General features: G+C 44.3%; 1 protein-coding gene across 2 annotated transcripts; it reads right to left on the reverse strand.

Moving 5' to 3' along the window:
- Positions 1-31,734: 31,734 nt before the first annotated feature.
- Positions 31,735-90,715, reverse strand: MUSK (muscle associated receptor tyrosine kinase). Of its 2 annotated transcripts, XM_065656030.1 has the most exons (16): positions 90,549-90,715; positions 86,150-86,276; positions 83,402-83,553; positions 81,563-81,690; positions 80,909-81,050; positions 63,685-63,809; positions 59,628-59,791; positions 54,342-54,608; positions 49,525-49,700; positions 49,092-49,115; positions 45,916-46,004; positions 45,438-45,597; positions 43,979-44,168; positions 43,446-43,637; positions 38,327-38,475; positions 31,735-36,273 (listed from the first exon to the last, which is right to left on the reverse strand). In XM_065656030.1, exons 1-16 carry the CDS (start codon positions 90,643-90,645, stop codon positions 35,597-35,599), a joined length of 2,859 nt encoding a protein of 952 aa, XP_065512102.1. In that variant the 5' UTR covers positions 90,646-90,715; the 3' UTR covers positions 31,735-35,596. The 2 variants fall into 2 exon arrangements, with proteins under 2 accessions (XP_065512102.1, XP_065512101.1); XM_065656029.1 differs by lacking the exons at positions 59,628-59,791; positions 63,685-63,809; positions 80,909-81,050; ... (2 more) ...; positions 86,150-86,276; positions 90,549-90,715 and having other exon boundaries at positions 45,904-46,004; positions 54,342-54,531.
- Positions 90,716-102,658: the final 11,943 nt, after the last annotated feature.

The raw sequence follows: 102,658 nt of genomic DNA on the forward strand, positions 1-102,658 counted from the left end.
TCTTCCACTTGAGTTTGCCCAGCAGTTCCCTGTTTAACCATGCAGGTCTCCTGGCTCCCTTCCTTGACTTCCTACATGTCAGGATGCTCTGATCTTGAGCTTGGAAGCAGCAGTCCCTGAATGCTAACCAACTATCTTGGGCCCCTTTACCTTCAAGTACCCTTTCCCATTGCATTTCCCCTAGCAATTGCTGAAAAGGCCAAAGTTGGCCCTATTGAAGTCCAGGGTTGCGATTCTGCTTGGTATTCTGTTCCTGCCACATGAGATGCTGAACTCCACCATCTCAGGATCGCTGCAGCCAAGGCAGCCCTCAACCTTTACTGCTTCAACCGGACCCTCCTTGTTAGTGAGGATGAGATCCAGCAGCGCACCTCTTCTAGTTGGCTCATCCACAGGGGCAGCTAGGAGATTTCATTCATAAATACCGAGATGAAATGTCTAATCCTGAGAGGAGAAGGGCTCTGGTGACCATGTGGAACTGACCTTCTGTGGGCCAGCTGACACCTTGCTGGGGCTAGTTTCCATTGCACTTTTTGCAGAATGGACTCCAAGCTGTCCAGCTGCCAGCCCCTATTTCCTGTTATGTTGAGTTTAGTTGGGCTTTTTTTTTTCCTTCCCTTTGTGATGGCTGGAAATGTGGTCCTGGCTTCCCTTACCAGAGCCAAGGCCATGGCCATAGCCATGTTTTGCTGAAACAGTCAGCCTGACATTCTGTTGCTGAATTTTTTGTAACAATTGATTTCAGACAAGCTGAAGGAAGGCAGTTCAGTGGCACAAAATCAGCTTCACAGCAGAGTGCTTATGTCTCTGCGCAGAAGCAGAAAGGAAGGCAGCATAGATTTTTCCCCTGCAAGTGCAAGCATAACTGAATGGGAAGATGGCATCTGAGCACGACAAGATTGGTGCCATTGGAACGGCTTGGTTTCCAGATTAAATGAAGTTACAAATGCACATGCAAGCCTTCTTATTTAAGCTGTTTGAAAAAACATTGACTTCAGGGGTCTACTGCCTTCTCCCAGATGATTAAAGGTGATGGAAAGGAAGTGCTGATGACTTCAGAGAGGTTTGGGTGGGAAGGTGCCTGCCATGGAGGGAAGCGTGAGTCTCAGCAGTGGTCCCAGGGACTGAAGCCAGCACCGAGCTTCCCACACTGCCCAGCCGCACGCCTCAGGGTGGAATGTTCAGGATGTTCAGGATGCTCAGGATGCCAATACCCACTCAGTCCTTGGACATCTCCTTGGAGGCAGAAAAGAAGGCTGAACCAGGTTGAGGGCTGCCTTGGCTGCAGCGATCCTGAGATGGTGGAGTTCAAGATCTCATGTGGCAGGAACAGAATACCAAGCAGAATCGCAACCTTGGACTTCAATAGGGCCAACTTTGGCCTTTTCAGCAGTGGTTTAACTGGAATGCACAATGCCAACCATTTGTGTCCATTTGATAAGAGCATTTGTCCATTAGAGCAAATGAATGCTCTTCAGACAGGCCTTTCTTTCCTTCTTAGAAAAGACAGCATTCCTCTTTCATGAAGTCTCCATCAGGTTTGCTGCAATGTTCAATACACTGGTGGGAACTACTTGTGCAATAAGATCATTAACTTATTTTCACAGATTTGCAGGTGCCATACCCTGGAAAAATCAGTTGTGGAAAGTAAACTGCTTTAAATTCTTACTAAAGCAGAACATTTAAGCTGTTTTTTGAACAACATGAGATGAAATACAGAAAGTGGTGTTACTGTCATCCATACAATCATAATCTTGTCTCATTTCTCTGTAGAAGCCAGATGATCCTATTGCAATCAGAAAAGGAATTCCAGGTGTATGTCTATAAAACCAGGATGAAAACCTGAGCACTGCTTCTATTCTTTTTCAACTGGGAGCTAAACTTGCCTTTGGCAATATGTAATCCTCCAAAACTTCTGAAAATAAAAACAAAGGCTAAAGTCCACATTAATATTCAGGTCAGAGGCAAAGTTTCCCTGTGATGAGGACCAGTATTAAGTCTCTGAGCTGTCTCCGTGACAGCAAGTGGAAGGGTACAAGTGTGACTGTGGGACTTTGATAATACTTGGGTGAGCATTGGCTTTGAACCTGGATTTCCTACTGTCCTTATTGTTATCCTCATAATACTTTTGGGTTTGATTTTTTTAAGGTAAAGATCAAGTTCTTATTTTGAAGTCATACTGATGCAATTGCTGAGATTTCCAAAGAAATGTTATTTTGAACATCTCAGACAGAATGAGTGCTAATTATGGGGAAAAATTAAATCTCGTTCACAAACAGTGAGAATCCTAAACTGACACTGCAAATGTGTTTCAGAGAACCATTCCTATCCAATTTCACCATCTCCTACAAACCTGCTTTAAAATTTGTGTGCCATTCCTGTCATATATGTATTTCTGAGAATTTTCAGAATGAGGAGTAAGAAATTTTTCTGGTTGCTGAAAAACTGGAGCTCTGAATTCAGCTAATGATCCACATCCAGTGAGGGAAATGCCTGTTCCCTGGCACATTATCCTCCCTGGAGAAGGAAATGGGAATGCTTGGAGAGACAGCAACATGATGGCAACCTTGGAAAGAGACAGGATGCGTGTTCATATTATCAAATGTATGTTTCAGAGTGAGCGGAGCAACCTCCTTTTCCTACAGCTCCTTAAATGTTGTGGACATTTAAGACCTCATGTTCCTGGAAGCTAACTACTGAAATGCATTTACCTTTCAGATTTTCAGTGGTGTCTCACTATCCATCGTTCTTCTCAGAACAAAAGAAGAGCTGAGGATAAAACTAATTACAGTTTAATTTGATATTGGCTGATTTCACCTGCTACTTAGCTGGATATCCAGCTACAATAAGTTTTACACTGGTAAACAAAGTGATTTGCTTTAGAATATTTCTTTTTCAGCAAGTAAGTTGACATACAAGAAGAAAAGTGAAAAAGAGGACAACCAGAAATATAAGTGCAGTGTTTGACCTGTAAGTGCCTTCTTCATCTGTTCAAAAAAACCCCTCCAGTTTGGCTCTGTGGTGGGTTGTTCTCAGGAGGTGTTAGCAAAGTTTGTACATCTGCTGAGGGGTAACTCACTCCCTCATGCAAAATTCCTCACTGTGCCGTGATGTTTGTCATAAACAGAGGTCATGAGATGGTGAGGAGAGTGGAAAGCTTAGGGAATGTATAGAAGACCAGCTGAGGGATGCTCTTGGCATATGCTTTATCGGCCAAAAGGGATGATCTTAAATAGCTAGGGAATGCTCACAGCTCCAGGCATGAAGACAGGGCTGCCCTTAGAAAATACCTAGCATTTTTGACCTCCAAGGATTATTTCTGGGAGTTGCAAGGCAGGGCCCAGTGTATCACCAGCCCTCACATATCCCAGAAGGTGCCTCTCCCATCTGCAGCTGCAGCAGGAGGGCTGAGGAGCCAGAGCCGCCCTGTGACCGCTCGCCCTTAGCAAACTCTGGAGCAACAAACAGCAAACTCTGACAGAGTGAACAGAAATAACGTAGTTAAATGAGAATGGGCTGCTGGAAGTCTTGCCAGAAACAATCCATCATACATTAGCACAGACATGGTAAAAGCGCTGACTGCATTTCCTATTATTTTGTGAATGAGGACTAGTACATGATGTGGGAAGACTAGAAATGAGCTGAGTGATGACTAGGAAAGGGATGGCATGATGACATTCACAGTATGGAGAGGTGTTAAGAGCAGGAAGGGAGAAATCGTTGGAAAAAGGAAGCGCAGGGGCTGCAAAGAGGAAATGGAAACTACAAGCAGAGCCCACACAGACAGACTGTTTTCAGTCTGTCTGATCCAGGGACTGGTGTCATCACAAAGTGGTTTGAGAACTATCACCTTGGGTATTCCAACCCAGTGCACACACTTTTGGACCCAGGTAGTTGTCTCTCTCATGTGGTCGTTTAAAACAACTTCCTCATGATTCCAGAGGTGTCTTTTTCCATAGCACTTGGCATTACCCTGTCTCTGAAACTGATGCTAAAATTCGCAGTGGCTTCAGAAAGAGTTAACCCAGGTCTGGACAGTTCTCAAACTCCCATTTTCCATGCTCTGACTAGCTATAGCCAGTGACTTGCTGTGACTCTGTAGGCTTCAGTGGTAGTCACAAGTGCCAGGATTTCACCAATGTAAACCCAAACAGCAGCTAAATTACCATTGCTATCCATTCCCTCTTGGTTTGGCGATGAGGAGCTGACATTCCCTCAAAATCCTGCTCACAGCTAGTATTCCATTGGAAAATGAGCAAACAGGCACAACCAGCTTCACGTATGAGGGGACCAATCAATGTCAAAAATTAATAGCTCCACAGTTTGCTGAAAACCATCATTCCTCTTCCTGCTTCTTGCACATCTCTCTTGTGCTACTCTATTTCGTATGTATCACTCCTAAATCTGGCTGATCTTTGAGCAAATCCTGTCCTGCTGGTCTGTCACTGCTGATTCTTTGGCGATGTACAAAGTTTTGACAGAACTCCTTGAGCTCAAACGATGTGTGGAGACAAACATCTTGTTGTTAGCATCAGCTGATATGATAACTCACTTTAAATCCATACACATAGCCAGTTTGAAAAATATTATGTGATCATTGCCTGTAGGAGATCATGTGAGGAGCACATTATTTCGCAAAGGCTAAAGAAAAGGAAAAAAAAAAAAGAAAAATGGAAGAAAAAAAGCAGCCAGTACTTATTGTGTGATCGATTTGACTTTTCATGAAGAATTGGATTGGGGTTTTGTGGTCTCATTCACTATATTTTCCAATGTTTTCTGACACAGCAATCCTTTTCAGAACGTCACTTCTCAAAGTTTGGCTGGAAAAAGAGCTTTTGCTGGCTAAAAGGCAGTTAAAACCAGTAGCCCTTGGAGAGCTGGGAGACTCATGCATCAGTGTGGATGACCCAGAGGCAGCATTTCTAGGAGCTGTGTCAGCCACTCTTCACAGGTGTACTGGTGGCCCTGTCAGGGGAAGCGCGGGAGATGTGTTACAGCTGGTTGGATGTTGTGTCCTGGGGGGCTGATCCCCCTGCTCAAGGAGGGGCCCCGGGAGGACACAGGCCGGACCCCCCTTGCTCCAGCTCTGCAGCAAGACTATGCCATGAGGCTGGGACAATATCAGTCTGTGCTGTGCAGGAGGAACAAGAGGGTCTAAGGGTACTAGGCCAAAGATCCAACCCTTTCTGCAAGCCATAAACACTAATACTGACATGCAAAAGCATGGAAACAGCATGTCAGCCGTGTTTCCCTAGGAGTAATGCCAGTTTCCACTACAGAAGAGGACAACACCAAAACCAGTACAAAGAGTTTCCTTTCCTTTCCTTTCCTTTCCTTTCCTTTCCTTTCCTTTCCTTTCCTTTCCTTTCCTTTCCTTTCCTTTTCTTTCCTTTCCTTTCCTTTCCTTTCCTTTCCTAAAAGGATCATTCACCAGTTACTATGAGATGGGAAAACCTTTTAACTCCTATGCTGACACAACCCAAACACCAGTGGTCAGGAAATGTTTGTAATTCCAGCTGAAACCTGAGCTACCAGCAGACCAAAGAGGAGGAAAGGCAGGCAGGCATCTGTCCTGAGCCACCTGAGAAGAAACAAGAAACATCAGTGCAGCAAGGAGAAAATGTCACTGTCTTCCACTGAGAAATCCTTGCACCCCAAAGGGGTCCAAAGCAATGTGCCTGAATGCCAGCCTCTGGGACTGCAGACCCTGGGAGGAACAGACCAAACCTTGTGTGTCAGTGCAGGAGGATGAATTCATCCACAGATGTCATCTCTCTGTGGTGAAATAGGAATCTGGAAATCCATTAACGTTGCATATCTTAGGTCTGTGTCCAGAACAAGCAGATTAATCAACTAGTCTATCTTCTAAATTATTTTAAAGGGAATCAAAACATGTGCTTCTGAGGAAACTGTGCAAAGCACCATAGGCACGTGAGCAGTGCTGTAAAAAGCTGTCCCGGGATTTGGGACTGTGCACATTAACAATTCTCCTCCTGCAGCTGGAAAATCCATATTTCAGCAATGCAATGGCCAAGGGGTTATTGGAAATTATTGTGGGATGGATTCTTGCAAGAAGGGGTGTTATTAAGTGACCTTTTCTCCCATAAAAGTCTAGAGGTGATCTGGAAAAATCTAACTGCCTGGAAAAAACTCAAGGCAGCTGAAAGGTAGCTTGACCTTTGCAGATTCCTCCTTAAAAACAGAGAATTCCTCATATTCCACCAGCTGCAGATGCTGATTGCTTCAGCTCTGTTGCCACATAACAGGGCCCTTCCCTTTCCACCTCACCTTCTCCTCATCATTCTTTGACTATGCTTCTCATCTCCCAAGCACTTCCTCACTCAGGGATGCTCTGCCAGTCAGTTCTGCTCCCTGTTGCATTACCCACTTTGACCAATGCTCCTCCAGGTTTCTTTCCGTCAGCAAATTTCTTCTGTTTCTGGATTCCACCATCTGCAAGAGCAGGATCTGAAGATGAAACAATACCCAATATTCATATCTCTCAGAACTTCTACTCAAGGTACGCTTCTCTCCAATTTGAACTCACGTCTCAGTCTTGTGAAAGAAGCTCTGAACTGTAGCTCTGGATGTCTGAAGCATAATTCCATAGGAACATCCACTCTCAGCATCTCTTTGCATCCAAGAGCCAGGAGAAGAGCAGAAGCAGTTTTCACAATCTAGGAAGAAAGCCATCTGCAGAAGATTGACATCTGATAGCAGCTCGCAACAAGTTAGCTGCACTTGTCTACATGAAAAAGTCCCTGTATTGCTGTCTTGCTCTTTCCTCTCTTCCCCTTCCCTCTTGTTTCCTCCGTTTGTTGCATGTCGTCATAGATGTGGGGCAAAAATATCCTCTTTCCTGCATGCTTCTGCAGCACCTAGCAGCATAAGGTCCTAACTTCACAGAGAGCCCCTGGGCACCACCAAGAATTTCACAGCAAATTTAGACCAGTTGAATTTGGGTCAAGGGATATGTTTTGAGGATTTTTTTTCCACCAGGAAGAAATGAATGTTTGGAGTTTTGCAAATGTGTAATAATCACAGCGATTTTTTTTTTTTTTTTTTTTTCCTAAATGAGCCCACCCTACAGAAAGAAATATCTCAGAGGCTCTAGTCTGCTTATCCTTGGATGTTAAATCAAGGGAAGAAGTCTGCTCTCAGAGAAATAGCATGCCAAACTCATGAACTGCATACTTGGTGGTGTGGAGTGTTGCGTGTGAAGTTCTGTCTCGATCTGTTGCTAAGCCCTTTAAAATGCTTTTGGACAAATATACAATCTCTCCTCCAAGGACACTGATTCAATTATGAAAATGTCTATTGGATCAGTGAATATATAAATCAGGCAAGATGTTTTCTGATGCTCTCTGAATTCCACAACTTGAAACAATCTTGCTGGAAAAAACAAAGTCTGGACTGTGGGGAGCAGTTAACATGAGTTTGAGAAGATACCTGGTAGATGTGTATTTACTGGCCACTTTTTTTCCCCTTTTTTCATATTGCCCTGTTCATTTTGTTTGTGCACATCAGAATTCTCCCTTTTCTGTTTCATACATTTTCCTCTTCTGTAGCTGCATGCCATTAACTGAGAAACAGGAGCACAAGAAGAAATAGCTGTGTAAATAGTAATATAAATATCTTCTTATTTATCAGACTCGTTTGACCTGGTTGTCAGTGGCAGCCAGTTGTACTGGTTTTAGTGGGAGTGAATGAGCAGGTAAGTGTCACCTGGGCTAGGTGTCCCGGCTCATCCTTTTTGCAGGTGTGGAGTCACTCCTGCCACTGCAAGCAGCAGAAGGTCACTGTGTGCACACAGGGACTGTTTAAATAATATGGAAGGTTTGGAGGTTACTTCATACAACTCATTCAAGTCTATTCCCAGCCCACTTCCTATCAGCAGTCTGGTTAATGAATCGAAATTCTTTGAGCTGGCAACTGTTTTCCATGAAACTATTCTAGGAGGAATTTTTGGCTAGTCGCAGGGGCACTTTATCTAGAAAAAAAAATTCTGAGAGAACAACTGGTATGGGAATTTTATCACGTTGCAGCAGTACAACCATATGCAAAGATGAAAAATTGTTCCCAAAGTGACTCTAAAGAAGAGAAAAAAATAGAATGACCCCATACCAAATCACTCCTTTCAGCCACATGCCTTGAAATCAAAACTTGAGGAAACCATTAGCAGATTTAGCAATAACCACCATTACTTTTAGTGGAAAACTGCTACAGGGCTACAACCCAAATTCCTACAAATTCCTGTAATTCATCACAGTCCCATCAAAGTCACTCTTCAGTTTTCCAAATCTAAGGTACTACCCTGGAGAAGATTACAGGAGAGGCCGGTCATCTTATCCTGTATCATCCTGGTGGCACAGGTCCATTTTGCAGGCCACTTTAAACATCTATCCAGACAGAAAGGGCACCATGCACTGCAGAACAGCTTCAGTCATAACTTGTATGAGAAGAGTGCTGGAAAAGGTTTATTATCGGTTAATGCAAGATTTTAAGTGTTTCATGCCTAGTGTGTGTCTTGGTGGATTTCTAGTAACTCGGAAATAATTGATGGCTAGAGGCAACTCATTGCCCTCTGGACTCCTTAAAAATTTATTGTCAGTCACTAAGGTGATCTATTAAGTACTCATTAATAACTTTTTGTAAGTTACTTGTATATAAGCCTCAGTGAAAACTATGACCTACATTTAATTTCTGAACCTTCTTCATCTGTAAACTCCCTGTTTTGTGGCAACAAATTGCTTACTTGGAGCTCATGGCATGATCCACTGATTTCAAAGGACCTGTTCTCCAAGGAAAGTACAACTTATACTGACCAAGGAAGGCAAAATCTATCCCACAGCCTGTGTTATTCTAAAAGAGGATTTTTTTTTTTCCGTGAATGAGAAAATTGGCCGCATACTCATGGAGAGATAGCAAGTAGGAGATGTTTTCAACCAGTTGCAATGCAGAATACAGAGCCAGGATGGGTGAGGCATTGTGCCTGCCAGGCACAGAGGCAGGAGCAGATACACACTCCTCCAGATGACAAAACCACCTGCCCTGCCCCTGGAAAATGCATCTGCACTCTAACTACCCTGCCATGCCATTACTCCTCTGCAGTAAAGTAAGAGCAGCCTGTCCATCTTTGCAGAAGGAAAAAGCATAAAAGAAGGCAATGAGGTAGTTTTAATACCTTGGCTCATAAAGCTAGGAAAAACCTCAGCACGTAATTAGGAAATCAGATTTTCTGCACATCAGTTCAGATTATTAGAAAACACTCTATGGAAAACTCATAAAGAGGTGTTTGGAGGTAAACTAGTTTCCATCTTTTTCTACACAAAACTGGGTGCACTACAAGTTTTTAAGGACTAACCATCCTGAATTATTGCGCCAGAGCAACAAGGATGCAGCTGGCCAGGGAGGACCTTCAGAGACCCACTGCAGCGAGGGAGGAGTTAATAGCAAAGGCTGGCACAGGGGCTGAGGTTTGGGACGAGAGGTGTGCTTGGGGCTCTTTGGAGAGCACAAAAGGGAAAGTTTATTTTTGTCCAACTTGTCTTCTGTTCAACTGTAGGCTGAAGTGGGGAGCTCCTATTTTGTTATGTTGCTTTTTCTCAGTTAAAACTTCCTCCTGACAAAAGTGTTGGGGTTTTTTTTCCTCTTCTATTTCCTCTTCTCTATTTGTTTACAGTCCCTCTCCTGGAAGCCTGGGAGCACTGGGTGGAGGCATTGCTGAGGAGCAGTCCCGCAGTTGCACAGTATGTTTTTTCTCAAGCTCAGCATGAGACAACATACATTCTTTTCTAGCTTCACCCTGCCTTTCATCCCCTGTCTGCTCAAAGACCCCTCCACTACGTGTCACTCGTGATCCACAGCTGGGCAGTCTGTGCTTCCCGACCTGGAAAAATGAGGCTCTGGCATGCTGGCTTTACACTGCCCCTGCCCACTCCCCCCAGCCCAAACTGGGCACGTCACCCTTCAGTCTTCACAGGTTTGTAATGTGCCAGCACCTGGAAACCATGGGGATATGTGAGACCTCTGACTTTAACATTGAGTTTTGATGGTCTTTTTTATTTCCAGTTGGATTTTTCTCAGTAAATCTTTTTGGGGCTTGGAGAACTTGGAAACAGTAGTGCCTTCTCTCCTCTCGCTTCCTTCCCCATATATGCTGCTCCATCCAAATGCATCCAAATCAGCAGGCAAACGATGCAGCCTGATGTGACTTATGTCTTGTGAAAGCTGGGATTTGGCCAACAAGCCACTTTCTCAATCTTTTGGGTGGAGATCTAGCTGGCACCATGGTTAAATGACATGTGCTAACATGCTTTCTGTTGCTGTCAGAAATTGAACTACACGGGCAAAAACAACAAGAGGAAACGTGAAGAGGAGAAAAAAAGCTCTTTTCCAGACAGGGCCAAGGAGTCAGAAGCACTGGGCTGCCCAGGATGGATGATCCAGCCATTGCATGTGATCTGCTTGTAATAAAACAACAGAGATCCTGAGCCATTTGCCATGTTACAGAACCCGGTGGAACACCACAACCCTGCCATTTGGCCTTTCAGCATCTTTCTGCTCCATTAATTTCACATATCTTGCCTCTTCTTGCTTTCATCTCTGGATTTCACTTCCCCTTTCTCATTTCATTTTCGCATTACACACAGAAAGTGCAGTGCAAAGTGATGCTGCAGAATGATGCCTGTGGCTCATTCCCATGCAGGCTTGGTGTAATGCAGCCAGGCAGCAACAAAGCTGCTGGCTTTTGTGGGGGAGATATGTGGGTTTTTTTTTTTTGTTTGGGGGTGGTTTTTTTTGCTTGGAAAACATGTGGTAAGTTCTTGTGTGGAGTTTGCCAATAGTGAAGTTTCCCAAGCTGCTTAATACATTCATCTTATTATTTTGTAACACAGTCTTCAAAAACAGTCCCTGGCTGGCTTTGCTGACTCCCTATCATTTAAGACAGACCTTCTGGATAATGGATATCTGTGTTTTTTGCCACTGAAAGACAGAGCAGGAGTCCATTTGTTAGTTGGATCATTGTGTTATGCTGGCCTTAGGCAAAAGATGGAGAAGGGGAAAAGGCAGATATTAGTTTGCACATGTGCACAGACTTTCAACCATTTTCCACTTTCACCAGGAACATATCCTGCTATTTTTGATCCATCTCAGTGATCCTGTCATGGATTTGCCTGTTCGCACTTGGCAAAGTTTAGACACTTTATTTATAAGAGGCTACAGGATTGGGCCCAGTGCCCGTAAAGTCAGGTCTGCACCAGTCCCTTTTGTTGAAATAAGGACTCTTCTTGTCCTGCACCAATATTTGCAGCTTCTCCAGATCTGCAATCTGTTCAAGATCAAAACCAGTCAGTTTCTTCTTTTTTTTTTCCTTAATTTTCTAGGCTTGCATATGGCTTAGACTAGAAACTGATGAAATGAACTGAAATATGAAATGAAATGAAATGATGAAATGAAATGAAACAATCAGAAAGAGTAGCTTTCTGTTGTATTCCTAGCTTGCATGAAGCTGGAAATCCCACATGCACATGGGATCAAGCACTGTCATTTCTGTACATTTCTGGAAAGATCAAAGTTTCAGCTCTTCAAGTTTTTCTGCAGTAGCCATAACAATTTCTTTCGTACCTGCTGCTTTTTATATTTTGTTTCATTTTAACACAATTGTTCAATATGAACCCAGAAATTTAAGTTGACTTTGATTCTTTTAAAATCATTTAGCATATTAAAGTTTGAAGTGAGCTTACTATTATTTCTGATTCACTTAATCCTCTTACAAGAAAATAAATGTACACTCCTGTACTTCTGTTGTTCTGTCCCAAAGTAGTTAAGTCAACTTGTTGGGGTTTTTTTGATCTTTGGCAACCTCGTTCTTCAGCATTTTGTGATTTCATATTGCTGGCTGCTCTGACATGACTCTGTGTGTGTAATGAATCATTTTGTAACAGTATAAACATACCATGAGATATTAAAGAACCAAGTGAGGGAATACACGGAGGCATTAAAAATCCATGGTGTGGAACTCAGCATTTAAACCCTGCAGTGTGCAACTGCATCTGTGGTTAAGTGTCAGAGGTTTGATGTGGGAACGCAGCCTCTGAGCAACAAAGACCATGCCTGTTACAATATTTTTGGAAGACGCAGGATTTAATGCGTTGCTGTGGTATCAAAGCTCAGCATTAGTTCTAGATTCAAATATCCACAAGCCATGACATTGCATTAAAAGCCATGAATAGTTAAAAATACTAGAGGGTACTTTTGCCTGCTGGAAGCTCCAGTTATTCTAGTATTTTTCCAACATCTTCCAATCAGCTGCAGGAAGTTGCAGAGGCCATGTATGGACTTGGACAAATGCTGGGATCTATTCCAGAGATATATGAGATGCCAACTCTAAGATTTTAAACACCAGAATCTGCTGAATTTGTAAGTTGAAATCAAATGAACTTGGAGATTTGTGTTTGAAACCAGATAGGGAGGTTACTCTGTGTTACCTTTTCACCTGCTCTGTGCTCTACCCCAAGTATTCCAGTCTTCAAAAAGGGCAAGAAGAAGGACCTGGGTAGATATAGACCAATCAGCCTCACCTGCATCCCTGGAAAGGTGATGGAACACCTTACCCTTGGTGCCGTCTCAAGGCATATCAAGGATAAGGGGGTCATTAGGGGCAGTCAACACAGCTTCACCAAGGGGAAGTCATGCTTAACCAAACTCCTAGCCTTTTATGAGGACATAACCAGGTGGATTGATGATGGCAGAGTGGTGGATGTGGTCTACCTTGATTTCCGTAAAGCATTTTACACAATCTCCCACAGCATCCTTCCTGCTAAACTGAGGAAGTGTGGACTGGATGATCGGGTGGTGAGGTGGACTGTGAACTGGCTGAAGGAAAGAAGCAAGAGAGTCGTGGTCAATGGGGCAGAGTCTGGTTGGAGGCCTGTATCTAGTGGAGTGCCTCAAGGGTCAGTACCGTGACCAGTATTATTCAATATATTCATCAACGACTTGGATGAGGGAATTGAGTGCACTGTCAGCAAGTTTGCTGATGACACCAAGCTGGGAGGAGTGGCTGACATGCCAGAAGGCTGTGCTGCCATCCAGCGAGATCTGGACAGGCTGGAGAGTTGAACAGGGAAAAATTTAATGAAATATAACAAGAGAAAGTGTAGAGTCTTGCATCTGGGCAGGAACAACCCCAGCTTCCAGTATAAGTTGGGGAATGACCTATTAGAGAGCAGTGTAGGGGAAAGGGACCTGGGGGTCCTGGTGGACAGCAGGATGACCATGAGCCAGCACTGGGCCCTTGTGGCCAAGAAGGCCAATGGCATCCTGGGATGTATTAGAAGGGGGGTGGTTAGTAGGTTGAGAGAGGTTCTCCTTCCCCTCTACTCTGCCCTGGTGAGACCTCATCTGGAATATTGTGTCCAGTTCTGGGCCCCTCAGTTCCAGAAGGATAGGGAACTGCTGGAGAGAGTCCAGTGCAGGGCCACAAAGATGATTAAGGAAGTGGAGCGTCTCCCGTATGAGGAAAGGCTGAGGGAGCTGGGGCTCTTTAGCTTGGAGAAGAGGAGACTGAGGGGTGACCTCATTAATGTTTATAAATATGTAAAGGGTGAGTGTCACAAGGATGGAGCCAGGCTCTTCTTGGTGACAACCAATGATAAGACAAGGGGCAATGGCTACAAACTGGAACACAGGAGGTTCCACTTAAATTTGAGAAGAAACTTCTTCTCAGTGAGGGTGACGGAACACTGGAACAGGCTGCCCAGGGAGGTTGTGGAGTCTCCTTCTCTGGAGACATTCAAAACCCGCCTGGACACCTTCCTGTGTAACCTCATCTGGGTGTTCCTGCTCTGGCAGAAGGATTGGACTAGATGATCTTTTGAGGTCCCTTCCGATCCCTAACATTCTGTGATTCTGTGATTTTGTAATCCTCGCTCACTCAGCTCACTCAGATCCCCTGTAGCCTTCACAGCACTAAGCAGTCAGGTTTTGCAACCCCAATCTGTTCTTTCAAACTGGGTTCATTGCACTATCCTGCGTCAGTGGCAACTCTGTGGTAGTCTTCAGTCAGACAGAAGAATCTCCCTGACCCAACTCATACCTTTGCAGACATGTTAATGGACAGACTGTCTTTGCTTTTGCATTGCTGGGGTTTGATATGGAGCAGCAAGAAGTGTCCTCCTAAAGGACTGGCTTGGGGCAACCTCACTCTGCACCTTGCAGATAGGGCAATTGTTAGTATTTTCTTAAGGTAACAGCAGCAAAGCTTTAAAATTTGCAGTTGACAGTATTGCCAAAACTTTCCTCTCCTCTCTTTGGAGGTGTGCCCACAGCTTGCAGTAGTGTGTGGTCCTAAGCACTGTGAGAGGTGAAGAGGTGTCTATTACTTTTGAAGAATCTTTCTTGAACTCTAGTCTGTGAGAAAACTTTTTTTCACAATCTGGATACCAAAGCAGTAACACTAGATAAGTGGATAAACTGAAGGAAATTCTTGTTTAGCATGGAGGTTGCTGACTTATTGTTGCTTCTTGGGATTTATTTTGGCTCAGCCCAGGCTCAATCCTCCAATGTCCTGAACATCTCTTGCCAGGGATCAGGCCTTGTTTTGTTTTCAGATGACCACAATGTTTTACATAACTCCTGGAAAAATTTCTCCCCGACAATATTGTTTAATTGTTTATTAGCAAGCCTCCCTTGGCTAGCTGCTATGGAGCTGAGGAACGGAGGATGTCCAGGGCTGCAAACATGAACAACTTTGCAGCCAAAGTTTTGTAACAGCTTCCATCTTCCATGGCATGAAACACAATACATGTTCCCCTCCGGGAAATGTACTTCCTCTGCACAAAAGACATTGTCCCCATTGTTTGAGTCATGCCATGTCTCAAAGGCTGTGACCCTCCTCTTACATCATGGCAAACACTTGTCCACATGTGGGACCTGCTGAGCAAGGATTACAAGGCCTTGTGCTTCTCAGGGTGGTGACTTCAGGAGCTCCAGGGCTTTATGCACTGGGCAGGGAGGGGCACTTCTTTTTTGCACTGAATAACACAGGAAGATCTTGTCTTTTCAGATGAGAGTTTCTTGCCCACCTGTAGCAGAAACTGAGCTGGAAATTTATATGGCATCTTCAATGAAAAAAAAGAATTAAAGAATTGGGAAGAATTTGACCTGGTACATGTGAATGAAAGGGTAGGCTCAGGTTATATCTCTTCGCAAGTTTTTGCCTGCTGATGAAGTGGGATGCTGTATAAGTTATATATACAGAGGTGATGGCCTGTAATGGAAACAAGTTTCAGAAACACATAACAGACATTAAGAGATCATATTTCTTAAACAAATCATATAGTGTCTCTATACTCTTTAGATATGATTTAATTAGGGGAAAAGCACTGGCTGAAGACTATACATTTTCTGGTCTTTATTCTCTTTTGGGAAGTCAGTGCAAGTTACTGATGCAGAAAGAAGGAGTGAGACTTGAGTGACACAAGGTTGTCCTCTAGGGATTCTTGCCTCTACCCTGACTTTCTGAAGTTCTTTAATAAAACTAACGTGGTACAAATACATCCTTAAACAGAGTATATATTGTAGTTCCTGACACTTTACTGTGTCCTGTGAAAGTTTTAAGTTCACTCTCTTTTATAAGTCCCTTTTCCCAAGTAGCAAGTGATAGGACAAGAGGAAATGGTCTCAAGTTGCACCAGGGGAGGTTTAGATTGGATATTAGGAAAAATTTCTTCACAGAAAGGGTTGTCAGACATTGGAACAGGCTGCCCAGGGCAGTGGTGGAGTCACCATCCTTGGTGGTGATTAGAAGACATGAAGATAAGGTTCTTAGGGACATGGTTTATTGCCAGCATTAGGTTAATGGTTAGACACAATGACCTTGGAGGTGTCTTCCAGCCAAGATGACTCTATGATTCTGTGATTCTGCAACAGGCATTCCTTCTCCAGAAAGCAGGCAGGAAACCATTTGCAAGGTCCAGCAACATAATATTGCCAACATGTTTACAGTTCTAATGCTTTGCTGCGGGGAAACCAGAGACGATACAGCTGAAGGCTGCACTTCTATGAGAGCTTGGGACCCAAATGGTCAGCCACATTTCAGCTCCTGTTTTCTATTAAAGAGATTAGTTCGATCCCTCACACACTGAGCAATTCCCATGGCCTGCTGGAGCAAATTCCTAGCTCTGCAAAAGCTGGCAGGGAAAGCCCTGGCAGCCTCGCCATGTTGGGGTGTCACAGTAGTCCCTGCAAAGGTCAGCTTCAGCTGGGGACTTCAGGTTCTGTAACATTCCAGCAAAGCATCTAAGCACATCACTGAAATTAAACATGCATTTCTGCATTTTCCTGACTAGGGAAGGGTAGTAGAATTGAGGCCAGTGATAAGGAAAAGGTGATATTTTTAAGTATAGCATAAAGGTCAGATTAAGTCATTGTGTTACACTTCTTTTTCCTTTTCTACATGTAATTGAGACCAACATGAGCATGCATTTCAAAAGCCTCTGATCTCAGAACCCTTTGAGTCCAGTTTTGCCCTGCTGATTTTGTTGTAGAGCCAGACACAGTAGTGAAATTAGGCTGCACCTCTTAAAAAAGTGTGTATCTTGCTTACAGATTTTTCTTATTTTTGCCTTCTGTTGCATTCGCCATGCCTCTTCAGAGCTTTTCTCAGACATCTAGTTTTATCCTTCATAGGTCTAATTTTATCTTTCTGTACCTCCACAAGAACACTGCAAATGCAGAAGACACTGGAAAGAGGCATGCTGTTCTACACTTCAAAAGACTGACTCCCCACCAAAAATGGTGGTATTTTTTTCTCTGTCCCTCTGCAAAGAAATAGTAACACTCTAGCGAGTCCTTGCATACTGTGGCATTGATTTTTGTAAAACATAGAATCATGGAATAGTTTGGGTTGGAAGTGACCTTCAAAGCTCATCTAATCCAACCTCCCAGCAATGAGCAGGGACATCTTCAACTAGATCAGGTTGCTCAGAGCCCCATCCAGCCTGGCCTGGGATGTCTCCAGGGATGGGGCATCCACCACCATTCTGGGCAACCTGGGCCAGTGGTTTACTGCTCTCATCGTGAAAAATTTTCTTCCTCATGTCTAGCCTTCATCTCCTCTCCTTTACTTTAAAACTGTTGCCTCTTGTCCTGTTGCAAAGGGCCCCACTAAAATATCTGTCCCCATCTTTCTTATAGGCCCCTTTTAAGTACTAAAAGGCCACAATAAGGTCTCCCCGGAGCCTTCTCTTCTCCAGGCTGAACAACCCCAACTCTCTCAGCCTGTCCTCACAGCAGAGCTGCTCCAGCCCTCTGATCATCTTGGTGGCTCCTCTGGCCCCTCTCCAACAGGTCCATGTCTGTCCTGTACCGAGGGCTCCAGAGCTGGACACAGGACTCCAGGTGGGGTCTCACCAGAGCGGAGCAGAGGGGCAGAATCACCTCCCTGCACCTGCTGGCCACGCTGCTTTTGATGCAGCCCAAGATATATCTGGCCTTCTGGGCTGCAAGCACACATCGCTGGCTCATGTGCAGTCTTCCATCCTCCAGTATCTCCAAGTCCTTCATCGCCCAGCCTGTATTGATATCAGGTGTTGCCCTGACTCAGGTGCAGGACCTTGCACTTGGCCTTGCTGAACCTCATGAGGTTTGCATGGGCCAACTTCTCCAGCTAGTCCAGGTCCCTCTGGATGGCATCCCATCTCTCAGCTTGGTGTCATCCATGAACTTGCTGAGGGTGCACAGATCCCATTGTTTATGCTATTGATGAAGATGCTAAACAGTACTGGTCCAAGTACGGACCCCCGAGGACACCGCTTGCCACTGGTGTGCAAACAGACATTGTGCCATTGACCACTACTCTCTAGGTGTGACCATGCAGACAGTTCCCCAGCCACCGAACAATCCACCCATCCAATTTAGAGAGAAGGATGTGTGGCAGATGCACTTGACAGGCCTCCCCCACACCTTCACAGCCAAACCAGCAGCATTTTGGTCCAGGCTCCAGAGGAGGTGAAGGCCTGAGCTGCAGCCAGGCCAAGAACTCCTTTTAAGAAATGCACAAGGAAGCAGAACAGCAACTGAAAACTGATAAGTTGTGCACATAAGGAGTCTCGTGCAGACCTTTCCCACTGTATGTAATGTGACTACAAGTCAAGCACTTTATTCCACAAATATGACAACCTGGGTGAGCTACTGTGAGCTCTCTGCTAAACAAGGTGGCTGTATGGTGATGGTTTTACTATTCACAGGTCGGTCAAGGAGACCAGTTTACTTTTCATATCAATCACTTAGCTTAAGTAAATGTATACTAAATATAATGAATCATCTAGAAGTATAATATACTTTCTGCTTCATGTTACTTAGTAAGCTGGATTTGCTGAAATCTCAAGCTGTAAAGTTCTGCTCATATGTACCAAAAGCAACTACAAACTACACTGGACACTTGCAAGATAAGGTCTAGTTCGCACTTTGCTGGGAAGAAAAAAATTGACTGGGAAAAATTAACTATTTCAAGGCTCATGCGAAGACACTACAGACATCTGCAAAAGAGGGCCTGTTCTGTACTTCGCTGAGAAGATAAGGATTTATTCAGACAAAACAGCACCTGCAAGGCTATGGACTATGAACAATATCTACAGCTGAACAAAACAAAGGCACATATGAGATCAATGAAAAGGATCCAATGAGAAGCAAGAAGACCCCAAAGTGAAATATTGCTGTTGGACTGAATCATGGCATGAATGGTCTGTAGACATATAAATGTCTATGGTTTTCTATGGTTAGGTTAGACCTCTGTGCAGGTACCCAGCTTGAGCCATCTCTCCTGCTATTGTACTCCTTTTTTTCCTTTTTATTTCCGAGAATTTTGTTTCCTGAAAGTTTGTTCTATGAATGGCTATCAGGCCTCACCTGAAAGTTTGCCTCTGGAGTTCTAAAACATAGACTCCAGAGTGAACAGTTATCAGGGAGGGAAGACACCTGAAAGTTTGTTTCATGAACAAGTATCAGGCCCCTGGAGAGAAGGTCAGCAGTGTTCGGCTTGGCATATTTCCTCCATGTGGTAAATAATAGAGTCAACCTGCCACTGAACTCTTTCAAGTCGTGCTTTTCTTTGAGAAATCTAAACATTGTTCAGCAGTAAGCAGAATCCTAAATTATTCCCTCGTGACAGGACATTGTGGGAGACCATGTCAAAGGCCTTACAGAAGTCCAGAAAAATGACATCTATAGCCTTTCCTTTGTCCACTGATGTAGTTACTCCATCCTAGAATGCCACTAGGTTGGTCAGACTACCAGCTTTTTTATCATAACTTAATTATTTTCCATTCTTTTTCCCCTTTTAAATTCATCTCCAAAATCAGTTATCAAATTCGTGGTTCATATTTTATGAGGCAAATTGAGAGCTATGACAAGTGCATGCGGGAGTCTGTCTCATCATTCAGCATCCTTCATTGGCCTCCTGGAGATTCCAGACCTTCCACAGAATGAAGTCACGAACAACATCTATAATTTACTGCCAGATCAGAGCAAGCAGAGTGTGCACACAGCGTTTGAAAGGAGGATTTCAGTGGAGAAGCAACGAGCTGGCATGCCCTTGGGACTCATGTCCAGGGTGGAGTGACTGATGCCATGGGAGACAGTAAACTTTGTGCCATCACTCCAGCTGTGTTAGGACTTAGCCCTGCAGATGTTCACCACCGCAGCATCTGGTAGGACAGCAGAGCTGCTGGTGCCAGGATTTTTGTGAGTTGCCACAGGGCTACACAGGTTGGGCAGGATCAAGTATATTACTGGTATCGTCAGCAAAAATCTCATGTACCAACTGCCTCCATTCTTGTTTCATTGGACACCCTGGAGATGCTGGGCATCTCACTCGTCTCATCTTGCTGGACAACAGAGTCTCTTCTGTGATCACCGGTGCAACAAGCGTGTCCATTGCTCTTCACTTCACAAATTCCCCAGGGTGGATTTGGCAGTTTAAGTTAAGCATGACTCAAGATATCCAGCCTCTGCTGGCAGGGTACCTTTGTTCCCAGCACACCTTAAAAGGTCTCCAATACCTTGAGTTTCTGTCCTTTGCAAGAGCCGTGAGGAAACTTAACAAAGCTGCTTCTATTCCCACTTTTTAATGTAACTGAGAGCCAAAACAACCAGCAAAAAGAGCAGGACTTGAGAGTCTTTCTACATAGACCCAAGAATGTGTAGATGTGCTGACCAAAACCCTTCCTGAACATGAGGCATAGCCTAAAACACATAGTTACGCTACAGAGTGAGTGCCTAATGGATAATATACACGAAGAGGTCGCTGCTCTCGTGCTATTTTTGCATCGATCCTGTGCCCAGACTTGACTGGGACCACACCTCAATTAAGCTGAGTTCTGGAAAAATGCAGACTAAGAGGCAACCTCTCTCCAAGAGATCTTGCCTTGAAGACCTGATCCTGAAATTAAACCTATGTGGATAGAGCCTCGTGTGCTCCAGGGTTATACCTGGAGCATTGCGTAAGGGAAGTTGCCCCAAAATAGGTCAGTCAGAACAAGTCCTAAGCCAATGCCACATGCTGGGCCAAAAAGCACTTTAAAGAAGAAGCATGAGAAGAGAAACTGCAAATGGAGCAATGGACCTTAGCTCGGTGTGTTGCCCACAGCCCTTTAACTTTTACACATTTGACAAAACTGTGGACTTCTGACCAAACCAGTAGTTCCAAGTCCCTCCTGATCCCTGTTGCTGAGCTTCCTGCAGCCCAGCCCAGCCCATACTCCCAGATTTTGGGTTCTGCTGATGTCTCATGTGGATTGGCTCAGGGAAAATGAGATGAGCAGTATCAACCCACTAATTTCCTCATGTGCTGGAGTGTCTTCCCTAACCACTGTGGCTCATCTTTTCTTTTCCTTTCTATCCCTTGGATTACTGATATGGAGTACTCTTGTTCAAAACCCTGTGCCAAGCCTTGAGATCTTTAATCACATGGTCATTAAAAAAAAAATTCTAATTTTCAGCACTAAATTTCTACTAAAATAATTCGTAACCTCTTAAAAAAATTGTTGAGGTGGGCATTACTTTTCCAATGGGCCTGTCCTCCAAGTGTGCAAGTTGCCTCCTTTAGACAAGGACAGTATCCAGCTTGCAGCAGTGAATTTCTAGTTCTGTGAAGGCCAACGTCACCCTCAGAGGTCTGATTTAGTGCTTGCAGATGTAACCCAGCCACAGAGAGCTCCAAGGGAGATTAGGAGCAAGCCCTCTCCCAGAGACATCAGCTCCTTGCCATTAAGTCCCTGGACCACCCTACCAAGAGGAGGGAAAGAGCAGCATTTGTCCCTGCAGAAGATGCTCAGCATGGCCGTGTCTCCTCCTTAGGAAGCAGGGCAGCAAGTCAAGACACTGGGGTGACCTTTGGCTCTCTCCCGTTGACACTGGCATGGCTGTGGCTGTATGAGCTGGGACTTTGGGTGATGATTAAGATGGTGTGTCCAGGCTTGATTTCCTTCAACACATAAGGGTGTGGGGACAAGTTATTTAGCTCCTTTAAAAAAGAGGAGTGCTTAAACATGGATTGAAAAATGTGGTCTCAAGGATCATGTTGTGAGCAGTACTGGCTTTTGCAGCCCTCCTCCAATGTACGCTGTTGCTTTATTTGTGAAGCAGAGGGAGCGAAACTGTTTTCCTTGTGCTCATAAATGATTTTGCTGGGCAATTACCAGACTAGATTAGTCAGGCATGTCCCCCATATTTTGATCAGAACTGCCTTGCTAGCAGCTCTGCATCCCAGTAACTGACAGTCTTGTAAATATTTATGAGCTAATTCCCTGTTATTTCTGAGACCCCACCGTTGCTGCATGTGGTCCGAGCCTTCTTGAGTTCACAGGCATTGCTTCAAGCTTGTGAGCACACATACACGCACACACACGAAATGTGCTGGCAAAGAAAACAGAGGCCCAGAAACAAAGCATGAAATGAAAGCTGTAAATCCATACGATTCCCCTCCTGGAAGTGGTATCTGCTAGCCGAGAGTCAGTTTTGTCTCCCTCACAGGGTGTGCAAGGAGAACTGAACTGAAGGAACTGATAAATGACCTTCAGTCAGATCCTACCTCATGGCTTTTGCTTTTCTGGCTCTCCTGATTTAATTCTCCTCCCAGAAGAAAATACACTGTGCTGTCTTTTCCCTTGTGGCAGTATACTCTGCGGCTGCAATTTGAGTGTGCATCACGTTTTGGCAGACCAGCATCCCCTAAAGAACAGGCACACACCCCTGCCAAGATTTCCAACCTCCACAAACCTGTTGTCATTTTCACAGCCCTTTACTCTTTACACCTGCATCGCTCACACCACTGCACAAGCCATGGATATCAGCAGTTATAGCCCCTCTTGTTTGGATTGGGGGTTTTTTTGTTGTTTTGGGGTTTTTTTTCTTTTTTTTTTGTTTTTTTCAGGGAGCAACTTATTTCTTCCTAGCATTTCTTAATCCCGTGTGGAGGACCACAGGTGATTTCTATTAGGATTTTTTTTCCCTCCTTGAATTTCTAACTTTCTGTCCTTCCAGCTGATAAAGATGCGACCTGTAGCTTTATATGCAGTCAAGAGCTAGTGACTAGTCATGTCTCAGCCTCCACATGTCTCAATGCTGCTGAGTGCACTGCTTAGCCTTATCTTGTCCTCAGCTTGCTGTTACAATGAGAGAAGGGAGGAGAGTGAAGCAACCTGACTTGAAGAGGTGTTGAGTCTTGCAAGTTGTTCCCTTGTTTTCTCAGCATCTGAAAAGAGGAGAGGGGAGAAAGTCTCCGTTAGTCAGGACTGTGAAAATTTTGGGCAATCAGTGTGAGAGCTGAAGAGTGGATTCCCATCACCCCTCTTCTCTTTCCTTTGAACAAATAACACTGAAACAGAGACAGCACAAGGGTTCCCAGCCAGGAGCATTGTCTGTTAGTGATGATGCAACCTGTGCGGTCCAAACCGCTTCCAAGTCTGCAGCAGTATCAATTTTGTCCGCTATCCATCAAACACCAATGCTTTGTGTCCCAAGACACCGCAGAAATTTGTCACTGCTTTGTCAGAGAAAGCCAGGGGATAGCCAGTGCCAACAGCCAGCAAAGCGATATACACAGGAATGAAAGAAAGCAGCAGATATCCTCACCCTCTGCATCCAAGACAGTTTCCCAAATACTGTTTTTGCACACATTCAATCTAACTGATTTAGTATAGTTCCTCTGTGGAAGAAGTTGGTTCATTCCTGTAAGAAAGAGCCTATGAAAAGGCCTGTTTCTTCATGAAATAACTTCTCCCAGAAAGGTTCAGTCACATTTATTGTCTTGCATCCCCAAGGATGCAAACACCAGGGAAAAGCGGCCATTGTGGCACCCCTCATTTATTTCTGAATGGTTGAGTTTGTGTCTGAATTAACAACAGTTTGCAGTGGATTGTACTCGTCTCCCAAATGAGGTCAATAGGAATTGTTCAGCTGACTTCAATGGAAGCTGGATCAGACCCCATTATGCTACATATAATAAATAGTTCTGATGACACGTACCCTATTTTAATTTGTACTACAGATTTGGGGAAAAGAAAAAAAAAAGGCAAAAGCAGAGTGAAGATTATGACTGAGAATGTTTCGGAGAGCTATCCTGTTTGTTTGGTAATAGTTTTTTGGTTCCCAGTCAGATGTTTTATGGCCTGTGTCAAACACTGAACTTTTGTGCTCAGAAAGAGATAAGCTGCACACACCCCTATGGCAAGCTCTGCTAAGTATCCTCACCTATCAGCTCCACAGGAGTGTCTCTCAGCACCTCATACAAAATACACAACTAGCTGATCCCAACCCATTCAGAATAGCAGTGGAGAGTTTCTCTTTGCTCACCAGCAGACTATCCCATTTTGTATGAGCCTCAAATAATGAGTTGGCTGTGGTGGGTCCTGCAAAATTTCCATTATGCTACTGAGGGTGTATGTTTGATGCCTCTGTTTGGACAGAACTAGGAAAATGGGGTTTAGATAAATCCTTGCTTCACTGAACATTGCTGGGCAACACATCACGGCCCTAACACCACCCATTTGCTTGTTCATTCAAGCTAGAGTTGTTGTAGGTAAAACTAGAGGTAAAGTATCTCAATGGCTCCAACAGCCTTTGTCTGCCAGGGTTTCCCATGGGGCCAGCACTGTACCCCCTGTTGTTCTAGGAGTCCCATTCAATTACATCCTGGGGCTGGCGGCTTGCCTGATTAGAGCCATGGTTTACAGCTTCCCCGTCCCACCACTGCAGGTTTAGATGACAACTACCTGACCTAGCAAGGTGTTCTAGGTCTCTTTGTTTTTCCCACTAGCTCTCCTTCCACTCCAGTGATGAACACTGTGTCACAAGCATTAGGGAGGCAGGGGACATTCAACGTCGTCTTGTCATTTTGACTTGGGAGCCTCACAGCATGAATTTGCTCTGGTGTAAGTGGCGTACAGCAGCATTCTGACCATATCAAACATACATTTGATTTTAAAGAAGACAAACTTCACAGGAAGGCCACTTCCCCAGAGCTTGCTGAAACCTATTAATTCAGCTAGGCAGCAGATACCAGGAGTCTATTCCTTATGAAAATACCTCTGAAGCAAGGGGAAAGGGGAAAGAGGGAGAGGAGATATTTCCCTTGTCTATCTGCCACCAAAAGTGTGCATCCCCTGGGGAAGACGTTCCAGGACCAGCATCAGCCTGTTTGGATTCCCAGCTTGCCAGAAATTACTATATCTGGAATTTGCCAAACTGTCTCGATCTGAGCATAAATTTGTCACCAGGAGATCTCTGCTTACACGCAGGAAGGTGCCAGGGGAGGTCAGGTACAGGTCACTCTTATATAACTCCAGCACGAATATGCAGCAACTCAAAAAGCTGCATTACATCATCAAAACTGTCTGGACTCACATCAGCATAGATGTTATAAATCTTTGCCCTGCATAACCACGGACATTATGAAAACGTCACTGTCAACAGCAAGGGTGGCATTTTCAAGCACACTCTGAGCAAGCCAAATTCTCCTGCTGGTGACAAAATCAAGGGAAGTTCATCTTCGGGGGCCAGTGAGCAGCACTGATTCTGCAGGTGAAGGGTGAGGGTTGAGTCTTCTACTCCATTTTTCCTTCCCCACAAAATGGAGTGGATCAGGACATTACCCGTACCGCACCTCACCGTGCCTGTTACTTGGTAACAGCGTCAACACGCTTGCTGCTGCTCTGCCAGGACAAATTGTGTTCCCTGGGAGGACAGAGAAGCCATCCCAAAAGTAGTCACAACCCTCCTGGGGTGCCTCATGGATGTCATCCTGCAGTATCACACTGTCCCTGCAAGGCGGATTTGCAGCAGAAAGGTTTCACCACAGATATGATGTGCCCACAAGTCAGTTTTCTTCCTACTGCTCAGCCAAGCACTGAGCTCAAAATGAACAAGAACAGAATCATAGAATCACAGAATCATAGAATCACAGAGAATAGAATCTTAGAATCACAGAGTCATAGAATCATTTTGGTTGGAAAAGACCTTTAAGATCACCACATCCAACTGTTAACCTAACACTGTCAAGTCCACCACTAAACCATGTTCCTAAGAACCTCATCTGCACATCTTTTAAACACCTCCAGGGATGGTGACTCAACCACTGCCCTGGGCAGCCTGTTCCAATGCCTGACAACCATTTCCATGAAGAAATTTTTCCTTATATCTAATCTGAACCTTCCCTGGTGCAACTTGAGGACACTTCCTCTTGTCCTATCACTTGCTACTTGGGAGAAGAGACCAACACCCTCCATGCTACGACCTCCTTTCAGGTAGTTGCAGACAGCGATCAGGTCTCCCCTCAGCCTCCTTTTCTCCAGGCTGAACAGCCCCAGTTCCCTCAGCTGCTACTCATCAGACTTGTGCTCCAGACCCCTCACCGGCTTTGTTGCCCTTCTCTGAACCCTCTCCAGCACCTCAGTGTCTTTCCTGTAGTGAGGCACCCAAAACCGAACACAGGATTTGAAGTGCAGCCTCACTAGTGCCGAGTACAAGGGGACAATGACTGCTCTAGTCCTGCTGGCCACACTGCTCTTGATACAAGCCAAGATGCTGTTGGCCTTTTTGGCCACCTGGGCACACTGCTGGCTCATGTTCAGCTGCTGTCCATCAACACCCCCAGATCCCTCTCTGCCAGGCAGCTTTCCAGCCACTCTTCCCCAAGTCTGTAGCACTGCCTGGGGTTGTTGTGACCCAAGTGCAGGACCCAACACTGGGCCTTATTGAACCTCATACAATTGTCCTCAGCCCATTGATCCAGCTGGTCCTGATCCCTTGGTAGAGCCTTCTGAAGAAGGCTCTGGCAGTGTGGGGACATCTGTGCAGGCACCAGGGTTCGCGTCCTTACTGGGGCAGTGAGCACTGGGATTGCCGGTTTTCTCGGCTGTGGGTGGAGCTGCCTACTGATCCAGGGAGCCATCTGCAGATGAATCACAGATTTCCTTGGAAGAAGTCCTGCCCAGGGGAGATGAGGCAGCCAGCTGCTTAGGTTGACTGTTTCAGGGTTTGGAACTAAAAGAATCGCACTTGGCCGCAATCATTTGAAGCCAAGGCACTGATAGGTGGTAATGACTGAATGGAAAGAGCTCTTGCTAAGAAATGTTGCTGATTATGCTGTGCTGGTGCTTTACAAATAGAGGCATTGCTGAATCCACGGGAAAAAATTACTTGATCCTGAAATGTCCATGTATCAAATCAGTTCAGCTCAGGGGTAGCCTTAGGAACAGGACGGGACTCCAGAAATTAGTGGGGTCTACATTCATCTTTCAGCACATATTTCCCTATGGCTGGCTTAGAGGTGAGGGCTCCCAATGCATGTTTTCTTGATTTTAACTTGGAAAATGGCCGTGTGCAATCCCAGCCAGTGCAGTGGGATCACAGGGTTGGAGTTCCCCGTTGCAGTGCGGGTACCACATGGGCGGCAATATCAGTTGACTCTGCAGATGAGCTTGGTTCCTTGCTCTGTATCCTCTAGTCTATTTTTCATTATACCTCCAGTTATTTCCCTTTGATTTTTAGTACTGCTGCATCTTTTTCAGCTGAAACCATGGAAAAGGCTTCAAGTCATTCACACAAGTCAGTGGGTAGTAACACTTTGATTTACACCAGCAAGAGTTTTTCTGATCCCCTTGGCCCTGCAGATGCACACAAGGCATTTGCCCATTGAAGGGTGCTCAGATGTTGGTTTGTCAGGTATTATAGCATTATCCAAGAGACACTAAAACAGTGCACAGGAAAATGGAAAGTTAACATTTTTTTTGTCCGGTTACATGTCTTATGTAAAGCTCAGACCAACCAGATATCCTCCAGGTAGGAGACATCTGTGATCTGACACCAGATTTTACAACCCAGACTCTTTTGCAAATGAATCTCACAATAGAAGTAGTAAATCAGGCATCAGAAGATCAGACATTTGGTATCCTAACTCCAGCTGTCACTAGCAGATATTTTAAGAAAAGCACCAGAACAGATCAAACCTACATCCATAAAGTAAGATTTTTGCCCTTTGTTCCTCTAGAAGTTTCTAGATAACAGCATTGTAAGGGATTGAAACCATCAGTTTTAATGAAAATTGGCAGACCTCCCCTGTGTGAATTTATGCAATCTGATTTTTTTCTTTAAATTTGTTCATACTTTGGGCATTTGTAGCCTCCTGTTCATGTAATTGTGCCCTAAGATTTTTTGCTTCCTTGTTGTTAAGTTCATTGAAGGCCCTTTCATTTCTGTGTTGGGAGAAGCAGCCCATGTAAACTCTGAGTAAAGTTAGAGGGATTTCCAGTGAAGCAAAAGAGGATCTCAGAGTCACAAAAGGATGAACTGTGCATATTTTTTATCATAGACAGAGATACTTTTATCTCGTCTGTAAGATTTTAATCTAATATTTTATCTCAAGTTATGTTAAAAATCTTCTTGCTAACAGATAATCCTTTGTCTGGAGTGGCATAAAAGGGCAGATGTGTAGTAGCAGCTACTTGACTGTATGGTAGCTGTCCAAGAAAAATATTTGTACAAGTCTTGCTGAGTCAGGGTATGTTTCCAAAAGGCAGTGTGTCCCTTTCATTGACAGGATTTATCTCATGCAAGCCAAATCCAATATCTGCTGCCCTGCACACTCAGGGAAAAGGTGCAGAAGTGCAATAGTTTGCAAAAGAGACAGCAACCCTGTTCAGCACAGTGTATGAGTATCATAGTGTCGTGTCTGCATATGGTGTGTCACACAATAAAATAAATTGGCCAAAAAACTTATTGTTTTGTCTAGACAGGTGCCACCTGATGCCCAGATTGTATTTCACAATTTTTCACATCCTAGATTAATGAGAGGACAGATCACTAGCATGCTTTGCTATTGACTTGAAGATCTCACATGCAAGATATATGGATACCAAGTCATCCTGCCTGTTCCCTGCCAGTCCACGACTCTTGGACTGCGATGTGCTACTGACACCAAGTTATAAATCAGGCCAGTTTCTCTTGAAATGGAGCTGAGCAGCGGCCTAGCACCTCGCAGATCCTCTTAGCAAACCTCATCAGGGCGAGTAATGACACCCAAACACAAGTGACTTCGCATTGCTGGAGGTTTTGATCTGAACATTTTGTACAGTCCTCACCAGGAGCTCTTTCTAAACAAGGCACAGCAGCTTCACAGAGACTTGCAGCTACATCACACATCAGGTACCTGCCTGGGGCAGGGGTAGCATCGATCTGAGCAGGGACCACGCTGCCGACATCCCTTCGGTGCTGTAGGAGTTGTGGAAAAACTTAACATCCCTTACTTGTGGAAACATTCACCTTGTTGCCAGCGCTGTCTCATTCTGCAGACGTGCACTTGCCTAGACCCTGCAGCCAGATGAAAGGGGTGCAGCCCTGGGAGGGAGGGCGGGGAGAGGGGAGCAGGGCTGTCCTGCTGCTTTCCTTGAGAAGAATGCAAGGTGTGAGGAGTTCAGCATCTTGGAGCACCAAGACAGATCATTGTGCGCCAGAACAGGAGTAACAGGAAAGACACTGGGAGCAAATCCCAGGCAAATCCAAGTGAATCCAGCACAGGAGCAGACATGCACAGTATTGCAACCATCGGGAAAATGGCAAAGTTCCTCCGGTCACCAGTACCCCATTGCCTCCTGCCTTTTCCAGGCGGAGATCCTGTGTCGTTCCGCCTGCTCCCAGCTGGCCACGGGAAGTTCTCCATCTCCACCACAACCAAAGCCTGCCTATTCTCCAGTGTCACTGCTGTGAAGTTATCACCACTTTAAACAAGAAGTTAAATTTAGCACAGCATGAGCTCAGCATCCAAGGGACTGAATAACCCCCATTCATTCATCCAGCACTGCTCGTTTCTGCACAGATCCCCTCTTCCATTAAGCTGGTGGTTTACATTAAAGTTTGCTAGCCTATATAAACTCCCGAGCTGTAACATCTCTTTTACATAAGAGGCATGGGGGAGGGCAGATAAACATACAAGTGCCTCAACTTGTTCACTCATGCCCAGTAGAAATGTATAATGTGGTTATCTCAGAGTCAAAGTAAACACAGAGGCCTATAAATGGCATGAGATTTAAAGCATCCCAGCAGACAGAAAAAAAAATTATTTAAGAAACATAATCAATTAATTAATTGATTTTATGTTAGTCTAAATCTGTCATAAAACACCCTGTCTATCAGTTGCTGATGGAACTCTTATTTACTTAATCCTAAAGCTGCAGGACACTATGAAATGCTGTGTTAGTACAGAAATATGTCAGTGGTATATAGTGTGGCCTTCACTTCAGGATACCACCTCCTGCGTTGAAGAAAATTGTAAGCACTGGCTTTAAGAGCAGCTTTGAGCTCCTTGGATCTTCCCCTTTTTCACGGTTACAGGTGGCCACTGCACCGCTGGTACGGAGAGCTACCTCTAGAGAATGCTCTTGTCTACATACAGCAAGACTATATTAAAAAGTGAGTTTCTAAAGATTTTCCAGTGAATTAGTCCATATTTGCTTAGTCCATATTTGCTCTCCTAAGGTAGAGAAACTTGAAAAACATCCGTGACAGTATTACAGCAGGTTCTATATCTTTGATGGAGTTGGTAAACTGACAGAATTATTATTTTTTTCCCCTTTTTTTTCCTTCTTGCTAATAAGAAAAATATCTTAGTCCTGCATTTGAGAACCAATGGCAGCCTTGGATTTCTTTATGAAATATGAAAAGCAGTTTCACATTCACTTCAGAGCTCCACACCAGCAGCAGAGAGGGGCAGCAGCTCCCACATCACCGTGGTGTCAGAGACTTTGTAAAGGCATCTCAGGACCTCAGGTTTCCTTTGAGGAAGCAAAGTGTCATGACTGAAGCTGAAGATGAGAAGTTTTAAGCCGAATGGAAATGGGTGAAGTGAAGGTTTTGAAAGGCACAAGGAGAAATTCGTGCTGGCAGCTGAACGAAATCTCTTTCTCCCTCTACACAAGGCGTGCTTCCTCACCCTGTCCACTCCCACACAGGGTCATTCATGACGTTGGGGGCATCTGCTTGTGTTGGCCAACTCAGGTCATCCAAAGAGGGTTGGAGGGAGGGGAGCCTGGTGGTGATCATGCTGTGGAAGGCAATGGGTTCTGTCATAGGGTCAACCTTTCAGCCCAGGCTAAAAAAAATCATCTCTAAAGATTCAAAAACTACTTGGTTTTGTGATGGGAAATGGGGGTCCTTCTTCTTCTTGTGCCTTGATAAAATGTGGCATGCAAGAGCCAGCCATTTTAGTATGATTCACCCCAATTGAAAGTACAAAAAAGTAACTCTTTTCCTAGTTCATTTTTGACTTTCTAGTGAAGACAATATTTACACAACACTTATTTTTTTCTAAGATTTCAAGTACAATGATCTGCAGAAAACATTTCACATGGTGTTTGGGGGAAAAAAAAATATATATATATATATATATACATACTTATGGTTTGCCTAGCTAATTGTTGTCAAGAAGTTTGGTTTGCTCCTAAATCTGATTGTCAAATATTTGCAATGAATTTTATAATAGGTAAAATTCCCATAGACTTACAGAAGGAGTTCATGTTCAAGAATCACGTGCAGAAAAAGGAGTTAACGGCTTTTTAGATAGGCCCATTAGTGACAAACTTTTCTCAGCTGTGTTCTACAGACAGCAAACTCAATTTCCTTTTGATGTTACACCGTGCTTTAATTCTCAACACGTCTAGGTGTGAAATCAGAACCCAGGCACAAACGCCAGCAGAAATCAGCGGGGAGGCAGATGTCATTCCCATCTACATGAGACATCTTTCACATTGGAAAAGTGGTCAAGGGACTTCAGCCCACACTGCTGTAAAAACACCCTCCTTTCTCTCCTCCTCGCACCATTAGTGTCGGGACAGAGACCCATCATGCTGAGGGCCCAGCACTCTCCTGCTTGGACCTGTATTTGTCCTGCAAAATGGCCTCCTCCAGATCAGCCTGACTGGCTGCTTTGTTTGAAGCATCTTATTGAGTCTATAGTCTCTTAATACGTTCCTGTAGCACCCAATTTAACCCACCAAAACATGCCTTTGAGCACACATAGTAGGCTAACTTATAACTGCAATTGTCTACAGTATAACCACTGTGATATTAAAGCAGTAATGGATCTGTTTTAAGAATATGAAATGCATCAGAAATTAATCCAGTGCTGAAAGAGGAAGAGAACAGAGAGATCAGAATATATTTTTCTGATATGTCTTTATTTTATAAAATATTGCACACATGAGTTACACAGGTTGAGATAATGAGAAATGTACATCTCTGCTTGGGATGTCTTTCAAAGCCATCATTCACAAAATGTATAACAAACAATCACATGATAATAACTATTATATACCCTTGGAGAAAGGAAACCAGACGGTTGAGTTTAGTCCACAAGGTGTCTGAGAGGCAATTCCTCTAAACCAAACTTGATCATGTTGCAGGCAGTGTTCAATCAATTATGGAATTTATGCTTTTAACTCGCATTTTAAATGCAACTGTTAAACAGAGTCATAGGAACATGAGAGGATTTCTGTGCTGTTTGATGGATCAGATTTCACAATGTGTCATCCAGGACAAAGCTGTATAAGTGCTGCAAATGCCCTGGGCAGGGCCCTTGCAGAGGGGAAACTTACATCAAACGTGCTGCAGATCTTCTCCTCAGGGTTGTCACCCAGTGCCATGGACTGCAAGACTCCTTCTGCTGTCAGTGGGAGCAAGAACTGAAGCACCAAAATGTTCATTTTTGGTTCATCTTCTTTCTCTGTGTGAATTTTAAAACCCAAACCAGAGACTACAAAATATTTTTGCTTGCAATCAACTTTTTGACTAACAAATTTTCCTTTCTTTTCTACTCTCTCACAATCCTTTTGTTTTTTCCCTTTCAAAATAATTTGAGTTATGTAATAGTTACACAGAAAAGTCTCTGCATCTCTGGAGTAACAGACTGTATAACATACACTGAAGAAAGCAGAAGTCTTAAACAAAAGGAGGAGAAAAGAAAGCTGTGAAAGAAGGCAAATCATTAAAGAAATTCAACCTCCAGCTTTTAGCAAGCTGTAAAGTGTACAAAAGGAAGAAATTCTCGGGGTAAAATCCAGCCATGTGCCAAGGCAGCAGAAGGTCTCTCTATCATTTAATCCTCAAAGGACGTCGCCATTTAGGTGCTAAGCCCTCCTGCTGGATCTCAACGGGGACGTGATTATCATCCCTGGAGAGCATGCGGCAGAAAGCTTCTCTGTGAGTTCATCTTGAAATTATGTCTCTCCTCCTACTACACAGGCAGCATTTAAATCCTGATCTGCAGTCACTCGCTGTCACACAGTTCAATGCATGCTTATAGTGCAAAGGCTGGAATGCTGGACAAGGAAAACCAAATTTTCCACACTCTTATAAATGCAGGCCCACGTTGACCTGAACATAGGATAGCTGGGAGAAGGATTTGGGCTAAAAAAGTGCAATGAAAAGGGTACTCTTCCATGTTTGCGAGAGTCCCTCTTTCAAAAAGAAAGCATGTGACATTATAGGCATAAAACTTCACCCCACATGAAAACAAGAAGAAAACCGTGATTGTGGTTTCAAAGCAGTCTAGCTGGGGGAAATTGAGAGTGAGTGACTGAAGCCAGCACTGTGATGCTAGAAGGCAGAAAGGCAGACCATCCTTTGGACTGTAAACAGGTGTGTGTGCTCACATTAGCATGTGGTACAAGTTTTTCAACTTGTTCCTGCTCCCTTGCCTTGGTGCTACCCATGTACAAGTTCTGACCCTGCCCTCTCTAAGGGGAGCAACAAGACCCCTGCTGCTGTGAGTGCCACAAGGCTCTTCAATTTGCGCCTTGCATTACAGGAGTGGAGCAGCTGCTGGGCTGTGCTCCAGGGCTCAGCTCTGTGGAGGCTGCAGGGACCTCTGCTCAGATGGGGTGCAGCTCATCCCCTTCCCTTCAGACTCGTCTCCTCACCTCTGCTGCCACAGAGCAGGGAGGACAGCCGGGTGGCTGACAAAACCTAACAGAATTTAATGCTGAGGGCTGTGAGGTGGTCATAACGTAAGGAGCTATGTAATGACCTCCAGTAATTATTTTATTTGAATTTAGGATTTCGAGGTTCTCAAGTGGGATTTTTTTTAAGTATCTAGACCTCACTATTTTGTCATAGTAGCATCATGACAGGACTGCTGAATGAGTAAGATAGCACTGGTCATTTTTTGCTTACTGTGCAAATATCCAAGCATTTTTACCATTTCGATGTTTCTAAGCCCAAACAGAGATTTCTTGTTCCTCTCACTGTCTTGGGTAGTTGCGAGCTCTTTGCTTCAAATGAAATTGACATCAGTGGTCTGAAAACACTAAACTATGCTTTTGTGGCCAGAAGCAGAATGAGTTAAGATTAGTAAAAAAAAAAAAAAAAAGAAAAAAGAAAGTTATGATGTAGCAGGCATTAGCTCACATTACAGGAAAAGAGCAGAGGGAGGTACATGTTTTCCAGTTTTGTTCTTCATAATGGTTGACAGAGCTTTTTAAGCTCATCCTGAAGCTTAGCCCTAGAGACGGCTGCTCTCCACTGCTGTTCCTTGGATAGACCTAACCACTGCATCCCAGCTATGGAAGCCACACCAACCACTCACTCACTGGAGCTCCTGCTCTGGGGGGATAATGCACATCCCTGCCTTGGCTAGATTTCAGATCAGCAATGGGGATCTGGAACAACTGCTCTTCGCTGCCCAAGGAACAAAAAGGTAAAACCTGTCCTCAGAGGAACACAATCTTCTCTGGTGCCAAAGTATGCATTAAAATCCAGAGCACTTTTAGCAGATAAACAATATCTGGTGTTTGGAGGTTGGCTGTGGACAGTGTGTAACTGGGGTAGTCTAACCTTTGTCCTGTAGATGGACAGGCTGCAACACTTCATGTGGTGTCTGAACTCACCTTTTTTCCACCTGTCTTAACTGTTAGATTGTCTCTGAAGGCCACTGATGGCAGGCATCTACCTTCCTCAATTCTGTGCCTATAAACTACAACACAAAGTCAGGTGGCCAGCAAGCATTGCAGTGGGGCTTGCAGGAGTTAGGAGCTGCTGTCAGGAAAAGAAAACCAGAAAGGAAGGGAAAATGGGATAAATAATTAAAACAATCTGCCACATTTCTGCAAGAGGAGCTGCGTTTCTCCCTGCTCTCAGCACAGTGAGGACTGTACTGCAGGCAGAGACAAATAAATACACCTTGGAGACCTACCAGGTGTGCCATCAGGCCTTTGGGATTAATTTCTCCCTTAGCACCAAATAGCTTTGGTGCAAGGGAAGGCAGGAAAGATGGGATGCAATGCTTGAAGCAAGATTTGGGTGAGATCTTAACAAACATCAAATGAACCTTACCATGGACTTCCAGCTTGGCTCAATGCTTGACAGGCGTTTGCTCACCCATGTAACATGAGATGAGGAAGGCTGCCAGTGGTCCTGCAGGCTCCTGTTTTGACTCTGTCAATGCTATGTTCATGAGTGTCAAGAGGAGGTGGAAGTTAAAAGAAAAAAGAATGTGGCTATGGCTTCAGAAATGTCCTTTTTCTATAAAAGTGAGTACACAAAAAATAAAATAGTAAAAAGTATCCCCAAAAAGACTGAATTCTGCAATCTTTTTTTTTTAAAAAATAAAACTTGAAAACATCTGAGGAAGGGAAGAAAAAGGTAAAAGCCAAGAGCATAAATGCAGAAGGACATGGTAGGACCTCTTAGGAAGGGAAGTGCCACCAGTGAAATGTTGGTTTGCTTTCGCTGGTGAACTCTGCGCTCCTGCAAATGCCTAATATAGGTAATGAGTTAGCATGGCCAGGACCTCCGCCAACCCGAGGAGGCAAGGACTCGTGGCCAGGGGTCAGCCTTGTCATTTGGGAGGCATAGTCCCACACCCACTCAGGGAAGTATATCCCCCCATATGCGGGTGCAGTCCACACGTCTTGCTTGGCAGAGGAACAAGCTGTTTCTCTTGCCGCTAAAGCAGGTCTTTGCATGGAGCCACCACTTGGGAGCCCATGGGTTGGTCTGAGTCAGTCTGGACATGTGAACACAGGGGACCCCTTGGGCACAGCCCTCAGGCTGACGGGGTGGCCACAGCCTTCTCATACATGCGCTCCAAGATACGGTGAATGCTGGCAAAGCTTGGCCGGTCAGCAGGTAGCTTGCTCCAGCAGAGACGCATCAAGTTATAGAGCTCCAGGGGACAATTGTCTGGGCAGGAGAGGACGTTCCCATCCCTCACATAGTAGATGACCTCCTCATGAGCCATCCCGTAGTAGGGCTGCATGCCGTAGGAAAAGATCTCCCACAGCACCACCCCGTAGGCCCACACATCAGACTCAGTAGTGTAGCGGTTGTAGAAAATGGACTCGGGGGGCATCCAGCGGATGGGGATGGCGTCGTTTTCATTCGCTTTGTAATAGTCGGCTGAATACATGTTCCTCGAGAGACCAAAGTCAGCGATTTTGACCACCATGTTCTCCCCAACCAGGCAGTTCCTGGTCGCCAAATCCCGGTGGACAAACTTGCGCTCGGAGAGGTACGCCATGCCGGCAGCCACCTGCTTGGCGATGCAGAGCTGGCTGGTGCAGCAGAGAGCCAGCGGGTTGGGCAGGCGGATCCGCGCCTCCAGGCTGCTGCGCACCAGGCTGCAGAGGTTGCGGGGCGAGCGGTCGCGCAGGTACTCATTGAGATCCCCGTAGGCCATGTACTCAAACAGCAGGCACATGGGTTTCCCAACAGCACACACACCTGGAACAAGACAGAAACACCATAAAAGTCATTTGGGTAGCGAAAAGAGTTCTGTTGTGCAAAACTGAAAAAAAACGAAAATACTTACACAAAGAGAAGACTTTCTAGAATGTATGAAGGGAGAGAGATAAGGATGAAAATGCAAATACCGTCAAGTTTGCATGCATGCCTTTGGGTATTTGAAGCTCCCTCACCAAGGATCTAATGCTGAGCTCCGTGGAAGATGCTAACACATCATGATTGATTTGTCTGGACATCCCAAGAAAAAGATACACTTTTGGGGCTAGGTTTACTTCAAAGTCCAGTTCTGCTTAAGTTTGCATTAGCAGAAGCTCTGTTTTTTCCAAGGTGCAACCAGAAGGACATACTTTCAGGAAGTGACCTTTATAGTTCTGATTAAAGTATTTTTTAATACTTTTGTTTGTGGTAATTATTGTATTTATACTGATATGAGTGTAAGGTCTACACATATGCAGGGAGACTTCAGGAGTAATCACAAGGGACATGTTCAGGGGTTCAGTGGAATACTTGAAATGCAAAGACGCTCCCACCACAGCTTCTTTGGGGTTTCCCTTTTTTTTCAAACAGCTCATGCAAAAAATGTTCGTTGCAGAAATTAGTTTTGGAATGACAGATACTCAAATATGCAAGAAAGACAAAGGAAAAACAGATATCAGAAAGGAGAGATTTGCCACATCTGACAGGTGCAGAACCTAGTCCCACTGAAGGGCACATTCTTGGCCCTACACTAGCTTTATTGGGAGCCAGCATCAGTACAGGACCCACCTCCCAGCAGTTTTACTGAGCATACAGTGATATGGCAAAAATATTTCCATGCCTGTTATTAAATTGCCAACTACCAAAAGTCAGCATTTAAAATGCATGTGTTTTGCTTTCTTAGGGCCATCATTTAGCAATTGGTGATCCAATTTGTTGTGAAATCTGAAATTCTTGTTGATGACCTAACAGTTGAATCTTTGAGGAAAAACAGATAGCTGTTCCCAGTGTGATACAATCAGGATCTGACAAGCATGAGGAGTGTATGTGAGAGCTTTATCATCCAAGCTGTCTTCAATAATGTGACCATTTTCTCCACACCCTCACGACGTGAAACTGTTTTTTTCCTATACCTTTGTCCTTTCCTGACCTAAAATGTGTTGTTTATTTGAGTTTGGGGCATTTCCTGCTTTTCTCTTCTGTACCCAAAGTACTTGCATCAATCCAGTTTTCACAAAACTGGGATTTATGTATTTCCATATTTTTTGGAGCTTCCTATTGAAATAAATTAAGATCTCAGCTGCCTGTTCACAGGGACCAGATCTGCATTAAAAAAAACTTAGAACAGGATTGCCTGGTGAGGGTTTCTAGCAATTTCTACTTTGGCCAAAAAATGAAAATTTACTGAAAAACAAATTTGGTCGGCAGCTTTCTTCACAGAAGAATGCCCTATTAGATAAGCTGTGGCACCGAGACTTTCTAAAAAACCCAGTAAACTGGGGTTTCCTTTCAGCTGGGAAGGGAAGGAAGAGACCATTTTTGCGGTTGGCTTTTTTTGCTCATTTGTTTCATTTTGGTTTTTTAATGTTGCTGAGTGTTCAGACATCACAATAGTAAATGGGACCCATAAAACTAACAAGACTTGTGCCTATTTTTTTAAGTACCCGCAAAGTAAATCATAGCTCCAGGAAGCTTGTATCTTTCCTGTAAGACATCTGTGCCAAGGCCATTAAGCTGGAAGCAGAGCAAGGCAGAAAGATGTCCAGCACACTCAATGCAGAACCAAGAGGGTTTATTACAGTGCACCATCTTGTTAAGGTGACAGCATCAGAACTACGTTTCGAGACTTGTTATGGTGAACAATTTAGCAGAACGTGTGATGGCACATAGACAAGCTCACCTCTTTTACAAGGGGCATTTGCTCTTGTAAAAGAGACCAGCATTGCTATTTGCATTACACACTGGTCATGCATGTGTGATCATCCCTGCACCCCCAACAAACCCACAGCGGATTTGCAGAAGATGGTACCTGTACACGGGCATCTCATTCACATACCTAAAAGCTTGACGATATTTGGATTGTCAAACTCAGCCATGAGGGCTGCCTCCCTCTGAAAGTCTGCCTGCATGTCTGCGGACGCTTCCTCCTTCAGCATCTTCACCGCTACCATTGTGAAAGGCTCATAAGGCAGCAGCCCTGGGGCCCTGCAAAGAGAGGGGAGAAAGGCAAGAATCAGTGATGGATGCATGCACATCAAGCATAGGCTCTGTTTCTGGTGCAAAAGAACAGGCTTACAGGGCAAAAAAAAAAAAGTGGAAAAGGTATAAGGCCCTGGCACTGACTGAAGGAACATGAAATACCACCTTGGTATTGCATGGTATAGAGACATAATTTACTTCAGGGGGGACTAAATGACTGGTAAAGAGGTAGATAAATAACAGATTGTTAAGCAATAACCTCTCCTTGGGCTGGAGGTCACATCAGAAACTTCATAGAGGGCAGGATGGACTCTTCGATCCAACCAATTCACTTTTGGGATGTAGTGACTGAGCTTACCAGAGTTAAAAATAAATGTATTTTATATAAAAATGTTGAAAGAGCCTCTTTACACTGTGTCTTATCCCATACCTGGCACAATGGTGGCATTGGTATATCTGACTACCATTAGAGTGAAAGTAACAATTACAGTAAGTGTGTTCCCTGGGTTTTGTAGGGAAAATAGCCTTTTGCCCCCATTCTCTATGTGTATGTGTGGCCTGTGTGTGTACCTGTAATTCCATAAGTTATAAATCCATTAGCTAATTTCATCTGAATTTAACATGGTGGAGCTGAGGTCTAGGAAATAGTTACAATCCTGCAAGTATTGTGGACAAAAGTGACAGGACAGAAGGGAAAAGGATATATGTGCCCTGTCTGAAGAAAAGGGTAATGCATGACTACACCTGTATTAAGACACTGGTGAATGTTCAGCTAGAGCTTAGAGACACAGATCCATAGGAAACAGCTTCCTGACTTAGAGTAATCAAAGACTCATTTCATTTTCTTATCCACAGGTCACTGCACCCTCAACAAGTGTAATGAGATGGGCTTGCCAAAAATTTAGGGTTAGATGTCACCAAAGGAGAGTCATGTTCCACTCTTCAAACATGCATCAAACCTCAGATGTGCATTTTGTTGCCCACACCAATTCTTCCCAAGGTTCCTGCAGTTAAAACACACTCCCTATCAGCCAGAGCCCGTGAAGAGTGGTGCCCATTTACATGTCGTGTTAATACGCCGGCCCGACTGCCCTCTCCTTGCGCAAATGCCAGGTTATTTTACTGCTCAGTAGCCCCAAGATGAGGTTCCGATTTCCAAAGCAAACTTCCAGTTTCCTTGTCATCTACTCCAGACATATGGCTGTTGCAACAGTTGCACTTGGATGCTGTAAATGTCAAATGTCAGAAGATGGCAGGGTGCCCATTGTGAAAGGGATCTCACAGGTGGCCAGATCGCAGCTGAGACGCTCGGGTGAGGAGGTCCGGCACGCCGGAGCAGAGGAGCAGACTCCACACTTGTCTGCTACTGCCTTCATTGCAGCAACACGTCTCCCTTTTTTACTCTTGTGCTGGCAGCGAATTTCCAGTCTAGTAGGAGAAGTACTAGCACCCACCAGCTGCTGCTTGAATTTAACGCTCAAGAAAGCCAGCAGCAGCAGCCTGAAGAAACCAATAGAGCATTTAAAAGTAAAAAGAGGAGTGTTTTTATCTCTTCAAACCAGCCTCATTGTAGATTACCACTCACCACTGGCTAGCAGACATAGTGCGGTGCCAAAGGAGGGGTAAGCACAGCTCCAGGAGAATTCAGGTGGCAGGCCAGACTGTGGAGTGCTTTCTAGAAAAGAAGCAAATTTCTTCTAGAACTGGGAAGCATCAACAGAAACTACCTGGGGTTTCCTTTCTCATGATTATCTAAATCCTTAGCAGAAATGTCCATTGTAAGCACACAGGGTGGATAGCAGTTGTCCTCTCTTTCTTCATCATTAATGGATTTGTGCAACACTGGCAGCATTTGGCTTTCGGGTACCTGCCATTTGAAGAACTAACCAGTGGTGCAGTCAGGGATTTTGCCCTGAGAGTACCTACAAAGAGTGCCTGACTTTAAGATTCCAGTCGGTTTTTCTTTCCAGAGTAGTAAGTGAAAAAACTGAGGATCATCATCTGTATTTGAGATTGTGTCCTGCCCCACATCTTCCTCAGCATCACAGCTGGATAGATTCTGTTAGATCATTAAAGGATGCAATTGTCTGCTGAGGCTGGTGGAGATGTACTTTTACCTTATCCTATGGGAAATTTGTACACGGGCGGGAGAGTGCTCTGAACTGGCAGGGGCTCATTTTTGCTGTGGTTTTTTTTTTTTTCCTAATTAACATCTGTACTGTTTTTCAGCTGTATTTGAGACAGCAGGTCAAAGAAACACCTTTTACACCTGGAAAGAACAGGAGGAAACTTCTGTCAGAGGAACTCTGACCTTCAGGCCAGCCTTGTCTCTTGCAGACAAAACAAGCTGTGCTTTTGTCTGCTAGCAAAGACTCCACATCCAGGCTTTTAGGCAATCCTGAGCTGCAGGCTTAGTCTGGACCATGGAGCACCACCTCTGTGAAAAAATCTGCAAGCTGAGCTGTGTTGAATCACATGGGGATGTTGCTTTGGTGGCATGTGGGGCCAGCATGGTCCTCCCAGGTTGAGAGGATCCTTAGTCAGCCATCACAACCCAGTCAGGACAGACCTGAGCCAGGTCCTGAATCTTGTCTTAAGGACATCTGTTAGGGTAACTGGTTACTTCCTCATCCTTTCCAGTGTGAAGCTACCCTCAGTTAAGACAGCAGCCTTTCAGGAGAAGCTGGTAAATGATAGCCAGACGCTTCCTGTCCTAACATGTTGCTTGACCCAGGAGTGAGTAAACACTGAATCAGGACTCAGAGCAAGCCAACTGGCAAAGGCATTGCTGGCGCCATGTGCAGAGCTGTGTTTACAGGACAGGGAGAAACATGAGACGAGGAGAAGTAAAAGGGTTGCTAAACTTAGCTTGAAATGTCCATTTAACACACGTAGACAAGTACATTTTATCCATCTGAGATGGGAAGGCAGTGATTTGAGTTGTGATATCTTCAGTAACCTCAAGGGATGCACAGCTGGCGCTACTGGATCAGCAGTCTATGTTGATCTGCCAGAGGTGTGCAGAAGTGCCAGTGGCTTAAAAGTTCCCTGGAAATATAAGGCCTCGGAGGGACTCTTGTTAGAGATATTAATAAAAATAAGGAAGCTACTCAGAAGCAATATTTCTGTGGCTCCTTTTCCAAGCCACAGAGAGCAAGTGTTTCACAGAATATGGTACTCTGCACTTTGCAAATGCTGGCAAAGATGTGTTGCTTTTTTTTTTTCCCTCTATCTTTTTCCCAGTTTCCAGTGACAAGAAGGTTTAATTAAAAGAAATTGCAGCAGTGGGGTGGATGAAATCCACACAAAGGTCTCTACACCACTTTAGCACTTGCTTAACCCAGCGCTTTAGTGACATTTGAATACCCTTTGAGAGGTTCTGATCCATGTGAGTGGGAGTGATTTCCAGCTCAGAAAGTTTTGTGCAGCACTTAAATTATATTTATGCTCCCAGCTCAGGGCCAAAGCAGCATTTGGCAGGAAGACCACCTGTCCTGCTTGCACACCCGCCATGCAGTGAACACCCCCGCCGTGCAAGCAGGACAACGATGCTCCGTGGGGCAACCTGAGAGCTGTGCTGCAGTTGGATGAGAGCTGTCCTGTGCCCCTGCACCCGACACCTGAGCTCTCCTGTGGTGCAGTTCCTACAGCTTTGTTCTCCTCTCAAGCTCAGATGCTTTTGGCTTTGCCATCCAGGCTAACAATCAATCACAGGCTAAGCATCTGTGATTTTCCCACTGCACGCCCTACAAACTTTGTTATTTTTAGCTCTCTCTATATTAAAGAAAAGTATGCCTGCATTTCTTCCATTAGAAAAAACTTGTCCCCTCATTAGAAGAAAAATCCATCACAGCTATTGAAGCTGTTTTGCTGCTCTAACACATTTAACCTGTGTGTAGTTCACTTCCTAGCAGGTATATCAACAGCATAACTATAAACATTCAAAGTATCTGGAATTATGACTGCTTTTTACAAGTAGGGTCAATGGGAGCAGTTTGAAGTCAATGGGAGCAGTTCCATCAGGCACATCTTGTCCCATGGTGGGATGCTGATACTCCCCTGGTTTTTCTGAGGTCATCATACACTACTCCAGAGACAGCTACAAAATCAGCCAGATCCCAAAACTGACAACTGTAAAGGACAGTAATGATGGAACTGGACAGTCTGTCCACTTTCTTTCAGGAGTTTGGGGATGCGATTTTCCAAGGAGACCAGTACTGGCCAAAGACTGTCCTGCAGAAATTATGGACTCCCTCAAGGTTGCCAAAACACCCACCTCAGTGTAGGCAACACTGGGTTCATATTTGGGTTTTTCAATGAAACATTTTTCATGTTCAAAGAAGTGCATGATCTCACTTCCCATGAAATTTAACAGAACTGGGATCTCATCTAATATTTTAAATTTAAAACAAGCAACAATGGCTGCAAATTCCAATAATAAAAAATGAGTAACTAAAGGGGACACCAGGAAAAAAAAATGGCCTAAGTGGGTTGAGTTTTTAGGGGATTTTTCGTTCGGTTTGGTTTTGCCACTGAATCAAGTGGAAACTAGGTCAGGACCTAACTGTAGCATGACATGTTGCCCTTTATGGTAACTACTGGCCAGTGTTGGCATTATAATGGAGAACACCACACACTGATATTTCCCAAATACTGGGAAATACAAGAATTTCACAACACGTCACGTCACAATACTCTTGGCAAAAACAGTGATGATAAATTTAGCTAAGCTTTTACACCAGACTTTGGTATGTGAGTAAGACATTGCATCTACTACAGAGGAGAGTCATTTATGTCAAAAGGTTAACAAATATAAACAGAAAGCAGTGAACAACAGAAACAATTATTTGAGACCGACTGTACTACATTGCACACCTGCATTTAATTCTAGTTTGAGTGAATGCATTTCCAGTGCCTGTCTGCAATTTTTTCCAGGGAACCTCTGGGTAGAGAGGTCTCACACATAGGCTGCCTACCTTGCTTGGAAGACTCGCCCAAATGCTCCTTCCCCAATATCTCTCACGTATTCGATATTGTTCCTGGGATACTCCAGGCTGAGCAATTTTGGATTGAGGAGAAGGGGCATCCGCTGGTACATCGGGTTGGGGTGCAGCCGGTCCAGGAGGAGTTCGGAGGGCAGAGTGGTGAGTGTTGGTGTCTCTGACTCTCTGAAATGATGGAACAGTTTTTGGTCAGTGTGCACACACCCCTCAACCAGGAGATAACTATCTGCACCTCCTCCGGAGCTAGTTTATTCCAGAATGGAAAAAGGAAGTGCAGCAGGGCTGCTGAAAGAGCCTTGCAGCAAGGTGTCATGCCTTGTCCCCAAAAGACCCACCAGACCACCTTCTGCGGTAGCACAGAGTCTCAGCAGAGCTTGCATTGGGCTGCCACAGGCAAAGGGATGGCTATTGCCCTCTACCAGGAATTCACAGGACTGTACTCTCAGAAACAGGCAAGCCCTCTTTCAAAGCAGCATTGTCACCTTGAATGAAGTCCCAAGCTTTACCTTTTTTTGTTTTTCCACTGCTTTCGCCGACGGCAGCAAACCAGGGTGAAAATGCTGAGAATCACAACCAGAGCAAAGCTGGAGATGACTGAGATGATAACAGTCATGGAGTATGTGGGGGAAAAGGGAGGAGGAGGGGGGAGATTTGGAGTATCTCCATTTGGTTTTCTTGTTCCTAGTGATAATGATGCTGTAATGAAAAAAAAAAAAATCAGGAGGTTATGTCTCTGCTAGTTTATAGGGCTTTCTCTAAGAGATATTTACAGAGCTAGCCTGACATCCTAGGAATTACTGATATTACAGATACAACTGCATGACTACATGAGAGGACCATACTAGGGAAGCCTAGTTTGCAGGAAGCAAACCCCATTTCTGCTTGCCAAATGTGAAAACCCACAATCTGGTAAAGACCAATACACAGTTCCCATTGAGCCAGGAAAACAATTTTGGTAAGGAATAGTCTGCAAGAGATGCAGATGGGAGATCACATCTGATGGCCTCAACAGTATTCAAATATAGTAATGTCTGCAGTGGGAAAGACCAATGGTTTACAATGTGGACCACAATGTATCATGTGTCCTGAAAGGAATCTGCAGGGAGGAGTGTAAAAACCAAGTACTCAGTGATACTTTCCTGAAATATCCCCTTGCCCCCAACAATTTGCATCTCAGTGTCTCTATGGGGAAAAAATGGTAAACCAGTGTAAAATATATTGGGCTCTTTCTTTAGGGAAAAAAAAATCATATTTAATACTCAAGTAGCCACCTGATGAGTACTTTCCGAGACATTCTAGAAAAGGCTAATCTGTACATGCAATGATTGAGAACAGAAAGAAATTTAAATCATTCTTTTTGAGGCCAGCTAAACTGATACTGACTTGTGTCCCCTTAAATCCACAGCAATCCTGTTCTCTGTGCAAGCAGAATCATCTTAGTTCCAAACACTGACATTCAGAAAACACGATTTTTGGATGAAATATGTTTCAAAAATGTCCTGTTCTCTGAACAAGAAACAACAGAAAGACTTAGTTTCAACATCACAGAGCGATAATGTTTCCATCTTTTTTAGGGTTTTTTTTAGTTAGAATTGGTTTTTATTACTGAAAATAATCATCAAATGCAAAACAACTTTGGAAAATATGCCTGAAACCCTGCCTTCTCATCAAAACGCAGTGTGGCAAATCCATTTCTCATAATACCACAGGAAATTTGATTTCATTCTTTGGCCTTAACATAATCTGGAGCAAGGTGTTCCATTTGCCTATGTTCATTTTCCCATCTTTAAGTTGCATGTAGCATCTTCTGGCTAAAGATGCTGAGTGAATCCATGAGAAGACCCAGGACTGGCCGAACTCAGAATAAAGAACAGATCGGTGAGGCCATGAGCACTCAGAATGCAAACACCTCACATGGCCCCAAAACAATCACAGTGGCAGAAATCATAAACTGCAGTTGCCTACCATCCTCACAGGGAGACACGCTGCAGTATTCCCAGGTCACAGATGGGTCTTTTGTGTAGCACCAGGGACGCTCGTTCTCACCTCCTGGATTGCGGCAGTAATTCTCAGCATCAGACAGCTCAGGGAAAACCTGAGGCATCCTCCTATGCAAGTGGGGAGCCTTAGGAGAGGAAACAAAATGGATTAGTGGTTCAGTATAATCTTTCCTGGTGGTGTTAGCAAAACAAACGAGCAAAGAAACACAGAGGTAAAACAGCCTTTCAGTAGCTTGCCAGAACGACAGAGAACACATCTTGCCATGGGAAGGAGAACTTGCAAATTGAAATAGGAAGAGAGTGTGAAACACCAATGAACTCAAGAATGAAGGCAACCTGTCTCCTGGTCAGCTTCCACCGGGACTGAGCTGCCCAGCTTTGGGAAACTCTTTCAAAAGGCAGAGCACGGCTCTCTGCTCGGCGGGTCTCACCCTGATGCGCACCTGGTCACTCCACTTCTGGCAGGGAATGCCAGAGGCCGTGGTATTGGCCCAGCCCTGGTAAAACTGACCATTGCCGCTGTAGCAAGTCCCTAGGAAAAAATAAAAAACAACATGGGATCAGGGCATCTCAGACCACATCCTGCTGTGGAGGCTCATGAGAATAAACTTCATGTCATTACACAGGAGCATGTGGCAATTAGCAACAGATCTGAAGCACATAAAAGAACCAGACAATCGCAGGCAGGGAATTGCTTAGCCTCCTGTTCACACTTACATGGACTTTTTGCTCAAAACACAATATGAAATCTGGTAAAACTCCAAAGAGGGAACTGGAGTTCTTTCAGATGAAGAAAACAGGCCATGGGCCTGGGATGATTGCCCTGCATCTACCCAATCCACAGTGCTTCCACACAGAAAGTGCCGAGCAGAACCACAGTGAAGCCACCCAGGCCAAAGCAAGGCAAAAAGCAAATTGCAGTGCTGGTTGCATGAATGCCAGCCTGCACCCTTACAGGGGCGACTATTAGGAAGACACCCACATTCCTGGGGTAGATAGCAAAGATCTGGGATCCCTCCTCCCTGCCTCTGTACAGTGCTTGTCCTCTTAGGCTGAATGTTTGGAAACAAATTATGGTTCCTAGCATGCATGGAAACCACACACTGAAGACAACTACAGGTCTGAAAGAATAGTATCAGTGTAAAATAATGTTCTTTATAATGAAGAATACATAGTTCAGTTTCCAAACACAAGGCTTATTCCAGCTGCATAAAAAATAAACAGAACATTTTGAGAGCATTTTTACTGCAGGAATATGTTCCCAAAACATAAATGTAGACAACACCTATCCTCATAGGAGTCTTTAAAGCATGCTGGCAGAATCTAGGAAGCAGGAAGAAAGCAGAAAACATGCAGCTTTACACACTTTAACACATGCTAGCTAGTCTTACATAAACTCTGCTGACAAGAGTCTAACATTCTGTTTGATGGCATGCATTAGGGTCTACTGCATTATTAACCTTGTTAGATAAATTAACAAGCCAGAAAACACTGTTGTCATAATTTTATTTTCTATTGTGTTGTTAAACTCACAGCTCAGAAAAGGAAAACGAGGAGGAAACCTGACCTGTTCTAAAACAAAGCTTTTTAAAGCAAATCTTTTTCAGTTTCATGAAAGCTTTGCATTAGTTTTCATCTAACTCTTAGACAAAAGCTATATGTTTTAATTTACCCTTGCAGATTGTCCTGTTTCTCCTGTAGGAAGAACATAGTAAATGCATCACAATCACTATCTGCTTTTTTCTTCTTGCGTCACCCTCTGCACTCAAGATTGCAGTTATGGGTCTTTTATAGACCTTTAGCTTCCTGAACTTTCACCACATGGGTAGGTAGAAATATCACCATGACAATGTTTGCTCCAGGTGAGTGAGCTCAAACACAGGATTATGTTCCTGTAGCCCAAGACATGCAAATACAGCAGTGTAGGAGTGGCCATTGACTTCATGAGCACACTTAACCCATCACAAATGCAAAGTAAAATGCTCTAACTCGGACTTCTTCGACAGATGTGTAAGCTACCATGTTATGTCTCACACCTGCAACAAGATAGCAGCCCCCACATGACCAGTACCTGTGGCTCTGCAGAGGTGCAAAATCTTGTTAAGCTGCTCTAGAACATAGTTGTGTGCCTGTGCGCAGCGTTTTACATGCCTCACATTCAAAGGCAAGGAAAGTAAAGCCTGAAGCCTGCCTCATGACTGACCTAGTAACCAACATGAAAAAACTTTTGCACAGGCCTGATATAAACATCAGAATGACACCTTCAAGGAGCGATGTGAAGAACTTTAGGGGCAACAGGGACACTAAGGAAGCACCCTTGAGTGCTTGGTGACCTGGAAAATGCAGATGCTCTCATACATGGTCTTGCTACAACAAAGACAGAGGGAGTCATAAAGGTGGTCCAACTAGACTTTAATAAATAACTTTGATGGGCAAGTTAGAAAGTGGTTGTCTTCATGCTCCCCAATCTTTGTGCACATAACAATGACTCTAAAGCTAAAAAGAGGGGGAAATACCACTAAAATGTTACAGTTATGCGTCCTGGATTCTTGACTGAATAGTGCACATCTGTGCAATGCCACTCCAGGAAAACACTGTGAAACTGAACAAAAAGGTCACACATTTACACAGAAGACAGCGGCAACGTTCTGAACTTGCAGACATCCAAGAGGAGGCTGAAACCACCCCGTGAATGCATCACTCATTTGCTGGCATCCCTCCTTCATGTTCCTTTCCCCAGGGATGGGATGGATGCAGCTGCAGGCTGTCAGCATTGGGCAGTGATGCTGGAGTGCCCATGGGTTGCTAAAGTGCTTCTCTACCAGGTGTGCAGCACCAGGTGTCTTTGGCTTGGATGACCAGGTAGAGCCCAAAATTCTCGATTTCATCTTTTTCATTTCTTCTCTCTATGCAGAAAGTGCCTGCATCTGCCAAATCTGCAGACCTCGCCTCCTCAGAAGCATGGCAAAAAGGAGGTTCTTCCTTTCTCCAAGAGGACAAGTCCAGTGTCTGAGCTTCCAACAGCAGTTGCGTGTCTGTTGGAAGAGCTGGAGGTGCATGTTTCAGCTGTGAACAGCAGCAGGGTGGGAGACCGGCAGAAGTCACAGCAGCTCCACAGGGGCTGGCTGGGTCTCACTCTTGGTCGTTAGGGGGTCATGCAGGAAGCAGCCAGATTTCAGAAGTGACTGGAGGAGAATGCTGGGGCATTTGAGGCAATAATGTCTTGCAAGGTTGGCCTGCTGTAGGTAGCCATGTCAGTGACAGCCTGTGAGGCTGGAATGACCTCCGTAGCTCTATCAGAAATACCAAAAAAGGGTAAAGCAAAACTACAAGCAATGGACAGAAAGAAAGAGAAACAGCTGGATGGGAGGGTACCACCTAAAAGTATCATGCCTCTCCAATCACCTTCAATAGTTACCAGCACATGTTCTCTTCAAGCTCTGAAGAGCTGGAAACATGTTTCCCATGCCTTCGATATGGAAGCTCAGGCATTCCCTAGTAATAACCTGAATCCAGCCAGCCAGGACCAGAGCAAAACACAAAAACGTGCAAGCTGCATCTTCAACAAAGAACATCATGCCCACCTCTAGAAACGTAAAGTCTGGAGCCGTCTACTTACTGGTTATATTCTCCTTCTTAATATCTGTAAAAAGACAAGACAAGAGGTAAGGGGGGTTGTGCAGGATGTGATCTAACTGGGTGCTTGCTCAGGAGCGTGCTATGGTAAAAAGCTCCCTCCCAGCAGTGCTTAAGCAGCTTATTTCTTTGCAATGGCACCTGAAAGGAAATCATCATTAAGACTGATTTTGGCAATGAGATTGTTATGACCCTCTCAGAAAAGAGCCAGGCTTTATTTACACGAGGGATTTTTTCCTGCACCCCAGTCTGATAAGCCAGGCAAACAGCTGGTGCGGCTGTCACAGTTCCATGCACAGGCACTGACAGGACAGTACCCACCATCAGACTTTAGTTGTAAATTACAGGTTGCATCCTTCCCCCTCCCTCACCAAGACCACAGCTCTCAGGACAATGGACAGCGTGTGCCACCTTACCGAAGAAAGGGATGCGGGTGCAGGCGCCGGGGTCCTGGTGGAGGCTGGGCAGCCTGTTGCATTCGGGAAGGGTGAGCAGCATCAGCCCTGGCTTGTAAATCCCCTTCTGAGAGTTTTCCTCCATTGAGAGCCATTCCTTAAAGCAGTAGAGATCCTTTACAGCAAGGCAATTCTCTCTACATTATTTTGCAAAAAACAGTGGAATACAGCAGTCAATGGCTTGATAACAATGGCTGCACTTAGCAGTGGTGTGCAGGGGTTATTCAGGCCAAAACAAATTCATTAATGGGGCTATGCTTCTTTAAGCTGGTCTGTCTGGGTCATGAACCATAAAGGAAACTCTGTATAAAATCTAACAGCTTCCTTTAGGAAACACTTTTAATGAAGCAGGGTTATGCTTAAAACACAACACACAAAACAGTGTTTGAGGAGTTCATTCCCATCTTTTCCTACAGATTCATTGCCATCTTCTACTAATAAACATCATGAGTGGGAGTTGTCTAGCATTTTTCAGTACATTCTAAAAGACTCGCCTGTCTTCTGTAAATTGTACATTAAAGTGTCACCTCTTAAAGACAGGGAGTGAGCTGCAATTCTCAATCTTCTTAAAGTAAATATTTCTCTGTATTTTTAGCCTCACAGAATCACCCATCCAATTTTCTCCTTTTCTCTACAGACGCCTTCAGTCCCCTTTTTATCTGCCAGCTCTTTGCAGCAAAACCTCTACAGTGCCTGGAAAACGAGACCTAACTGTCTCCTACCTAATATATTACCTCCATAATAATGTGAAACATTCACTGGCATGAACTGTTTTGGGTGTTTACATGTTCGTTATATCACAAACTGTTTGTGAAGAAGGCCAAGGCAGAAAAACCTGTTCTACAAAAAAAAAAAAAAAAAAGATACCACACTTGAAAGTTTGAGCGTTTGTTGCATTAGTCAACTTATCAGTGATTTGCTTATTTTTGTACTCATTTTTGAGAGCCTGAGTCACAAAACTAGCTTTGAGGTCATGTGCAGAGATTATTTTTTGCTGAGCTCAGTTGAAGTCCTTTGCAGTTCCATATCCTTCCCAACCACCGTGGCTGCTGGCAGGTGTTGGAGAGGACACAGTGATGCAGAGAAGTACTGCTTGGGTCCATGGTGAAGATTTTAGTCAAATTCATCACCTGGTGGGCTGATGTAGTTTCTTTACTTATAGTCTGCCAACAGTCTTGGCCAGAGCCAATGGCCATGAGTTTTGGGGTTGACTACCAATGCTACAGACCCTCTAAAGCACATGAAGGACAGAGGCCATTGGGAATTGTACCAGGGCAGCAGCTTTCCTGCAACAGCGATGGATGCCCTTTAAGTCTCCCAGCTGAAGCCATCAAAGCCCAGCTGCCTCGTGTTTGGTTTTAGCCAGTGCTGGTTTATTCCTTCCTCACTTCCATGAAAGCCAGAATGCAGCCAGATGGTGTAATATATCTTTTTTATGTTAAACAACATGTGGAACAGGAATGACCTTCTATAGTAAAGAAACGTTTAGCTAGGGAAATGGGAAAATCTTGCATTTGAAGTGCTGGCCAATACTTGGGAGATCTGGACTGCATTAGCTGCCTTCACTTCTGAAGCCTGGGCATCCTTAATCAAGGCCCTTATTCAGTGTGTAACTGCAAAATGCAAAAGACAATTTCTCCGCAATCCTGTCCACTCCATCACTTAAGCCAGGTTATCTTCACCCACAAATCCAGCCCTGGACTGTGGTGAGGCAGCCAGAGGGAGAGATGGTCAGTCTCCTCGAGCTGGCTTCATACCATTGTTATAACACTTAATCCTGCGCAGCAAGAGCTTGATGAGATCATATGCAAAGATTACTTCAGATTATTATTAGAAATTGTATGTCATGTAAATGACAGATGGACAAAGAACAGTAGCAGCAGAAGAGGACATGTGGACCAGTAGCATTTTAGAGACCATAAAGGACTGTTTAAGAGGAGGTGGGGACACACAGACCCAACCAAAGTGAGACATTTCCTAGCACAAGACTGTTCCCTACAGCATGGTCACTTCATATCAGCAGTGATTGAAACAGAAATTAAGGTTGTTCGTTTGGGGTTTTTTTGCTATCACAGAAGGAACCAGTGGAAAAAGGCAGACGTAATCAAGAATTATAGGATGAGACATGACTTTCTCTTAAAAATAGGAAAACTCTAATTTTAATCAAATTCCATTTTGATTTACATGAAGTAAAATTTTTCCAATGTTGTTTTCTTCTCTTTCACTTCATCTTGCTTTACCCCCTGATTATTTTTATAAAAGCTTTACTCAGTCTTTTTTGTCAGTTGTTATTCTTGCTAGCTAGCTTTCAAACAAAAATGAACATAAAAAGAAAGAGATGGGGAGAGAAAAAAATGGTGCGGAGAATAAATAACAAGGAAAAAAACCACAGAAATATGTCAAGGGAAATATATCTCCCAAAAAACAGAAGAATTCTCCAGCCTCTGAGATAGTTAAATTCTTACTCATGAAGCATTTCAGCTGAAAACTGGTGTAGTCTAGCCAGTTTCTGTAGAGAGGTATAAAGTTGTCAGCAAAAAGCAGATAAGATATTTGGAAGTAACCAAGACTCTGTGAAATGTGTTCAAGAGCCCCTAGAGGTCTCAACTGTTCAGAAGTATGTATTAGATGTCTGAGTTATCAAAAGGAGTATTGAGTTAGGGCTTCAGAAGAGCTGTTGTCCAGCTGATGTGCTCTGGGAACAGGAAGCAGGAAGGATATGGTTCCAAGACTCTTGTCATGCAGAAAGCTGCATTTAAATCTGCATTTAAATCATGAGGGAAAATCATTAAAGAGAAAAAGAATTTAATATTGACTCATGGATTTGAAGAAAGATGATACCAGGCAAGTCCATTAAGGTTTAGACATATCTGTAGATACTCTGCCTGTTAGCTTGAGACCAAGTGCAGACTTATATGACTTTGACTTCATAAGTGCCCCAGAAGTGCAGGTCTTCAGTCAAGTCACCACGAGTTCTGGTCCTGCAAGGCCACTCATAACCAAGGGTAAATGAAGCAAGACCCACATCTCACTGAAATGGCTTGTGGAGCACTGTACAAAATCCTTAGCTGACAAATGTGCTGTGCACATGTGGCTCAGATATAAATACTGTCACACATCATGAAAAATGGCAGAGAGATCATATACTAAACGGCTCAAAGACAAAGAGCAGAACAACAAGGCAGCAGGGAGGAGTCTGCCAGCAAAAAACAAGTTTCAGTACTTGGCTGCATGATTGTCTGTGGATACTTGCACACACACTTCTTTTTTAAGATATATGCCACTACCATGCTGGTGGAGGAATACCAAATAGCACAGGTATCAAAGAGAGAACACAATGTATTGTTAAGCTTTGGACTAGGATTTTCTTCTGTGCATTTTTTTTTCAAGATACTAAAGGAGCAGCAATCAGAAAGGTCCAGATTACAACAGGCTGCTGATTGTCCTAAAAAGCCCCTCCATAACTGGAAAAACAACTGCCAGTAGACTACATTTGGCCCAAGTCCAGCTGGCAGTGTGCTTGCCATGTCTGCAGAGAAAACTTGTTTTTTAGTTGAGATGTTAGAGTAAGGGCTGCACTCTCAATAAATACAAATCTGAATAATATGCTTTAAGATGCAGTTCAAGCAGAACAAGTGCAAAGTATTGCACTTAGGCAGAGACGTCAGCTGCCCAAACATTAAACGGGTAAGGACCAGGCAACAGTCCTCCAGGGGCTGAAAATGGATATGAATCAGTCATGGCTGACAGTCGTGTTAGGAAAAAAGAAAGTTTCACCCTGGGACATCTATGTGGGTCTGTCCTCTGCAAGGCACACCAAGCAATCATAATTCCATTATAGTTGACACTAACAGAGCTTGGGCTGGAGGATGCATATATTTAGCGCAAAAGGAGAGGTGATGAGCAGAAGCTCCAGAGGTTGGAAAAACAAGAACTATGAGCAAAGCTTGGAAAACCTGCTTTATTCTAGTCTGAGAAGTTGGGGAAGATGTAAAATCTTGCTGCAGAGAGGAAGGGAAGACACTCATGTCCATGGCCATGGTGGGAGGACAAGGAGCAATAGGGGAAGAGCTTCTCAGGAGGTTGCATAGGGAGGGAGCAGTGTCTCTATCACTGGGACATGTTGCACCAACGCCTGTCAGCAGTGGATTAGCTGTAGTGGTAGATGCTTTGGACTCCTCAGGGTCCCTGCCAGCCCCGTTTCAATGCACGTTTCTCTGCATATGGGTGGATACAAGAGCCAGATGAGAGGTTTAGTTTAGCAGGTACAATTACACTGGCAGTGTCTCTGGTGTCATCTTTTTTGGTTTCATCATTGTCATGGTGGGAAGTGCTAAATGATTAGTGTATTGCCTTGGCCAGAGTTGTTGCACACACAGTGACCATGTTAAGTCAAAATTTCAAACAAGCAATTACTTTTGATAGAAATAATGAGTACATACTGACCTAGTAAGATGCAACCAATAGCAATATGTTAATTATTTAAATCAAATATGTCATTCAAATTGATATTTCTTTTCAACACTTTTTGCTAAAAGCCTGATATAACACAGAGATCTGGGCCTGAAAGTCAGTCCATGCCCTAGGAATGGGCACAGAGAGAGCTGGATCAGGTCGTTTTTGTGTGTACAGAGAGAGCAAAGATAAAACCCATGCAAACATAGAGGGCCCATTTTCACTCAGCACTACTGCGTGTCTGGATAGACCTTCACCACTCCCCTGCTGCCTACACATCCCCACGAAATGAAAGTGAAAGATCAGTATTTTTTTTCATTTACCTGCACACGGGTTTTGGAGCTGGCCCAGCTCCCGAGGGATTGCACTCCTGGAAGATGTAGTTACACAGCAGAGACTCAGCGGCTGGTTGGCAGAATGAACTCACCATTTTCAGTTCAGTCCAGGCAGTGTGAACAAGCAGCTCTTGGGTCTCCTCTGGGTCAGCATAGGAGGAGTTGAAGAAAACAAGAGCATTCTTCGCCAAGATAGCACTACACACCTCACCTCTGTACGTGCTGCAGTAGCCTGCATCACCCTTGTAGAGCTTGCTGTCAAGGACAAGAGCACATACACACAGTGAGCATCCTCCACGCAGAAGCAGGGTGCCTAGGCTCTGTTTCTGAATAAAGTGGCATCTGTAAGGTAACAGAGGGTGGAGGAAAGGGTAGGTGGTTAAAACCACTTAAAAACAGCTAATACCATCCAAAAATGAAACTTCTACGAGGAACCTTAATGTGAGCACAGGGCCCTCATGGTGAGCTCCAGGGCTGAGGATCTGGCCAGCAGTTGCTAGAATTGCAAGTAGGCAAAAAGACTGAGTGATCATGCACAAGCATGACCTGGCATGGCCCCTCACTCTGCCCTCGGGCCCTAATGGGAAAATGTTTTGTTTTCCTGCTTCCCTACGGTAGAGATCAGCCATACTGCTTGCTGCACACCTGTGATGACTCAAGATTTTTTGCTCTCCTGACTAGCAAAAGCTCAATTTTGGATGGACTCTATGAGCAGAAGCCAGGTGAGTCCCACCCAACATGTGCCAGAAAATTCTTCACAAGATCAGAGCAGCCAAGCTCCTGCCTGCTCCTCCTCAGCTCCTGCACCCCTCCTGACCCTGCCTCTCCTCCACACACATTTAGGTGGGAGACACAGTGAGAAGAAAGGCAGAAGCCTCTGCAGTTTTCTTTCTGGTGCTTTCCTCCAAGGTCCATCCTCTCGTCTCTTCACCATATCTCGCAATTTGCAAACTCCTGTTGCAAAGCATGGGGCCAGAACTATGATGGAGCCATAAAAAGCACAGCAGGATTGGCTTCTTCTGGGTCTGCTTATTTATCTTTCCTGCTTCTTTTTGCATCGAGCAGGAGATGGCTGTAATCCCTCCCTCCCTTCTTCCCCATAGCCATCAAAAGGGAGCAGCAGGGTGAGGGCATGCACAGGTCAGCCACGCTCCGTGGCCACCCCACGGCAGCAAGGTCTGCGGGTGAGAACGTGCCCTCCAGGCAGCCGGTGGGATGCAGGGCCCTCCGTGGGGCTGGAAACCTGGGAAAGCAGCCTCCCTGGTGAGCAGGGGACAGCCGAATCAGGGAGGGAGGAGGGTTGGGTGCAGCTGTCCCCACTGCTCATTCGGCTGGTTTAACTGGGGTCAGGGAGTTCAATTCACAACATGCCAACCATTTGGAGTAGCCACCAGAGCTATTTGTATCTTTGCCTTTTATTTCTTTCCCTTGTCCAAGTAGTCACCCATTGTCAACCCTGGAGGTGACTGCTGTTTTTCTTCAGAAAGCTGGAGGTACATGGACAAGGGATTACATAGGATGCCCAAATTTCAGCTTTTCAGATGCCACTGTCTGCAGATGACACTCTCTGGACCTAGTTTGGCTGCACTACTTTGGGCTTAATGTCTTTTTTTTTCTTTTTTAATTATCATTCTGTCCTATATGTCACATTGCCTAAAAAATACAGGAAGGCACAGATTCCTTGAGGTAGTACCAAAATGGCAGTGAAGCTGTGACACCCTGCATCACCTCAGGCTCCACAGACACCCCTTGGTGTGACACAGGCACTCCTGGTGTCCTGTGCTCATTCCAGAGCCCATTACATCCCCCTAGCACAAAGCAGATTTCCCACAGCACCATACTTCCCCTAGCACCCTACTAGAGATATCCTTGGTGCGGGAGGGGTCACCTTATTCACATTTTCCTGACGGTGCCTGTTGTGCTTAATCTGAAAGATGCATCCTTCCTGTGCTAAAAAGGCAAAAGGGCATAGGTGTGCATGACACAGCTGTGCTGCTGATTTCAGCAGGCTGCAGAAGGAACCTGACGAAAGCCACCAGTGTTAATAGTGTGTTTCCTTGCTTTTTTAAAACCTACAGGGAGACATAGACCAGGCTGCGATGGAGAGGCAGCCGTAATGTGTTTCTCACAACGCCTTGTCACAGAAAGGGAATTTCATGCAGCAAATGTTGAGAACAACTGTGGGACAGAAGGGCTGAGCATTTAATCACTGTTCTCATGCCTGTCACACCTACACAGGTGCAGGTGTAAGGCATGAGTCTGCCATCATCATCATTGGGTGGTCACTAAATCATTTACAAACTTCCTGAATCAATCTTGCAGGCCCCTGTGAGGGAGGCAAGGGCCTTGGCAGGAGCTTGTGTCAGCAGAGTGGCAAAGCCATTTGCTCGGACTTTCTCAGGCTTTGCTCTTCACTTCAAGGGCCTGTAGCTCCCAGTCCTCCTCCCAGGCTAACCCTCTCATTTTCCTTCCAGACTGATCTGCTAGTGCAAAATGTAAAAATATGCTATGACTCTAAAAAGAAAAAACCAAAACCAAAAACAACAGGGAAAAAAAAAAAACAAAACAAAAAAAAAAAAAAAAAACAAAAAAACAAAAAAACAAAAAAAAAACCAAACCAACCAACCCACAAAACAACAACAACACAACACAAAAAACCAGCAAAATTGTTCAGTACTTCAAAAAATACTAGGCAAAAGTGCATGTCTGATCACATACAACTGGCTTTACCCATGCTTAACTCTGCTTGTAACAAATGTCTAAACTTCTTTTGCCCTAATCTAGTGATCAGTGAATCAAAATACATTTAGTGGCTGTGTACAGATAAGAGTTTAACTTGCAGTTAAGCTTTTGTCTGTAAATTCATTAGGTCAGTGACACTGCAGATGTGTAACTGTGAACAGAATTTACACCAGAATATTCTGCTCACTGCCATATTCTAAACATCTTTACTGATGTGTGATTCACTGCTTGCCTGACAGAGAAGCATCCCTATCCACCTGGTCCCAGTGTCCAATCACGCCAGTGTTCCCTTCTGGTGAACGTCATCTGCATGGTTGGTGTCCAGAAACCAACTCTCTTCATTTAAACAAAACTAACCAAATCTCCTTGGTTCATTTTTCTCTCCTCCCTGTCCCACAGAAAACCCTCGGGCAGTCACAGAAAGTCATTCTTACCTCCACTCTGCCGGAAGGCACCAGATCCAGGAATTGTCATGAGTCAGGAGAAAGAAAAAATGGAAAAGACATCAGTGATGCTTCATTGTCCTCTCTGAGATGTGGAAGTTAAGATTTCCATGCTAGGGGATCTGTCTGAGACCTGCAAGCTGTCTGAAAAGGATGCAGCTCAATTCTGACCTTATTTTGCACCTCCTTGAGGGGAAAAAGAGTTTGGCAACAATAGATGTTTTATGGGGAGAGGGAATAAGGATTGTTGACTGCAGTTCTTGCTGAGATGGGCTGTTGCACCCTAAATCCACACTTTTACCCTTATCCTTTGGGTCCTACATAACCAGTAATTAGCATCCTCTGTTTAAGCTGCCCATGCATACATTACTGCAGGCAGCAGCTGTAAAAGGTGGGAGAAACCAGAGCTGGAGGAGCAGCGCAGGCACATCGCCATGCCCTCTCTTGCAGCACCTCGAGCAGCTGCACTGCCATGGGGAGGAGGCACTGAGCATCGGCCAAGGACCAGGACATCTCTGCCAGGGAACCCTGGCGAGCTGGGACAAAGCTGAGGCAGGCTCCTTCTCAAACCTAGGGAGCTGCTCCCCTCTTGCTGAGCACAGGCAGCCTGGAGGTGGGCAGTGCAGCTTCTCCCACCAGCCTAAAGCACCTGCCCTCCCTACTGCATTTGCTTCCTGGGATAGAGCCTTGCCCAGGCGAAAAGCAGAAGTGGGGGTGTGAAATACAGTACCAAGTGCTGAGTCTTTTATGGGGCAGAGCTTGCTGCTGGGTCACAATACCCAATATAAGAAAGGGTATGGTTATTTTCTCAGCAGAGTAGAAGCTGAGGCACAGACAGAGGGGCAAGGTGCATGCCTAGTTAACAGCAGGACCAGGGCTACCACCCATGTCTGGAGTCCTAGGTGATTCCTCTTTCCTCTAATCAAACCCTCCTGCCTGTTCCTACAGGGAAGGAACAAACTGCCCCCTTTTTCTTGGTGTAACAAATCATAGAATCATAGAATCATTTCAGCTGGAAGACACCCTCAGGATAGGGTCCAGCCATAACCCAAACTAACTCTAGCACTAAACCATGTCCCTAAGAACCTCATCTGCACATCTTTTAAACACCTCCAGGGATGGTGACTCCACCACTGCCCTGGGCAGCCTGTTCCAAGGCCTGACAACTCTTTCCATGAAGAATTTTTTGCTAATATCCAATCTAAACCTCCCCCTGGTGCAACTTGAGGCCATTTCCTCTTGTCCCATCCCTTGCTACCTGGGAGAAGAGACCAACACCCTCCATGCTACAACCTCCTTTCAGGTACTTGTAGACAGCAATAAGGTCTCCCCTCAGCCTCCTTTTCTCAAGGCCAAGCAGCCCCATTTCCCTCATCAGACTTGTGCTCCAGGCCCCTCACCAGCTTTTGTTGCCCTCCTCTGCACTCTTTCTAGTACCTCAATGTCCTTCTTATGATGAGGAGCCCAAAACTGAACACAGTATTCAAGGTGGTCCTCACCAGTGCTGAGTACAGTGGCACAATTACTTCTCTAGTCCTGCTGGCCACACTATTCCTGATACAAATCAGGATGAATGCTGTCAGCTAGCTCAGACCATTGTTATTTCTCCTCTTTGGATCATTCTTTCTCCATGTGGGAGATGTCCCTGGAATCAGAGATTACCCTAAGCACAGTGGTGGACTGCTCTGACAGCAACCTCCCTGCTTTCTGGATGCAACCTCCTGAGAAGCCGAAGTGTCCATGAAAGCTATTTTCACCTTGCTGTTAGGTGACACCAGCACTGGGGCATGGCCACGACTTCCTCCGCATGGATGAACTTACCAAGTGTGCTTCTGGGACACAAAGTACAAGACAGCATCAAACATTCAGGAAATGACAGCTGTGCCAGTCTCCAAAGTGTAAGAACATATGAGGAAATAGCCTGGCAGGGGATGCACTAGTACTCAAATTTAGCCCCTTGTGCACTACCAGCTCTCCAAGGCTTTCCCTCCTCCTCCAGAATACTTCATGCTCCTTTCCTCTCCTTGAGAAGGGAAGCTAGGATTGTGATTGCAGGGGTAAAAAAATTAACAACCCGGTCTTTCCCCGCATACCTGAAACACTGATGGTTGCTGCAGCTTTTGCAGCTCCAAAAGCTTTGCTGTGTTTGTTCGTGGCGAGGCAAGTGAAGAGGCCAGGTCGGGTGACGTACACCTGCAGTCTGGAGTCAACCAGTCTGTCCTTGACACTTTCCACTATAGACCCTGCAGAAACCTAAGAGAGTGAAAAGCCCAGTGCAGCTGTATTTCCCACAAAGGCAAGCAGACAAAGCAAGTAAAAATCTAAGACACCTGGTCGCAAACACTGAAATTGTCAGAGAAAGATGCAGCAAACAGACAGAAGTGGGAGAGAGCTAAAGCTGCTGGTGTCATTTTGGTGCTTTCACAGCAGCTGACTTCACAGACAAAAGCAAATGTTAAAGACCTCTCCTATTTCACACTTCAGCAATACTTTTGCAATTAATTTTCTGTGCCAGAGGGCTGTAGTCTCAGTTTTACTCATATAATTGAGCTGGCTAATTACTCCAGGACCACTTCTAGTCAATTGTTTGCCTGTTGATGCCTTAGCAAGGAAGGGCACAAGGTGGCTTTGCAAACCCTGGCTATACAGAGGGAGAATTTAAAATAGTTTGAAAGTCATTGATTCTGGATTAATGTAACCACCACCACACTTCCAAAGCAGTTGTGAGCAAAGCAAGTGCTCTGGCTTCAACGCTTTGGCAGATACCTGTAAGATTTTCTTATCTCATACTTGGAAATATGGAAGGGACTGCAGATGTGGTGATTTTGGCCAGCTCTTTTCCCAGGTCAGAAATTCCCAGGTAAATGAGCTCGAAACCTACTGATTTTGGCCAGTTGATGTCTATCCTGCTCATATGGCATGCTTTAAAGTAGGAGGACATGGTTCACCAAGACTCTACCTTGCAAAGGCAGTAGGAAGCAGCAGCATCGCCTGCTCTACCCTTCATACTGAGAGGAAGCATCAAGTGTAATTCAAGCAAGATATGGTTGCCCATGGATCCCACTGGCGTGACCTGGCCCTGAGGACAGTGAGAGTGGTCTCCCCGGATCGATCCCAGAAAAGCACTCTACCTACACTTCTATCTGAGAGATCAGAGGCATCTATCTGACCTCCCTCGAAGTTAGTAGAAACATGATTTCAATGAGATCTGTGTCTGCTCCCAAAGGTAGTAACAGTGGTAACTGAAAAAGCTGGAAGGGATGCATCAGTGTTGTATCACATCTTTAGTAAACAGATCAGTTTACCTCTAAAAAGAAAAAGCTGAAAAAAATATGTTGGTTTTGCCTCACTCAAGCTCAACTTGGAGTTGTGGTCAGGCAATGTGCATGGGAAGAAATCACTAAATAACCAGAAAAACAGAGTTTTTGTAAGTATTTCATCAGGGATGGGTGGTGTGCCAGTCACTCTGCAAATGCAGGAACCAGGGATATTTTTTGGCCTATGTTGTGTAGTTACTTCAGGTGGATGACAGGAGATATTTTTTCACAATTTGCTCTTTTGTTACAGTGCTGATCAGATTTATTTTCAGACTTTTTTTTTTTTTTTTCTCCCCAGAAACCACTCAGCACTAAGACACTGCTAGGACCTTCCTGGTGGAAAGGAGGAATTTCTTTACAGGCTGACCCTGCCTGTCCCCATCCACCCAGGAGAGGTGGCTGCCTGCCCTGAGCCACTTGTGCTGATCTGGTCCCCTCTCCCTTCTTACTCTCCAGGGCTCCAGCATACCCCACACTGTTATCTCCCCTCCCGGCAGCACTGGAGTGTGCCTGGTGAGCACAGAGAGCCAGGACTGCTCCTCCAGCTTGGGCCAATGGAGCAAAAGGTCACTCAGCTCCAAGTGGTATGAGCAGTACACGTGGTCACGTACACTGTGGAAAATCACGGGTGAAAGTGTCAGGTAGTTGTGCCTAGGAGTTCCACACCAGCCAGCTGTTGTTGTTTTTCCCTTGTGTTAAATGATTCCCTTCCTTTTTCAAATGTGTTCCCTGAGATTTTGTTTCCAGCAGGTCTTCTTTTAGCCTTTAAAACACCACCTCAGCGACCACAAAAGCAGAGACCTCTTCACATCTTTGTACTTGGCTCACTCATTCTTTGCAGTACAGAAAAATACAGTTTGATGTCCATGATCCCCTGCCATCCTTAGTGGGAGGCAAATGAAATGTGTTTCTGTTTAGGTAGGCAAGGTGGCTGCTGCACAGGGGAGTTTCCATCTTTCTCTTCAAAGGCAGCTCAGCAACCTCAGCAGAGTCCCACTCTTTAAACCTCAGAACAACTACAGGTCAGCCTTCAGAGACCGTAATGCTGCAGGCATGGTGCATCTTCAAATGACTCACTGCTGCTTGCTCGTGAGCCAGCCCTCAGATACATACACTCCAGTCCACCCACTTCATTGTCTGACTTTCCCAGAGTTGGGATCTCATTAAGTTCTCCTTGCCATATTTAAGATGAGGCTGTCTGGAGCACCACCCTCCTGGGACTGGGCTTTGCTTTGCAGACAGGAATGGGGCAGAGCAGATCTGACCAGCCAGGCAGTGCCCCCGGGCAGGGGATGAGCATCATCTCACAGCTCTCTGTGGGACTGACACACCAGTGGGAACTTGGCAGAGCACAGGGCTGTGCTCCAGAAACACTCTGCCTTTGCCAGGGACCTCAGATGCTCCGAAAGGTTTCTTACTCAATGGGGAAGACACCTTGAACAAACACCCACAGTTGTCTCAAAATAATGATCGACAGAAACTAACTGGACTCATGGGTCTATACAAAGGCTGATCTGATCACTTTGCTGTTCTCCCTAGCAACCCCGAGAGAATATAGAAAATTAACCCTAATCAGACTGGAGGACACAATAAGGTTTAGAGGAGATAAGGAAGGCAAGAAAGCTGGCAGAGTAGCCCAGGCTCTTTCATAATGTATTTTAATACATAAAAAGAAAGGATACAGGCCAGGATGGAAATAGCCTCCTGAACTAAGGAACTGCAGGAAGAGGATTTATTGATCATGTTGGACAAGCAAGTCCACAGGAATGGCCGTGGCTAGCTGGTGGCCAGAAGGACTTGGAGCTGACAAGTGATCAGTGAGGAAGAGTGGAGGCAAATTGCTGGCCTGCACACAGTGGCTGCTTCACCTGCCTCCACGCCATCACACCCTGGGGCCCACATCCTTAAAAAAACCTGTTGAAAGACCACAGAGTATAAAGCACGTTCATCATAACCATGTGAAGACTGGAGTATACCCATGGCAGTCTCAGCCTGCAGAGCTGCTGTGACCGTGGTGCCCTGCTTACTCCTGGGGAGGCAATATCAGGTGTCAGGCAGCTCTTCAGTTCAGCTGAAGGGAAGGCATTGTAATAGCCTATACATGGACATGAAAGCCAGATGAAATCAAAGCAGACACCTATTTTAAATGGTCAGGATAATTAGACCATGGAACAATTTCCTGCGAGAAGCAATGGATTTGCACCTCTTGGTGCCTGCTGCTAGAGATGGTGTGCCTTTCATGAGGACATGCTTCCAGCCAGGAATAAATTGGTGACATACTTCAGTGTGTCACCTATGTCAGTGTAGAAAATTTCAGATCTATTAATCTGCAAATATGCTGTGCATATATGCTGTCCCTCAGGTATTTTGTCTCAAGAAAGTTTGCTCTACCTAACTACCTCAGTTTGTGTTATTTTGTCAAATAAGCAATTTTGTCAAAGAGGCAATTTTGCTGTGTTATTATTGTCACATTAGGAGGAAGGAGAGGAAAGGTAGCTGCAGAAACACTTAGACTCACAATAAAGTCCTAGAAACCCTGGCTCAGCAGAAGGTTGTAAGTCTCTAAAGCATTCTTCATCTCAGGCTTTCCAGATCCTAACAAATTAACCCATGCAACACCCTGGAGAAGGGGGAGAGTGATTTGCAGGGGACAAAACTACAGCAAGGAAGCCATGAGGGCTCAACTTGATTACACAGTGAGGTGTTAAGTAAGGTAGGAATAGAAACCATGGGCACTGGCTCCCAGCCCCACACTTTAATCCCTGGGCTGCGTTTCCGGATGTGACCAACCCTCCGGTGCCAAAAGCATGAAAGAAAAGAGACACTTACAGCTTTCCCATTTTCCAGCCAGGAGACGGTGGGGACTGGAAGGCCGGTCGCTGTGCACCGCAATGTCACCACAGACCCAAAGGTGATATTTTGGGATTCGGGAGCCTTCAGGATTCTGGCAAAAACTGCAGGAGAACACAAAGGTGCTAGTTGAATAGCAATGTGAAGCTGAGGCTGTGTTGGCATGAGGATGAATCCTCCCAGAGAGGTCTTGAAATAAGCCACGGCCCCACAAACACATGCAGAGCACAACACAGACTTCTCGGTGAGCGAGTCTTGGAAATGGGACAAGAAGGAGAAAGAAAGTGATCAGCATGAATATGTTCTGCACCTTAAAGACCAAAATTTTACCTCTGGAAATTTCTACATTGTCAGAGTTCAATGCCTCAAAGGAGGTGGCACGCAAAAAAAACCAAGGGCGAAATCAGCATGCAGATGGGACAGCCTACAGCAAATACTCAGCAAGTTACTGTGCTGACCTGCCAATGATGGCCTCAGTGAAACTTGTTCAAAACCATCAAGGGGGACCACCAGCGAAGTCACATATTATGAAGGTTAAGGGTCAGATAAGCTCCTTGGTGTGATGACACTGATTAGGACTTGAGAGCCACAAACCCCAGCATTTTCCATGCCACAACAACATAACCTAAGGGGACAAAGTCTAAGATCGAGTTACAGGATAATGGCCAGCAAAGACTTTAGGAAGCTGAGATTGCAGGAGAAAAGTATATTTTTAAAGTGACTTTTCATTTCTTCTGCTCTTGCTTCATTTGTGGCAATATGGCTACTGGGCAGTTTGAAGATAAGCAAGACAAGCACTTCCCTGCTCCGTTTTTTTTTCTTTGTGAAAAGAAGAACCGAAGTACTTTTGCTGAAAATTTGTTTCAATCCAGAAACACAACTCTGATGGCCTTCGCAAGCTGTATTTCAGCTGCCGTACTTGGACCATATAGAGGAAAGCAGAGTAGAGAAATATTTCCCATGGGGAACATTTTAGTTTTGACCCAAAATTTTTAATGGAGATGTCTGAATGTCTGTGCAGAAGCAGGCTGAATAGCTCTTTGCCACTTCTTACTCCAGTTTCTCATGCTTAGAAAGTAATTCTCAGTCTCTGTCTTCTGGCCTGCACAGCAATGACTAAAACCCTCCATCAGAAATTTTAGTAGATAGAGAAGTTTCTCTTGGAGTTCTCAGACAAGTCGGATACCTTGATTGCCACTTTTCTCTCTGTATGGCCACTGGTTGCTCCTAGATGGAGACTTGCAGTGCAGAGTAATTAGGAGACCAATAAGGATCTCTTCAGACTGAACATCTGTCCCCACCATTTGGGATGGGAACGCTTCATGTGCAAAATTTCAGCTGGAATGAAAAAACAGTATATGCTTTCCACATAGTCCTTTCATCAAGTCATGGCCTGGGAAGGGACTGAGATTTGTGTTAACAAAGAGCCTAAAAACATCTTTTGCTTGTGAATAGGCAGCAGTAGGGTTACACTTCAGCATAGAAATGTTTTGCCTTATGAGCACAGCCATTCAACAGGTTTCTGGGCAGCAGTTTTTAGGAAGACTAAATTGAATGTCATTGAAGTGAAAAGGGTGGAAGGACATGTGTTACATTCAGCTTGTTAATTCCTCTGTGGTCTCCAAGCAGTCCCTCACTGCTATGCTTGGTGCCACTTGCTTGAAGTCAAAGTAGAGCAGCACTGGGACTGCTGCAGCCCCCCTGCCACTCAGCACGGCAAGTATGAAGCTCCAGTGCTAAGAAGGAAAGCTGCAGTCATTGGCCAGGGACTTTCCTGACAAATAATAAGCAAAATGAAACCTCTGCCTGAAGTTTCACTTCAGGCCATTAACACCAGATGGCTATGAATTCAGCCACAAGCATCCCAGGTCAAGCTTATAATTGCTTTTATATTCTGTTCAGAGAAACACTAAACTTTTGGGCCAGTCCCCTGGCAGCAGTTACGTGCACATGAGTCCCACTGAAGCCAGCTCCCAAACCCAGAATGTGGCTCTTGGTGCTGTTCTCATGCTGCTGTCTGTTTCCCAGTGTGCTGCTGGGACACTGCCAGCCTGACAACTCTACTGCTCAGGTCCTGTCCAGCTTAATTAATACTGCCAGCATAGGGAAGGCAAAGGGTCAGGCCATTTAAGCCTAAAACACCAAATACAGGGGTAAAAAATTCCAGCCATGGCTGCTAAGCATTTACATGTTTCTTGTGGAAAGTACTGCAGGTGTATTACCTAGCACAGGAAGCGATAAGTAAATAAAAGTGGACCTATACTGAAATAAGATGATTTCCAATGTATGGAAGAATGGAAGCTCCTACTTCCCCCAGGGCCAGTATGTGCATTTCCAGGGCTTTCAAAATCGAAGTTACAGATTTAATGCTTTAACATTTCACATGCTTTTAAAAGCATGTTACCTAAAGTTTAGCTATTCAACTTAGGTACTTAGCTCTAGATACTGTGAATGGAATAACTTGTGGGTTTTTTACTTTTTTTTAAGTAAGAAATTCCCTGGGCCAAGGGCTGGATTCCCCAGCTCCCAATTGACTTTGGAGCACCACAGAATGGCATACACAGGGACACATTTTCCAAAGCGCTTTTCATTGCTTTGGGAAACAGCATTAAAAAAAATAGAATCAGCTGTTTCTCAGCCCCATAATCTATGGGTGGATGATGCCATACTGCCATTGCCAGCAGACTCAGGTGCTGTGGAAAAGCCAGGATGGGTTGTGCAAGAGCAGCCAGTGCTACCTTCCACCAGCGCAAAGCGGAGTGAGACCACCAGGCTGAGCTCAAGGTCCATTTTGGCAAACTTATCAGCAAGAAAATCTGTCCTGTAGCTAAATGGAAGAACCCAGCCCCCAAAATGATGAGGTGTTGTGGTTTGGGGTTTTTTTCCCCCACAGTATTAGGCAAAGAAAGAAAAGAGGCAAAGGCAAGGAAGAAATGGCAACGCTGATGGTGTCAACCTAAGCAACTGGCAGAAAGAGGTGGGGGAAAGGCAGGAAGGGAAAGCAACAGGAAATGCCAATAAATGTTTGTGAAATTCACAGGATTTGGTGGGCTCAGGACATGGTTTTGTTTTACTTTTGCCACAAAGTTAAAATTCCCAACAATCAGGTGGTTTTTCACATCTCTGTTACCTGCTTTCCTTTTCCAGATCCTCCCAAAAGTGGATTTTGACAGGACCTTTGCCTTTTTAGCTACATTGCCACAAGGTTAACAACATTCTTGTCAAGACCCTCGGGATCTCAGCACAGAGTTTAACCAAAGGCATGCCAAAAAATGTTAGGGAAGGTGGGTGAAGAGGGCTCCATTTATTTACTTATTTAAATGGAAAATAAAACTGAGGAGATGGAAATGAAATCTGGGCAGCTAAAAGCCCAGCCAGCACATAAAGTTTCCTTCCCAAGCCCCCTCATAAATGTCCTTTCTTTTACAGCTCTGCTAAATGATGTGCTGTGCACTGCAGGGCTTGCTAGGAGGTATCTGCACCACAGCCAGCTGCTCTCATTTCTGAGAATTAGGTAACATCATCCAGTCCAAACAGTAGGGCTTTAACTCAGTCACGAAACTTTTATACTATAAAAAGATTAAAGCAGGGTCCCAATCCCCTCCGCCAGTCTGAACGGCTAACTCTTTCCAGGTGACTTTGTTTTCCTGTCCTCTCTGACTGATCAGTGTTTCCAGGGTATGGGGGCAAATCCTGCAGTCCTGGAGGATGCCTGCCCCCTGACTGGCTTGTATTTTTGTTGCAGCAGGCTGGATGGAGCCATTCTGCACCCATGCTGCACCCTGCATGGCCTGGGTGCTGCTTTTGGAAGATGACAAAGTGAGTCTAGAGCTCACCGGAACCCTCGTGCACACAGCCCTGCTGCAGGAGAACGTCTCTTCTAGTCAGGGTTTCAAAAGCCTTAACGTTGGCTTTGATGACCAGGCCCAGTCAAGCACTGGTTTTGGGGTGTGGGGTGGTTGTTTCTTTTTCCAAAGCCTCCACTGGCTTTGGTGAACCTCAGTTTTCAGAGAATACATGCAACATTTGCCAATATAAGTGAATTAACCCAGCTTGTAAACGTCCGCGCGTGTTCCCATCCATGAGTTTATTGCTAGTCCTGGCATAGTGTAAAGGATACCTGATAGTCCAAAGCAAGATAAGGCCACTGAGAGCTAAACCTGTATCAGCAACCACCTTGTGACAGTGAGTTCGCACTCCCTTCCCACTGCAGTCTGAGCCTGGTCTAACACGTGAGCCAGACCTGGTGTGTCCATACTGCCAAATCTGATATCTCAACCTGCTCCACTTTCCTTGATTGGTTTGCTTTTGTCATGAAAATTAGCATTTTGGGTGATTACAGCCAGGCCTCACATTGAAAATTTTCCAGCTAAGCTGCAAAATACAGTGGGTAAAGGCAACTCCCATGTGCGAAAGGTGTTTTCCTCTGGTACAGTTGATGCTGTGTTGAGAACCAATGTGTCTGCATTGCTAGGAGAACTGGTAAGCTACACATCACCTCAGAAACTTTCCTGACATAAATACCCTGGCAAAGCCTTTGTGCTGCGTACTATTCATGTGTGAGCATTTAGGAGCTAAACTGCAAACGTTTTTTGTTCGCATTCACCAATGTTCCCGTCACTTTTTCATATCTAAAGTGTGACAGATTGAAATGTCTCCTTCTCTACAGAGGAGTTGTTTGGGCTTGGACCTTGCTTACTAATCCGTAACACGCATTTTATGCTTGCCACCTATATGCTCTGAAGAACCATAAACTTGTGCCAACGTGTTTGCAGTCTTTTGCCAGTGAGAAGTGCAGTCATCTAAATCCTCATTCAGATTCATTCATCTCACATCCATACACTCTTCCTGACAAGTATAACCCAGACAGTCAAGGAAAGGTAACAAGCAGGGCTACCATTTCCTTTCTACTGGTGACAAATGAGGCGACGTCTGACAAATACATTTGTAAACACATAGAAAGTGGCAGCATTTGTGTTTTCTGACATTTCAAATTGACCAGTGTAAAATCCCAACAATTCTTAAAATAGTAGGGCTAAGAACATACCACATGTCACGCTTGCAGATCAGGAGTTGCAGAGGTAGCCATGCCAAGCTGTGTGAGTGCTGGGATCGAATTAATTTTCTTCACAATAGTTAGAATCTTTTCTTTTTAGTAGCTAGTACAGTCTTTTGTTATGGATTTAGTATGAGAATAATGTGATAACACATTGAACTTCCCATGGACATAGTTCATTTTTTCTTTTCAGTAGTTAGGCTGTGTTTTGGAGTTGGTATGAAAACAATGTGAGGACTCACTGATGTTTTGGCTGTTGCTAAGGAGATCAAGGACTTTCTCAACTTTCCAGCTGCAGGTGCACATAGAAGTTGAGAGGCAGCATAACAGGACAGCACCTAGACTGACATCCAGGCTGGTCAATGAGATATTCCCTACTACTATTGCCCACATCGTGCTCTATATATAGCTGGGCTGGCTTTTCTGGCTCACTTTTCTTTTCTTTTCTTTTCTCTTCTTTTCTTTTCTTTTCTTTTTTCTTTTCTTTTCTTCTGGGATCAGCTGTTCAAGACCGAGGTGCTCTTTTTTTCTGGGACCAGCTGTTCGGTGTGATTGTGTTTGAGCACGAACTGCTGTCCAGATCTCTCTTCTTCTGGGATTGGCTGTACAGGACTGGAATTCACGGTCATTGCTCAGGAACAGGCTGGGTATCACTGGGTGGTGAGCAATAGCATTGTGCATCTTTTTTTTTAATATAAATATATAGTTATTATTATTATTATTATTATTTTCTCTTCCTTTGCTGTCCTATTAAACTCTTCTTATCTTAATCCATGAGTTTCTCCCTTCCCTTTTGATTCTCTCCCCTATCCCATTTAGGAGGGGAGATGAGTGAGCTGCTGCATGGTCCTAGTTGCAGGCTGTGATTAAACCACAACAGTGCAGCAGCTAATCACATGCCAAGAGCCAGAGCTGAACAACTGAGGCACAGTTTCTACAGCTGACATGACAGGACCAAAAACCAGCTTGGAGAACAAAAGAAATCTTCAATAGGCACAGTCAGCAACTCCTCTCACAGCAGCAGCAGTCGGCTCTGCACATGGCTCACCACATGCCTCCATATGGGAATGGCTCAAATTGTATCTTTGCCACTGCTCAGGGTGTGCTGCCACCCTCACACCCCCTTCCAAAACTACTGGGTTAATAATTAAATCCCAAGATAACTGCGAGGTCAGTTTCACTTTGATCTCTGAGTGTTACTTATGAAAACTGCAATATTTATCTTTTTTCAAGCCTACCTAGTAATCACAAAAAGAAGCAAAATGCCACAGGCAAAGCTGATATGAGGCACTTCCACTTATCTCTGTCAAATTGCTTACCTATTTTTATTTAATCCCCATCCAAACATGTTTATTGCCAGAGAGCCGCATGTATACAGATTATCAAAAAAAAAAAAAAAAAAGCACCACACTAACAACACGTACAGATGGTGTAGGAAACGCACACAACCGCTGTATTATTTCTCAAGGAACAGCACTATTCGGTATGGGGCCCAGTAGAGGAATCTGTGGAAGCACTGTAAGCAAGCAGTACTTCATCACCTGCCTGCCCCTCACCTGGTTATCATAATAATCTGGGAGAAGAACCCTCCAATCAATTTGATATATCGATGCTCTATACAAAAATCTCAAAACCTCCATGCTCTTCTGGTTCCTGATGCATGATTTGGGAGGTTTGGGGCTTGCAGCAGTTCTAACATCTCATGCAGCACAGGCCAGACAGCATAGCAACACACAGACACTCAACCAGGAGCCTGAGGCTGTAAGATGGATGGCAGGGACAATTCAATATCTTTGTGGAAGATGGAGGAAACCACAGCATCTCCATCCCAAAGTATATGCCTTCTGATTCTATGACCTGCTGTCTAAAATCAAAGCACGTTTTTCTTAGCAAGGCAATACCTTTTCAAAGTAACCTTATTTTAAGGTGAGCTCCAAGATTTATAGATGGTAGGACAATTTGCATCAGTGGAAGGACTCATGTAATGTTAAATGCACCAGCCAGCACAGGAACTTCTCAGCTGTGAAAGACTTTGCATCGCATGTAGATGTCTCTGGAATCCTAAAAGCAGACCCTGCAAATATGCAAAGCTATAATAACCAGGAGTAAAATGTAAATAGATAGCTTATGTCCTGTGTAACTATATAAAACCTGTTCTGTACAAGTGTCCATTTCTATATACAGAGCAAACACCAGATTCAAGGACAAGTGAGGATAACATGTTCAAATTACTTCCCAAGGAAATGAATAAGGAAATGCTTTTCATGTCAGCACTGGTCGTATGTATGTGTTTGGTTTCTTAGACGGAAAGACCCTTCTAAACCTCCCCATGCTCTGGCTTTTCTACAGTATGGAGGCAAACCACGTGCCATTTAACTCTGCCATTACCTGTTACTGCATATGAAACTGGAAAAGAAGTTCCCAGACTCCTGAGCCAAAAAGCAAGTCTCCTGCTTATTCCAGTCACGATCATGACCCATCACAACCTCTGCTAAGGCTACCAGTCTGCCTGCACATACTGAAATATCCACAGCTGCACACAAGTCTCCCTCTCTCCCAGGCAGGCAATTATGTGAATCACTGGGATACCCAAAACTGAGATAAGCCCTGCAGCACGCTGACATCTGGTTTCTAGCAATGGTAACAGCAGTGCCATAAATTTAATTACACACCAGGTGGAAAGTACTTCCTTTCCTATTTTAAAGTGCTGCTGGTATAGGTGCTAGGATGTTCCTTACTTTGGAGTGACAGCAAGTAGCCTGTTCCCTGTTCACATTATCCACTGTGCATGCTTCATTTTCAAAGCCAAAAACTCTACTAGTCCTTCCTAACACAGAGATCCAGTTTTGTTCCCTGTTCTCAACTCCTAGTTTGAGATGTCCTTTTTGAGAGGGGCTGCCTGGGGATACATTCAATTTCAGATAGGTGAGGGCACCATTCCTACACAGACCAGCACAACAGCAGACACCTTCTGTTCCACACTATAGGAATATACACCCTAGAAATATTGTGTGACAGTAGAACTGGTGTTAGTGCTAGAAGCAACATCTAGAGTTGTACAGTTTGGCAGAGTCAGTCATAGTGGAAAATAAGAGCGGGCCTTTCACGTCCACCAAGGCTACCTGAGTGAAAATGATGGAACAGGACCTCGGAGGACAGAAAACATCAGCCTCAGAAAAATAGTATAGACAACTTATCAAAAATGGACTTCTAAATAGATTCTATACCATTTCAAGGATGCCTTCAAAACCTTCCTTTCTCTGTCTTCAGCCCCAGCTCTATCTTGGTTTCTCAGTGTGAAAACACAGTCACTTCAAGACAGTTGTATCAGTTTGCTCTGCCCTCCTTTGTCTGATAACTGTGGATATTCTTTATCCTCAACTCTTTGTTGTTGTGCAGGAAGCATATGCTTCCCAGCTACCAACACAGTTTACAAGCCAGAGGGGTTTTATCTACAATATCTATTTTTTTCTTAAAAACACAATTCATGCAATGGTGTGAGAACTTCATATATTTTTCAGTGTGTTTCCAAACTCTTTGTTAGGGGAAAGAGGTTTTGCAAAAGGGAAATAGGAGCCTCAAATTCCCATTAAAAAATAATTGCTTATATATGCCTTGTCAGAAATCTCCTGCTCCCGGGAGGCCTGTTTTGCAGCTCCCCAGTGCAGAAGGCCACCCTGTGACAATTACTCAAAGGTAGCATGCACCTTGTTGGTGTGTTGCAGCAGAGCAAGCCTCAGGAATAAACTGAATAGCTCACACTTGTTTGTTCATTTGCTGAGGGTCTGGGACAGTTTTCTTTCTCCTGTGGCTTGCCCTGTTACCCTGTAATTAAGGCTACAGTTGTATCTGCAGCATCTGAGAACATCGGGATGATGATGGTGAATGCAGTAGGTAGGAGGAGATTAAATGAGATATTTTGGGCTTTCAGTTACGCCCAGGCCACCCCGCTGAGGCCAGTCAATTACTTTGGTGTAATTACAGGCAAGCTCAGTACTATTTTCTCCCTCTGTAATGCCCCCTCCCTCAAAACCTCTTGCAATTTTTAGCAGCAAACTGCAGTATTCACCATCTACTGCCATTGGACACGGCCTGTTGGTACACACACCCGCAACACTGTGGACAGGGAAGGCAATCCTTTCCCAGGGTTTCTGCCTCTTCCCTCAACAGAGACAAACACTCTTCCTCAGTGTCGGTATCAGAATTTCGCTAAGGAAATTTTGTCCAGCACGTAAACGCAAAACTTCAGACTTCCTTGTCAGTCTGCTATTTGGCAATCCATCTCACCCAAAATATCCTACCTCAGAAGACGGCACAGATGAACAACTCAGATTTCACGTCAATAGCTGATCTACAGGCAAAGTGGCAAGAGTCAGGAAAACAGTGCCGGCTGACTGGCTGCTTTGGTGGTCTCGTGGTATCTCTCTTTCCTATTTTGGCTACGCCAAGTACAGACGTGTTGACACAAAACTGTAGATAACTTCCTGGATGGCACATCTGGAGTCAGTTTTCACTTGAAATAGGGCCCATCTCTGGAATGTGGTCCATCCAAATGGACAGATTAGCTGGACTAAATACATATTTTCATTCTTATTACTTGAATTGTGGTGTGACTTTCTTGTCTCTGGATTTATCTGTGATGCAAATTTGTCCCAAAACTAGGTAAGAGATCCACAGAATGGCTGAAAGAATCTAATGCTTTAAATTTTGTTACCATAGTCTGTTCACTAAATAGCCAAGGCATTGCTTTCTATTGTCATCTAGTCTGCTGTACCCTCACTGCCTCCAAGAATTAGACAAAACTATTAAAAAAAAATCTAGACCAAATCTACCATGTCCTGCCAGATCTTTTACTCTGAAGGGATGAATCTCCAAGGAAAACCTTCCTATTTTTAAGGCTAATGCGGCTCTCACAAGTGGCTTATAGGGGAACATTTTTGTGGCCTGTGGCAGAGTATTATTTTAGTAGCTAGTAATAAGCAATAAACTGTGGGCAGGAAAAGACTTTTATCTACGAGAGTTGGAATGCAAAAACAGACAAAGTCTAAGTCAGGAGAGAGTGAGGAATATTGCTTCTACCATTGTTTTGATGTGTTTGCTTCATGTGCTGTCACATAGCGGCACAGGAGAAAGTGGAGCAGCAACACTGAGGGATGAATGAAATTGCCTGGAAAAAAATAGGGATCAGTAGCCCTCAAACAATGCCCTGTTCATCCGGCTGGAAACTGCAAAGAAGATTTGATCCAAAAATGATATTAAATCTATGGAGAATACAGTTAGTATCTCGATGAGCATACTGGATCTTCCAGTACTTGTCCTAGCTAATTTGTTCATTTGTTTCCTGGCAGATTTATGATTGCTAATTTCTAGATATGTGTTTGTACAGTGGTGACTTCAAAACCAAACCTTATCACACAGTACACTCCAAAACTCCTGAATTCCACAACTCTCTGGTGCCACAGGCTGGAGATCAAGCTCCACTTTATGTAAATCACAAGACAGAGGTGCATCTAACTCAGTACACAATGAAGAGTACTGTCTGTGTATCTTTCCAATCACATTACACTCCATAGGTTTATGGCTTTTTTCTTTCTTGTTCCACATTAAAAATGCATCACTGGGCAAACTAAAGCTATCGAAGGTTTCACTGGCTCGGTGCAACACCCAGAAAGGCACAATGAGATGGTTGTTCTTTATCCTTAGGGGAAGAAAAATCCTGTTTTTCAGGATTTCTGCACACAAGGTCCAAGTACACAAGGCTAAAAAACACAGTAGACAATTCGGACTGTCTTCCTACAGCAGAGGCCTTCCACACATGTGCTTCTGTTGGAATGGAAGCAAGAACATTCAGAAGAACATTCTACCTTCAGTTGTGTTAGTGCATAATCCACCACAACCCTCCATACATTTTAATAGCAATAACTCAATTTCCAGAAAATGCTTTTTCAATAGTTGAAGCTAAAAATTGGGCTGATAAAGAAATTTATGGTTTATAGCCTTATGCCTCATCTATATACAGCTGTCACTTCTAAACTGTTAGCAATTCACAGTTGACTTTTCAATTTCTTTTGTGACTTTTCTGTTTTGAAGAATTTAGGACATATAGGACAGGAGCCCATTCTACCAATTCATAAAGTGGCACTTTCTTCTCCCCACCCCCAGAGAGAAGGAAACACTCTCCAAAACAAAGCAAAAAACTCTTGCATAATACAGATCCCAGGTCAGGTGACCAAGTCATCGCAAAACATACTGGTTTACTGCTGTTTGTCCATAGAATATTCTTATTTGATGCAGAAATTATATATATTACACTTTAAATATTGGCTATAAGCACCACACCTGAAAAGTACAGCAAGAGATTAAAGCAAAACCATCTAGTATAATTTGTTTCATACATTTAACAAAAAAAAAATCAGCTACCAGGCAACAAAAAAAACACCTACCAGGCAGCTTCGCTCTGTGTCTAAGTGACAATTATGCTCATAACAGGAATATTCCCATGCCTCTACCAGGCAAGAGCTCATGGCTTTAAATGTATTCTTTCAATGTCACATAATTTATACATAATGGGTATGGAAAATATCATTGTTACACATGTCAAACTGTGAGGACCGCAGAGCATGTAGAATTTTAGGCAGCAGGCCCAGGAGCTAAACCTGATGAGCTCTTTCATAGCTTTTGCTGAACTGGTCTTAATAGTGGACTGGGTCAATGTCACTGCAAATAGCAATGAAAACTTAAATTCCTCCTGTTCTACAGCCTATATTACATAAACAGCTGTCCAATACATGAAGGAAAAAACAGATGATATCTCACCAATGCTGCCTATCACGCAAACCCTACAGATCTCAGATGCTCAGGCAAGGGCCAAGAAATGCATTCTTGGCACAGGCTAAAATTCTATACCCTGCCCTCAGTTTTCACTTACATCAATGGGAATTTCTGCATTTGAGACAACTCTTAACATTACTGAAGGCAATAGCTGCTCTCCCATTTATTTCCAAAGGACCGGTCTTCAGATAAAACTGGGTGGAACATTTTAGCCACCTCAGCCAACATCTTGTCAATAATCTGCAGCCTTCAGACATCTGTGTGAACTACTGGTCGAGTCAGCAAGCAAAAGCTTCTGTTCCACCATGTTCCTGAATCTTGGAATCATCCAGGAACTCTTCAGCCACAGATTCACTTTGGGCATCAGTACAGCAATCAATAGGAAAATTGTTTAAATCCTTTGGCTTCACTTCTGTTCTAGGGTTAGCAGAAGTGTTCATTATCAAAACCAATAATGTAGCAATTACATAGCTAGTTAGCAAAACGCTTGAGATTATAGGAAATTAATACAAAACGGCAGGTCAGAAATGTAACCTCCAGGAAACTAAAAACATGTTTACTGGCAAACAGCCAAGATTATAATATTGTTCCTTTATCTCACTGCACGTGTTACCTCCTGTAGCCATTCCTGGATGTACATGAGCAATAGGAAGTGATTCTCACACCCTAATTTTAGCAGAACCAGCAAAGTGATCATTGGTCACTTGTTTTCATTTGCAGAGCGGTGTGGAGAAGGCTTGTTTCTGCCTATTGCACTTGTGCCTCATGCCAGTACTTCTACTAGTCCTTTTTTGTGTAAGTTACATGGGCTGTGACTAATTTGACAAAGGAACTGAATGGCAGAAAACTGACTCAGTACACTCATGCAGCTTCTGCACAGCTGGAAACCAATGTGCTGGTGGAGGATCCCTTTATAGTGTCTCCAGCACGTGTCAGAAAGAACCAGCCCTGCTCCTCCGAGGTGTTCCCTGGGAGCTAAACCAGATATGTGTCATTTTATTGCTACAGAACACACTGAGATTGTAAAATAGTATGCAACCCTCCTTCAGCAAGAGGGCTGCCTACATTTCATGGTCTCTCACTTGGCTCTCTTGGCCAATGCTGGCCTCTAGTTTTCCTTTCCCATCCCTCACCTCCTGTGCCCACTCCCTGGTGTCAAATGAAGGGGATGCTCCATGATTTGCTTCTCCTGCTAACACTCTCCAGGTGCCCCAGGCAGCCTTTCAGTGAGGGCAATGCTCTCTGAGGGCTCAGCACACTTCCTGATGAAGATCCCGGCTCTTCCCACAGACACAGCAGTCAGGATCATGTTTCCATCCCCAATAGATTCTGCCTTTTAAGAAGAGAATCTGCTTCATCATCACATATCCCAATTTATGTGGCTTTGCCCCAAACTTGGCAAAAAACACCGTTCAAAAGGACAGGCTTTTAGTTAAAATCCTAACCCCGTTCTGGACACTAAAGCTCACTAACTGGTTAGAGTTCACTAGTTCATCACCTGATCTCTGGTGACTGAATTGTGCCCTGGCAGAGGAAGAGGCTGCACTGGTCAAGGACCAGCCCATGCAGGGCAGCACCCAGAACATCCCTGTCTCCTTCCCTCTCTTCGCTGACAAAAATCAGGAACAACTGAAAAATCATTTTCAGTAAGAAAGTCCTCCACTGCTTTCTTTTTCCTGATTATTCACCTAAAATCATTGCTCAATTTTTTTCAACTTTGCTTTAAAAAGGATAGATCTTTTAAAATAATAAAGCTCTAAAAATATCAAAGCTTTGCTTTAAAAGTAATAAATAGATGTCAGTAGTATAAAAGTTGAGGAAAGCCAACATGGAACAGAGGAAAAATATTTGGAAAATCAAAATAGCAGCATTTTTCAGACTGTTTTATCCTGGACTGCTGAAACCAGACATGAAGTAGGACTGTAAAGGCACTGGTGTAAATGCCTGGGCCAAGATTATAATCAGTTTGAATAAGGGGATCCAGCAAAGATAATTTAATCTATTTCATACTTGCTGTAGTTTCTGGGCCCAGCTTCAGTAAGTCATATAAGCCTGTGTCTGACCTTACATGCATTAAGGAGCCGGACCACATGCAGGAGACAGAGATTCAGTCTTTCAAGTTAGACAACTCTACACTTTGAACAGTGCCTGAAACGAATTGCAGGACTAACACACAACCCATTAAAATGGAAACTGACAACAGAATATCAGAAATCTCTGTCAGAAACCAGGACCCACCTGATTTAGATTTAGCTAGGCATAAATATTTGCACTGTTCTTCAAACGCACATTTGCTTCAGGATTAAATATTCATAGTTAACCAGCCATGCTTAGTCATTTTATTTTAATATTAAGCCACACTATGCAGGGTGGTAACTCCAGTGAATGGTAACACTAAGATTTAAGAAAAAATATTGTAATGTTATTACAGAGAACCAACAAACAGCATATTTTCATAAAATTCTCTGAACCTAGCAAATGCTATGCTCCTGCATTGAGTAATTTTAGATTATTATTTACTTAGAGTTATTTTAAAATACTGATACTACAGGGGTAGGAGAGGTAGGAGGAGAGTGATACTGAAAATAATGAGGTACATGAGAGGGATGCATGTGTGTACACATACCTGCGTGCATACACAAGTATGTGCATATGTATGTAATGCTAAATATCTATGAGAATTAATCTAAAATATTGGAGGGAAACTGATCTGTATACACAGCAAGCTGCAGTCAGGATTATTACTTTTGGATTTTGGAAGCCAAAAAAGTAAAACAAGTATGCATCAGCCTAGTTTGGGTGGCAGCCTGAAATGAGGTAAATTATATGGGTGCCCTACCAGAGAAACCAAGGTAAGCCTGGAGAAGAACATTGCTTTGTTCACACAACACATGAATGGAACAGGAGGAGATAGTTTGTGTGGGAGCACTGATCCCATTGGTTAATTAAAAACTAGCCTTCCTCATTTTGACAAGAGCACATACAGGCTCTCCTTTGCAATTAGGATATTTGTGGATTATTTTGCCATTCCTTGAATTAACAGGCAGCTGCATAATTCTGGAGGCAGGGACAAAACAAGACCTTAACCTTAGCAGCCTGGATTTTGGTGCAGTTCCAGCCTGCTTTTAGGTTTCCTAACTGGCTCTGGTAGATCTGGAGCAACAAAATCCCAGTGCCTGAGGCCCTTCAGCATGGAGAGGGGTTTGTATGCATGTCACTGAGTATTTGACATCCATAGTCAATTCCTGACAAGCCTTTGGCCACTGTCTCATTGATGGGGTCAAACCAAAACCCAGGATCCAAGCTGTTCACCACCAGACCTTGGTGTCTTCAATTTGACCCATTGCTTTCAGCTCGGCAGAAGTACAGCTCAGAATCTAGATTAGGAACAGTTGCCTTCCTGTTTTAGAGCTATTTAAGGAATTTCTAACATACTTGAAGTCTGTATGTGTAAATATTATAAAAAATAAAAAGAAAAACTTAAAACTGAGAAATGAATGCATTTTTAGGGGAACAACAGACATACAGTAATTTGTAGTTGGATGTAATACACTTGATCCTGTCCCCAGAAGTTAATGGTCATCTTAGAAATGAGATGCACCTTAAGTAACCTCTGATAGTCTTGGGCCAAATGAAACCTACAACAGTCTTTTGAAGCTTACTATGCAAATGGAGACCCTTCCCCACTTTCTACAGTACAGTCACGCTGAATAAGAAATACAAATTAGTTCATCTACTGAGTCAGTCAACCCTCCTCCCACACCACATAATCTTGCTTAACCCAACTTCTCTTACAGGATTCATGAACACTGAATGCTTCATTGCCTGCATTTGGGTTCCCTGCAGTCCACTGGTTTCAATACTCTGAAGCTGGTGATGATTTGTACCACAAAGCAAACATCTTCTGTAAACAAGAGACAGACACTGAGCACATAAAGACCAGAAACTGAAAAATCAATCTGGTGTTTGGTTTACTGGACAGAAAATGCTCAAGTCCTCAAAGAGAGAAGCTCTGTTTACCTGAAGAATCAAGCAATTCAGATGGAAAATCAGAGGAAAGGGAGAGCGACATACATGTAATGCTGCAAAATGCTCCACTGTTTGCAGCTGCAGCTCTCTCTGGTCAGGCTTTTTCATCAAGTTTCCAGGGCCATCAGCTTTCTACTTTTCCTTCTCCACAAGCCATAGTGGATAACTCACGGGTCTGGTGCGACTTTTGGAACAAGAAGTAAGCTGGCATCTTGGAAACCATCAGTCAGAAGGAAAAACATGTTTGGCAATCCTTACGCTGACAAATATCCCACTAGAGACACAGCAACCATTGACAAGGACCCTCCACAGGTGGTCCACTTCACTATCAACCAGCAATAGGAGCAGGTGTGGACAAACTTTCTCTATTTCTCCCTTTCCTTTCCTTTCCTTTCCTTTCCTTTCCATTCCTTTCCTTTCCTTTCCTTCCCGCACCTTTCCTTTCCTTTCCTTTCCGCGCCTTTCCTTTCCTTTCCTTTCCTTTCCTTTCCTTTCCTTTCCTTTCCTTTCCTTTCCTTTCCTTTCCTTTCCTTTCCTTTCCTTACCTTTCCACACCTTTCCACACCTTTCCACTCCTTTCCACTCCTTTCCTTTCCTTTCCTTTCCTTTCCGCACCTTTCCTTTCCTTTCCGCACCTTTCCTTTCCTTTCCTTTCCTTTCCTTTCCTTACCGCACCTTTCCGCACTTTTCTGCACCTTTCCTTTCCGCACCTTTCCTTTCCTTTCCGCACCTTTCTGCACCTTTCTGCACCTTTCTTTTCCTTTCCTTTTCTTTCCGCGCCTTTCCTTTCCTTTCCTTTCCTCTCCTTTCCTTTCCGCACCTTTCCTTTCCTTTCCTTTCCTTTCCGCGCCTTTCCTTTCCTTGCCTTTCCTCACCTTTCCTTTCCTTTCCTTTCCGCACCTTTCCTTTCCTTTCCGCACCTTTCCTTTCCGCACCTTTCCGCACCTTTCCGCACCTTTCCTTTCCGCACCTTTCCGCACCTTTCCTTTCCTTTCCGCACCTTTCCTTTCCGCACCTTTCCTTTCCGCACCTTTCCTTTCCTTCTTTCCTTTCCGCGCCTTTCCTTTCCTTTCCGCACCTTTCTGCACCTTTCCTTTCCTTTCCGCACCTTTTCGCACCTTTCTTTCCGTCTTCCTTTTTCCTCTTCCCTTCCCTTCTTCTGCCTTTTGGTCACCCTCTAAGATGTTTTTGTCAACATCAATGTGATACTTCAGGTTAATTCAAGTTAGCCAGGTACATAGGAGGAGCTGGCACATGGAGCTGGAGCCCAGTGCAAGCACTACTCACCTTCCACAACCACTGTTGCAGGTTTCGAATAGGCTGTGCCCAGGCTGTTCCTTGCTACACACCGATATTGTCCTGCATCTTCTCTCTGAACATTGTGGATCCTTAAATTCCCTGAATCAAGGACAGCAATGCGAGCGTTCTCCTGATGGACGAAGGAAGGATCAAGTTGAAGGATTCTACATGCAGGCTGCACACAAGCATCATCAAATATGTTCTTGCAAAGGTTGGGCTTACACGCATGAAAATTATTTGTATTATCCTTCAACTGAAGGACTTAGGGTCAGCTCTTCCTGCTCAGAATTGGTGTGACACACTCACCCAGCCCTCTTTTTGCAGATCAGTGAACTACAACTTCAAAAGAGCCCTGAATCTCAGCTAAGCAGCTCAGCAGCTCTTATTTATGGAAACATTCACAAGTGCATTCAGCATCATTTGGCCACACTTAGCAGTAATAAATATATATAATGTAAAATATAGATACACAGAGAATGTTTGGTTTATTGCAGATGCAGACATTTATGACCTGAGCCCTGGATTTCCCAAATGCTTGCTTCCTAGCAACTAGAATTTACAACTGTTCTAATTTATGTTAATATTTTAACACAGTACATCTAGCGAATACTTAGCATTACTTAAATTTCATTCTCCACTCACCTTTACAACTGTTTCTCCTTTGATCCATGAAACTGAAGGCTTTGGATTTCCCACAGTAGTGCATGGAAGAACAGCCTTTAACCCTTCTATTATTTCCACATTTATAGGTGGTCGGGTTATTTTAGGTCCTAAAATTTTAAAAGTCAAACATTAAAGTTGAAATGCAGCTAAGAAATACTAGAACAGGACAAGCCCAGAAATGACAACAAATTCTCTGCTGCTTTTTCTGTACATCCCTGAAAGATAAAGCCGTCTTAGTAGGTCATGAGCTGCCTTGGAAAGAAAAAAATTTCTAAAGCACACCATTCAAAGTTTCAGTTTATGGACACAAAAGCAGCTAACTTGCATGGGTTATTTGTTTTCAGGAGTGGAGTTTCTCAGTCATTTGAATTAGGGTCTGGGCTAAAATCCAAATCCAGATAAGAGTATTTCCAATATTGAAGAACATTTGCATTCCAGGTTTTGACATTCTTCACTGCATAAACAGTGTCTTGCATGAAAGCTCAGATCTGGAGTGAATTGGTTTTGAAATAGTTTTAACCCAGACTTGTCTCCAGGCTCAACCAGAAGGGCATGTAAACTCAATTAATGTCCCTAATGGAAGGATTTATAACTATGCTAGTAAAAAGAAGAAAGGATCCCTAAAGGAAAAAAAAAAATCACATTCCCTTAAAGTTAATATGGGACAAATTCAAATTCATTTTACCCAAAGGAAAACATGGCTTAGCTTACTCCAAGCTGGGAGTAAAAAGTATCTTCATCTCAGCCTTTTGGGACATCTGAAGTTTTGCCTCCCTTACACAATACTGAACCAGCAGAAAAACGACCTTCAGAGAGCATCACCTCCCAGCCCCCACCTGCAGGCGACTGGGGTGCTGGAGAGCCCCAGAATTACCAGATCTGGAGGGTCATGCTCATTAGCACAAACAAATCCTTTCCTACAAACAGATGCTTTAGCCAGGATATATCTCAGCTGCCCTTTTGAGTGTTTGTGTGAATAACTTCAGCCATGTGAGTTCAGCTTCACCAAGCTCAGCACATATATAGTCCTTTCCAAGAACCAGTCCTCTGCCTTGCTTGTGGAATTACGAGATTTACACCACGGTGCTCCAGACCTTTCAAGACTGCTATTAAGAATATCTGAACAGCACTTACTTGCTTTTTCCATACTTAGACATAAGGGTGATTAGTGAAATCTTCTGTTTAAAATTCACAAGGTACTTGTGCAGTATCCCTACAGAGGTCTAATCTATCAAATTGCACTGCTTTTATGAAGTTTTGTACAAAGGACATTCTTCAAAGCCTTGTTTTTCATCCTCTGCTATGCAAATAGTTCCCCAGTTATCAGCATGAATGTGTACTATTCAAAATTGATAATCACAACTGCTTTCAGTTAAGATATGATTCAATATGCCATGTCTTTGCCTCAAGGGGCTGCCCACAGCCCCACAGGAACATGGATCTGCCCTGAACACAGACCCCAGGGGGCCACACCTGGGGTCTGCTCAGGCTCTCAATTACACACTCACATGGTATAGGACAAGGGGTGATGGTTTTAAACTAAAGGAGGGGAGATTCAGACCAGACCTGAGGAAGAAATTTTTTACAGTGAGGGTGGTGAAATCCTGGCCCAGGTCACCCAGAGAGGTGGTGGATGCCCCATCCCTGGAGACATCCCAGGCCAGGCTGGACAGGGCTCTGAGTAACCTGATCTGGGTGAAGATGTCCTTGCTCATGGCAGGGGTTTGACTAGATGAACTTTGAAGGTCCCTTCCAACCCGAACTGTTCTATGATTCTATAATTCTATGGTGTCAGGAAGAAATTACATTCCCACTTACGCATTTTCACTTGGAGAGCCCCACAGCTCTGCACAGCCGCTCCAACCCCGTTGTCTGCCGTGCAGCAGTACACCCCATCGTCACTGTCCTCCACGCTCAGAATGGTCAGGAGCTGCCCGTTCCTCTGTATGCTGTACCGAGTGTCAAACAGCCTGCAGGACACAGCACAATCTGTCAGGGGGACAGCCAGGGATGTACAGGAGCAATTGCATTTGTACCTGCAGACTGCTGGTGGCTCTACAAATGGCAATATGGTTTACTCGTTATTTTCTACATGCAAAGAGAAGGTAAGGCACTGAAAATATTGAGTTGAGCCTTAAGATTTGGTTTGGTCCTTGCTAGACCATGCAGTTTCTGACTGCCACCAGCACGGTGGCAATTGTCCTACCAGTCAGGTGCTGGTAAAGGAAATATCACAGCTGGGTTTCTGTCTGGCCAAGGACAGGCATGAGCACAAGTAATCTTATCCAGCTGGGTCCAAGGACTGTCTATATAGTAACTGGAACTGGCTGGAGACTTTTAAAGAAACCTTCTTCAGATTTTTTTTTTTTCTTACTGGAAAGATCATGTATGGAAAGATTGTTAATATTATGAAAAAAAGACACCAACCAAAACCCAAGTATTTTTGTGTCTGCATCCAGGAGTGGTTTTGTTGGGGACGAGGTAGGGGGGTGTGCAGGAAGAAAACAAATAAAGAAATGTGCTGAAGAAAATAAGCCATCTAAAGATTAGAGGATTCAAGGATAACTATAGTTTAATGACAGTAGGCTTTAACCTAGAGACTTCAGAAAAGTCAAGAAAAGCCCTGAAGTTGGTGCAGCAAAGGTCTAGGATATTTTAACAAAGTCTGCAGAGCAAAGATCAATTCTATATGTGAGCAAGGGGATGTGGGGATATGTGTGTGTGTGCGTGTGTGAAATCAAGGGAGAGACAGAAAGAAAGGTGGAGAGAAAGCAGACGGCTGATCTGAGATTTTCATTGCAAAACTGGAAAACTACAATAAAACTTCAGTGGAACAAAGTTTGCATAACATTTAATAAATTCCCTCATGTTCGATTTTCATACCTTCATTGATGCTTTTTGGAAGCACTTTCATCCAACTTGCCTTTGATTTTGATGAACAGTAGCAAAAGAGATCTGACCTGAGGATTGACTGCCAAGCTGTCACAAATACCCAATGCCTAAGTATGCCTTGTTTTGTCCTTTACTGTTAAAAATCGTACAGCAGCCACCAAGTAATCTGAATGTGTCATTTGTGGTGGTACAGGCACATATTTCCTTTCAACAGCCTGTTCCCTTTCAATCTTGTATCTCGCTCCCCTTTCTCACCCTGGGAAGAAAGAGTACAATGAAATGAACTCATCCATGATGCAAGATATGCAGGTCCATTCCATTCCTCCCCTGAGGAAGGCTCACCCTGGGCAGCTCTGTCCTGGGAGATGGGGCAGGTAACCATTTCACTCGCTGCAGGGTACCTGCTGCTTGAGTTCCACAAGTTTTGGTGCCAAAAGGAAAGGCACTTCCAGAAGACCAGTGCTGACAAGAGCCTCTGTCCTGGCACTATTCCCATTGAAGCTAAATGTTTACGCACTGTTTTGCTTTCAAGGTTAGCTTAGCCATTTGTTCAGGGTGCTGGGGCCTTGGCAAGAGAAAAAAATTTTGTAAATAAAAGAACTTATATTTATCGCTTGCAATAAGTAACCCATTTGAAGCTTGATACATACACACACAGAGGCACATAAACATTTATGTTTTTTTCAGAAATGAAAGTCTGCTGATCTGATACTTTTCCACCGTTCAAATACTTTCATCCATGTTCTTGGAAAGTAACAAAAATATTTGCAGCTTATCTGTTTCCTTGTGTTTGGTCTGAACTTTTGTATCCAGCAGCACTGACTATTAGTGCCAACACAGCTTTGGGAAAGTGAAATAGTTGCTGCTATTAATGTTGCTCCAGAAGCCCCAGTAAAGGAACGAAGCACCTAAGTTCTCTGGCCTCACCAGTAGAGCTTTTTTGATCAGTATTTTCTTTTTTGGTTAATGTTCTGAAAAAGCACTGTGTCTCAGAAAGAGTGGGATAGCTTTTAGAAAGGTGCGTTCAGCTTCTGGAAGTGGGGATTGGAGTGAGAAACAATCTGGTTTTCATATGACCTTAGAACATAGAGAGAGTGAAATTTTAAAGATCGTTGAGAGAAAAAGGCATTTAATCTTCATGGTCCTGCATGAATGGCTTCCTTTCCCACATTTGATTTTCAGGCATGGTGTAACCGATAGGGAAGGAATTAGGAGAAAGGTGACCTGACTTGGAAATAACATCCATGGAAATTCAGTACTCCATCCTGCAACAAGGCCAGGGTCAGAGGATTAGGACCCCTTCCATGCAAAGTTTCCAAGCACATTACAGACACTCATGCAACAAGTGTGGCAAGGCTCCATTTAAATATTATGCAGCATCCGACTCCTTTGTAAAAGCATAAACAGAGGAACAGACCAGATTGCATTGTCTGAAGCTGAAAAGCAAACTCCTTGCGTTTCTTTCAGCAGAAACCATCTCCAAACTCAAATGTGTGAATCTGCAAGAGCAACCCCCAGGTGCTCCTATCATTCCCTAAGGAACACAGACTCCTATATAATTACAGCAACTCATCCTCTTCCCTTTTGCATGTTTCCAGATATCTCCTTTATCAGGAAGGAAAGCACTGATAATTTAGGCAGAAGAAGCTGGAGAGGGCTAGGGCTGCTCCCTACCTGATGGGAATGCTGTTGCGTGTCCATGTAATCTCTGGCTCAGGGTACGACTCCACTACACAGACAAACTTCGCGACGTCCTCTACCAGGGCATCCACAGTTTCCAGAGGAGTGCTGATCAAGGGAGCTGTGTGAAGGAAGAGAAAATGAGAAAACCTCCTGGTGCCTCCTAGAGAGAGGCATGAATTCTGGCCAGGCCCCTTAGGTGGAGGCAGCTGTGTCCCTGGAGGGTCACTCCATGGCTTTTTCCCCAGCACAGAGGTGTTTTGCACACCATCCATGTGTTCACTGTAATACAGGTACCTCTGCATTTGTAGCTCCAGCCTTCTGTTGTTTGCTGCAGGTTTTGCATTTTCGCTTGCTCTCTTTAGGGTGCAAAACAGAGTGGCCCAAGCATGGGGCAGATCCAACAAGCCCAGTGTGTGCCTTGTTTCTAACCCTCCTTTCCTGCAAGGTGCACAGCAGTGGGTGTCATACAGCAAGGACAAAGGTGAGGTTGTCCCCCTGCTATGGGGGTGGCATTGCATGGGCTGGAAATGCAAAGAACAGCATACAAATCGAAGCCAAGCAGACCTGCCCCTGGAATGGGCACAATGCCTCCTTGTTAATGCATAATGCATGAGATTTGAGCTTCTTCATCATTAATATTGCATTTGTTCCACTCAACTAATTCTTCTTTTTAAAAAAAACCCTGTTATATAGAACTATATTTTTCAAAGGAAGGCTCATAAAGGCCCTCCAGGTCTTTCAGATTTGTGGCGTGAACTGCACATATTCTCTTTTCATCACCTTTTATAACAAAGCAGCACCAGGGTTAGAAGTCTCGTAGCTGTGTCTGATGCTTATTATCACAGACCTGTTATCATGCATTATTTGAACATATATTTAGAAACATCTTAGAAACATTTTCCATCACCCTGGTTACAGTCTTGAAGCACAGCTGGAAGGGATCAAAGGCTCCGTCCAGCAAACTGCTTTCCCTGTGCATGGTATACATTGCAGCCGTTGCCTCCAAAGACACTTAAATGACTTCTAATCTATGGCTGCGAGGGATACACATCCAGTATTTGTTGTACTGGATTTCATTGACAGCTGTGGTGAGATGAACTAGCTTCATACCATCTTCCTGACATACCACCTAGAAAATGTTCAGCAGACATGGAAATCTTCCTGTTCCTCACTGACTGCAGCAGTACCTGGTGCATTGTGCGCCTTTTCACAGGACAGTCCTGCACACACTGTATCTGCTGGCCCTCCTCAGTACAATAAGATTTAAATTGATGCAAAAAATAAACTACATCAATTTTACACCTCCCTCAAAAAAAAAAGGTAGGGGGAGGCAAAATACAAGATGCTCCCATTTAAGTTTCTTGGAATAATAGAAAGCTTTTACCTCAATGCTTTTTCAGTTTTACATGGGAGTAAACATTGGAATGTCATTGGAGTTCAGCTGCAATGAAGATAGAGGAAGAGAGGATCAGCTTCCACTATCACATTTACGTAAAATTTCTGATGTTTTTGTAATGGCATTAGAACAAATCTATCTTAGTAATATTTCTATATTATATGACTTCAGATTTCATAAGCGGTAATGACTACACTTTTATAAAAAGATCCTAAAACTACAGCCAAGGTAGGACTACAGATTATATTAACTAAACATTAGTTAAAACACATCTGTATCAGATTCATTGTTTAAGATCACTGCTCCAAATTGTATCAGGCTTCAATTTATTGAGTCATTTCAGGTCACACTAGATAAAAGTAACCATCCACATTGCACCCAAGATGAATCCCAGACCAGTGGAATCAAGTGGAAAATTTCCATAAAGCCTAAATTTCCCTGCTACTGAAGGTGGTCTTAGGAGAATAACTGCCACGAATGGCTACCCCCATCTGCTTCAAAGGGGACGCTGCTATTTCATGACAGTTTGTTGGATTTTGATGGCATTAAGCCTGGCTGAAATGGAATTTTACAATCCAATTTTATATAGTATGTTTTTATTGCTGTTGTCCACATGCCTTGATCTCTGGAAGGATGCTTTTTTAACCCTGACAAATGTAAATTTTTATGGCTACCAAAATTCAAAGCAACCAGTTTCATAACTGTGTTGTCACGACAAGCATGGCCATTCTCACGAAGAATAAAGTTAGATTTGTACCAAGAGCCAGTATGCATAACGACAATATTTTATTCTTTGGGCAAACAAGGGCTGTCAGTTTTATGTATTAAATAAATTCACTAGAAACAGTTAAGTACTTTCATGGTATCTCTCTAATTCAACATGTGACAGAAGTATTCTTAGCAATATTGCCTACATGGGGTCTGATCTCGCATCTCCTGAAAACCAGCACACAGTTCTTAGGGCAGAATCAATCCTTATACTTGTACAAAATACTGTCCAAACCGATAGCACTTTACCTATAGTAAAAGCAGAATGGGAACTTTTTGGGTATTTTTATGCAGCTGCTTTCCCAAGTTCTACATCCTCAAAAAGCAAAAAAAGCAATGTGTCACTGTCCCGTATGCTCTTTTGTTACCTTTCCAATATTAAAACCGAGTGCTGGGCCAGCAGGGAGGTGATGGCACTGCTCCTGTAGCCGGGGTGTGGGGACAGAGGGCAGGAGGCTGGAGGACACGAGGTGTCTGCAGGGGACAACAAGCGCTGGCGCGCGCCGCCATTTTGTCATGAGGTAGCGAGAGAGCCCCAAAATGGCGGAGGTGTTGCCTGCTTCTAAAAGCCATCCAAAAAGCCCAGGTGTTGGTGTTAGACCGTGTTTCCTCAGGAAAGTGATCAAAACATCTGCTGCCTTCGTTATCATATTTGAACATGGGGAAAATAAAATCCAAAAGATGTACAGACATATCTATCGGCATATAGAAGTGGCCCCAGACCTTTCTGTGCACATCAAGTGGGGCTCTCTGACATTTTTTTAGGTAGCCTTGTGGCTTTTAATTACACCGAAAATCTATTAACTTCTGTATCTGTAAAGCCACACAGATGCTGTTTCTCTGGGTGTCAGCTGTGGTTTCCTGAGACAGCAGAATGACCCAAGGCTGGTCATGGGCCCCATCAGAAAGCCAGATCCCCTTCTATCCCCAGCCCACCAGAAGCTCCCAAGTTGCTTGGCTTTCGTTTTGGACTCACACTTTCAAAACAAGACAAAGGCAAACAAAGCAAAGTGGAAAATGGAACCAGTGTCCCCTGCAGTATTGCAGACACTGCAGTTCCTCTGGTCAAAAACTGCTCAATTGTGTTTACGGCTAATGCTGCAAAACGTCTACAGGGCACTGCTGGGCTTCAGTCATGTTTCAGCCTCTCTTGGGAAACACGGCAATTCCGTCACCTGTGACATTTTAGGAAAGGATGCGTAACTCTTCATTGCATGATGCCACCGGGAGAAAAAAATCAACCCCCTTTCTCTTTCTGTTTCTTGTCTCTCCAATCCTGTCTTACCACAGGTTTCAAAAAGACCAATATTCACCAAGTCATTTTAATGCCTTAGGAAAATAATAAAGTTTTTATTTCAAAAGTTTTTAGTAAAGATGACACTGTGGTTTTTTTTCCATTTTGAGGCCAACCTGATCAACGACTGTGTGAGCACAGCCCTGCAAAAGCATCAGTGTTGGCCTAAGAGGTGACTACTGGCACCCTCCTTTAGATTTTTTGGTTTGGTTTGGTTTGGTTTGGTTTGGTTTTCCTGAAGGTGCAAAGTTTCTGGTATGCTTTGAATGGCTCCTGACAATCATAGTGCAGCAAAACCTTTTGTCCACAGGTTTACGAGACAGTGTGTCCAGAAGACCACTGTTGCACTTTGTACCTCAAAGGCTTTTCCAAATAGATTTTTTTCAGTTCTCGTGTTTGCTAAAAGTGTTTGTGCATGTGTCTGTGTGCATGTGTGAACGCAAGAGAGGAAGGTATAATAACTTTTATGTTACATGCAATACAAGCCATGCGTATTTGTATTTATATACAGACGCTCTGTAAAAACATCATAGGTATTTACTTCTTCTTTGATCTTTATATATTTATAAGCATACACAGGCATGCAGAACACCACAAATCTTGGGTTCTGCAGCAATGGGTGCTACCAGCCATTAAAACCTGTAAGCTTCCTCTGACATGAGAAATGTCCATGCCACCGAGGCTGAACCCAAACTTTTCCCCTGCCCATTACAATGGGACTATGTGCTCTGGCTAGACAAAGAACCTTCAATCCCAGGCACTAATATGAGATTATTCTCACTTTTATCCTTCTAAAAGCAGTGACCACTGAAGGCAGTGCACTTCTGCATGTGTTGGGAACGCGACCGCACCACCCACCCCATTACCAGAGACACCTTCCCCTTTGCAAAACCTCTCTCAGCAAGCAGCAGAAAGAGCCCCTCCAAGCAAACCTTTTGGGAGAGTCTCAGCCACGCTGAGGGCTGCCAGGGTGAGGACATGGACCAGGGGCACCTTCAGCAGGTCGTTCATCTTTGATCCAGAAGGCATCCGGCTCCTTCAGGCGAGGTGTGTGGAGCTCCCGGCCAGCTCCATTTCGGACGGCGGTGTGTGAGCAGAGCTTCTCTGCTAATGACGGAGTGGGGTCTGCAGTATCTAAGTATAATCAGGAATTCTACCACCCGGCAGCAGTGATGGACGTGGCCAGGTGGTGTGTATCCACTTCGGTCAGTGTGAAAGCGTGGGGCTCATGAAACAAGAGAAAGCAAATCCCTTCTGAATTCCTTCTAAGCAAATAGTGAGGAGTACAATGGCCAAATGTTTTTCCAGGGCAGTACCCAACCTCAGTGCTGCAAAGTCACAAGGCCTTTATTTCAACACTGTGTAAGTGCAATAGTGGAAAAAATGCTTGCCACTGGATTTTCCTTCAGCTTAGTCCTCCTCTTTTTCATTTTTTCTCCTTTCTCTCTCGCTCGCACGCACTCCCTCTGTCTTATTATAACTTTTCATGATTGGCTGCAACATGCCACCTGTTGCCCTGCTGATAGCATTTCTTTTCTTACCAGATGTATTTTCTGGAGCAGGAGAGGTTGGCATTGGGGGCTGAAAGTGCCCTTCTTTGTCAAGGAGGTTGTCAGTGTTTGAGAACCACTGCAGCACACTGGAAAAACAGAGCCTTGCCCTGGAAACAGACCCCCCCAAAAAGTCAATATCCACAGCAGGAGTGATGTTTATACCCTAGGAGAAAAGGATCATTTCATTTCAACATCAGCAGCAACCCAGGAGACTTGGGCACGGGTGGAGGCATTGCTGTAGGGAAATAAGACTGTTGGATACTGACATTATTAATCTCTCAGAAATATCTTATTATCCACCAGGTCTCTGCCTAAAGCAAGACACTGAAAATCAGACCTCATTTTCTAGCGAGCTTTAGAGGAGTATCAGACTTGAGGTGGTCTCCTGAGTAACTCAGTCTTGCCCCATCCTAGTACAGCACTCTACATCACATCATCCTTTTCAAAAATGTCGAGTCATTTGTATACTCTGTTTTTCTAGCATAAATATTTATTATTACATATGAAGAGCATTTGCAATCAGTCTTACCACTGTGGAGAGGCTGATGTGGAGGCAACATCTGTATATGCAGAAGAGAAAAAGATGATGAATCAGGCTGGAGAGAATCTCATTGATGATGATCCCCTGGAACATGACTCCAGATACTTTTCATCATGGTATCGGCAGAGCAGATGTGAGCTTTCCTCTAAAAGGCACAGTATGAGAAAAGAGAATGTGCAGTCATAACATATTACAGTAAAAACTGCTTTGAGTTCTTGGGAATTTCCATTATTTGCTGAATCCTCTCAGTTTCAATCACTTCTCAAGAGTTATCTCTGCAATGAACATATGTAGTTTGGCAGAGCTTCCTCTGACAAGCAAATGGAGTAAAGCTGGCCAGAGCTATGCTTGTGTGAATCCCAATGGTTTGGCATGGCATGATAAAGGCAATGTCACGTTGGGGACATGCAATAGCTGATTGGGAGCAAAGATCCCTAGACAAGTGCTCCTCTGAAGATGAATAAGGGCAAACGTGTTAAAGATCTTCCAAGAATTCTGCAGCTAGTAACAACAACAAAGCAAAGCAACAAGACAGCAATGAAACAACAATAATCCAACCAGGGGACAGAGAAATCTTGACTTATGGCTGAACTTACAAATATTTCATTTGGGTTTTTTTAAGTCAAATCACATTCAATTAATCTGCTCCATAGAAATGCAACTTGGTCTTTTAGGGTAAAATTCTCTCCATGGAGGGACTTGACCAAAGACCTCTACATCACTGGATTCCTGTCTGGGCTGTTACAAGGACTTTGAAACTGTACCATCCTGTACAAGTCAAAAAATTTATCTTTCCCTTTTCCTTGCCAATTACAGCACTTAGAAATGACACTGACAGCTATGGCTGCTAAACATTAATAATGTCTTTACATTTTTAGGATTGCCACACTACTCAGAACATTTCATTTGCTCTGATTTATAAATTTTAATAAATGATGACAGTGAGCTACGCTGCTCTAAACTGAAAGGGTGTAAATTTACATTATAAATAAGAGTAGAGAGGATACATGTGCACAAGCTGGAGTTATTTTGTTCTCCAACTATACATGTCACACAGTGAACAAACAATATATATGGGAAACTGGTGATCATCTGTGTCCATCACAGAAAGATGCCTCTGTGTAGAGTGAAATCAGTGAAATGAAATAGTGGTGACACCAAATTTTCTTTGATTCCAAGCATTTTCCAGGCTTACCTTATAAAAGTAAAATGTTCCTTTAATTTTTACACCCAGTAGTTATGAGTTTGCTGGTTGTTGCCTGTTGAGGGTGTTTTCCTAGCAAAGCTGAGATGCTTAGTTTACAGCTGATTAGTTTACAGCTAATACACACTGTTAGGATGCTTAGTTTACAGCTAATTGCTTTTTACAGCTGTTGTTATTTGTAGTCATGCCCCAAGTCTTCTGCCCGGATGAAGTCCCAGAAGCCTACACAAGTAACAAAGAGAAGCAGTCCCTGGCTTTCAGGAGTTGCAGGCGAAGCTTTGTTCCCACAAAGATTTATGGACAAGCTTAGCTCTCTGCACTGCAAACACCTCCACAGAAGCTAGTTCATTAAATTCAGTGCACAAAGACAAGGTGCACTGGATATCATTTTTCCCTTTGCAAATTGTTGGCAGAATGATTTTTAATAAATATTTTTAAATAAATGCGTAAATGAGAAGAAAGCCAGAATTTTTGAGAGCTTGCTGAATGGTTCAGATAACTGTCTTCCAGTTAATTAATTGCTTGGCACCTCCCCACCATGATGAAGGGAAATTCGCTCTTTACTGTTTGCAGGACAGAACAATTATGATCTTTTTCCACTGTATATTTCTTCTCTCTGTCCTTCTTCCAAGTGCTCTGCTGGGGGCTGACAGTTTTACATGCTAATGCAAAATTATTTGATCACTGGATACTTTGAAAGCTGCCTTTGTCCTCACATCACCATCTGAGATGTCTTCTCTCTAGGTAGTACCAGGTGTTCATCCAAGTGGACAGATTAGGGCAAGTATTTCTAGCAGAAAGTATCCAGCCAAGGAACAAACTCCTTCTACGGAGGCACCCAACGAAGGTGCTTTGGCAATGGCCCCAGTCACCCAGCACCTGGTGATTCACACAGAAATATCCAAGTCAGCACTAGCCCAGCCTGACCAGTGTCCATTTTAATGCAATGTTGTGAATGTTGGTGCTTGCAACCTACCTGAGTAAATATAGAGGCCACTGGTCTCCAGCCTTGCTGCTGCCAGTCCTGCAGTCACGCTTTTGAGTGCAACACAGATGTAGTCTCGGAAGCATGAGACCTGATCTGGGGCCTTGTACAAAAGGCCGGGCTATTTTTACTTGCTTTTCAGCAGCAAGAAGAATGTCTAAAAATTCCTAGGGAACTACTATTGAGCTCAATTCACACATGTAACGATCAAGCCAGAAAAAGAGCAAGCCCTAACCTGCCACAAGGGAACAGATGAGTACAGACACAAAAGTCAGGTGGTCTCCAAACCCCAGGCTCCCATGTCCCAGCTCCAAGCCTCTTCCAGTCAGCACAGAGCCCAGAAGGACATATACTGCCTATTCTTTCCCTGAGATGCATGGGCGCACATGCCCATGCCCTAAACCTGTGCCTGATGCACTTTTGCTGCTTCCCTCCTCAAGGCTGCTGGCCCCTGGGACACAGGCATCCTCACAAAATGTTTGACAGCAAAACCCATCTGGACACATGGGCCTGCACACCTGCCTTCCTACACAGAAAAGAATCGTGGTCACATTGCCAAAGGGTTGTGGGCACACCTGTTCTCCCAGTCCACCCTGCCCACATTGCCAGCAGCACCTAAATGCAGCATATGCTCCTGCACGTATGGCATGGAGAGGGTATGTGTGACAATGCATGCTGGCATTTGGGGAAGTGGTAAACATCATTTTAGCTCTTTTGTTACAGATTGCAACTCGCTTCTTTACAATGATCCTGAGTGGAAACAGCTGTTACAGCCACCGGCTCCAAGGGATTTAACCCAACCTGCAACACACATATGGCTGGGATGGTATAGTTGCTTGTCTCAGTAACAGCAAATGTAATATGTGAGGGAATAAGCTACACTGCTGCTGTTCTTTACCCTGCACTTATGGGGTTTTTTTGTTTGAGGTTTGAGTTATTTTAATTGTTAAAATGAAGGAAATACTTTTCTCTAAAGTCCTTTAAGAAACACAGATTCATCCCAAAGCCCCACTTACTCTGTTTAAGTTGCAGGCACACTTGGCTTGGCCTCTGCCCTCAGCCATCTGGACCTATCTCTGATCTCCTACTAATATTTCAACACTAACTGAGCTCTGATGCCTGAACCTAAAATGGTCCTCTTTTCTTCTCTTGAAATTTTGTGGATATTGGGAAATGTAAGATTTGCATTAATGTCTTGCTATTGTCTTACTACAAACTTGCCTGTAATATTTCAGCTCACAGGATCTGCCAGTACTGAGTAAGGCCGATCTCATGTGCTTTCCTACATTTTGTGGTGGGGCAAAATTATGCAGTGTTATGAGGTGTAGTTACTGTAGTGAAATAGCATAAATCCTGTGATGAAAGAGGAAGATCTCTTGTCATACAGCTAGTTAACTCTGCACTGGTGTATATAGCACAGAGGCTGAACTGAATGTAGGTTTTTCATAATATTAATATATCAAGCTAATTTGTCTGCTGGAAGATCTGCCCCCTATTTCACCTCACTGCCCACTGCAGCCAGCCCCACAATGTAACATGGGGAAAGGTCCTACCCTCGATAATCCTCCTCTCTGCAAGGATAATGCTGTTGCTGTGCTGAGCTGGGGGCAGGCAGAGATGTCCGTGTTTCCCCAAACAGGGATGCCACTGGCAAGCACACCGCTTGTTTCCCAGTCTCTGATTTCAGTCCTTCATCTTCCGGCTGCTATCAGAAGAGCACAGCCTGTGAGGCCAGGGTGGCTGCAGACACATGGAATCTGCTGTCCATCACATAAGTGCCACAAGCCAGCAAGTGCAAAATGGGTCCTGAAACAATCGTAGCAGAGCCCTGAGTGAAACACCCAGGAAAAAAACGTGAAGGAAGGACTTGGTGTGGATTTCCAGGCCGTAAGGACCATGTGAAGGAGAACATCTCCCTACAGAATCCCTTCTTGAAGAAATGAGGAGGCGCTTCAATACAGGAATGTGCTAGTGTGCCAGGAAAATAACAATTTCAGTCCCAGAAGACTGGACCTTGTAAAATCTCCCTCTCACCAAGAAGTAAATTCAACCCCAGCTTGATCCAATGGTAATAATAGCAGTCACTGCATGAACACAGGCACTACAAAATAGAATCTGGCTATTTTGTACTAGAACTCCCATGAGTAATATTTGAATTATTCTCAGTACCTCTTTAAAACAATCAAAACTAAAACCAAAGAGAAGCACAATGAAATAAATCTATGAACTGTAATGCCTCATGTGTCAGATTGAAAAATGTTTGATTTAAAATTTTTGGCTGTCATTATTTGTTGTTCTTGATTGCTGTTCTAGAGTATGGATGAGCGAAAGCCAAGAAGCAGGAGTTTATAGGCATACCACAAGAAAACAATCAGTTTGGTTTCAAACACAGAGCCTCTAGCACAACTGGCTTCGAGTGGAAGATTGTGGCCCAGTACACAGTGTAGAAATTAGCTTTCCTAAGTGATCTATATTCATAGGCCTGTAAAGACCTTTCTCACCTATCACTATGGCATCTCTGAAACGCCACAGCACCTCTCTGGAGCCAAACGGGATCTGGGAGGAGTTACAACACAAGGGTGTGATATAAGGAAACACTAAAGTTTCAAAAGGACCTGCACCCATGCAATAGCGTGTCTGACAGCAGAACGGGACACCCAAAACGGAGCTGTTGTGTTCTGCCAGCTGATGGCGGGTTGCCACGACCGGTTGCAGGAGATGCACGACACACAAGTCCCAGAGGCATCCGATCCCCTTTCATTTCACTGAACCATGTGCAGGGTGCTGCAACACACAAAACAGCTCCACGAGCTTTTGCTGGGCAAGATAGCTATTTTCTGTTGCTGTGATAGGAAGAAGAACTTTGCAGCATGTGTAGCCCAGGAGTAACTGATGACATTTTTAGACACTGTACCATATGCCGAAAAACATTTTGGGGGGCTTCAGCTATATGCATCAAAAATGAGGAATGAAATTCTGCTCTGTGTTAACCCCAGGCAACCCCACTGACGTCAATGGAGTGTAACTGAGAGCAGAAGGTTGCCTGTGATCTTTATTTCTTAAGAGTTCACCTGCTGCTCATTTGAAGCCATAATCCTTGGTGACATCCCAGTCATTTCCATGGGAGAGAGGCTTGCACTGCAGAGATCAGGTCCCAGTCTGAACTGCACTCAGTGTGGCATTCTTGGACATAGTGTATTGGACCATCCCAATATCTACCTGTTAGAGCAGTCTTGTTGGCTGCACTGGTGATGCCCCACCTCAAATCCTGTGTTTGGTTTTGGGCCCCTCACTACAGGAAAGACACTGAGGTGCTGGAGAGAGTTCAGACAAGAGTGACAAAGCTGGTGAAGGGTCTGGAGCACAAGTCTGATGAGGAGCAGCTGAGGGAACTGGGGCTGTTCAGCCTGGAGAAAAGGAGGCTGAGGGGAGACCTGATCGCTGTCTGCAACTACCTGAAAGGAGGTTGTAGCATGGAGGGGGTTGGTCTCTTCGCCCAGGTAGCACGTGATAGGATGAGAGGAAATGGCCTCAAGTCGTACCAGGGAAAGTTTACATTGGATATTAAGGAAAATTTCTTCATGGAAAGGGTTGTGAAGCAGTGGAACGGGCTGCCCAGGGCTGTGGTGGAATCACCGTCCCTAAAGGTGTTTAAAAGACATATAAATGAGGTTCTTAGTGACATGGTTTAGTGCTAGATTTAGGTTATGGTTGGACTCAATGATCTTAAGGGTCTCTTCCAACCAAAATGATTCTATGATTCTACGATTATTTGGAAGCACCACAACTAGCATGGCAATATGTGTGGATACGTCTCCTTAGTCAGACAGTGGGTCTTTAGCTGAAAGACACATCCAACACTGTTGCAATAGGACAAGAGGTAATGGTTTTATACTGAAGGAGGGGAGATTCAGGCTGGACATGAGAAAGAAATTTTTTATAATGAGGGTGGTAAAATACTGGAACAGGTTGTCCAGAGAGGTGGTGGATGTCCCATCCCTGGAGACATCCCAGGTCAGGCTGGACGGGGCTCTGAGCAACCTGATCTGGGTGAAGATGTCCCTGCTCATTGCAGGGAGGTTGGACTAGATGAGCTTTGAAGGTCCCTTCCAACCCAAACTCTTCTATGATTTAACAGCAAACACTGCAATAGTGATATGCACCCAGATGACTGATGTGAGGCAAGAAATGAGAGCAGAACCAAAGACCCAAGCCTCAGGAAAATGTCCTTAGCGAAGCACAGCTTCCCATGGATGGTGGGCCCCTGCATCAGATGAGGAGAGACTGCAGCCATGGCACTGCATTCTACTGAAACCATAGCTGCTTCTGTGCCCCAGCAGCATGACCACGTCCACAGGCCCCACCACAGCTTTTGCAGCCCTGCAAAAAAAGCCTTTGGAATACACAGAGTGTTGAGAGGAGGGAGTCCAGAATCCCCTAAGGTGCTACAAAAGAGGGATAGGTATGTGATTTTGCACATGCCTGACAAGGCTAGGGAAGAAGACTAGACAGTGAGAAGAAACTTCTGAAGGCTTTGAATAGCAGGTGGCATTTATGACCATCCCTGAGATGTTATTCTCTTCCACACCATATTTATAAGCATTGTCCGGTAATTTTCCTTAAGAGTTGGTGTAGTCCTGAAAAATCTGGAGGAGAGAAGTCTTGTGATCCAGAACAATGGCACATCTACAGGACTAGTCCTTTTAACTTCAGTGGACTCGGCCTAATGGTGCTGTCTCTGCCTGTTGTTGACATAGCATCATTAAACCTGTTTGAAGAAAGAGAAGTGATCACAGTCTGTGGGTCTGGCCCTACAGCCCAAGTGTTTGGCCAGCACGATGTGTTTCTGTCACGTAAGGCATTATGAATAATTAATGAATCAGCAGTACAGCTGGTCAGGACATAAAACAGATGGAGGTCAAGGGTCTGTTCCAAAACCTAAACTGAAATTGCCTTGTGGTAAACTGATCATTCAACATCTAGGTGTTGGGCAGGGAGTGGCAAAGGACAGAATCCACCTTATGCCTTGATAAGATGTTCACAAAGCAAAACATTTTGACTCAAAAACCAAACAGGGCAGAAGCCACCCTGGGTAACTCTGTGAGAGGCTGAGACTCAGAAGATGGGCTTAGAGCCCTTCCCAAGAACCCCGGCTGCTGCTGAGGGGTGCGTGACTTCTCCTAAATATGCCTGCCATGACATGCTGTCCCTGGAGGGCAAGTAAAGGGGGACGTTTGCCTGGGTGAGGGTCCTTCCTTCCCTTCACCTCCTCCATCCCACCCCAGATGGACTGGGGCTTTCTGATTGCTGCTTCAGCACATTTCTGCCTTGTAACTTCTACCCCCACCAGCGACAGATTTGCTGTGGGCGGGTGGGAGAGGACACCATGTTAGAGAAACTCATATGTGTTTAGTGATGCAGATGGTCCCCAGGAGTGGTAAGATACCAGAGCATCTTTGCAGCAGTGGCCAAAGCTTCACCCTGATACCACACTTGGCAAGCAGCACTGGTCCCCAAAAACACTTCCAATCAGTCAGTTCTAAGTGTCAGTGCTTCTAAGCATAGCTGTTCTCTGTGGTGTTTTCATAGCTTTTGCCACTTTTTCCATAAGTATCAGTGGCAGCTCTGGAGAGTCTGGATGAACAAAAAATGCACTGGGCCAAATTCATCTCTGAGATGTCTCCTCTGACAGCAGCAGGTATGCAGCAGGCCTGGGTTTTCCCCTCCTCAATACCACGCTCGATGCACCTCAGCTGCCAAGTGGTGCCTGCCAGCACATCTGGAGCCAGCAGGGGCTTTCCCACACTGGGCTCCTCATCCTGATGCAGACCATGTCTGCTGAACTACAATCCCATCCACACATGCTCAGACAAGACACACAGCTCCATGGGCTGCCATCAGCTGCACCCCGGGGCCCGCCCTGCCCTATGCTAAGGCATAGATCGTCACATCCCAAATCCATGACTCTTCCCCACCCATTTGTGGATGCAGGAGACATTCCACGATGGATGCGCAAAAACCCACTGTTCTCTCAACAGGGACTGGAAATCCCATTGCCACTGACACCAGGGGCCAAATGCCTACTGGTGTCAATAAGAAAATTGAAGAAGCAAGACAGAAAAAGCAGTATGGACTTGAATTTCCACAAAACGTTTGCAGGATTCCAGCTGGTGTAAATTGTTGTAGTTCCCTTGGCAATAGTGTAGCTATGCCAGTTTGCCCTTGCTGGAGAACTGAGTCTGTACTTTGTATTTGATTAGCATCACTGAGACTTCAGCTGTTTATCTTATCTGCACATCAGAGATTCCCTGTGCTGCTATGCTCTGTAAACCTCTCTGCTCTCCTGCACCTTATCTCCAGCTGAAAAATAAGTATTTTAGCCCACAGAGACATTTTAAATTAAGCTTCTGTGAAGACTTGTGCCACAGAGGCTGTGTAGCATCTAAATTACAATTTCAGTGGATGTATCTTCCTACTTTACCCAAATCATACCAGGAGCCAGATTCTGCAATTTGATGTGAAGTTTCTGTTAAAAGTCTGAATCTTTTATAACATGATAATCTCACATGTGAGACAAAATGCAGTTTCTCTTCACCAGGCCTAGGAGAAAAGTCTCTAACAGTAACTACGCCCCACCAGCCTACATCCATGCTGTTGAACCACATGAGGTAGACAGCCTCTTGACAGTCTGCTGGCAAGGGCCCATCCTAAAACCCAAGCCACCCCTGAGAATTGTTTTAACATGGCCAAAAAACATGCCAAAGAGCTCATAAATGTCCGAATCAGAAATACCACGGCCTGCAGGACTAAGGAGGTGATTGTCCCCGTGTGCTCGGCACTGGTGAGGCCACATCTCGAATCCTGTGCTCAGTTTTGGGCCCCTCACTACAGGAAAGACTTTGAGGTGCTGGAGAGAGTTCAGAGAAGGGCAACAATGCTGGTGAAGGGTCTGGAGCACAAGTCTGATGAGGAGTAGCTGAGGGAACTGGGGCTGTTCAGCCTGAAGAAAAGGAGGCTGAGGGGAGACCTGATCGCTGTCTGCAACTGCCTGAAAGGAGGTGGTAGCATGGAGGGGGTTGGTCTCTTCTCCCAAGTAACAAGTGAGAGAATAAGAGGAAATGTGCCTCAAGTTGCTTCAGGGGAGGTTTAGATTGGATATTAGGGAAAATTCCTTTATAGAAAGGGTTGTTGGGCATTGGAACAGGCTGCCTGGGGAAGTGGTGGAGTCACCATCCCTGGACATGGTTAAAAGATGCATAGATAGGGTTCTTAGGGACATGGTTTAGTCACAGTGTTAGGTTAACAGTTGGACGTGATGATCTTAAGGGTCTTTTCCAAACAAAATGATTCTATGATTCTGTACAGACCCTGAGCTTCTAGAAATGTCCAGCTAAAGTCAGGGACTCCCTTTATACTGAAGCAAGGAGAGCCTCACAAACTAAATGTCTCTGGGGTATTTGGGTGATTAGCTCTTCCCCAGTGTATGTGGACCCCGGAGCTGCTCTCCCTACTCGTGCTATTGTGGTCTTCACACCAGCACAAGCAATCTGGACAGCCTTTCTCAAACAACAGTCACATTGCTTTCTACACCCAGCTGAGTTGGGCAGTTATAATATTAGGCAACTGTCGACAGTTCTCTATAGAGAGCCTAGCCCTCACTTTGCGGCTGCTATCACTGGTGCCAGCTGGTGATGTTTGTCCTATGCCATGCACTCATCCCAGTAAACCTCTCCCAAACACTGCTGTCTACCCCCTTCAGCACAGAGCTGTGGCATAATAGTTCATGGTGTCACACTTCGATGGAGGCATTGTCTTCTTCCCACCCAGTTCTCTCCTTTGCCTCCTATGAACACAGAAAAGCATTGCACAGGCCACCAGTGACTGCAAGTGGCAACACCACCCACCAGCATTGTCAGAGGTCAGACAACAGGGAATGCTTTTTCTTCCAGGAGCCACCTCAGGGTGAGATAGATGTGCTCCTGGGGCAATAGACAACTTCATCTCCCCAGACATTTGGCCAGCAAAAAGAGGAATTAATTGAACCTGTAAAGTCACAGAAGCATGTTGGGTGGCTGCACATAGACTCAAGGTGCACACACGGGTACTTCACAGAAGTTGTGTCTGTGCTTTCAGACACCAGAAAAAAGAAAGATCCCTGCTATCATTGATGGAATTTGCATCCTAAAGAAAAATTCATCATGGAAAATGTGCCAGAAATGATATATCTGTCAACCACTTTTTTTTTGTGGATAAGCATGATTTTGAAACTGTAAACATGCTGTAGGACATTTGTTAAGGCACCTCCAATGACAGATGCATGACAGAGGCTCCTGGGGGCTTGCTTCTGGAATGTCAGAAATGCATTACAGAGCTACAGTGTTCAAAACGTTCAGAGAAACAAAAATCCGTGAATTAGGCAATGCTGTCAGGCTGAGGAAATAAGAAATCAAGCTGAAAAGCTGAACAATAGTCGTATTTTTGAAAATACACTAGTGTCCCTCAGGCATTCAAAAATTATGAGTCAGGTCTTAAAAAAAATCATAGTTGGCTTAAACATAACAGTTGGAGGGGTTAGTAACCTTGAGTTGTCTGCACTATTATGGGTCACATTTCTAAGTTCTTCTGGAAAAACTGGAAAATGAACTTTATTTTGTAATAAAAGCAGAGATTCTTACATAATCTTATAGCCCTAGGGGCTGGGGCATCAAGCAGAACATCAGACAATGTGATAAAATCCCAGTGGCTGGAAACGCTGGGGC

This window comes from Caloenas nicobarica, chromosome Z (genome assembly GCF_036013445.1).
Source record: "Caloenas nicobarica isolate bCalNic1 chromosome Z, bCalNic1.hap1, whole genome shotgun sequence".
NCBI classification, from domain to species: Eukaryota; Metazoa; Chordata; class Aves; order Columbiformes; family Columbidae; genus Caloenas; species Caloenas nicobarica.

Excerpts from the sequence above, each read along its gene's own strand:
- MUSK (XM_065656030.1), bottom strand. The coding sequence starts at position 90,645 with ATGCCTTCTGGATCAAAGATGAACGACCTGCTGAAGGTGCCCCTGGTC. Across the intron at positions 54,609-59,627 it reads ACCATCAGTGTTTCAGGTAT|CAAGCTCTACAAGGGTGATG; the intron begins GCGGGGAAAGAC and ends TGTCCTTGACAG. Across the intron at positions 36,274-38,326 it reads AAATATCGTCAAGCTTTTAG|GTGTGTGTGCTGTTGGGAAA; the intron begins GTATGTGAATGA and ends GTCTTGTTCCAG.